Source organism: Chelmon rostratus, chromosome 7 (assembly GCF_017976325.1).
Source record: "Chelmon rostratus isolate fCheRos1 chromosome 7, fCheRos1.pri, whole genome shotgun sequence".
Classification (NCBI taxonomy): Eukaryota; Metazoa; Chordata; class Actinopteri; order Chaetodontiformes; family Chaetodontidae; genus Chelmon; species Chelmon rostratus.
Window position 1 is genome coordinate 17,093,090 of NC_055664.1, and position 108,007 is coordinate 17,201,096.

A 108,007-nucleotide genomic window follows, 5' to 3' on the forward strand; every position below is an offset into this window, starting at 1 on the left:
TGTTTTTGAGTAGTGTGGTATGTATTGCAGCCTTAAATCCACTTTGCTGTCTGACTGTGCTACATTTACACTGTGTGTGAGTGTGTGTGTGTGTGTGTGTGTGTGTGTGTGTGTGTAGTTGAGCTGATTTTAGCAGGGAGATTGGCCTGCAAGACGAGGGTGATTCTATCTATAGGCCCGCTGAGACATCTGCAGCAGCTGGCCAACGCAGTCACCGAGCTCATTTTAGGCAGCAGGCGGCCACACAGAATGGCAGCAGGTCCAAATGAGAGAGAAGAAGCACAGAGAATAAGTGTGTTCTTCTCAGTGAATGACAGGGGAGATGTGAGATATGCAGAGGATAACCTACTGTTAAGGCAAACTGGGGAATGAGTATGAGTATTTAATGAGATAGAGAATGAGCTGAATTGTAATTAAGCGAACAGAAAGGCCGTCCACAATGACAGGAGGTCTGCTAACCTGTTTGTTAAAAAAAGTGCAGTGCAATAAATAATGGTTATTCAAATTAAAGAGACATGACACACTGCTGAGGCAACCCTTGAAATTACATTTATATACTAGACTACTAATTTGCAACATTATGAGAGAAAGGTATTACCATATAAATTATGTTTTAGTCGACATAATTTCAGTAAAGATTTAATTCCTGGTTTATTTACGAACTTAACTCATTGTTCCTGGTGGTGACACAGGGTGGGGTTTTATACAACAGGAAGCACTCGTTGAACCTCTACTCTGCCAGAAATTCAGCACAAAAAGGTGTATTTGTTCACAGTGCAGCCAAACAAACTCACGTAGTCAATATTAATTACAACTTTAATGTGATTTCACGCTGCATACACGCAGTTTTCCACCCAGTAAAGTAAAGGGAGTTGGTTACTTTGCCGAGGAGTTGGAGGTGCGTAGCCTGCAACTCTTCAACCAGCAGCTCACTGCGGCTCGTCCTCCTTGTTCCATTACTCACTGCAATATTTTAAACTCTCCAAATATGCTCAAATGTCCATGTTTTGCTTTGCAGATAAATTTTGATGAGCGATGAGACTTGTGAACTGACATTACATTATTGAGCAGTAAGTACAGAATATAGGAAGTAGTAGCATACAGCCTAAATGTAAATTATCACTTCAACTTTACCACAACTATGCCCAAGGACGGAGATAATGGTTGGTTGGCAGAGAAGAGAGAAAAAGGGGGAGAGAACAGGAAAGAGAACACCAAAGGCTGAAAAGATGGATGGATTTTGTGATCTAGAAGAATGTTGTGAATGATTGCTCACGCTGGGTTTTGTATGAGAAGCAGCATTAACTGGCCTATGGGACTTTTCCCTGCTCTTCACTCAAGGAAATGACATGCATCCACTGTGTGTGACAGCAGAGGAAAACGCAGTGAAACCATGCACACTGCTCCTGTATGAGCTGCTGTTTTATTCCCTGAAGCGCAGGAAAATACAAGTTACAGGCAAAAACTGTTGCTGGCTGTCTAATCCACAGAACACCAGGACTCATTTTCAGCAGCAAACTGGACGTGGAAAGAGATTCTGCGTCAGCGAACCAGATTTACGTTAGATGAATGACCACTAACTCCCACACATGCCCCCAGTCTTTCTTGAGTGCACAGACGCACCCATGAACACACACATTATGCTCATTCACATTAATCCACACACACACACAGAGGCATGCACTGGTTGACAGAGAAAGTGCTTGTTCCTCCAAGTCCTTCCTCGGCCGGGAGCTCTGAGACGCCATGGGTCTATATTTCAAAGGCCAAGGTCAGAGCGGCCTGCATTCACCAGGAAGTTACACAGTAATGAGACCAATTAGGAGGCTGCCGCAAGGAGGTATTCGATCTCTTTCTCTGTCTCCATCCCACCAGGACTAAAAGCCTCACTTTGTCCTCGGAAATGATCCACATTTTTACGAAAACCTTAAAAACAATAAATACGGCTTCTCCTTGAATTTGGCTGTCGGCTGCTGCAGCCGTCATGTGACCGATTTTCCCACAGGCGGAAGGCAAAATGGCCTCGCCGTCAATTCGCCCTCTCATTTTTACTCGTATCACACTCCCTCTGCTCTGTGTTGTCTCTCCCAGACCTCCTATATCTCATTCTGTGCTCTCTGCCTCCCTTCTTGTCTCTCTGTGGTTCACTCCCACCAGCCAAGTGTCCCATATGAGAGATCACACACACGCGCACACACACACACACACACACACACACACAGTTTGACTCCCAGCATGTGTCCATTAACAACCATGTGTGCTGTTCAACCTTGACTGAGACAATGAAGCTTTCTATACTCACTTCAACAACCAGTGATGGCAAAAGTGAAATACTACTGGTAAAGTGGTACAATACATAAGTATTAACAGCAAAATACTTGCGTAAAAGTGTTCATTCTGCAGCAGTCCGTTATCACTGCTGCATTAACTTTTTGTAAATGGTCAACTCATCGATTTTATACATCAAGCTCAGTTTACACACCACAGTTTATTCTATTCATCACGTGAAATTAGTTGTATAATGTCCTCTGTGGCTCTGGAGCGAGATTTCCAACGCTTGAAAAAATAACGTTGACAATGCCGTCAGGGTTATCTCAGCGTGGGCTCGAGACACTTTAACAAAAAGTCTGCATTACAAACTGGAGGGGTTGTGTTTGACAGATGTGGGCATTTGGGAGAAACATCAGTTTTAGAAGCTTGTATCTCAGAGTGAGATACAGCGAGATTTAAAGGACGTAGCTTCAGGAAAATCTGTTGGTATAGTAAGAAACCTAAAGTCATCTTAAAGATACTTTCAGTGCCAAGACAAGGGTGGTCTGGCTGTTCCAGACATTTACCAATCATTTATCTTATAACACTAGATATCTTATCTCATGGTGTTATAGCAACCTTGATTTAGTGGAAATGGCTGGAGGGAGAAATTATTGCTAATTTTAATAACAACGCAGCTTTGGCTTCGTTCTGGATTTATCCAAATCCTTCTGCAGAACTCCATCGTCCAAGTTTTAATTTCTCTTGCAGTATTCCGTCAAAATTATGGGATTCTTTGTCCCATCTTTCCCTGTTCTGCATTATACCTTAATTGACCAGGTGGCAGAGGTCTAACATCAGGTGTGGGATTATATAATAATCTAAAGCAACAGTATAACCTAATAGATGGCTCCTTCTTACTTTACAAGCAAATATACTCCATAATTAAACGCATAAAAGAGTGCCAGTGGCGACAGAGAAGGGTTTAGACGATAAGTTATGTGATGTTGTTACCAGGAAAGCATTCGTCTCTAGAATATATAAACTTGTGAGCTCAGAGGAATTCAGCTTTACTGGGAGAAGGACATGAGGGGTCTCCTTTCTGCAGCCAATTGGCAAAGAATGTGGAATACTTCAATAATACTAAAATGGGTCCATTATAGGATCATTCAAATGAAAAGGTTGCACATATCACCCCAGCAAAATTGAATAAAATGAATGCTATGGTCTCTGATAATGGCTGTGGGAAAGGAAGCACCTCTGTAACATTGGGTTTTCTTGTTGCCAAACGGAAAATTACTATGAAGTGGAAGAACTCCAGCCTGTTTCAGCTTGAGCAGTTGGCTGGAAGAGTTATATGTATTGTACATATTTGTGATGTATGTGCTTAATGCTTAATGCTCATTTCAACATCTGAATATGTTCTGTGGCATGAATTTAAATTGCTGTGTAACTGTGCATTGCAGGGATTGCAGGTAGAAAAACACAGCAGAGACAAGCTTTCAGTCCCATCAACACAATAGACCCTTCTTTGCATTTACATCAGAGAAAATGTCACCAATATTGTGTTCAACATAACTAGTGGATTGTTGAATAGTAAAACATTACATGAAAAGTGGAAACATTGTAGATCACAAGGTTAAACACAGACCTGGAAAGTAACTAATGAAGCTTTTTATGCCAATTCATGTAGGAAAACAACTGTCAGCCTAGTTAATCGTCACACTGGGGCTCCATCTCTCAACTGTTGCCCAGTGATTTCACTGGTTTCTGTGTGCAGGCTTTTCTATCAGCCACTGATCACTTCAGCTGTAGAGTAGTAAGATATCTTATCTTAACAACCCCATCACCACCAGTGCTTAGGCCCCATCTATGGCTCGCTAGGGGATCCCTGACTGACTGCTATTTATAAGGCTCAGTCCCTATACAGCTACCTAATTGACATGGTCAACACCAAATTGTGCCTGTTCTGATTGAATTAGCCATAACTCTACAAGTACTATGCTGAAGTACAAGTACTTTCTTAAGAACAGTGTAACTTTCCACCACTGTTCTCAACTCGTCTGGAGGTTCAGCTGGCCAACATTAAGATAACAGACCAACAGACCTATACTGAACAGAGTCAACTTAGAGGAAGCTTCATAATGAGAACTGCTGCACCAAACTAAACCACTGAACCATTTACCAGAACAACACATCATAGTATTAAACTGTAGGTACTTAGACTTAGTGAAATCCTGCAGCCAGTCTTTGTTCTCATTCTTCTGGTGGTGAAAGCAGCTTTGGTGCTGACACACACCAGACGTCATGACCCCGTTCCCAACGCGTCCAAACCCTCTCTCTGTTCTTAACAACTCAGCTCTTCCTGGTGTTTTGTTGGCTGACGCACTGCAGACCAACAAAGAAAAGAATCAACAGTCCAAACTGAAAAGGAATCGGACAAAAACACCTCATCAAAAGCATCAAAGCCATTTTCTGAATTGAATAGTGAAGCTTAGATGGTGGTTTGTCTACCTTTCAGTGGTGCACTAAGGAGAAAAGCCTTAGCAAAATACAGAGACAAAAGCAAACGGATGATGTGAACTCACATTACCCGGTGGCATCACAAAGTGAGCTTGCTCTTCTAAACGTTACCGACAGTGAGTGGATACATTTATAATGTCAAGTGGAGGACGGGAAAGCGGAAAAAAAAGGGTCGAAATGGAAAGTTAAAAAAATTAAAAACACTGATGTAATAAAAAACAAGTATGTTTACATAAATAAAACCACTTTTCCCTCATTCCACAGTGTTTTCAATGAATTCCTCTTGCATGCAGGACAGCCATTAGTTTCCATTAATTTCAGAATGTCATGAAACTCAACTCGCAGTCACTTGAAACCTGCTTGAGATCCGTAATCCATCACAGTTAACATCATGTCTGTCCGTTGTCAAAGATACGTTATCATTGCCTGGTAGTACAGTGCAGAGAAGTCTCATCCATTACTTTCAACTGCTGAACCATGGAACGAAAATTTATTGCCATGCGATTGGTTACCTAACTTCCTGAACTTAAGTAACATTTAGAAATAAATGGTGCGTATGGGACTGGCTGAAAGGTAGGAGAGAGAGTTAAAAAAAATCTTAAACAGCACAAAAATAATCTGTTAAAATAATCAGCAGTTGTTTGTAGTAGATGTAATTGATAGTAAATAAACTACGACATGATCTAAACACAGATTGCTCTTCTAACACTTATCGGAACCTCTTGCATCTTGTTGTCAGGTCTTGCCTTCAGTCTCAGATCAGATTGGTCCAGACATCTAGTCTGGACAGTGTCTGGGGTCAAGGCCCTCCTACAGAGCTCCTCTCATAGGTCACATCCTGTCCGAGGGGTGAGAGAGGGGGGGCTCCTCTTACCGTGGGAGGTGAGATGCTGGAGGTCAGAGGTCAGGGCTGCTTTCTCAGGTTTCAAAGCTTGCTTAGGGCTGAGGTCGCAGGGTCACGGCGGGTAGTTAGGGCTGCTGTGTCTTTGTGGATCCCAGTAATGGCTTCCGCAATTAAACACTAAAAATGGAAGCATTTATATCCTCTGGTGAAAGAGGGGGACGGCGATGAACGTCAGGGTACCTGCTGTTTGGGCCAATCCAGTGATCCGCTCTGGGCGCTCGTTACCTGCTGAGCGGTGGAGCACGCGCTGCAACTGTGATTTCGGTGTGTGTTGTTAGTGTGGAATCACTGAGCAATCAATCATTGAGGGCAGCTCTGCTTTTGACTTCAGTGGACAAACACAGCCTCAGTGTGAGCTCACTGTCGGGAATGAAAGACTGCTCGGTCGGGCAGATTCAGGAGTGTGTGCGTGTGTGTGTTAGTGGATTTGGAGGATGGATTGGTAAATACCCTTATAGTTTAAAGAGGAGTGTGACTATGATGTTTGGGACTACAGAGAATGACTAAGACGTGTACTAAAAGAAGAAAAATGAGTAAACATGGATGTGTGTGTCATTAAATGACAAAAAATATGAATATCCTTTGTGAGCGTACCCTGAAACTTAAAGAAAGTTGGAGGTGGAGAGTGAAAAAAGATATAAAAGAAAGGGACTGAGAGGGCGGAGAGAGGAGAAGGTAAAGGTCATTCTGCTGGCCAGAGCCTGAAGAATAAATCATTGTTTTTTGTCTTCGATTGGGAAAGTGAATGCAGATATTCAGAAGTAGGATAAAGGGCAGCTCTAGAAAGAGAGCAGAGTGGGGGGTGGAAAGGCGAGTGAGCGTGGGTGTGGAAGAAACAAAAGAAGACAAGAGAAAGACTGCCAAAGAGTGAGGAAGATAAAGAGGGTGAGAGAGAGAGAGAGCAGGAGAGCACAAGTCTAAGACCCTGCAACAAAATGTGCAAGAGAAGAAGCAGGGACGAACTAAAAGTGCGTCAGAAGTACAAGATGAACCCAGATGGAAGTGGAGCGCTTCTGCAGGTGTTATCTCAGTCACTGATAAAGAGCTTTACGCACAGCGTGGTGAGGCGACGAGCCGGGCTTCACGGGGAGAGACGGACACGCTTACATAACTGGCCCCGTATCTGCCAACAGCTGGCTTGGTCTGGGCCTGCAGCGCTAAAGCCTCTGTGGGTCCAGATCCAGAGTTCATGTGTCTATCAGTGAGTGGATGGAGCAGAGAGGAGAACAGAGAGTCCTCCAGCCTGAGAGGTTCTGCTTTCTGTCAGGATGCATGTAGATGTTAAGCATAATGTTTATCTAGTATGGTAATATTTGCTGAGCAGCACACAAAGTACTGATGAGGCTGATGGGAATGTCATTATATATAATATATATTATTATTATTTTTGCTGGTATTTGGCAATAAACTTGAACAAATCATAATTTTGACCTGATACAAATGAAAAGTAGGGGGGCATGAATGCCTGCACCAAATTTTGTGGCAAATAGTTCTTTAGATAATTAACTGAAAACCACAAATGTCAACCTCTGGGTGGCACCAGAGGAAAAGTCAGAAGATCATCAGAGCTATTGGGCTTCATCCTCTGGGGACCATGAGTAGCTGTAAAAACTTTCATGACAATCCATCAAACAGTTGTTGAGATATTTCAGTCTGGACCAAAGTCAGACAGAACGACCAGCAGAGCCGCCAACGTGGCTAAAAATACCCAAGGTGAAGGTAAAGGAACAATAGTGGTCATGGTTAAAAAAAACTAACAATGTTGATTGTTCTCCCACCGTCTACGAAGTCAAATATAGCTGTGTTGTTGACCCTTCCATCGACCTGACCTCCTCCCTCTGTGGACTTTGTGGCTCCATAATAATGTCAAACTATTATCTCCTTTGGAGCTGATGGACAAAAGTCTGATTCCTGCAGCGACTAGATGGCGCTGTCACCTGCTAATTAGCACCTGCTGAAATGACTGATGCTTTACTTTCGTCTAACATTTCTCTTTAGAATTGACGAGCACAAACTCAGTCAATCTTGCATGTGTGGAACAAAATTATCTATGTTTACTGTCGCAGCATGGAACATTTTGGTCCATTGGTCCTGCTGAGCTGGTCGCTCCGCTAATGAGTCACGGGGTTGGGTAAATAATCAGCTTCCACCTCTGACATTATCAGTGGCCACTAAACCTGTGGACTGACTTCTTTGGCATAAAATTGCGCTGTTGTTGTTCATATCAATTGTGCAGTGATGTTTGGAAACACTGTGTCAGAGTGTGTGATTAATACAAAAACCAGTGAGTCACTCATGTTATCTGAGGTGCCATTGTCCCGCGTTAATCGCTCAAACTGAAGGCTATTGGATTTGCAGTCCAAACAGTAGTACAACATCAAGGCCAGGGGAAACAGGGCAGAAACGTGTGTGCATGTATATGGATTCATGAACACACACACACACACATAGCCTGTACCCTTATCTGCCATATCAGAGATCAAAGCACCACGGGCTGTCAGTAATCAAACAGAGAATGAGGGAACGCCAACAACATGAACTGATAAAGAGAGAGCAAGATAGAGGCAACAAAAAGAAAGGGGAAACACAGACTGAAGCAATATAAATGAGAGAGAAAGAGAGAGAGAGACACAGAGAGAGAGAGAGAGAGAGAGAGAGTCAGAGAGAGAGAGAGAGAGAGATTGAAGAATGGGAAAGAAAACATTCATATATGTCCCAGAGTAAATGAGGTCACTACACCCTTGAGCCATCTCTACACAGAGAACAATGCGTGTCTCTAGAGGCCAATCAGATAACATCAGACTGCAGCTGTGAGCCAATCACAATCTCTGTTAGTGACATCAGATGTACAGTTGGATTCAAACCAGGGAATATGATCTACTGAGGATAGAAAAAAAAACCCCAACTCTTTAAAGGCGGTTCCTCTTGGAAATCAAAACCTTATTGAATTAGACCCCAAAGTCTCGACTCATGTGCTCCAGTTTCCTCAGAAATATCACTTTCTAGAGTTGGGGAAGTTCTGCTTTTCATGCCCCAGATACGATTTGGCACTGAGAACAGAAACCAAGTACAGTGCCGGCAACCTGAGACGCCGTGCAAACAGCAGATGCTCTCCTTATCAAGAAGCACACAGCATCTGGTTAGTGTCTGAACTCCAGAGAATATCAAACCAAAATGTTTTCCAGCTGAACCTTAGAGACAATATGTAAAAATCAGGCATAACTCAAGTCAATTATTAATCCTCAATGGAGAGGAGTTTTTATATTGTGGCAGAGCTGCAGATAAGGAACAGATAATGGAGCCACTTCTGTCATCTCATTGTATCTGAAACAGGTTAATTACCTCTTCAGCTGAGTGCTCAACAATAAACAGAGAGAAATTACACAACCATCTTCTCCCTTCACCTCTTTAAAAAACACTATATTGTAAAGGCAAAGACACTTGACAAGCGCACACAGGTGTGTGTTTGCGAATGAAGCAGCAGACTGCATGAACCGGTGGCATCGGCAAGTTTGTTTCATGCTCTGCAATCTTGCTCAAAACTTAATTCCACTGAAAATGACACTAAATGTTTTATTTAAGAGCAGTTGTTTTGAATGCAAATTATATTCACACAAGTACAGTAGAGCATAAGTATGAGACGGGGCAATGGAATAATAAAGGCTGCAACACTACTCTGCCGGGAGAACAAAGACAACCTGGCAAACAGGTGGAGCAGGGCTTGGACTATAAGTACTGGAGGAACTGATTGGATAATCTAGAACAGGTGATGACGAAACCGGTGGGAAACCGAGCAATGACAGGAAGTAAAACATACTGGAATGCATAAAGGAGAGTTACTAAAACATAATACAGGCCGGCTAGCATTTCACCCAAGCATATAAGCATATTTTCCAACTTCTCCTTTTGAATGAAGGAATGTCAGCTGATTCAATGACTTTATTGGATCCTGGTAAATCGTTTGAATAATTGCTGAAGCAACCCGTTGACTGAGGTGTGTTTAAAAAAGTGGGGCCTGTGGATACAATCCTAACAAGATTACACTTAAATTCTGAGGGAAATTCTGATACAGCCTTATTTCTAAGTCTATCTAGCTCATTCATACTTTCAGATGGAAACTCCATGGCGTCATACAGTATTTGCACAACATTTCTAGAACGTTCTGGGTATGTTAGTGGAACATTTTATGTTAGCTTTGGTACAAATTCAGTGTTACAAATTAAACAAGGTTAGAGTCCACAGCCACGCTGGCTCTGTGACGCTCCATTTTCAACTACATGTCGGCATGCTAGCTTGCTCACAAGACAATGCTAAAAGGCTTACGTCTAGAAGGTGTAACTATTACCATGTTAGTTAAGCATGTCACCATACTAATATTTGCTAATTGCTCAAATATCCTGCAACCAGTCTCAAATATGTAGAATAATTTAACTGTATAAGCGAAAACGTCAGCCCCCTGGTGGTGCTGTGCTGTGCGATGTCAGTGGATCACAGAATAAGTAGGATTCATTGAAGGTGAAAATCTGTATCAAACTTCAGTTCAATCTATTTAATACTTGTCAAGATGTGATTTAATGGCAATTCAACACAGGAGCTGTTGAGATACTTCAGTGTGGATTGCCACACCACCAGCTTGTCTAAAAATAAAAGAGTATTAAATATGAAAGCATAGAGAAAGATCAAAGAAAAGACCAGAAAGCAAAGAGGAGTCAGAGTGTGGAGTGAAACAAGGACACAGAACTGTGTCAAGCTGACAAACAGCTAAACTGCCTTACAAAGAATTCGCCTGAGCCGCAGGGGATCACAGTTTATTGTCGCTTTTATAGTTACGAAAGGCTACGGCTGAGGCACCTACACATACAGTCAACACACTGTAAATGTGCAAGTGCAAAGATACAAAAATGTGCACGTCCAAACAGTTCGCCCGAAGAAAAGACACATGTTCCACAAACCACAGGACAGATGTTCTGGAGGCAGAGATGGGCCTCTTCATAGCAAAACACTGAGCTGTTCAAAGAGGCCCCGATGACCCCGGGACAGAGCGACTCAATTAGCTTCCCATAATGAGACCACACTGTGGGGGGTGTTTATATAAGCTTATTAAAACATAATCCTGCTAGCAAAGCCATACTGTAGCATGCCAGACAGGCCACTCCTGCAGCCTCAGTGTTAGCTGTTGTCTGAGAGAGCTCAGACAAAATATATTTATTCAGAAATACATAAACTTGAAATTCAGCTGATTCTGCCTTGTACACATAGTCTACAAGAGAGAAAGTAAAGCATCTGCAGTTTGGTTTTATTTTCGGTCCTCTTTGCTTTTTGTAGCTCAGCGTCTCTCAGAGCAAAACTTGTGACTTGGTGCTTCAGCCCGAAGCCAACATGATTCTCCAGGAAATATCCAGACCCCAAGAGGAAATGGCAGCTAACTGTGAACTATCTCTGTCCACATAAGTTCAACTGTCTGTCATATCATCTATTAAACTGTCTACTTGTTTGATGTTTTAAGTGAGCCGCTTAAGGTCCAAAATAAAAAATCTATTTATAATAGAGTAAATGACATTTTAGGCCACCTGGAGAAAGCGCAAAACAAGCAATAAACACAACATTCACATAGTAGTAAAGAAGGAGAACGTGTTAGCAAACACTTTCCTATTTTACACCTCAAGCAGGCAGTCAGTAACATTAACATTCAGGTCGAGACATGTTTTTGCCACCTGACGACGAAGTTCAGTATTCACCCTCCTTTTAGCTCTGTTTTAGTCTCCTCCAACTATTGAGGGAAATCTCTGGCTGTCCAGCTGCTGAATGCTGCGCGATGTTCACCAGCTAGTTGCTGACTTTGTCTGTCTGAGGTTTGGTCCTGGACAAGAGGCGTACCCTGGGTTAATCAAAGCGTCTCCACTGAGAACACTGATTACGATGAGAACGGTGAGAGTCAACCAAAACAAAACCAAAACCATGACCTGAAAGACACCAGAATGCTTTATAAAGTTGAGGCGAACTGCAGAGTCTGGTTATAATTCTCTGTGAGTTTATCACCACCAGCGGCCCCATTCACATTACACACATCGTTTGAGCCATTGATAATGTAAAAAATTGATTAGAGCAGCTTTAGCATTTTGTAGATAAAGATCGCAGATTGGGCCTTAAAAGTCAACCGAATGCAGAAATGGCTTAAACCTGCATTTTTTCGAATGACCAGTAGGGGGCGACTCCAGTGGTTACAAAAAGATGTTTCATTGTCTGTACACTGATGAGAAAATTAGCCTGCTTCTCACCTGATTAATTACCTCTGTAAACAGTTTCCTATTGATTTTTTGCTCTTCAAGTCTTCTGCAATGCAGCATGATGTTCATGCTCTAAATTGTGATGCCATTTAGAGTAAAATAGACAATAAAGGAGGGTATGCTTTAGGGCGTGGCTACTTTGTGACTGATACATCGCTACCATGGCTTGTCCTCGGGTTCTCAGTCAGGTCCAAGAGGGTTATTGTCTGGCTCTGATTTCCACGTGTTTCATACTCTTCACACAGTCACACATCACTCCTGCTATTATTTTCATTCATGATTATTTATTGTAAAGGATAATCATGCTCCCCAAAATTTGGGGGTATAGCGTAATGTTGCCATGGAGTTAATGTTAGCTGTGGGCTATAACTTGATTTTTTAGTCTCTATCTTTGTTTACATTTTGGCAAATTACACCAAATTAGCTATTAGCAGTTCTTGTTTGTTTATTTAAAACTGAACATTTTGGGGTCTCGCCAGTCTCACCTCTCAGTTAACTTGTGTGTAGTCACAGAGAGACGCAGCACCTCACAATTACAGTCCTGTGGACATGAGAACAAGTCACTGAAGTAACCTACAAGAGAGAGACTGAGGCTGAAAACAGGTTTCTGTTAAGAATAATGAAAAGTACTCAGTCGTTGGGTAAGTCTACTGTATGCGTCAGTGTCTTTTAATCAGGGCCCCAGACATATTGCATCGCATTACAAGAGCTTGGGCAACAGTTAATCCGAAAGACAATGTACAAAGTGGACCACAGTCTACCGACTGGATCCCTTCCCACCCTACAGACCTGATTGACGTTGTTAATGTCCCTCACTAATCCCGCCCCGTGGGCTGAGCTCCAGTCATTACGCTGGCAATTATCTGAGGGGTGGTAGAGAAATCCCTCACCAACTTTAAGACATCAAAACTGATTACGGAGCTGCTCTTTCATGTGGAGTCAGAGTTCAGTTGTTACCTAAATGATTCTCAGAAGTTATGTAAGGACGTGGGTTTAAAGGACTGAAAAGTTCAGTGACCATCAGAGTTTTTACAGCAGAGGCAGGCTACAGCTGACTGGGCCACCCATTTCAGAGCATTATCTCATCTAAGAGTTTCCATCCACAGAAGGTACAACAGCACCAGTAACACTTCAGGAATATTTCAGGGAATTTGGGGGTTTGATGACATGAGGAAGTTTACAATCCACAATTAGGCAAATGTTAGACATACTTGCTTTACTTTAAGCTCATTGTAATATTTTTCTTTCAGACAATCTTAAAGGCATTGTTCAACATTTAAATATGCTTATTTGATTTCATGTCAATGTAGATGAAAAGATCAGTCTCACATCTGTTCATTCAATGTGAAGCTGGAACCAGCAGCCTGTTAGCTTGGCTTGGCATAAAAACTAGAAACAGGGGGAAACAGCTTTTTGGTTTTCAAATGCTCAGAAAATTGCACGCAGTTTGGTTGGTAGCTGGTCAAAAGCTCTCTAAGGTGGGATAGCATGTGCTTGAGCTATTTGGACTCATTGCTTCAGTATTTCCACAATCCTGGCTATGGCCCTGTTCCCATCAGCAGCTGTGGTTATCCTCTTAAAACTAACAACAGATAATAGAGCTCCACATAGAAAGAAACTGAGCATCTCTGTTGGACCTAATATCTGTCACAGTGGAAGCCATCTGATTGAGCCACAAGGGCCGCTAAAACGTTGAGTTTGTGAGTAGCATAAAGGGACTGCAACTATTACGTTATACAGTCCGGTGTTGTCAAATGGTAAATAAATGAACCGTGTACCTTGTACCTTGCAACATTATGAGATCACCACTGAATGATAATATTTTGAGTTCTATAGTCCGGATGTTGGCTCATTGACGTGTTTTATATTTACATATGCGTACACAAATACCCCGCGTCTGTTTGCTCAACGCTGAGCGCTCCTTTTTTATAAAGCAAACTATTTATTCACTTCTCCACCTCGGGGGCAGTTTTGGTATTTGGATTCAGCAGAGCAGTCTAAATCAGTGGCGAGACGCTTGCACATAAACAAATTTGACAGACCTCAGCCCTGGCATCCTTCCTGTCTGTCAGCGTGATGATTGACAGCTCATGATTCCTACCACAGACAATAACCTTTACCTCGAGCAGGCAGGTAGGTATTACAGTCAAGCACGCAGGCCGCAATGCTAAATCGCAGGACATCGCAGAAGACGGCTGCTTTGCGAGGGCAGAACAATGGAGTTTCCTGCTAAAATACTGGTGGAAAGTGGAGCCATCCGGACTATCATAATTGGCCCACTTGGCACCGCTCTTACCTCAGTTTCACCCACTCTGAGGCTGGACAACATACTCATCTGCAGTCTGCCAGACGACACAAACTCTCTTTTAGCTGCCTACCCTGTCATTAGCGCTTCTAAACAAGTACAAGATACCTAGCTAACTGTCACTCTCTGCCCATTGTTGTATACTGTGGTGCAGACACGCAGCTATGAATAGGAGGAAAAGCCTATTTCAGGCAATTATAATCATCTGATCCTGCATAGTTAGAAGTCTTGGTGCCGACAAAACCTCTGAGGCTAAATCTTTGAAGTCACATTTAACTCTTTCCCAGCTTTGTAAAAAGTTTTTGCTCAATTTGAGAGACTGGCTGTGTCTGAAATGGTTTTACTTATTCACTATTCACTACTCACTGTATAGGAAGATGCATATGTGAGGGACTATGTGGTGAATCATGTGGCAAAATAAAAAATTCATCCAGCAGTTGTCGTGTATGTGTTTGGTTTTGGTTCGGTCTTAGCAATGCATGATGGTGGTTAGCTCATGGTGTTGCATTATGGGATCATTTGAGTCAACAAGGGTACAATATATTTTGTAATAAACAGGCATACAACAAAAAATGTGAGCATGCTCTATAGTGGACTATATAGTGAACATTTAATCTTTAACAAGAACCACAATGGAAAGAAGTCTCAAATCATAAAACCCATCTAAATGTGAATGATTTTGGAGACAACCAGTGTTGGTTTTCAATGCAATGAAAGTAATGAAATTAGGTTTTCAAGCCACTGGATTAAATATCATTGTCAGTCTCCTAACAGTGCATTTTTATTTACATAAATGTGCTTTCCCACTTAAGGCATGTTAAAGGTTTGTAAAGCTGCAAATACACTTGTGGCAATAGTCTACTGACCTAGATTTAGGCCGGAAATCTGGTCCCTCTTGGGAAATTTCTCTCTGAGGTACACGAAAAACACATGAGATCTGTCAAAAGGCCCGTTCATACTGTAGTAACGTTTGACATCAGCAGGCGAGCTTGTGACCGACACTGCTCCACTCTTATCATCACATGACTTTCTCAGCGTGACGGCCCAGATAGCATATCTCCACAGAAGAGTCAACAGTAAAAACTGGTTAAATATTTCACATTTATTTTGTTCCGCTCATACAGCTCAACAAACTGCTCTGAAACACTCATACTGTTAAGTACCATTTAGAGTTGGACACCGAAGCCAATGACTTGAGTCTCTTCCATATGCACGCACAGATTTATCCCAATGACATTACAAACATCATAAATGATTACTATGTAACATACATAATGACATACAATATTTCATACATCTGCTCTGTTTTGCTGTTGATCAGTCATTGGCCCAGAAGGAACAGATAAATAGACAGAGCTGAATGGCAGGCTTCTGAAAAATAAGAAGCAAACATAGAATCAGTCTCTTTGATGATTTCACCTCATTTACTGTTATCATTTCAACAGAGGAGAGAGCTCCAATATACCGACTGACAAAGACGGGTAATTATCTGTTTAAGGCCCTGACTACAATGACAAAGAAAGACCCTGTGATCATCCAAACCAGTGGGCGGTGCAGGGAGCATGCAGAGCAGCCACTTTGGTTTCAGCCACTCTGAGTAAACCTACATCTGCGTTTGCCTGCTCTATATCTAATTCACGCCACTGGTCCAAAGGCCATTGCATGGCAAGACGTCAGCGATGTGTTTAGACTGTGTGTGATAAGTGCAATGTACAGTGGCACCACCCAGCTTATTGCTGCAACCTTGTAACAGTACAATTCAACTGGCTTTTATTTTTTTCAACACTTAACACAGCTGAAACTTTTCTAAAACCAACAGCAGGCTTGTGTTATCCAAGACCGGTTGGGTGATCAGCATCAACAGGCGTTCGGTGTACTCTGTTCATGTTTTGTGGCATCAGTCTGATGTAGTAGGTGTGTGCTGGTGAGGAGCTCGCAGACCTCTAACAGCGTGACAGCTGTATCAACACTTCAGAATGTGGCACAGACACATGGTGGTGTACACGAGCTTGCAGCTGTACAGAACTGGATGGCTGGGCTACAACATGTTCAAACCACAGATTCACAACCCCCCAAAAACTCAGATTTAAACAGAATTTATACTCATTTACACGTGATTGTAATCCAAAAGAGAATGAGTTTACAAAGTTCTGATCTAGGAAACAAGGTGCGCCTCTTGGTCTGATTTCAGTGAAATGAAAAGGATCCATCAGAAGTGTTGGGGGCTGAATTACAGTGTAGAACACATAAAATAATACACTTTGTTAAAGAAGGGTATCAAATCAGAAACGTACGAGGAGTATACTTTGAGTAGATATCATCACCGTCTGAGCACCTCCCCACCGAGTCAGCTCACATTTCCTTTGGACGCGTCCAGTATGATATGCAGTCCATGTGCCATAAAACTTTATTAGCTCCATAATTTTTGGTTGAATGCTGGTTACAGTCATATTTCAGACAGTTCAGACTGGCTCTGAGGAGCGGACAGTGGTTACAGCCTTATGCTTTCTGTCTTTCAGGCATCAACAAAGGGTCAAAGTCTGGTCAAACTGAAAATATCCCAAACCTGGAACAAGCCTGCAGCCCAGGCAGACACACTAAGCCTCTGCTGAGCTATTGCTCCACTGAATTAAAGTCATTCTGGCCGCCACATCTGGGGTGGTCCAGGTGAACGCAAATGCAGTCCTCACATCCGGCTCAGTCCCTGCCAATAAGTCAGCAGTTCCAGTCTTAGCATCAGTCACAGGGGGATCGTCTCCTCCCTCCTTACTGGACGCACACATATTTCTTCCACCAGGACTTGGAGAGCATTTTCATCTTGTCGGCCGTGCTGCGGACTTTCCTCTCCCGCCTGGCTCTCCTGTCAGAGTGCCGCAGCCCCACAGCGATGGCCGCGTCAAACACCTCCTTCAGATTCTTCTGCGTCAGCGCCGAGCACTCGATGTACGTCACGGCCCCGATTTTTTCCGACAGCGCCCTGGCGTCTTCCTCCGGCACCGGCCTCTCCCTCCGCCTCGCAAGCTCGATCAGCACTTTGACATCCTGCCGCAGGTCGCACTGTGTGCCAACGAGGAGGATGGGCGTGAGGGGGCAGCGGCGGCGGATCTCCGGGACCCACTTCTCCCAGACGTTCTGAAAGGAGGCGGGGCTGACCACGCTGAAGCAGAGCAGCAGGGCGTCAGTCCGGCTGTAGCAGAAGTGGCGGAGTTTGTCAAACTCATCCTGATGGAGACAGAAACAGAAACGTGGTGATTAATACATATCAAGCGAATGACTCTAAAATCTTGACTGTGATGATTTATTTCTCTTCTCTTCTCAACCAGACTGATCGCACACTGAAACACTCACAGGAAAGGGAACTGTGCCAGCAACCATTCAATAAAAAAACAGTCTAAATGGTGTTTATATTCAGCTAATATACAGTATACACAAGGCCTGCCCCCTCATTTATATCATCCACCATAAATCTCTTAAATTAACACTTTGGAGCCACATGCCTTTGACTAACAAGGGCCTCCCGCACCCTCGAGTACACAGATTAAGGTTGCCAGAAACCTGACACAAACCTCTCCTTCTGTCTCTTAACCCTCTCCTTTCCGCCACACATCTCCCAAACCCTGATCTACAAGCTCTGCAGAAGTGATCCATCATCTAAACATGTGGATTTGGAGCTAAACAAATGCAGCAGTCGCTTATCAGCTCGTGAGTCTCCCCACGCGGGCTTTGGCCGTGCTTTTCGATCTGATGACGTAGGTCCATCTGCAGAATATACACACATCAACATCTCTGAGTAAGGAGCAACTGTGTTTATCGGCTTTGGCTGCAGCTGTTATCATTTTTCTCCAGAACGTTTCTTTCTTTCCGTCTCAGCTCTCTCCACCTCCCTCTCTCTGTCATCTCTTTTTCTTTTTTTTTTTTGGCACACCCCAGCCTGTTTCTGGCACAAGCTCCCCTCTTATGAAATTGCATTAGTACAGTAAGTGTGTTCCGACTTTTATCTACCCGTATTCGCCCCAGCTTGTCTGCATGCGTGTACGTGTGTGTGTGTGTGTGTGCTGTTTCAACACTGTGTGCCGCTCACAACATGCTGTGAGGTTTTACACGTATTAGGGGCTTGTTCAAATGCCGCGTTCCACTTTACAGCCAAGTTGTCTTTGATTCCGTGCGGAACTGGCAGCGCCCTCGCAGCGTTTGTGAATGTCAGATATGCTGCTCCCAGGGCAGGGTTTTATTGAGCTGGATTATGAAACAGGCACACACGCTCCAGGGAAAATAAAAACACTCTTTCACAACCTGTTCCTTCCAACATTGCCCTACAGTACCAACATAATAATGAGTCAGTAACTTTCGCGAGCTCCCTGTACCACCCATGTCCTTGACAGCAGGGAGACAGGGAAGAATTTTTTTTTTTAACATCATTACCTCCAGTCTAACCTGTTGACTTTTCCCTCTCTTTCAGCACCCTGTCACTGCATCCAATGCTGTGGAGCAATGTTATTATCCTTGCAGATGAAGACTGACAGCAGAGGCTAGGAATGTTGCCAATTCTACACAGATGAGCTACCTGAAATAGCAGGTAAGAGGCCCGCATGAAGAATGAAATGTAGAAAGTAAAGGCAACTTGGGTGGAGCACAAAAAACAGTACTGCATCTACTGAATAATCAGTTCAGTTAATTGATTATTTGTTAAATATGTGAAATGTCCAAAAATGGTGAAAACGACCCTCAAAAAGTCCCAGAAGTGAAGGTGTCGCGGTCAAATGGCTACTTTTAAGAGTCTCACATTTAAAGAAGTTTGATTCACAATGATACAAAAACAAGAAAAGCAACAAATCCTCACACGTGAGAAGCTGGAAGGGGCGCATGTTTGGCGCTACAGTTAATAAATGTCTTAAAAGATTTATAAATAGCCATTTTACAAGAAACAGCCTCGGCAGCCACTGCTCAGGCACGACAGTGCTCTGAGCTAAATGCTAATGTCAGCACACGAACATGCTCACAATGACAATGCTAAACAGGTTTAATGTTTATCACTGTCATGATCAGATTTAAGCATGTTAGTGTGCTAACATTTGCGAATTAGCACTAAATATAAAGTACAGCTGAGGCTGATGGGAATGTCAGTGATTTAATTCTGACCTGATTATGGGACTAAGGGAAAGTTAATTTTATTTATCTAGAAGGAAACATGGATATTTGTACCAAATTTCATGACAATCCATCTAATATTCATGGAGATATTTAACTGAACCCTAACTCTACCCTGAAACCAAAAATGTGAACCTTGATGCCTCTAGATGAGTCAGAGGATCACCAGAGTCACCAGGCTTCATCCTCTGGGGGCCATGAATATCGGCCGAACAGCCACCTGCCGCCGACATGCACCGAGCCACGCCACCAGCATGACATTCATGTGCAGTAAAGGTTGAGAGGCATGCAGGGTTTACACTGTGATCATGTATCCATCCAGGGTGTCAAACGGTAGAGTGTGTTAGCGTGTGAGCAAAACTCACCTGTCCTGCGGTGTCGCACAACTGCAGTCTCACCGGGTTTCCATCCACCTGAACCACAGCTGTGGACACAGAAACAGAGTAAATAAGCCACAGCTGTCAACTGTACTTTAAAGCCCCCCACCTGACACTTCAGAAGTTAACACACACACACTTAAGCGCCCAGCAGAATATTCTGTGGCGTAAACAAAAGCCTGGCAGTTGAAAACACAAAGACCCCCTGCTCAGCTCCTCCAGCTCACAGACGGCCTGCGCTGTCTCGCCCACCCACCCTGCCAGTTACTGTTAGGACCATAACACTTTACTGTCGCTCGGACCGCTCTGCGGGCTTTGTTCTCTGTTGTGTTTTGACAGAGGCCATTCCAAGGTTGTCGAGTTGGGGGGGGGGGCAATTTTGTTTGTTCAGTGAGTCTCTTCCAACAGGCTCCGTTTTACAGATTGGGAAAGTGGATGAGTCATCTCAGAGCAAGTTCCATTATGGGGCCATTTATTCTTTTCAGAAGAGTGAGCACAATGCGGAGCAGCAGGCACATGGAAACATTTACAATACGTCTGGAGTGTGTGGTCGGTCATACCACCTGATCAAAGAGCTCGCTGCAGCTATTCAAGCAGTAGGACAGGCATCGCAGCGGCCTGCTTTAACAAAAGCAAGGCGAGAGAGCGGGAGGACAGAATGAGAGGCGAGTGAGCTGCCATTGTGTAATCATTTCTAATCCCTGACATATGATACTCCTTTGATTTTCTGCACCAGAAGTCCCTCTTATCGTCCCCTCTCCCAGCCTCCCGCTCCCCTGCGTCTCTGACACCTGTGGCATTGCGTAACGGCCCAGAAGTCAGCTTTCAAGGGGACGCTCTTGATTCCGGGCACCGAGAAGTGACATCACCATCGAGGGCCCCAACTGCACAATCACTCTCTGTCAGGCCGGGGCGAAAGACAATCTCTGCCTCTGAGCCACTGCAGCAGATGTGCCCATTCCAGTATAGAGGAGAGGGCTTGCGGGTCAAGGCTGACAACAATAGGCAGAGTTGTGCAATCCAAAACCTCTGAACCAGAGACGCTCTGTTCTGTGTGGGAGGCTCGATCCGGTCTGACGGTGGTGGGTTTCTGTTTTATGGGCCTTGTGTTGGCAAAGTTGTTAGTTTTACCGCTCATTAGTTAGAAAATCCTTGAAAATTCATCTAAATAATCAGTGACAATAATAGCTGATAGTTTAAGAGTTTCTTAAGAAAAGTAAAGGAGGGACTGGAGATGTGATCATGAAGCAAAGGTGATCAACAGGTCACAGGTGTATTTTTACAGGCCGACACTGATCAGTTTAAAACAAGTTCCCCCTCTACAGGGTTTTGTTCTCTCTGCCTATTTGGCTGTAAACAAAGCCTGCTGGGACTAGCGAGAGTTTGGAAAGTGGACCCGTGCCAAATGGAAACCGGGCTACATCAGGGAGGACAACTCATGTGCATTAACGCTGATGGAAAACAGATAATAGGAAACACAAACACATCTATCAGAACAAATGGGATAACATCTCAAAACACGCAAAGCTGAGGAGGAGTTCAGTGAAAAGTAGTGAAATAAAGTCATTAAAGCTTCATTCACCGGAATTTAACCCAATTTAATCATAGCTCCAATCTCAACACACTCATTTACACCTGATTTAAATGTATACATCATCTCAAAAGCGCCCCTGATCTATAGAAATTAAAGGTGATATTCCCTCTATGCAAAAGAATTTCTTTCTTTTGGACTTGAATACATTTAGCAAATTGTAAAGATCTCAAATAGTAATATTCCTCTCATGCTTACCTGAGAAGTCATCAAACGCAGTGGGGACATATTTGGTTGGGTAGCCGTTTGTCGTATAGCTGACCACCAGGCTCGTTTTGCCCACCGCTCCGTCTCCGAGCAGGATGCACTTCAGCAGCCGCTCCTGCGCCTGCCCCTGCCGGGCGGAGACGGGGTTGTGTGGGGGCACCGGAGGAGCCGCGGTCCGTCCGTAATCCATGGTGACAGGAGGTGACATTCAACAGGCCAGCACTTCACCGCGCTCTCCTCGACGGCCAGATGAAGGACCCACCATGAGAACAAGCTTCTCCTCTCTGCTATCACAGTTCTCCAAACGCTTACAATCGCGAGCAGGACTCGTGCGTAAAGTGCGTCCTCCTTTCCTGCGCGCTGCCAAACCCACTGTGCCAGACTAGCAGCAGGTCTGCAGGCTTCGGCTCTGCAGTTTCCAACGCGAGGGCGGGTCTGAGGCGTTAGACCCTCGGACTGATTTGACTAATCCCACCCACTTCACCTCCAGACAGCGGAGGGCTGAACAGACGCAGGTGGAGGGAGTCTGAATCCAAACATTTTAGTCTTTCAGGGGAAAAAAAAGCATCACGAGGTTTAATCGTACTGGACTCTTTGGGGAAATTTGAATAGAACAGAAAAGATCCCACAATGATTTCTCTTCATTTATTTCTATACATCTCGATAACACAATGTGTCCAGCTGCGTCTTTTTCTTTGGGCCCTGAACTCACAGTCTTTGACCCTGTACAGACAAGTCCAGACTTATCCCCACCAGAGAGAAGAGGACAACCTTGATGCCCATTTTGAACATGACACGTTAAGTACTGAAATTTCAAACCCACACAGACCCCTTGACCTGCTTCGGTTTGTAGCCTGGTAGGGACAGCCAGACTGAAGCGCTGCAGACGACTAAAACATACTGACGCTCAATCAGTGGATTTTTCAATAAGAAAAGTAAGTAATGGACAAAACTCCGAGCAGGTAGGTCTACATGTCCACTGGCTGAGGCGTTAATGTCCTCGTCCAAACCTGTCAGACGCTCTGAGATAATGGAAGTCATGTCTTGACTTATGTCGCCCCCTTGTGGTTCACTGCGGACGCACACAGAAATAGACACACCTGAATACACACTGGACAGGTGGAGCTAACAAAGAGGCCCAATCCACATGTAAATGTTATGATGGAGGAAGTATTCAGTGTTCCTTTACTTAAGTTAAGATATTAATACCACACTGTAAAAAATAGGCCTAGTGTACAAGTCCTGCATTGAAAATGTAATTTAAGTTCAGGTATGTAAATGTAATTAGAAAAATACACTAAACATTCCCTGTGACTGTTATTATATATTATATCATGAGATTATTATTACTCATGCATTAATGCAAAACAAGGATTTTCCTGCTCTGTTTGGTTGAGATGGGGCTCATTTTGAACTACTTCATACAGAACAGCAACTAATGATTTTCTTGTTGAATTATATTATTCTCTCAACAAATCATCTGATTCTTAAGTTTCTAAAATTTCAGAAAACCGATAATTTCATAAGGGTTGTTATGTCCAACCAGCAGTCTGAACTTTAACATTACTAGACATAAATGCTAAACAGTAAAAAAAAAAAACAGTAAATCCTCACATTTGAGAAGCTGGAACCATGAAATATTTGGCATTTTTACATGAAAATGATCATGATCAGAATAGTTGCCACTAATTGGAATTTGAAAAGTTTAATTTATAACAAAGCTGCAAATTTCCTTCTATATGTTTCTTATTGCCTCATCATTCTTTGTATTTATTATTTTTCAACAGTAACACGACCTTTATCTGCGTCACGTCTGTCCAGTCTCTAACATACTGACTGAAAAAGTCACACTATATGCTTGTTTTATCTTTTCAGCGTGTTTATTTCTCCAAGATTAAAACTCTAGTCATTTTCAAGAATACAAAATTATCAGTGTACTGCTCTAGTGCATGTAATCAACTAAACGTAACTAAAAGTTACTCTCCTGTTTGGATTTATCTTTCATCCACACAGCGAATATAAAAACCGAAGCACGTGGTGGTCTAGCACTACGAAAATGACGAGTGTGAGTAGATTAACAGCAGTTTTGTTTAAATATAGTTTGACAAGACAGATCTCAGTGAATGAACCTTTTTGTATTAGCCAAGCTGCGTGGATAGGGAAGGAAATTAGTGCCTTTAATTTCACTGCCATCGCCATTCTCTTTGTTGAAGTTCCTCTTGGAAGAAATCCAAGAGAAAACAAAACATTTGCAGCAGAACAGAAAACTGCTACAGGAGGCCAGTGTGTGTGTGCAACTACTGCAGGTCCAATACTAAGCAGCACATGACGTCTAAGGCTAACATGCCATCATGTCTGGGCTTCATGGATCACGTCTGGTAACATAACATTGCTTTCACTGCAGCACACAGGTGAACTATGCAGTAATAAGGCAGAGGAACAGACACATTTTGGTGAGCGCTTTAAAAGCAAGCACTAAAGGGAAATGTGGCGCTGCGGAGTATCCTGAATAATTTTAATATTCCTAAATGGATCTACTTACAATTCTGTATAAGATACCTTGATCATGGCACACATGTACTATCACACAAGTATTGTCCACGTACAAAACACCGTTCTCAGGAAGGCAATGGTCGTGTAATGAGACGTGGTTTGCTATGGGAGGAGAAGTCGCTTTACGCTCTTGTCAGCAGTTGTAAGCACTGCGAATCGGATCATGCACTGTAACCTGCAGTTAGAAAGGCACCTGCTGTATTTCACTCCCACAGTCCTTCACATCACATTCAGAGCTCAGAGAGGATATCTGTCTGAAATCAATCCCTCCGATCCTAAAACCAACACTGACACCTTAAGAACCTCTGATGCTCCGTCAATGGGGAACTTCCTGTTAAGTGATTGCATTCCATTTACAAGACATTTTAATTATTGAACTCTATCTCTCTGAACATTATGTTTCAACTTCCCATTTTCATCAGTGAAAGCAGCGTCCAGTGATTAATGCGATGTCCAACCCTGATTCCAGAAAAGCTGAGACCTTGTGTAACACATAAATAAAACAGAATGTGATGATTTGTTAATCCTTTTTGACATATAATCGACTGAAAACAGTACAAAGTCGATATATTTCATGCTTTACCTCATTAACTTCATTGATTTTTGTAAATACCTGCTTGTTCTGAAATTGATGCCACATCAAAAGACTGGGAAAGTTGTGGAACGCTCCAGAGACACCTGTTTGGATCATTCCACAGGTAAACGGGTTGATTGGTAACAGTTGATAGCATCATAATTGGGTATGAAAGGAGCATCCTGGAAAGGCTCAGTCGGTTTATAAATGAGAATGATTGCATTTTTTTGTTGTTTTTACAGAGTCCCAACCTTTTTGGAATCAGGGTTAAAGTAACAACAAAAATACAACAAGAAAATGTAAAGAAAAACTGAAATGAATGATTTGTGTGAATGAAAGTGAATGCCTGTGCAGATGAGAAGAAACTGAAAGTTTTGCAAAATAAAGAAGAAATGTGACTTTTAATTGCTTTTAGGTTTCATTTCAGCAAGCTGCATGTCAGGAATTACACACACACACACACGAACACACTCACACTCACATACAAACAAATAAACTGTCATGAGAATGAATATGCACTCAGAAAAGTGCATGTGCTGACACATGCATCCTTAATTGCCAGTGTTATGCTGCCATGAATAATGATCACCCCTGTTTTTGTCCGCTCACTTTAATCGCCTGAACCGCCTTCCCTTCTCTCAGTGAGCAGCTGTCGATGTGGGAACTTCTCATTCCTGGTCTTAGTGCCTCATGTGGACAACAGCTCTCAACCATCTAAGACACGTCTTGAGTCATTTTTACATTGCAAAAACAGTGAATGTTTCCAAGGATGGTCGCACACGACACGCTGAGTCGTTGAATCTTTCCACCTCTGGCGTCAGCAGCAAGGCTCTCGTCCAGGATTCACACACCTCGACTTCACCTTGATTAAGTTTGAACCCAAACCCCCCAACCTCTAACCCCATAACTTAGATACACTTAGAGTATAAAGTACCATGCGTGATCCTCATCATTGTCCGTTTAAGTAGCCTCCCTTCCCTTCCCGAGTCTCTGGAGCTCCGTTTCTCCGGCGCTCTGAGCACAGACCGCTGGGTAAGACATCTGAGTGACAGCCTGTGACTCTGGGAGCTTTTCTTTAAGTTCTTGTCCATCGTTGTTTACTGGTTTTTGGGTTTGGCGCCGCCAGGAGTTGGGTCAGGAGGAGGGCCACCACCCTGGGCAAGTCTTTGAAAGCTGTGACAGAGAAATAGAGGAGTAGTCAGGGCTTGTGTAGGTTAACAAATAGAGAGTTTGGCCCAGTACCTACATTGTGGTTTTAAGCACTGATGCACCTGAAACATGCCAATCATCCTTTTAACAGTGATGTTATCAATATGTTCCTTAACAAAAATGTTATCATCCCACATAATCATGTGTCTTTTATCTAAACTACACCCACAGCATGTTCTTTTAGACGGCTCAACTGAATTGCTTTATTAATCCTATTACTCCTCCCGGCCTCTGAATGTGTGCTTGTTTTCCATCATCACTTTTTATTGTAATTGTAATTCGGTATTGTTGATCCTTCTTAATTCATTATGCAAACCCCAACACAGCATCTGAGCTCCACTGAGCCATGTTTTTGTGTGAGTGACAGGATGTCTTCATTAATCAAGCGTGTCCCAGCGAGCTCTGACAAACGCACACACCCTGTGAGTCTTAAACAGGCACTTGGACACTGATGGCAGCTACCAGAACTACAGCTCACTAGTACTTGAGGCACTTGACTACGCACAACTACCAAGCGTGGGTATTAGGATGGACCTTTAATGTCAGCTGAGCACAAGTTTACGGTGGCACTGAGAGCTCATTGCACTGCAGCCTAAAAAATCCCATGCAAACAGACAAAACATGAGCGAATCAAGAGAACATGTTCACCCATCTGACAACAAGGGCAACATTTTGAAAGAAACTAAATACAGAAACTATGCAAGTAGCACAGATGATCATGGAAACTGTTTCTAGGGGACACTACAAAGTGACAGTTTGTGACTCTTGAAGTTACCGAAGCCGGCTGGTGGGACAACTAGCCGTGTTCAGCAGTTTTCAGTGTCCCCTGGTGTTATTTTCTGTTTCTGTATTTGCTTGTGTTTTCTAGCTTTGCAGCATTTTTTCATGTTTTGTCAGACTGGTGGAGATTCTCCTCTTCATTTGCTTGTGTTCTGCCTCAGCCAGAAAACAGCAGTTGACCTGTGCTGATGGCAACACTGGGCCAGAAGATGGCGCCATACTCACGTGTCCTTGATGTTGTCGACGTGGGCCTGGATTTTTGCAACAACGCCGTCCACCTGCTCCTGAGAAATGACAGAAATACAGAAAAATGGATGTTTTTGGATATGGAAATAGACGACCGGTTAATGTGAGTGTAAAGGATTAAGTAAGAGAGTTATTACCTGGCGTTGTCTGTAGAAAAGTGGCAGAGAAAAGACAGCGATCACACCTGGAGAAGAAAGAAGAGGGAAAAGCAGAGCAGTTAACGTGATAGGCTTACAGTATGTTCATGACTTCCATATTTCCAGCAGGTGATATCTGTCTCTTACTGATGATGAGCAGAGTAAGGCCATTGCACAGGTCTCCCAGGTACGTCACAAGGTACATCAGAACCAGGAGCTGAAGAGGACCAGCAGCAGAGGGTCAGTGAAACTCCACCAACGATGAGTGCAGATGTCAAGAAAACCTGTCAGCACTGCTCTGTGTTTATTTCATTCTTTTAGAAAAAGAATGGATAATTCCCTGCATTGTATTATATAATTGTCACCTATCACGTCTCAATAAAACGATCCATCCCAACATCATTTTGTCCTCGTGGCAGACAGGAAAGAGCACCAAGTACGGGATTCCCAATATGGGTGTTTCCGCTTATATCTCACAGTGTCGCAGCACCGTGTCTGTGTATGGGATCCAGTGTTGCCCTGATATGGGACACCCCTGTCTTAGATGGAAAGAGAATCCAGCTGATCCCGGGGCGTCCATGCTCCTCCTGTGTGCCATGTCACATACCGGCCAGGTCAGGGTTGAGACTCTCAGGTCTTGGGGGTTTAGGGGCTCAGTCAGCTCACACCGACTCGCCCTTTACTCTAAATGCGTTACGTCCGTCTGGCCACAAACTGCTGCTGTTAATTACTGAAATGCCATAATTGCATTAACCCCTTGACACTTGAATTTATTTAAAATTATATTAAAAAAATAATTCTTTGTGTTTTTGCTTTCAAATTGATCCTAAATTAAGAGGAGTTTGTTCATTTTTCTGTAGCACATACAATAGATATAAATTTAGGTAGGTCCACAAACTAGAATAGGGTTCAAACAAACAGTATATGTCCACTTTTTTCAATGCTTAATCTTTTTCGTGTATTCAAAATCCATTTATTATATCAGAACAGCCACAAAATGGGCTCACAACCATTACATTGTTACAACAATTAGAACAGGGGTTTTTTCACTTTGACCAGTCTTACGAGAAACCAGTGTTTGCAAAAGGTTCCTAGGTGTGTGTTGAATATGCACAAACCGGCATTAGAGGAATGCATGCACGATTCGGCTGCAATGTGGATTAAAGCGGTATGATGCGAATTCCCGACAATCTGCGTTAAGGGGTTAAAGATGAGCTGACTGATTTTCTGCTTGAAGTGAAATAATTTAAATTGATATCTGATCATTCACACCGGTGAAGTTTACTGCTGCTGTACTATATTAAAATATATACAATATCCTTGTATTCTCCCTTTGTCTAGTTTGGGGTTAAGTTTGTCTCATTAAAGTACTGTTTAAGTAAAAAGCATAGAATGTATAGACTGTGCCAACACACATGTGATACTGACAAATTTATCTAGGCTTGATAAACATTAACATGATGCTTCGGCTCTGCTAGCAAGCGAGGCGCACCCAGAGGCTGGATGACAGCAGAGAAGTGAAAAGCGAAGCAGACAGCCTCCTTTTACAATGCAAATTCATTTAAAACCATTTTCTCCGAAGGGACCGATTACTTTTCACGCGATTACCAAAAATATGTCATTGGGGCTGACAGTTGCCGTCAGTGATATTGGCCTAATTTAGGAGCACAGTCTTCAGCTGTGAGTTAGCATAATGAGAGAGACGGTTGGCATGGCGATGCTGTCATCTCCAATGATGGAGGGAGGAAGACGACAGATGATGGAGCAAATGAAAGAATGTGGAGACGGACCGATGTCTGGGTTAATGAGGGGGAGAGGTTCTGGGCAGGGTGAAGTAAATCTCTGGGAACAGGTCATTAAGAGTGTAGGAGACTGAACAGCGTGCACACACACACATACACACACACACACACACACACACACACACACACACACGCTAGCTGAACTCACCTTCAGGGACTCAAAGAGGTTTTGAACAAAAAAGAGTCCCTTCAGAGCGTCTGCAGCAGACAGAGCCATGACGATGGCTTTCTGCATATAGAGGTCGGCCTCCTCTCCACTGAAGCTGATGTCCAGGTCCAAGTATGACCTGAGAGGAAATGAGACAACAAAAAGACATGAGATGCAGAAAAAAGGAGGCTGAAAAAGATACACAGCAAATACACAGACACATTCATTCTTATGCCTCTCTGTGTAGCCATCTGCTGTCTAATTAATGACGTTTAACGACACAGTGATTCATGTTCTTTGGCTGCAATCCTTCAAGCCCAAATATAAATCCCCTCCTGTCACTTGTGTCAGTGTCCAGAGGTCAAAAGGTCCAAGCTTTCCAATTTGCTTGACAGTATTTACGTTGGCTGTTTGTTAAGGAAAACTCAACAGAAAAAACACATTAAAACACACTTTTACAATACAAGCCTTATTTTTACAATGGTTATGCCTGAACCTCAACATAGCCCCAACTATGCTAACAGGAAGACCCCACCAATTAATAACCACAATTGGAGCCACTAAATACTTTATTATTGGATGTAAGTACAGTAAATCTGCAGCAAGTCTGCTTCATCAAAGAAAGAACAAAGAAAGTGGACTGGAAATGATCTGTTTTGGAGAATGTGACTGAACAGAGTGAATCCACCTCTGTGTGTGGTGTCATCTTGATTTTCCCTGTCTCGACCACTCTCCTCGCTCTTACTTGAAGGGGTGCTCTCCATCGCCCCAGCTGAGGATGTAGAGGACTTGGTAGTAGATGCGCACAGAGATGGTGAAGCACATTACGGCGAGGGAGACCGTGGAGACCACAGTGATGATGCTGAGCTGGAACAGGGACAGCAGGCCGACCACTAACCCTGTTAGCACCATGCCTGTTCGCTCCGTGTCCTTCCAGTAGATCAGGTCCATCACTGAAAGACAGGGAGGGAAATGAATGGTTGAGACAGGAAGGTGAAACAATAACAGGTCGAGGGAGAAAGTGATGGAAAGTGTAGGTAAAGCAGTGGAGAGGATAAAGAAATAAAGTATGGAGTAAGACAAGCTGGTTTATTAGTTTTCGAGCTGTGCACAGCTGGCACCATTGTGAGTTACTGCATCCTTCCCGCTTTTCACCGAGGAGCTGCATCAACATCACTCAGCCTCCAGCTCTTCCAAAAGGTCTTTCATTCTTGGAGGGGGAACCAGGAAGAGTGGCAGGAAGATACAGTGGTCCCGACATAGTTGTGTAGGAAGCGAGGCCAGAGAAGTGGAAGGGGGAGACATGAGGCAGAGAGGGATTTCCAGCCTCCAGCACAGGAGACCACACACACACAGACACACACAGCAGCAGCTACGAGGACATGTCAGGCTCCAGCTCGGGCTAAATTTAGGCCTCAGATGAAAGAGGGAGGCAAGCGGTGGAGCAAAATTTAAACGCAGCTCGCCACAGCACCTGCCCGCAGGCGTCAGGCCGTCAGCAGTCCCTTTTCCACACCCTGTTGGTGTCTCTGTCACCCAGCAACAGCTGGCATGGAGACTGAGGCGTCCATAGAGTCATGCTGTGCAAATGTGGACAACTTCAATATATATAGCAGAAGATGTCATTCCTTAATCTATCTGGAATTCTTTCAAACAGCTCATCGTTCTATTTACACAACAATGTAAAAACCTTTATGAATGTAAACATGTTGCAGTACAAAAATTGAAAGCTATAGCACAGAGCCCTCAGTGTTGTGTAATTACAGGGTATGTTGTATGGTGCAGCACAGTCAGACAGGGATACTCTTTGTGTCTGTCATTCAGCGAAATGCTAAGCCTCAGCATTATAATAAAGGGAAGCCTCTTTGAATAGAGTGCACTGACAGCAGGTGGGTTATTTATAAGCATCGCTGCACACAATTAATACCCATGATGCCCCTGGAACACACCTGTCGAACGTGTTTGTTTGTGCTGCTGTCGTTCTGGGTTTACTCAGCACTTGGTGTCAGAGTAGGTGACGAGTTTAATAAGAAGAATGGAAAGAAACCAACACTCGAGTAATGAGAGCATCACACGTCACATTTACACTGGTTTCCCTACAAGTTTAACAAACTTGATTACATGTTAATCAGTGAGCTTGGTCTGTGCTGGTAGGTGGATTTTGTTACCTTGCGACAGAGCCAGGCTAGCTGCTTCCCCCTGCTTCCAGTCTTTATGCTAAGCTAAGCTAAGCTAACCGGCTGCTTGCTCCAGCTTTATATTTCCTGTAACGGACAGTGTGGCATCGATCTTCTTGTCTCTAATTAAGAGGCAATTATTACTCAGCTGCAACTATTATCCACCAAACTTCAACTGCTAGAATAAAATGTTAGGACACTGTCTATACCACAAAACACAATCCAACCAGCAGAATTTAATCTAGTGTGTTAATCATTTGACTGAGTTACTTACTATATAAATTAGTACTGACGGAGTGACTGGATATCAATAATCCAATCAAGCAATAAACTAACTAAATGACCAATTAACCAATTAGAACATAAATCGCATGGCTCATTCACACTTTATGTCAACCCAGCCTGACATCATCTCATTTCAACATCAGCATCCATCTCATTTGACCCGGGTCACGTCGGTTTCATCGCATGTGTCCAGGAAACCTCATAGTACTACAGTCCGAGAGGTCTCCGCTCGTGCCAGCTCGTCAGCCCAAACAGGAAACACTAAAACGCAAGCGAACCCAGGCGGCAAAGTTATTACCCACAGCAACAACTGCCTGCAAAAAGCATGCCGCGGCAGGACAGTTCATACTCATTTGAATGGCTGTTGCCGATTCAAATGAAGGCCAAAGATATGGAGGCTGCCCCGCTACATCTGAACAGCTCATCAGCGAACAGCCGAACACAGCTCGAGCCGACTGGAGCTGCCGTCTCCAGAGGCTCCGCTTGAAAAATGATCAAAGAGAAGCGAGAAATCCACTCAATTCCCACCTTCAGTCCCCTGACAGTCCGGCTGTCACACCACTGCACCAAAGTCACAAAGCTCAACAGTCCACCACAGGAGGACTTCACACTTGAATCTATAGCTTTCCTCTCTCTGAAATCAGCTCTTTGCAGACAGCTCACGACTGCATGCGAACACCTGAACATCATCTGCATAGTTGGACTTTCTTAAATTATCCTCTTTTTCGCTTTAAGCCCAAGGTCTTACCTTTGCTGGCCATGTTGGTTGCCGCTCCAGTGTTTCCCCTCACACCCTCTGTCCCTGTCTCTATCCCGCTGCGCTCCCCTCGCCCCTCTGAGCTGTTTTTGGCCGCCCTCCTGCTCGCTCAGCAGTCCAAAGGCCTGACGGCCCAAAATAATCTTGTTCGCGGCACCGCCCACCGCTCCTCAAGAGTCCAAGAGCTTCACACGTGAAAAGATGATTCACGATCACACAATACTCTCAGATTCACGACATCTTCTTCCATCGTCTGGTAGTGATTCAGAGGTCTGCAGCCAGGTTGAGAAATGCTTTTCATCTGTAGGCTTACTTCCTTTCATTCATCATGGCATCGCAACAAAGCTTTTCACATGTTAAATAAGCACAACCAGCTATACAACAGCTTGAACTATGAGAAATGGTTTGATAAAAGAATAAAGTGGTCTTTTGATGGCACGTTCAATGCCAGATTTTGATATTTGACAGTTTTCAAGACACATTTCAGTTGCTAAAAAAACCCCAGTGAGGTTTAGAAATATGATGCTCCAATAGATGCATGTGTGCTATTTATTCAGGACACCCTAAACCCTGTCATCAGCCTGACCACCCATTCATCAGCGGTCTGAGGGTTTACCCCCCCCGCGCGCCCGAACACCCACTAAAATAAGATGGGGCTCTACTCTGACTGGAGGTCCACTTAAAATGCCATCAAGCTGGAAGACAGGATGTTGTCTCTCTTGTGCTCTCTCTCCCTTTCTCTGCATTTCACTCGCTCCTAAAGTGCCGAACAACTCTCACATACCTGCATATAGAGACACACACATACACACACACACACACACACACTCACACACCTGTCTGTCTTTCTGTGTGTGTGTTTGTGTCAAACAGTGATACACTCTGACATCAGCGGTGATACTCTCCAACAAGTAAGTGAATGCCAGGAGTGCTTTCCCCACAATTAGCCAATAATTCCTGAAATCCCGAGAGAGGGTTACTATGGAGACAGCCAGGACTTTGGGGAGGGGTGTGTGTGTATGTGTGTGTGTGTGTGTGTGCGCCGCTCTAGGACGTCCATGCTGAAATCTGATATTTTCTTTATTTAAAGTATTGACTAACGTGCTCAAGGAAAAGGATCTGGCTCAGCACAAAGACAGAGAGATGGAGGGAGGTGGAGGAATGAGAGAGATTCAGATGTGAGTCTTGTACCTGCTATGTGGGTGCATACTGTCGGGTCCTCTGATAGGTTAAGTGCTGAGAACCAGTGATCGCTAACCAGCTGTTCCTGAGAGTTTAGACCAATGGCAGCCGCCGCAGAGGATGCCGGGCCTCTGGGTCGCACGGATGTCAGCAGCTTGACTGAAATGGTTTCCCTGGCGACGGGAGACTCTGGCTCGGGGGTCGGCGAGGCTGCTGCCGGGAAACAGAAAGAGAAGATGATGTCACTATCATGATGACATCACCACTGACTTGCAGCACATGCTCAGCTCTGCTCACACTACTACGACAAGCAATATTAAATCACATTTTGAGAACAACATGATTTGTACTGCAACATCTGTGTTGTGGTTCCAGATTTAGGTCAAGACAGTTCCTCCTTTGCCCATATTTATTTTTCTTTCAGAAAAGCCTCTTAAAATGGCATTCAGGGAAGAATTTCACAAAGAAGAAGGGGGAACATTCACATTATGTAGTGAAGCAAATACCAGATCCTGCAACCTTCAGTACAGGATTTAAACCTAGACAGCAAATAACAGAGCCCAATTAGATACCTGTTGGACCAATAGGTGAACTAGTGGTTTATGTTTAAATGATGAAAACAACCTCCTCACACGTTCCTCCTGTTCCTCACCCTGAAGTATCTGTGAGGGGCTCTGAAGCTGGGAAGACGGGGACATAGCGGGAGGCTGGACGGTCAGACTGCTCGGACTCTCCTCTCTTTGGATTCCCGCGTCTCTCCCCTGAGTGTCTGGGTCCAGATTTTGGGGAGAGGGCTGGATAGTGATAGTCTCAGTTTGTCTGTGCTGCTCCCTCCTCGCCGCTGGACTCGCCGTCCTCGATGTCCTCGCCTCCTGCTGCTCTCTCCTCCCTGACGCTTCCTCCTCGTCCTCTTGACCGAGGAAGGCTTGAGGGTCCCATTCTACATCGGGGGAGTCCAGCAGTGTTTCCAGGGTGTCGGTGCGGATCAAAGGAGTGCGACTCCCCCGAGAGCCGCCCCTGCGACGGATGTGCCGCGCCGCTCCCACCGCTTCGGCCTCGGCGATGGCGATGTAGGAGAAAGTCAGCTCGAAGGAGTTCTGACGCGGCGTGCCCCAGATGGATGGGGATGAAGCCAGTCCCTCGTCATCATCTGGATCCCCATCTCCCCCCTCCTCATCGTCAGACCATTCCCTGGCTGTCTGCAGCTCGCACAACTCGGACTCCTCGTTTCCGCCTGAGTGGAGACAAAACAAAGAAATGTGGTCACCTCAACGCACAGAGAGACAGAAAAACAGAAGAAGAAAAGACTTCATGCAGATAAATGACACACACTCTGAGCAGAGGGGCAAGTTACAACGCTCACAGTTTACTCAGTTATAGACACTGCCGCTAACAGTGTGTATATTAGTTCAGCATCATACAAGGATGGTGCTTTCGCTTTTAACAAATAGCTACGTCAGATGAAAGCAGCAGGTGTGTGATTTGATGTGAGGGAGAAAGAGGTGTGACATCTAAAGTGAATGAAACCCTCTTTGATAAATGCATAAACGTCTCTCCTTCCGAAATGTGGCCATGATCAAAACGTGCTCCTGTGTTTACCCGGAGCTCTTCAGCGCTCGTTTTTTTAGAGGTGCGAGAGGTGCTCAGATGTATTCTTCTGATGCTAAGATCAAAAGAAAGGCTTTCAGGAAGCAGGAATCTCTTCTTCTTTTTATCAAGTATTCTGTGACAGAATATCTTGGCGGATGGAGAGTGTCACGTGTCTTCTCCCTTACCATCGGTGCACGGAGGCGTGGAGTCTGGAGTGGACGCCACAGAGCCATATTCCTCTGAAAGAAAACAAAATTTACGTAAATCTACATGCTGTAAACCCCCTTCTTCCACCATCTCACATGTGCGTCTCCAAACACTCAACATAGTAAATGATTAATAGCGTAAAAGCTCCAACAAAAGCTGCAGAACCTGTTGTGAGTGATTTTTAAAAGATATAACAGTGAGCTTTATGTGACTGAAGAAAAACACTCATGTGCTATGGATGAGACAATATCAGTTGCATACTGTAGGTACTCCCAGAGCTCAACTGGCAGCAGTAAAGGCCTTCACTACATTAGATAGCCAAGCATGACATTAGCTAATAAATCAACCCCAGGCAGAGCAAAGAATGCAGCATATTCTCTCCTGCACATGCATGAACGCATGCACGTCATCAAAAAACACTTTAATTCAACTGTAGAGGATATCAGGCGAAAAGATAAAATTAAACACAGACATGAAAGCACAACAGAAGCTTTTAGGGAGAAATAACTTGCAATACCTGCAAAGCCCTCTCTCACACAACACACACAAACGTCTGCCAATGAACGGGAGGCAGCGACAACAGAATGTGTCTCCTTCTGCACTGCATCCACGCATTCAGCCATGTGTTTATCAAAGGTGGGAGCAGGAGAGGCACGGAGAATAGGCAGGAAGGGGAGGGGAGTCGGGGGGCTAACAGCAGTTAGCAAGAAAAGATGCTGAGCTGGAATATGTGGCGATGGCGTGGCTGGACAAACAAACGCACACCTCCCGCACACAAAACGCAGATGGAAGCAGCAGAACAAAAGCAGACTCACGGCAGTGGGAGAATCCTAAAACCTGGCCCATACTCCATCAAGGCATCGCTGGGCCCATCCAGTCTGGAAGCCCCCCCCCCTTCCTCTGCTGCCGGCTCTCACGTCCTGTGGATATACTCCCTCTCTTCCTCCTCCTCCCTCTGCTTCTTGGTCGTGTGTTGAGCGGCTTCCTCGCTCTCCTGCCTCCCGCTCTGTCACTCAGCAGCCCCGCCCTGCCTGCCTCCCTCCGCCGTCCTCCCTCCTCCCTTCATCTCCTCTTGCATCGTTATGACTGCAGCGGTAGTAAGGCACACTACAGCAAAGGTAGAGAAGCATGAGTGTGCGTCCCTGCGTCTGCCTGAGCCCACTGTCGTCTCCCATTCATAGCTGATCTGTCTGTCTCTCCCTCTCCATCGTCATGTGATTTCATCGCAGGATCTCATAGGGGCAGGCTGTGAGAGAAGTAATAAGCCATTAATAATGTATAACACGAGCATTTACAAAACATACACAGAGGAGGATGCATTAGAAGATGGGCAGGGCAGGCTGAAGGTCCTTTGGTCAGCAGCATGTCAGGTTTGACAGCTTTGGTACATTTTTGTATTATACATCACATCCCAATGTCACACATAAGAAATATATCTGTGCAAACAAACCACACAAACATGCATCCTAAAAGCTGGAGTATAAATAACGTACGCACTGAACCAAAACCTTCTGTGATGCCTGTGCAACAGTGGAAAGTAGGGGGCAGCATCGTGTAGCTGCTGCTGCTACAAACTGGATCATGATTCATTGATCACGGTTAAAGTAGCAAATGTGTGTGTGAGGCACTAATAACAATAAAGCATTAGACTATGTCACTTTTGATTGAGGAAATTAAAACATTCATGTCACAAAGTAAAAGTTGAATTCATAAGCAATAAAAAGGACCTTTGCTCAACTCAACACACTCTGATATGAGCAGTAGCTTTTTAAGATTAATGTTGGCTAATGTTTGCAATATTTTGCATCAATATTGCTCTGCAGCTCATCTAATAGACATAATAGAAATACAACACTGGGCATTTAATAGAAAGGAAAATGTAAACATAAATAAATAAAAGGAAACCCGATAAAAGCGCAGGCTGAATGATGGTCAGCGGGAGGCAAATAAAATTATTTGGGCCCAATAGTTTGCATAAAAACTTTGTTTGTTCCAGTGCAACAATAACTAAGCTTTGCTTCCACATGAAAGCTCTGGGAACTCAGAGTATTATTCTCCACTGTTGACCAGCTACTCAACACTGCCCCCACTTGTCCCCAAAACCTGCATCATTCTTCATTAACAAAATAACCTCAATATTATTCAGCACTGAGGCAGCGCAGCAAACCCTGCAAAGAAGAATTAACAATGGGAAAATCCACCTGTATTACATTAACCGAGCTCTGCAGCACTGTCACTGAGTCTAACTCCTCCACCTCTTGTGTTGACCCTGTACCTGCAGCATTTTTAAAGCAGGTGTTTGACAGTGTTTCAGCTCATGCCCTGAAGATGATGAATACAGCTACTGCAAACAGTTTACTGTTATTATTATCATCAGATGAGAAGAATGACTGTGTCCGACTGGCTCTGATTTTTTAGGAAACTGACGGATTGCTTTATGACAAAAAAAGTCTCATGTCAAATGAAGACGGTCACATGGCGATCAACGTCATGTTTTATCCTGGGTGCCGTGTGCATGCTGGACCAATAAAGGTAAACAAACGTGCTTCACCTGAAATGCCGCTAGCAGAAACCAACATCAGCTGATAAATGGTTTAGTCCTACTTATAACTCATCACACATATAGTCTTTAACACGATTAACCCTCAACAGTTCATTCACGTAAACTGGGTTAGGAGCTCCAAATACACAGCCGTTAACGGGATTAAGATACACATAGAGGGACAACATGGAATCAATAAGTCGCACACAGGACAGGGTGGAGTTTGAGTTGGTGTATCAACACATAACACAACTTTAGAATGGTTGTCATAGCTGCTCTGGAGTTTTTGATCACATCACATGATGTTTATCAGGAGGTGGAGTCTGGCAAAGTGATGTAGAGTACATCATATCATATGAGATTAAACAGTGATAAAATTGGGCAAAAAGTGATGTTCAGAGGGGTGAAATATATATATAATATAATCTCACGACAAGAACAGAATAAGAAGCTCTACAAATATATGTTTATTCTGAATTTGATGCCAATAACATGTTTCAAAGGAGTTGGGACAGGAGCAACAAAAGCCGGGGAGAGGTTACCATGGTGATGGTAATGCCAAGATGATACCAAGCTTTACATTACTAGAGTTAAGATCAAACATACAGTCATGGAAAAAATTATTAGACCACCCTTGTTTTCTTCAATTTCTTGTTAATTTTAATGCCTGGCTCAACTAAAGGTACATTTGTTTGGACAATTATAATGATAACAACAAAAATAGCTCATGAGAGTTTAATTTAAGAACTAAGGACTATTCATTTTCCATTGTTTTCTTGATAATAACCAAAATTACTTAAATTCTTACATCAATAGCTATGGCATTGTACCGCCAAAAACACTACTTTTAAGCATTCCATGTTTTCTTTTCTGTTTGCTTTAAACACATGATACACACAAGAGTTAATACTTGATTGCATAACCATTGTTTTTGATGACTGCAGCCATGCGTCTTGGCATGCTCTCCACCAGCTTCTGACATTGTTCTGCTGTCACAGCAGCCCATTCCTGTTGGACAAATTCAAACAAATTTTCTTTGTTTTTGGGCTTGTGGTTCTCCATTTTGAGTTTGATGATTTTCCACAGGTTTTCAATTGGATTAAGATCTGGTGATTGAGCAGGCCAAGGCATGGTGCGAATGTTGTGGTTCTCCATCCAGGCTTTAACTGACCTTGCCGTGTGGCAAGGGGCATTGTCTCTTTGGAAAATCCAGTCATTCGAGGCAGGAAAGAGTTTTCCAGCTGATGGAAGAAGACTGTTTTTTCAAGGGTAGTCCTGTTCTTGACCTGGTTCATTCGGCCTTCACACAATTGCATTTGCCCTGTTCCACTCAGACTGAAACAACCCCAGATCATGACTGATCCACCCCCATGTTTTACTGTAGGGGCAAGACAGTCTGGGTTGTAAGCTTCTCCAGGCTTCCTCCTAACCAGTAAGTTGGCTGGAGTGGGCATCAATTCAAAATTGGATTCATCACTGAAGAGAACGTTAGCCCAATCATCAACAGTCCAATCCTTGTGGTCTCGAGCAAAGAGTAACCGGGCCTTCCTCTGCCTTTCATTGATGAGGGGCTTCTTGCGTGCTCTGTGTGAGTTCAAACCAGCTTCAACAAGTCGGTTTCAAACTGTCCTTACCGAACAAGTCACATTTCTCGACAGTGCCCACTCATTTTTAAGGTCCCTGGAGGTCTGACGACGATTCCTGACACAGGAACGGATGAGTGCACGGTCATCTCGTGGGGTAGAAAGACGTTTCCTGCCACGGCCAGGTAGCAATTTGGTAGTGCCATGTTCAGCTTGTTTTTTTTTTTTGTTGTAATGAACGGCTGTCTTGGAGATCTTCAGTTTTTTCGCTACCTGTCTCTCACTCATGCCAATTTCCAGCAGTGCCAAGATGGCTGCCTTTGTGGCTTCACATAATTCTTTTGTTTTAGGCATTATGTGAGAGCTGACAACTGAGTTGTGCTACGGCTTGAATGTAAGCAGGAAACCACTCTAGGCCTTTGCATGTGCAGTGCTGCTTGTGACATGAAATGGCCTCTTATATACCCTGGGAATCAATTAAGCTTAAGAATGTCAAATAGGACATAAAGTATTATGTGACCAGCTGCATTTTTTGTTGTGTTCATTGTATTATACGTTTAGTGGTACCAGATATTAGAATGAACAAGAAATTGAAGAAAACAAGGGTGGTCTAATAATTTTTTTCCATGACTGTATATAATAGCTGTCTGACCCACTAATCCTGCTTTGTGATACAGGCTCCAGGTGTCATGGGAATGTTCAAATTTCCATTTTTTCTGAGCGATTTAAGGACTTCCTGTCCTTGCTGGTTTAAAGGTCTGTTTCAAAGTTTATTCTTGCTCATGAAGACCAAGTGATCAAAAGCCCCAGAAAAGCTCTTAAACAGGTCGTGAGATATGGTTGTCCTTGTGTACTGCACACAAGGTGCGCAGTATTTGCCTGTGGTGATGTGGTCCCTCACATAGGTAAATGCTGAATGAACTCAAAATTAACCTATTGTTTTAGACATAAAATCCTTGTACGCACATGCAAGACTGATTACAGGATCCCTGTGTTGTGTAAAATGTTATGCTTATAATCCATGTGCATGTGTGCAGAGACTGGCCAGGTGATAATCCAGCAGTGATGCACTGACAGAGGAGAGAGGCAGCAGGTGGGGGCAGAGCAGAGGGATCAATAAACAGAAATAGAGCTGGGCTGGTACAGGAGGAGTAAGCAGGAGGAGGGAGACGTAGACACAGACACAGAGAGAGGAAGCACTGTATGGTCTTACTGTCAAGTAAAAACAACAGGAATGATCCTACTTTTTAACAGAAAACTGCCACAGTTTTCCATTTGACAGGATAATTCTTATTTAAAGTCACTCTTTGTTTACCTGCTTGGGGAGCAGCTTAACTGTTGCGCTGGACCTGTTGCGGAAAACACAGGGCCGGAGGAGGGGCACCAGGAGGAGACGGGCTGCTGCCGGGTCCAGCAGGAAGCTTGAGCGCAGGCTCCGCGGGGTCATGAGGACGGCCAGGCGGGCCAGCAATGTGGAGGTGCCCTCCTTCCTCCGCCAGCTGGTCAAAGAGACGGAGAAGATGGTCACTTTCTTCTTCAAAGGGGGGGCCAGGGAAACGGAGACCGGGGAGGAGGACAATTCGGATGAGGACGACTCCATGCCGAGCCCGTACCTGGAGCGTCCCATCTTGGAGAAGCAGGTGTCAGAGGGGGGCTCCGATTCGGGGTTGAACTATGCCGTGGCGAGCATGCAGGGCTGGAGGGCTCAGATGGAGGATGCCCACACCTGCATGCCTCGGCTGAGAGGAGAGCTGACGGAGTGGGGATACTTTGCTGTTTTTGATGGACATGCAGGCACCACAGTGGCACAGTACTGCTCCAGAAACCTGCTGGATCACGTCCTGGCGACAGGTACAGAACAATTAGTGACTAATGAGATGAATCTGATCATTCAAAATGGTTAAGACTCATTCTGGGATACCGAACACACATTTAGTTGTCTTATTGGAAGGGATGTACTTCATGACATGCTGCTCTTGGACGCTTTGGACCACAGCTTTCTGCCAAATGAGTGAATGTAATATCACGCAAGGAAGAATTAGAGCATTTTAACAAAGTCAGCGTCAGTTAAAAAGAAGACGTGATTTATCTCAAAGTCCATGAAAGAAGCTGATTAAGAGCAGACTAAGGAAAGCTAAAAATATAAAGGTTAAAGGGTGAGGTCACCTTTGAAATGTAAAATGCCACAGTGAATGCAGAGTGCTGAAAGTTGATAGACACACACAACACAGTCTGTGTGCCAAGGATTCTGGATATTGTGTTTGTTTAGTGAGTAACATAATGAGGAGGGTTCAGGGGTCGAACTGGCCTGGAACAAATTCTGGGGATCGAAACTAAACGCAGCTGCTGACATTCAGATGTGAAGTTTCATACTTGACATTCAGAGCTGTGAACTGATTGGTTGGACATCTGAGAAGACTATAAATCATAACAACATGAATGAAATCTGTGATCTTTAGTCTGTAACTCTCATCTATCGAGGCCAGGCTACTCTCCAAATAAAGACATTTCTCACCTTTCTTGGTTAAATAAATGTGAAACAAATAACAATCAGCGCCCACTGATGCAGTAGATATTTTAGATCTCTGACCTTCCAGCACGCTGTTAAATGTTGAGTTACACAAACCAAACACAAGGAGACAGACCCCCAGTTTACACGGTACCTGGGTCCATGTGTGTCGGCCTCGAAACAAACATGGCAGTGCCAGAGACTACTACAGTATGGTGTCAATCTTAAAACCAGATGTTTTCCCCTCATTTCCCACAGGTGGGATTAAAGCCAACGAGGACCCCGAGCAGGTGAAGGAGGGCATCCGTGAAGGCTTCCTGGACATCGACCGCCACATGCACAAACTGGCTCGCCAGGACAACTGGGACCGCAGTGGCTCCACTGCGGCAGCTGTCATGATTTCACCGCGCTACATTTACTTTATCAACTGCGGGGACTCCCGCACCCTGCTCTGCCATAACGGCCAGGTGGTCTTCTACACGGAGGACCACAAGCCCTTCAACCCCAGAGAAAAGGAGCGTATCCAGAACGCCGGAGGATCGGTGACCCTGCAGAGAGTCAACGGCTCGTTGGCCGTCTCCAGAGCGCTGGGGGACTTTGACTTCAAGGAGGTGGACTGGAGGCCACAGACAGAGCAGCTAGTGTCACCGGAGCCAGAGGTGTACGAGCTGGAGAGGAGGCCTGGAGACGAGTTCCTCATTCTAGCATGTGACGGTGTGTGGGACGCCATTGGCAATGAGGAACTGTGCGCCTTCGTGCGCAGCCGCATGCAGGTGTGCGATGACCTGAGGGAGATTTGCACCCAAGTCATTGACCTCTGTCTCTATAAGGTGAGAAGTCAACAACACAATACTACACAGACAAGGTGCATGAAACAACGAGAAGAGTGAAAGATTCAGATACTATAAGAGAGTAAATAAATGAGAAATAACCTTTCAGGTATGGTTAATCGATTCGGAAGAATGAATCACTGGGATGGCGAACAGATACTGAATACTTTGCCAATATTTGATATTTCCAACACTGCAGCCAAGTTTCAGCACAGATCCAAGTGCAATTACACTTTTTGCCCAAGGTTTTTTATTTACATTTAATTGCTGTTTTTAAGCTTTTTGATCATAAAAAAATGTAATCCAATTACGACTGAAAGCTCTAAATTGAGCTTGCTGTGGAGTTTTTTTTGTCAGCTTTTGTCAAGGTCTAGATTGAACTCTCAGTGTCAATTTTTTTCAGCCAACATGGACGAGAAGTCCTTAAAGTTTTCAAAGTAATAAAAAAAAATAATTCAAACATCACAATTCTATGACACCTGGGCAAACTCTACTAAAAGGACTTTGTGGTGGTGGTGATTACTGAACTATAAACATGGCTTTCACTAAAACCCTTTTAAAAAGTTAACAAAAGAAGCCACAGTTGTCTTATGAGAGGTCTAAAATGTAACTAAAATCAGCATAAACATAACATCAGTACTTGATGGTTTTGATACACCTTAAAACAGCCGTGATAGAGCTTCCCAAACTGCAAACTATAACATAACATGAACTGATGAGACGCCCTGTGATTATTTTGTGGACAATGTGAAACACTTTGATCCAAAACGTGTAAGTTGTGTTTCCACTAAGGGTCCTAGTGTTGGTCAGAGCAGCCGTACAGGTCACCCTCCCTGTTTGTCCAAACTCAGCTCATCAGATTTCTCTGCAACACACAGAATTACAGCGGGTGGATTTATGAATGGGAAGCTTTACATAGAGTGGTGGGTGTTGTGTGCAGGTGTACACTGTGGGCAGGGTCCCTGTGAGGAGGATTACACTGATGTTGTTATACAAGTTTCTCCTGCAGGTCTCCTTGATGCTTGTTAGAAGCTGCCCGTCTGAACACTGACGAGCCCGCCCTATAAATAGCTGTATTAAGGCATCCTGGGGACATGCGACAGCGGGCTACACATGGCTCGGATTAGGGCTGAATGTGAGTCTGTTGACGCGAGCTCAGCGTCCGATACACACCGGCTCAGAGGCTTTATCCTGGCCGGGATGGGCTACTTATTTCACCTAAAAAAGGCTTACTGTACTGTACTACTGAGATACTGCATGTTCCAGGACAGACACCTCTACAACTGCCAGGCTGATGGGTGTAAAACTGCAAAGACTTCACAGGAATGCTGGATCCTGATTTTGATATTCAGTCCACTTAAAGATATATCAGCTGATAGTAGTTGGATTTAACATGAACACATAACACAAACAATCTTGGAACAGATTTGTTTCTGAATTACCTCAAACCTTCAGTAGTTTGGTATTTCTGCTCTGTAATTTTTTGGTACAGTCTATGTGCAAAATCTTCAATCCAACCTGACCTCAGTCCCCTGATATTTTCCATTTCAGTTGGGTTTATTTCAAGTGGTTTTGAGTGGTGAGAGATTATATTATATAATAAAATCATTTAAATAAAAGAACAGTGTGAAAATACACTACTACTACTACAATGACACTGCATTCAAAAGTTGGTGTGAGTATTATCACTACATTTATCTGAAGTGTCAAGTAAAATCAGTAAAAGGACCAATGCCAGAGTTGTATTATCATCGATTATTAGATTATAACTACTGTATTGACAGATAAGCAGCATTTTTATATAATTACTGATTGAGGTGGAGTTAAACAAGAAGTTAAATGTACAGCATGCAACAAGGCATAATGTGTTGTTTATATGCTCATCAATGTTAATCTGCAGAGTAACAGTAATCAGTAGCAACAGCTGTCAAATAAATTAGTAAACAGCACAGTATTTTCATCTGAGAGTAAAATCGTCAAGAAAAATAAAAATAACATAAAAATATTCATGTAGAAGAATCTCTGAATGTAAATGCATTTAGTCACCGTCCAGTCTCAGAGCTTCTCTGATAACTCTGCTCTGTCTCTCTCTGCAGGGCAGCTTGGACAACATCAGCATCATCATCGTCTGCTTCCCCGGCGCCCCCCAGGTGTCGCAGGAGGCGCTGCAGCAGGAGGCAGAGCTGGAGCAACAGATTGACGTCAAAGTGGAAGGTGAGTCGCTGCAAAGCCCCACAACAAAACACTCCACGCCTGAGACTGCTCATTGCTCCCTGCTTTATGACTGTTCTGTTGCTGCCTTCACAGAAATCATCCAGATGATGAGGTCCAGAGATGAGGACCCTGACCTCCTGTATGTCATCAAATTCCTGGCTGCAGAAGAGATGCCCGGGCTCCCACCAGGAGGAGGCATCACCAGCAAGTGAGCCTGTGCAATAACCCCCTCCCCCAAATTAAAACACATCAAACTCCTTGTCTCATAATACCACTGTTTCTCCCTTTTCAGGCGAGACTGTATCATCTCTGCGTACCAGAAACACATCATGACTCTCAGATCTCAGGAGCCAATGGTAAGACTTATGAGTCACGTGGCATCTCACAATAATACGTGTTCTAAGGCTGCACCAAGGGCTAATTTTCACTGATTAATCTGTGGATTACTTTTCCAGCTAACTGATTACTCATTTTGTCTATAAAACATCAGACAAGAGTAAAAAAAATCACCTTTAGAATATCTTTAATCCCAAGGTGTCTTGTTTTATCTCACCAACAAAGATGCTATTTACTGCAATTGACTAACCAATTAACTGGAAAACAAACGACTGATTGATCGATAATGGCAATAATAGTCAGTTGTGGCCATAGGAATGATGGAAATAACAAAACTGTCAAATTAGGACACTTTTGGAGCACATCACAGCTTTTCCAGTCTTTTGTTGCTCCTCTCCCAACTTGTTTGAACTTGATATCAAGTACTCGCTGCCCTTTGCACGTGTTTCCAACGTAGGGATTCAGTGTTGGCAACATCATTCTCTTTTGCCGTTTCAGGACATCGAGGGATCGGAGGAGGACTCAAACTAAAGCCGTTACCGTGGAAACTAAGTCATCGGCAGCCTCGCCATCTCCATGGAGACCATCTTAAATGGGAAACTTTAGATGAGCACTACGCTAAGGAAGGATTCTCTGTTTAATATATTCTATTTGAGCATTTACTTTCCGGTTAATAAAAGGGAAATTTAAATTAAATACCCGCTGTGTTGTTTGTGTGCAATTCTGGAACTATGTTTGGATAAGGCAGATCATTTTACACTGACACTGGACACAAACTGTGCATGTGGAACACAAATAATCAGACACTTCTCACTCTGAAGCAAACTTGGATTCAAATTATGTGGCGCACACGTGGGCTGCATGCGAATCAGAGAGTCTCGTGAGGAAACGCAGCATCTCTCACTAAATAATCACTTTGCACGATGCTGTCAGGTAGCAAAGGTGGCACGGATAGCAATCACTTGTTACAACAAGAACGTACGCTGTGAGAGAGGTAAGCGCCGTGCTGAGGAAAGAGGAAGAGATGTTCCCAGGAATTAGCACACATACCTCATTAAACGTGGACCCCAGTGGCACTTTAGAGGGGACGTGTCATGTGTTACGCCACCGTTAACAGTCGCTCTCTTGCAGGAAACAACCGGGCTGAGCTCACTGACAGGATAGTTTGTTCCATCCTTATACATTTAAACCTACCTACCTGCATAGTATAAAACGATAAGTGCGTTTGTTCATTCTGTGACCCGTGTTTTTGAAACATTTTTCATTTTACAATATTATAGCTGTGACATCTGTAGCTACTTTACAGTAGTTTATGGCTCCAAACAGTTAATTATCTATTCAATCTGTTGATTAATTTCGTAATTAATTTTTGTCTATAAAATGCAAGAAAATGTGAACAGTTTTTCTAAGCCTAATATGACTTCCTCATAGTTTTTGTTTTGTCCAATCAGGCAAATCTACAATGTTCAGGTAGTAGTCCATAGAAAAAAAACAGCAAATTCTCCAGTTTTAGGATTTTTTTTTGCTTAAAAAATTACTTGATTAATCAATTATCAAATTAGTTCCCAAATAACTTTTCTATTATTAAGCTGATTTCCTGTTTTCCTGTACAAAAAACAAAAAAACCCCCACCAGATTCTGCATTTCACTTTCATCTCACCACATTCAAACATGAATAAAAGTGTGCAGGACATTCAGCACACAGACAACTATGATAAAACTATACAGGAGATAGAAAAAAAAAGCCGTAACGACCACATGAGGGACGTCCTCGGCAGTCATGGGTTCTTCAGAATGTGTTGCATGGGTGTGGTGAGGCTCAGCACCTCTGTCTTAATTGGCTGAGCAGGGCCTTTATTGGACAGAGCGTCCTTCTCACCTCCTCACTCCTGACAAGGCCGATCACTGAAGTATTCTGCTCAGGAAGGCGCTGCTCGGCCGGGAACACTCGTGGACAAAGATAAAGAAGAAAGAAGAGGTGGAAAAGGAGAAAAGGACCTGAGGGGGGAGCAAAGAAACCTCAGACAGATAATGTGAGTAATGACTGTGTTTGTGTGTTATTTAGATAAGCAGCACGGGGACAACGTGGTTAGTGTTGCCTCACAGCAACAAGGGACCTGGACAGCTGCAGCCTTTCTATGGCCCACAGACATACAGGCTAATGGCCACCAGACGGCCCCTAAACCAGCACCTGCTGCCAGGCAGAGCTCGTATCTGCAAAACTTCAACATATTATCAGAACTAACAGAAACACCAATACGTGTATGTCATCATTATCTAAAGGCATTTGAGGGGGTTTGTGAGGCTTTGTGAGCAGGACGTTAAACATGTATTTTAACAGGAGTGCCCTCGCTAAGATAGCTGCAGCCTGCAAACACAGAGAGTTAGAATAAAACTGATCAAATAGGAAGAGAGTAATCAACACACTGATGTAATAACAGCCAGTCACTATGCAGATAGAAGAAATATGAAAGTGAATGTGCATTAAATATATAAACATCCACAAAGATGCATGTAATCTGACCAATTATTTAGAAGCATGAGAATCTTCTAAGTTGGTCATAAAGGTTTTCAGCCACCAGTGATGCTGCTTTTTCTACAGTGCCATGAATGTGAAAATGTTTTTGTTGTCACTGCTGCAAAGGAAAATGCTTTCTAAAGTTTGGCTGAAGCTAATAATAAAATCAAGCAGGTATCGCCTGTTTGGTATGTTTGCCTTTATGAGAGAAACTCTAGATACTCTAAAACTCACAGTCTCTTTCTGGGGCTAACAGCTAAGAGCTCGTGATGCATTGTGGGAAAAGGGGACAACAGGTTTGGCCAATCAGACGCCAGTGAGGGCCTGTGTCACCTGGCCTGTGGCCTGTCAGTGCGGTTAATTGAATGAATTGAAACACCTGGACAAGTGGGTGGGGGTCATGGCGGAGCTGCGTGCTGAGCGTTGAATCCTGTGTTACTCCTCTGCAGCGCCCTTATGGAACAAACGGACAAAAAGTCCGCTGAGGACACAGACATCACGGTATGAAAACAGACCAAACAGGTCCAGACAAACCTTCAGTGCAGCAGCCGATCACCTCCTGCATGTTCACCCCCAGTCTAACTGTCTGTCCCCTACCTGCAGCCGGGCAGGATGCCTCTGAACGCGGGTGAAGCCGGGTACGGCAGCGTGCCAGGCCTCGGGCTGTCCGGCAGCGTGGGAGCCTCGGAGGCGGCCCCGCTGCTCATCCCGGAGACGGAGCCGGTCCAGCACTGGAGGCCCCTGAAAAAGGAGGAGCTGGAGGCCGCTGCGGGGGGTAAGGGGTGGAGGAGGGTGCGGTGTTACCTGGTGCTGCTGTTCTGGCTCAGCTGGGTGGCCATGCTCGCCACCTCCATCGCCATCGTAGCGACGAGCCCGCGGCCGGTGGTGACGCCGCTCAGGTGGTGGCAGAAAACGCTCTTCTACCAGCTGCAGCCCCACCTGTTGATGGAGGAGCAGGCTGAGGGGTCAGGGGGCATCAATGGTGAGGAAGTACCGCTTTCATTTTTAAAAAAGCTGATTCTTTAGACACTTTTTCCTCCAGCGTTGCGTAAGTTGCAGCATGTGCAAGTTCTTGATTGAAGAGCGCAGTCAGTCACAGTTTGACCATCTGCCACCTGGTGGTCACTTACAGGCATGACAAGGTCTCCAGGTGGATTAGTCTCATTCATTCTTCCAGTATCTGTATAGGCTGCACATGACATGGGTCATATAGGAGCCTTGGTGTCTTGTGAGGGTCCAGGTTGACCTGCTTGGGGCCAAAAGTATGAGCTGCCAGTTCTTCCCACTCTGTGCAGTTTTTCTGTTAGAATATTAGCTAGTCCATGATTTTTTGTGTTGTGATTTGATTAGACACATCGATTAAAAAATATGCAAAATACATGTACAAAAATAAAATAATGAAGGTTTTAAAAGCAGAATCCACTTCATGTCAGTCGATACTGCGGCTGTAATGGTGCACGTTCTTCCCAAAGATGTCAGTTAATTTAGCACAAACCATTTGACATACTGTGAGCTCGGAGTCCTGGGGCCGCAAGAAAGCTGCTCGTTTTTTCCTGTGAGAACCGGGCAGCTGATAATAATTGGAGAGTCATTTTCAGTGTTTATGAGAACGTTCAACCTGACAGCAGCCCACACCAGGCTCTTTGATGGCTGAGAATACCTATCCGAGGCCACACTTCACATGAAAGAGGAGCACATGGCTCTTTCATCAGGCCGGAAAACTACTTTAGTTATCTCATCACATCGACTGCGTGCAGGCAACGCAGGATTAATGCTGACATGCAACAAACTTAAGAGAGCGCTGGTGCTGTGTTTACACTGAAATATAAAAAAGTTTTTTTGATCTGGTGCAGGGAAATTGAACTCCACTAAAAGAGGAATAAGAACAGATGTGAAGTATAAGGTGCTTTAAAAAGAGAGAATACTACAGATGTTATGAACATCTGCAACATGAAGCTTGAAAAGCAAAATGCTTAAGTCTGTATGTACCAAACAAATGGTAATTACAGATAATATTAAGACAAAAATAGGAACACAAATATTACTAACTCAGTCTGTTTGATTTGTGTCAAAGCTCTGTGTGAGCAGCTTCCCTACCTCAGGTCTCTGGGTATAGGGGCCATGATCCTGGAGGGTCCGTTTGATAAAGAGGCATCTCCTTCAAACCTCACTGGGACCGGTGAAAGCTCTGGGACTTTGGCTCGCATCCAGCATCTGCTCGCAGAGAGCAGCAAAGCAGGTGAGTGAAGGACTGCCCAGGTCGACTGACACCCCTCCCTGCACGATTGGATGATTTAATGGGCTTTTTGTTGCCCCTGCAGGCCTCAAAGTGGTGCTGGACTTCTGTGAACTGGATTTGGCGGGAAGCGCAGAGGAGCCGGCAAACCTCTCAGCCTCAGTACATGTGAAAACCTTCTCTGTGTTCATGCTGTTGAACCATGTTTAATGCTCAGTGACGCAGGGGTTTTCTTAAAACCTGATGCTTTTTCCACAGCATGCACTCCGGTTCTGGTTGGAGCAGGGAGTGGCGGGATTTGCGATCTGTGACACAGATGCAGCATATTCAGAAAAGGTAAAATGATGCTCACTAATGTTTTGCAGTCTAACACAAGTCCCACAAACTCAGCTTCCAATGCAATTTTCCCATTTCAGACTCTGCTGGAGTGGAGAGGTGTCTTCAAGGAATTCAGCAGTCAGGAGGAGGAACGGTATCGTCACACACACAGATGTGGATGGATGATTTTGTTTGTTTTAAAAGTGAAGCTTTAAGGTGGTTGCAAAGCGCGTCTTGTGTGTCTCTTCAGGATTCTGGTGGTGAAACAGATGCGAGACGTCCCTCCTCCTCCTCTGAACAACGTTACGCTGGTGGATGTGATCATGAGGTCGATTCTGCCGCCTTCCCTTCACCTCCTGTCTGACAAGGAGGTCGCCGACGCTATAGAGACACACCTGCAAACCAGAGAAGACGACATATGGCCCAGCTGGACGGTAAGACCAAATTATTTCAGCAGAAAATAAGCCATTAAAATCATGTTAGTGTTTTTTTTATATAATGTTAGTACTGCATTTTTAGATGCACTTCCATATATTTGTCATTTTTATCTGTTCCAAATAGTTTCTATCTGCCTTATATGAGATCATTTCTTGTATTATCTTATTTATGTATGTGGTTCCACATACATAAACATACAGTTCCACATGAAAAGCTTGCATAAGTTGAACATACTACAATATCACAATTTTCCAGAACCCAAAGCGACTCATATCTAAATCCAAAGATATTAAACTAACTGACTGGACTATATGACCAAGAGAAGTAGGAGTTTGCAGTTATTTCAGTGCCTCACATTGGAGAAACATTTTTGCTTGAAAAGTTGTTGAAACGATTAATTAGTTATCATACTAGGCCCAGTTTTATAGCCCTTTAATTCAGGTTGGGTGTTCTTTATAAATCTGCAGTGTGTTTCTGCAGGTTGTAGGTAAAGCATCTCACAACGTGAAGAAATTACTCCTGGTGTTGATAATGACGCTGCCAGGATCGCCTGCAGTCCAGTATGATGAGGACATCGGTCAAACACAGGTGACGTCCTGCCTGAGGACTTCGAGTCCATTTATTATACATTTCAAAAGTCGATGCTGGAAGAATGAAACCTTTCTTGCACACAGAACGTGCCTCTGAAGGCCGGCTCGTCACACGGAGAGACCAAAGAATCAGACCATCGTACAGTGAGTAATGATGCCAGTTGTCTCCTTTAGAAATATGAATGAGTCCTCTCTGTTCGAGTCATGTAAAGAAGCGAAGCATCAGTCGGGTTGATGGCGTTTAACTGTGTGACACTTGTCTCCACCATCCCTCCCTCAGGCGACGGAGAGTTCATCTGTAGCTCTCTTCAGCTCCCTCAGTCACTCCAGAGCCAGAGAAGAAGCTCTCCTGTACGGCAGCTTCACTTTCCTCCCCTTCAACTCCTCCTCCAACTCCACTCATGCCTCTCCTTCATCTCCACCGGTCCTGGCCTTCTTGCGCTCCTGGGGTTGCGTCCACTTCCTCATCCTGCTCAACGTCGGGCCTGAGCCTCGCGCCCTGGATCCCGCCTGGGCCCCGAGCCTGCCCGAAGCCGGAGTGTTTGTGACCAGCACAGGAATGGACCGCTTGGGCTCGATGACCCTGGGCGCGCTGGAGCTGCGGCCCCACGAGGCCGTCGTCATCAAACTGTTTGAGGCAGGGAGCTACTCGTAGAGCTCCTCCGCAGCTGGATGCGTGCACGCTGAGCTGAGATCTGAGTTTTCTAGTTAGTTAGCTTTTTTTTTTTAAGTTGTGATTTATATGTGTTCAGAGGTCACAGAAAATAAAAAAATGTTTATGCATGGCGTCATCTGTTGTCAATATAGTGTCCACAGTTCATCAGTTTTATTTATAGTAACACGACTTTAGTTATGAGACAAGAAGGGGAAGCCAGTTGAAAGTGCTGTTGCAGTTTTGAAAGAATATTTTTAGTCATTGACAGACATTCAATAAAAGTCACAAAAAATTAGTCACGATAAGTCAAAATATAGTTTTAGTAGCTCTTTTACAACTTTAAACTGCTTTGTAATAGTTCTAGTGATCACTTAATATTTGTACCTTGTAGGTTTATACTTTATTGCATTGACATAAGATGAGCTGAGTGTGTGCTGAAAAAATGATCTAGTTTGGACTCTGAATGGTTACAGAAGTGTTCAGTGATATAAAAGCAAAGTTTTCCCTGTATGTATCATAGGAGCTATTTGAAATTCCATTGTTAATTTCCAGTTATTCTTTCATGCGTGCGGCCTTTGTTATGAACAGTGAAACCTCTCTGCAGTGCTGTTGCAATTAATCAGTCAGTTGTCTGAGCTGCTGATAAAACAAACCACATCGTGAGCCAATTCCTGATTACTTTGTGTGTGAAATCTATTTCGCTAGAACCCTGCAGGCGATCTTTTGTTGGCCAACTCAATTCTGGGAAGCAAATGAAAGTTCACAACTGCATTGATTTACAGCACATTAACTTAATCCTTTTTGCCACTATGCTGTCAGTGGAGAGCAGCTGCCTGAGGAGAAACTGTGACAGGTTGGGAGTGTACACTAGTCCACCATGTGGTGGTGCTGTAGGACCACCACTGCTCTGCTGTTCTAACTACAGATTATATATGGGACTGTGTTTCTAAAGGTGGCAAACCAATGTTAATACATTAAAATGATACTGTTCACACAATAAGCTGTTGTCGTTCAACTGTTTGCATGAGCCCTCCTCATTTCCCACATAGAACAGCAAAATGTAAATATTCATCAACACTTTCTATCACTCTGTATCCCACATCTGTCACATTTAAGAAGTTTATCCACATTTTACATTTACCAAATATTTTCCCCACAAAAACAAGTGGCGATGCGCTCTAAGAATTCATGCTCAATATTCTCCACAATGGTGAACATTTAAATGACAGATTTGAACAGAAATCTGAATGATGCACACGTCACATTTATGGAGAAAGCAACAACGCTGCTATGTTATTCTGGCTGGCTTTGGCACATTGTTTCATAAAAGAAATGACTTCACTCCTGCATAACGGAGCTTCACATATCAAATGAGTGCAGTGAAGGCTGATGTTATGTTCAGGTGTCAGGACAGTCAAGAACTATATAAGAGCTGAGACAGAGCAGTGTGGTTTTTAATATGTACGCCTGTTCAACATCACATCGCTGTTTCTCTTCGGGAACATACACAGATATACGCTGCCAGACTTGGCAGTTTTTTCTTTTAATACTTAACTTCACATGAACAAAATGTGTACCATATAATGAATACTACTTTAAAAAAAAAGTATTCTTTCATTCCTTTCATTCATTTTTAATGGATGCACATCTCAATTACTTATACCCTCAAATACCAAATGTGCAAGTGGTAACGTGACTTACCTCGGGTCATGCATGACTGAGCTTTTAAAGACTATAAAGCGAAAAAGTGAACGTGCAACACAACAACGACTGAACTCAAATCACCGTTACTCCTCCGTGTTCTACAGCGGAAACCAAAGTAACACAAGTGTCAGGATACACGACATTATAGCACAGAGTAAAAGGCATAAAGGCATAAATACACTACATTACATTGCAGTTACAGCATTGAAGTCACAACAACAAAAGACTATTTCTCACAGTGCATGTTGCAGCAGCAGAGTTTTTCAAACACAAAGAGGCTCTAAAAAAAACATTCACAGACCATCATCATCATAGGTAGTTAGAAAAGAGAGAGAATGAGAAGGGGGGGGGGTCAAATGTTCGTGCACTACAGTGAGATTATTGTCTGGGTAGGAATATGAACTTAGTTTGAGACTAAAGTGGCCCTTTAAGACTGATTGACTGATTTGTAATAGTCCTAAATGTGCTCTTTGATTAACTGATCTGATTTCTTGGAAGAAGAGTTGAACTTCCAAAAAGGCAGGTTTAACTTCAGATTATCCCTTTAACTTTAGCCTATATTAAAACAAATGCCCCATTTTCACCTTTAATTTGTTGAATTGTGAGACTTCTAGAGTGCTTACATCATTTGAACAACAGGTTAAACCACACAAGCACCCGAAAAGACGAGACTCCAATCTATCAGTCCATACGGTGCAGTGATGACATGGACTAGCAGTCTGTGCTGCAGGTGGAACAGCGGCGTCTGTCAGCGAGCACCTGGATTATCTGGTCTATTACAACAAAGACCGAACAGCACAACAAGTCAGACAAGTATTCTGCAACAAAGACCCATTTTCACGGGTATGATGTAAACGCCTGACAGCTGGAAGCCAGACTTGCACTTTATAGCCACGTCAGCAGTGTTGTTCTAGAGAAGGAAAGATGTCGGTCTGGCGGTCCACCACCTTGATCCAGACAGACATATCTGAACAAGCACTGGGCGCGTTTCCATTATTGGTGCAGTTTTCTAAAGTGCCAAGAGGATGAAGAGTAGTAACTTTGGTTTAGCCCCTTGACTTTTCTTTGATTGGCATCACAAGGTCAAAATTTTCATGGGTTTATTACCAAACACCTCCTATCAGCTTAAGCTGTACTTTGTATTTTGTGCTAAATAGCAACTGTTTAAATCTGCAACATCAGCAGGTTAACATGCTGACATTAGCATTCAGCTCAAAGTGCCGCTGTGCCAAAGTACAGCCTGGAAAGGGCAGCTAGCGTGGCTCTATGCTTTCTGTCGTGTTAAGACATGACTGACTATTCTTCTTTAAGTCCTGGTTTATATTTAGAATTATGCCGCGCCTTGTCTGGGAAACCTACTTCTGCCACTTTATCTAAGGGACATCTTCTCCTCACTTGAATCAAATACATGGAACGGATTAACACGTCGTCAGTTGAAGCGAGTGTGAACTGCGTCTCATGTCACAGATAGTGGGCATGTGGGCGATCCATTAATGAAGAGTGGCAGTGTCTTAAAGAAAAGGCTGAGAGGAAAGACAGTATACATTCATGCATATTGTTTACTCATATAGCTTTACCCGAGTGCATATATTCTTTGACAGTATATTATTCATAGGCATGACACAGTTGGATGTGTTCCTTAGTGCTACGTTACAGTGCTGTCTGTTTTATGGCACAACTCCTCTGGAAACAGTTTCCATCAGTTCACGTTTAAGACTTTGTGCAATCACTTTTTTTCCCCAAAGTTAGTTCATAGGCCACGTCTAGAAGGTGACAGACACTTCTTTGTTTAAGTCTTTGTGCCTTAAAATGGTGAACAGAGGAATCCTGTGTGTGAATGTTCAAGGTTCTTCTCTCAGTTTTGCTCCATTGTTTTATAAGACATGAAAGCCTCCCAGCCTCCAGCGAGCCTGCACAGCTGAGGGTCACAGAGGTAAATTGGAGTACACGTTGGTCTGTGGAACTGTCACGTCTGGGGGGTTGCGCTGTATGTGATTGTCAAGGGGTAAAGACAGGGCGCAGTGTGCCGTCGTCTTCACGGCTCTTCTGCTGAAGCGGCAGCTCAGCAGAGAGCAAAGGTGGTGGAAAACAGACTTGCGGCAGATGATGAAGACCCAGGGATCCACGATGGGGTTGAGGGCGTAGAAGCGGAAGGCGGTCAGATTCTCTGCGTCACCGCAAAAGGGGTGAATGGAGTTGATAAAACCTGCAATCTGAAGAAAGAGAAGGTCAAGGTTAGACACAGTCTTTACTTCTTACAAATGTAAAGCAAAATACAAAGTGTCTTCTGCAGCGGCCACATACTGCAGTGTTTTTACTTTCACGTATCCACAGTAGGTTTGGCAGCCAAAAGGCTTTTTGTTTCAGCAGGCTTCACATTCACACTCTCGAAGCTACTGAGCATGCAGAGTTATCCGTGGCAACTGTGCAGCTTTGTCCCAACATCCTCGCTCTCTCCTCGCCACCTGTTCCCCGGCATGAGGCGCCAAACCAGACAGAGCGAAAACGTTGACACACGTCCGAGAAAGGGCGACTTAGTGACCCGAACCCCAACCTCTCGCACCTCTCTCGCGCACCTTAACAGTCCTGCAACATCTCTCGTGTATGTTTGTTTCCTCTTGCAATTTTCACTTGGCTTTTGCCTGGTTTGGCGCCTCATATTCGGTATTGTGGTGTCACGTCGTCAACATCTCTACTCACCAGCCACCTGTTTTATTTAAAAAAGCTTTCCTCCTCCTCTTAGATTAGTAGCTCTATGGTAATTGATCATTTTTTAAGGATTTATTTTAGAAACCTTCCATGGGAAGTACTCTGTATAATGGCATGTTTTCTTCTGTGTTTTGGGTGTGTTTGGTTTATGCTACCAAGCAAACCAATCGATTAATCATTGATGCAATTGAAAGAAAATTAATCCCTAACACTTTTGACAGTCGGATAATAGCGTTCAGTCATAAATCTGCCAGAATATGAAACATTTGCTGATTACAGCCGACTCTCGGGACTATTGATTAGACAAATGAACAAACTGAAGACATTGCATTGGGTTCTGGCAGACGGTGAATTTGTCATCATTTCTGTCATTTCACAGACAAAATGATTACCTGACTGATCAAATAATTGATACATTAGAGTTTTGGCAACCTGTTGTGCCACAAGATTAAACATTTTGTCTGCTGGATGGAGCCAAATGGAGCCTGATTCAAGCCTCTGTAACTGCCGCACACGATGGAGTTGTGGGCACTTTGGTGTTAAAACCAGATGAGAACACATGACCAGTGTCAGTTGAGACTGTGGCTCATCTTGTTATGCTAGGCTTTAACAAATGTCAACATCCGTCTGTTTGTACCAATAAAACACACTCTGTGGGCGCACGCCTTCAATTCTCACAAGTGTCCTGAATACAGATGCAGACAATGCTACATGACAAAACCACAACTTTTACCTGCATTGACCTTTAAGGTATGACAGGCTGCAGACAGGCAGCCCAGACAGCAGCAGCTGGCTGCTTATTCATGCTGTGCAGAGAGGGAGACAGCAGCTGGCCCAGGAAGCTGCTCTGTCACCTCGCTCCTCTTCTCTATCAACAATTCTCCATTTCCTCCATGAAATATCCAACAAACACCGGACTAATTAATGGCTTGTGCTGATCGAGTGCTTTTGTGCATTGGTGTAAATGTTTCTGTTGCTAGGGCCTGTCCTGAAAACTAATCAGCTAGTTCAGAGTGAGAGGGGCCCGAGGGAGTGAGTCCAGAGCCAGGCCAAACCAGACTACCAGAGGGAGCAGACGCAGGGATGACTATGTCCTCTCCAGGCTTATTAACAAGCTCAGCTCACACGGATGTGGTCACTCACATACTGATCTACAGATGCACCCTCGAGACCGACAGAGGGAGGGAGAGGAAGAGGCTGACTGTACGCAAACCCAAAACAACAGCAATTATCTTCTGACGCTTCAGAGACGATGTTGAGCTCAGTGGCAAAATAACTCCAAAAACCTGGAACAGTGTTGTCATCTTAGATGTGTCAGAAGTCAACGCGGTGGAACAAAACAACGCCCAGATGTTCTTTGGCTTTTTAGGAAGTAATCATGCTATTTGGGGTTGTGTGAAATTTCTTGAGTTGCACAAGCGCTGTTGTCAGAATTACTGCTGGATTCTCACTGATCTCACAGGCTTAATACATAAAGTATTCATTATCTTGTTAAATTCTAATCACACTCGCACACACACAGTCAGAACTGGCATGTACACAGATTGAAACAGCGTGGCCTCGGTTTCCCCTTCGAAGGGTAACATGTTTCCTTTTAAAGCTGATGACTGTGACAAGGAACCAAGTGAACATTTCACAATTTGACCCGATGCCACTTCTTTGTCAAACAGTCAGTCGGTTACTGTATTCATCAGCGTAATGGTTTGCATTAAGCTAAAAATGTATAACCATGAAGGTTTGGAATGATTATGTCCAGGATCAGGTTGCACCATCTCTTCATGCATCCTGGACCAAGTTTGTGCGTTAAATTCTTAAACTCAGGCTAAAACTAGCCAAAATCAGCACGATACAGGAGTACAGTAACCTCTTTCACAACAAGACTCAGAACACTAATAACAGTCTTGAAAGAGCCTTTGTGCCGGCAGCAATTTGTTATTTAAATCAATGCTTGAAGTAAAAATGAAACTTAGGCTCACTGGCATAAAACGCACTAACAAACACGGTGACAAACGTGCTCAAGGCGCAGTTATCATACACCTCATAGATCACGCAGTGTTGCCAGAAACATTTCAAACAGACATGCATCCTCTCACGCTCTGCCACCACCCTCGCCCTCGCCATCTCGCTCCACACTACCACCCTCGGCCCTGCTCCTGCTCCTGCATTCCTCCCTGCCTCTTATGGTCCTCTCAGCAGACCTCAGGCCCCGCACGGAGGGCCACTTATCACAAACTGTCTCCTCTGAGCACTGCAGGCTGTGGGGCCAAAGTGATGAGATGTCAGGCTCTCCTTAAACAGGAGCGTATTAATGTATCGGCCTGGGGATGAAGAGCAGGCCGCAAAAGTTATACAGCCAACGAGGATCGGGGCGATTATTTAGGAGACCAGAGAATCATGGCGATGCAGAAAGCTTTAAAAGAACATACCATGAGTGTCCTTATAGACGTATTAACCCAGACAAAGCACGTCTGTTCACATGTGTACTGTCCGAACAAATGCAAGCAGTACATACACTGCATGTTGTACATGCGCAAACACATTCATCCATCATCATTCACTGCTCTGTAAACTGTATCTTGACTCATATCTAAAGCTACTGTGTCAAACAGGGTTCAACCACTGGCTCCTTTTGGCATTGGCCAGTCAAACCATGCAAAGTTGATCTGTGTTTCCACAATCGGACGTGTACCGAGGGGCCATCCTGAGATGGAACATCTCAGACATTAAAAGCACTGCTCAGGCGCCAAAGCGTCCCCGATTGCCTGATGTCCTGAGTCAAACTGAGTCAAGCCAAGCACGTGCATGAGGACGGGCTAAAAGAAAACTGCCATTTTAGTCCTGTGGGTATTTCACTTTTTGTCATTTACATCTTCAAAAATCAAACAGAAATCATTTCAGGGCTGCAGCTAACAATTCTTTTCATTTCCGTTTAATCTGTAACGATTTTTTGCATTAAATCCATTTATTGATTTTCAATTAACAACAGCCGCAGATCCTCACATTTGAGAGGGTGGAACTAGGAAATATTTTGGCTTTTTTGACAAAATACTTGTAGATTATTTTTATTTTGATCAACTAAATTAATCAGCCAATAATTTCAATTCTAAATCATTTGACTGGTCAGCTACTGAGTCTCCTTATGTACCTGGACCCAGCTGGTGTAAATGGGTACATCCTGGCAGAGACACACGAGATGCTATTTGGGGCTGATGACTGTTGTGTCTTTCAGGAAACAGACCACATAATGGATGTCTACTCTCTACGACCCATTACTTTCCATCTTGTTGGTCCTGGCGGACTCTTCCCAACTGCTACTTCCTGATCCTGTTTCACTGTAGGATCATTACACGGGGATGAGAGGAGGCAGTGCAGAGATTACAGGCCTTTCACAAAGGAGTAGCGAGCAAGCAAGGAGACAGAAATGCACCAGCGTCGCCCACGTCTTTGAGGGAGCAAGTAAGCATTTTGGGGATTATGCTTAACTGCTATCCTTCCAAAAGTAACTTGAGAAGATCAATATCTACCCCAATGTGGCTGTTGAACCTGCCAGGTGGTGATCCAGTGTGGGTTAGTCACTACAAACACTACTTTGATGTATTGTTAATATAAAAATGCTGGCTATAGCAGCTTTAAGTACAGCAATCAGGACAGCATCCTGCATCCATCCATTCCAGACAATATCCCTGTGCAGTGTCACTGGCTGCAGCTTGGGTTACCAATGGTAACAAACCTGGCAAATTCACCATGATGCAAGGCCGTAGTTTCATTTGTGATTCATTCGCTAACACTTTCTCTACCCATTGCAGCAACACAGTCCAGCTTATAAAACTGTTAATTTGCTCATCGGAGCTACCTTCAGTATCACATACTGCACTCGGCAATTAAACTTTACAAGCAGTAGTGAGTCATTTGATGATCCCTTTTGCCCTGTGTTTTGCCTCTTAGGCAACATATAAGTTGCCTTGCTGTTTGGTTGACCTGCAGACACTAATTAGAGCTATAAAACTCCCTGACCTCCTTGGTATTTACAGGAAAAGGATCATTCTCAAAAAAGATCATTCTCACTGGAAAGAGAGGATGGTGTCTTTGTTGTAATGGTGGAAATAAATAAGCACGTTACAGCATTATTTATCATAGTGTCAGGGGTTGATATTGCATTTTTTTTCTGACTTCACCATGTAACCCTGAAAACTATTTGTGTGTGTGTGTGTGTGTGTGTGAGCGCTAGGACAACAAGACTCCAGGAGCTTGCGTGCATTCACCCAGGCTAGTGGAAACTGGAGGAAGTCACAGCATGAAATATGTCCTAAAACAACAAGACGTTTTTTCACATTTTGCACAGTCCATCAAAGGTCTGTGAAACTAAGTCACGTTTCAGTCTTTGAGCCTTTTCCGTTCTCATTTCTCATTTAACTTCACACCTAAGTGACTGCTCAGTCTTTCCACTGTACCTCTGGCTAGTCTTTAAAATCTAAGTCACTTTCCACTCCTCATTTCTTGTAACTCTGCCTGAAGGTGCAGTTCAGAGAAAGTCTGGCACCGATTCAAAAGTCTTCCCACAGACTTTACGGCTGTCTATCAATTTATTCCTGCTTCAGACTAGGACGAGGAGCTGTCCAACAGAGCGGATTGATCCAGAATTAGAAAAAAAAAAGTAGAGTTGATTGGATTTCTACCCACTGCCTTCATTTCTCACAAACGCTGTCTCCCCTGAGCTTCTTCAACCAGTGCGGCATGAGGCTCCAAGGCAGAGTCAAATGTATGTGTTCGTCCCTGAGCCGTCTGACCACACTGACCTTTGGAATGGATTTAGTTCCTGGAGGACCTGCTAAAAACACTGGTGATGAGCCATGTTGTGTGGATGTTAATGTAAAGGTTAGCAGAGTGTTTCTATGCTGAAGGGGAATTTCGCTGCTCCATAATCTGCAGTCAGACAGTTAGTGAGGAGGTGGTTTGTGTCGTCTAAGACGCGGAGAAAGGCACAGAGAGGAATAATGAGTGGGTGTGTGCTGGCAAGAGCATTTACATGCATCATGTGCTTGTATTCATTGTGGTTATTTCCCCCCAGGCTGTGTTTAGCGACTTTTTCAACACATCTCTAGCTTCTTGGACATCAATCTGTATCAATCTGTTAGTTTGGGTGCATCACAGACGTGGCACGAATGCATGTTCTGCATTCGTGCAGAATGTTCTTCAATATGTTCTGTTTCAGCAAGAAAGAAAGACGAGAGCACTAAGTGTTAATATGTGGCAACAGCGTGGAGAAGTAAAGTCAGTCTGTTTGTCTTAAGACGAGTTTCATCAGGGGAATTACCCCGTCTGGACATCCATTAGTGTGTTTCCTCTTTAAGAAGTGCCCGAGGCTGCAGCGAGTTACCTGGAGCCATTAGACCTTTTATCAGCATTGTGCAAAATGCACTTTGGATTGGACACTCAATCCAGTCAACTATCTGGGACGAAAAGTGACCACACACACAGGCAGGCAGTCTCAGTCACTTTTTGGGACGCTACATAGACTTATGTTCATTTCCTGGAGACTTACCCTGACCATAATCCAGTGTTCACCCTAGAATTTAATGATTTACAGTATGGAGACTTGTCCCCATAGGGACAGTGAATCCCCACAATGTGACTGTGTTCACAGATTTATGTCCCCACAACATGAGTAATAGATACACATGCACACACACCTCCTGCTATAAATCACACATGCTGTTTTAAGCGTCACTCTCATCCTCAGTTTGTGAAAAAATAGCATAATAAATGAAAGCTACGGCCTTCATGTCTACAGAATCTATAATTATCTCCCATAGTCCTCGTCAGTAATGTAAACTTAGGAACTGAACTTGTCACTCTCTGATGAGTCAACTGTCATGCATGCGCTCCTGTAGGAGCTGCTGTAGGCTTGACAACTGAAAAAAGAAACTGTTAGAAGAAAACATACACACTAGCAACACCAAAGAGGAAGTGGAGGCACCTGTGAAAGGCTGCCAACTTACAAACTGAGCAAAGGAAAGTGAAATATTAAGTGGGCTGATATGTGCAAATATATGATAAGGATAGGTTGGCTTTGGCCATGTTGCAAAACGGTGTAGCTGTTGCAACAGACGGCGTTTACTGCAGTTCCTCTTCGACAGAGAGAAGAGCCCTGTGCCTATACTTGACTTTGATGCCCCCCCCCCCCCCAAAAAAAAGAAAGGAATGTAAAATTTCAAATTGAATGCTGTTGATTATCGTTGCTTTATTCTTGTGTTTAACATCACCATTGGAGCCAGTTCAGATCAGTCATGTGGGGCTGTCACAGACAGCCACCTGGACGGCAGCCACGTCCCTCTTTTCTAATTCCCGGCCATGTGCACACTTCATCATCTCATTGGCCAACGGTTGACCACAACTGAGCATTATAAATTGAGCTTTTTATGTTCTTTGGCAATGAAGAACATCCAATTTTGTTGTTTTAAAACCTAGGTCATATTTTCATAGGCTTATCCATCAGTTCTGTCGGTTATTACAACAGCTTCATTACAATAATAACATCTGTGATAACATTATTAGTTGGCCCAAGGGGCTATAAATACATTGCTAGTTTAACTCTATGTATATGTATGTATAGAATATGTATGAATTACAGTTGTCCACCACATGCCTGCAAAATCCAGTACATGTTTATACCCAAACTTTTGTTTTCAACCATATGAGATGACCCGGAAAACGAAAAGTTTCTGATCGAATTAACCTGCAGTAGATACTACAATAGGCCTGGTTCTACTGTAAATGTCCTGCTGCTTTCTATCTTTTTACATTCCATCTCATTTTCTCTGGCATTTAAACAAAGGCAACTGAACACATACTGTAGGACCCGCCAATCTGCACTGCATAAAACAAAGGAAGGAATCAAGTCTTGACACGCACTGCAGGCCTGCAGTTAAAATTACTTCACCTGACCGACTCTGACAACAAACCAGAGCCCGTCTGAAGGTGTTTTCGTTTTGTTGTGGTACTTAAAAAACAAACACAGTATGGTACACCTCATTAAACTGCTGCATAATGGTGCATTAATGGTGCAGCATTAAAGGGGCATCTAAGGCTTACTTTCAAACATTGCACAACAAGGATTGATGCCTGGATCCATAATTCCACTGTTCCAGTATGCTGTGGTAGGAAAATAAATGGTTATAACACCATGTACATTTGCTTATCTACCATATTGGTGTTATAATATAGGATATAATATTTTGGGAAATTATAATAAACCATTTGTCCAAAAAAAAAAAAAATAAAAACCCTTCTGTTTTCATTCCTTTAACGGTCATTGTAAATGATGACAATAATAATAATAATAATAATAATAATAATAATAATAATAATTGTGTAATACCCTATACTTTGAAAGTATGATATTATTTGAGATGGTTATCAACTGGCTACTAACTGGCAGCAACTGGCTAACGATGTCAAGGTAGCTGGTTAGCTTAGCTTAGCATAAATACAAGAAAAAGCAGGAAACAACCAGCCGGATCTTGGCTCTGACCAACAACCGATAGAGACACACGCACACACAAAAAAGGCAGAATATGATTTTTAATCCTCGGTTGTTGTATGTTCATTACGGAGCTTGAGAGGTGCTGGCTCGTGGATTTCGTGACCTTTGGACTGAGCCAGACTAGTTTCCAGTCTGTAAACTGTAAACTGTAATTTCATATTCAGCCTTTAAGTATAAGATCAATCCTGTCATCTAATATCTTTTTAAATGTTTGGTGTGTGAGGAGCCAACTCTCATTAAAATTTAGTTTTTATCTTACCAACCCAAAACTAGTTCCCAGTCAAAAGGACAATAGAAAATATTTTCATTTTCTGTCTTTTTAATCCACAGACAAACATATGTGTCTTTACGAACACTGATCTTTCCTGAGCTTTTTATAAGAGGACTTGGAATAACTGACCTGGGGACTAACCATTTGTCAGCATCATTGTGCAAAGCCAATAATTGAGCTATTGCTCTGTGACAGAGCCAATACCACTGAAGGTATTTTTAGGATAGCAAGGAAGTCCCTGGGAGCAGAGGAGAGTGGGGGGGGGGGGGATTATTCCCATCACATATTTTCAGGTTCTGTGCACTATAAACATCAGCTAGTGTTCGCTGGGCCCTAAAATCCCAAACCACAGAATCTGCACCGGCTGCCTGGTTGCAATTATCTTGTTGCATTTGTTTAGTCCCTGTTGTCTGCGGACTCTGGCTCAGACGCTCTTTGAAGGCAGTATTCATTTCGTACACAGCAGAAAAACATTTTGGAAAGCTCCCCGAGAAAATTTAATGACGCCTGTTCCCAAAATGACAAAAACAAAGCGCTAAGCCGGAGCGTCTTCTGCTGCTTTGACATGCAGGAATCATCTTTGAAAAGGAAGTCCGAGTGATTCACGCGTGATCGTGCGCACACGATCAGCGGGATCAGTTTTTGATTGTTTATTAGTTATGATAGGAAAGTGAACACCCAGCCAGGCCATCGCACAAATATGTTTTTTAAAGCGATTGTTATGAATCATAACCTCTCCGATGCCAACTGAAGTCAACTTCATGGAACAGGAAAGGGAATAAAACCTCAATAACATCCAGACTTCCTTTACTGTTAATTTTCTCCATGAAATCATGTGGATGATTTGTTATTTTACTACTTTTTCTCTTCCCCTGATCTCAGATGAACTGAGACATGTCCATCTCATATCATCTTGTTGTTATCTAACTTACGTCGGGCTTTTATTGATCTATATTTCAGCCGTTTCCCTTTTTCACACGTCCCTCAGCACAACAGCAGACGCTCACCACAGTGGTTTGTTTGATGTGAGGGTGTTGTATTTCACCGCTGCCAAGTTTTAACAGGCCATATATCTCCGGAGAATGCTGCCAAGGTGGAGCATGAAACAAGAATCCTATTGTTCTCTGTGCACCCACTTGTCCCGGAAGATTCAATTATTAGGTTAACAACAGGGAGGGGTTTGGATAGCGGCTCCATCTTGGATCCGGCTCTCGTTGGTAAAATTACCGGATTTGTTAAGCTCTGACTTTAACGAGTCGAACCCTTTATCTCTCCTCACTATTTTTTATCGGCCAACACAAAGGTAGCAGGCTGCTTGTCTCCACTGCAGATTACATCAGTGGTATTAATGTTAATACTGTAGCGGCTACAATAGAAAAAGTTTGGCTGATCTGTGGTTGGTGCGCTCGCCGAAGCCGGTGTCTGAATTCAGCCAAAGATTGAAAGTGAGAGAAAAGACTCATGTAAAAGAGGACAACGTGAAAACGATGTCGAGGTCGCTCATAGTGATGGGCCTACAGAGAATTACCACCTGAATCTGAAGCTCCCCTCGGCTTTATGGTGAATTTCTGTTCATTGTTTAGCTGTCTGGCCACAGCTTTCCTGTTTTGGTTCACTGTTATTTTTGGGCCACAGCAGGCAGCTGTTTTCAATCACAAAGCTCCAAAAACCAGCCACACTCTACCTGCTCAGCACCCAACAGCAGACAGACACAGCTAGAAGCGAGCTGGAGAACTGTTTAGAAGCTATAAATAGAAATAAAATAGATATTCCTCTCAGGAGCTGGTAGGGACCAAACACGGAGCTAAAAGAGAGTGGATACTGTACTTACGTTCGTCAGGTGGCCAGAAACTCGACTCCAAATTAATGCTAGTGTTGCTCAATAACTGCTGGATGTATAAATAGACAACTCTTTGCAAACAAATGCACCATATCAACTTAAAAGGTGATTATGTGTAAATCCCTGTTTAATAAAAGCTCTCAAAGTGTGTGTGTTCATCCAAGTACATGATGTTGTCATAAGTGTTGGTTTGGTATACTTTAATGAATGTCCCTGTAAAAAACAAGTATCAGTATATCAGCCTCTGCATATCAAGTGACCGCACGAGGGTCCCAACCCTAACGCTGAGAAACTCTACACTTGGGTGTGGAGCATATTTCATTCAACACTGTGTGAACAATGCAGGATCTGAGGGTAGGACAAATAACTGCGCACACACACAGCAAGAAACCAAACAGACAGATATGGAGAGCACTAAATAATGAGTACATGGTAAACAGCTGCATGAGAAACAAAATCTGACATGTTGTGTTTTGGAAAAACCTCTCTGATAGATCCTATTTGGCCACATGCACACAGCCTACAAATTACTTTGCTTCAGAGGGAAACTTCCTTCTGTTTCAATCTTTCTCAAGACAACCAACATTAAGCTTAGGAGCGACTTGCTTCCAAAAAGTTCAATAATAACTGAAGCGTCCGGTGTACTCAGATCAATACCAGTGCAGCTCAGCGGGAAAACACAACTACAGCTTGGTGGTCTTCCTCAACCAGTGCGAGAGGAGAAAGGATGAAGATCCACAATCGTAGAAAATACAAGGTGGAAAGCGAAGAGGAGCTCATCCAAGACGCAGCAAATGATCAGCAGTTCAGTCTTACTGGGGATTCACCACCCAGAACAGAAATCCATCAAGCTCTGGTGTTTTGATCATCTGTACGGCTCAGATTGATTCTTGACCCAAGGGGAACTAATGATGATGACGATGATATTTATAATCAATTAAATCCTTAAATTTGAGAAGCTGAAATGAGAGAATGTTTGGCCTTTTTACCTTTTATCTAAACTGTTATTGATCGTTGCTGAATTACTGTCAATAAGATATTTCATCTATTGGCGTTCATGTTCTAAAAACTGCTCTCACCTTTTTCACTCTGTAATATTGACAGCCATTATTAACCAAACAGCCCGCCTGTGACCCCTCAGTCAGTGAGGTGAACAAAAATAACCTTAGATCTTATAAAAGAAGCTGGAACGAGCAAATCATTAAAAAAAAATCAGTGGTTTAAAACGGCAGCATTTGAAAGAAGACAGATGATATGTCTCTCCAATAACAGCGACTCCTAAACAACAGCTGCTCGGTTCGAGCATGAGTAACTAAGCAAATGAGTCCGGAGGCAGCCATCGATTGGAGAAGACAGATTTATTCTGGGCCGACGGCTCTTCATCTGCTGTAGACAAAATACAGGCCCACAACTAATACCATTTTGCCAAGATCAATAAGGTTTTATTATTTGGTCAGCGTAATGAACTGTTTGGTGTGGGCCTTGAAACTATTGGAAGAGATTCTACAGGGAAAAGTAAAATGTACGCATACGTTTCATGCTCCCATATAAACTCTAATTATCTGTTGCTCAACTTCACATAAACCTACAAAAAATACCTCATTAAATAAATGACAAAACAAGCATAATTAATCACATGTGTCCAAAGCCATCAGCTAAAACTAAAGGCAACTATGACTCATTCTGCTTTTTCCTCTACATGTTTTCTCTTCAGTTCCTTAAAACTATCCTGCAAGCACAGCTTCGCCAGTATGCTCCTGAAATCCCCGCTGATGCTGTTCCAGTGGTAATTCATTTTAACTGTGTCGCAATTGACACTATGACAGCGCAGCATGGGAATTCATCTCCACTGACACCCATGGGTTTTACTTCAGCAAAAGTACTAATACCACACAGTGAAAATACTCATTTACTCACATACACATTTAAAGCTCTATAATATATCTAAATGCATATAAATGGGCATTTACTAATATACCCTAAAACCCTATTTTTACATTTGTCAGTGCAACAGTTACAGCAGTAAAAGAAGAACTTGTGCGCACAAATGAAAACACATGATGTTTCCACATATCGGCTTTTGCAAACTGCACATCTCTTGCCAACACGGCTGTGCTTTTGTTCAAAGATGTTCAGCAAAGTGTGAATTCAAAGACAAATTTGAGCCTGTTTCTCGAGGGACAGGGGTACTAGGTGTCTTTTTTTTTTTTCTTTTTACATGTCTTTGTCAGTAATACTGACTGACGTTGTAGATTACTCAAACACACATTTAATCTATCATGGGCAATTATATTACACTGCAACCATCATAAATAATGGCATGTCGTTTACTAGCGGTTGATTTCAGCTATTAAGGGCCAGTAAATTAAAGGGTTTATTGAGAGTTAAGCAGTACAGGGGAACACTTGCATTGTATTGATGGTACGCTCTTCCTCTCTATACGCCAATTTTACCATCAAAGTAATGTTTTCCATATGTAGCTGCAGAGACAATATGTGGTAAGCAGTCTGACTGGAATGGGCTGGACATAATTCAAGGAACAGAAAGTAGGAATGCATAATACATGAGCACATGAAAACCCAAACATGTTCATTGTTAACGTCAGTGTTCAATTTAACAATGTATTGATTTCAAATCCGCAGCAATTTTGCCACAAGGTTAAAAGCAAAGCTGTGACACATCGTGACTAATCCAAGAAAGGGCAAAGTCGACTGTTTCCACTTCTAGAGAAAATGCGGCAACTCCCACATGAACAAAATATATAAGACGATACAGCGACAAAGAGGTGAGTTTTAAACATATGAGAGGCTCCAGTTTAAAGTGCTTATAATCACTATTTTGTATTAAACACAAATCACACGACTACATGTATGTGAAAGAGTTGTAGGATTATCACCCTCAGATCTACGAAGCATTTTAGCGCTTTTCAGCTCATTGTTTTGGTTTTCCAGCCCACAGCTTTACTGTTTTTACTTCACTCTTTCATCTGTGGTGTTTCCAGCTGCTTTCAGCACAAACCCTTAAAAATCCACTGTGCACTACCTGCCCCGCACCGAACAGCCTGAACGTCAAAGTTGGTGACCAGCTGCTGAACATTGTGGGAGGATTTAGCAGCTAAAGAGCCTACACATAGGTAGAAACCAAAAACAGAGCTAAAAGAGAGTGAATATTGGACATTTATTCCGTGGCCATAAAAACAACTTGAACGGGATGTTAATGATGCTGCGTATCTGCTGGATGTGTAAATAAGCTGTTAAATATACTGATATACCATAATAAATGGGATATCGGTATATTTACAGCTTTACAGCTTGTTTTTGCTGCCCCCAAGTGGCCAAATATATGAGTCAATGCAGGTTTAAGTCAAAATCCCCAAAGTTAATTAGACATGAGACAACAGTCTTATCTATTTCCGCTATAAAATGCATACAAACTATGCTGCAAGGCTCAGCAAAGCACATAACTGGGCCATCCTGGAACAATAAACTCTGCTGTTCTGTTTTCTATCTGCCCTCCACATCTGTCTTTAGTCTCGTTTCATCATTCCGTGCCTCATCCATTAAAAATCACTCCAGCACATGCCTACCTCTAATTGTCCTCTGACTAAAGCCTAAGGCCACGCTCTCTGGCGGCCACACGCTCCAATGACACATTAAAGGGGTTCAATATCTATACATCACCTGGAGGATCTTCATTGCAATCATTTGTTGCCTCACTTTCCCCTGTGTGTCTCAAACGTGACGACACAAGACACACCAGCCATGAAAGGCAGGATTGTCGAGCCTGCAGCCTAGTGACAACTGCAACAGGAGTAAATGTGTGCTGTATATGAACGTCCAAGTATGCCTGTGTTCTGTACATGTTGAATGAAGGATGCGGCGTCCGTCCACTCAGAAAAGGAGTCCTCATTGTTCGTTTCGCAAAGCCAGCTGCTGATTGCAGAGCGTCAGCTTTCCTCATAGAAACGGATGGAGCTCATTATGACGCTTATCTCCTGGCAGCACCTGGAGCAACAGTTTGGGGGACAAAGCTGGCTCTTATCTCAACTCTGTCACAGCATGTATATGTCTTTGGGTCTCGTATAGTACGCTGACGTCACACAGCGTTGAAACAGAAAAGTCGTCTGATACCATCTCTGGGAGGCCTTACGGGGATCTCAGCCTTGAGTCATCTTGGATTCGTCTGGATTTGGGGACTTCCCCTCTTCCTCCACACTGATTTACTTAATCAGATCCAGTTGGATGTGAGGAGTGTCTGTGAATGACTATCATCCTGTAATTCTACATATTTTCAATAGCATTCGAGTCAGGACTTTGACTGGGCCTGTCAAGGGACTCCTACCTCCTGGCTGTTTTGGAACTATTCTGAAAGTCGTACGCAAGGTTTAAGTCCTGCTGGTAACTAAACTGTCACATTTCTCTTAATGGAGCTCTTGAACACGTAAACAATGAAGCTCCTGCTTCTTCAGACAACAGAATGTTTTGCTTTCCCGTAACTTTTTAAAAACTTCACTCATCTGCTTTTGTTTCATACTGGTTTCCTTCGGCACAGTCTGAGAGAGAGCCCAGATTTACGAGGCGCTGCACTGACTCCTGGAGACATGATGCACTGTGACTGTAAATGTGTCAGAGCTGATGTTTATCTTCTTCCTTACGATCAGCACTCTTGCCCAGTTTGCTCACAGCTATTGGAAGGGTATGGGTATTTCCATTTTTCGTTTTTTTACAAATCACAGAATGTTCTGTGCTCCTGTGAACCCCTGAGACTTTTTTTCTAAATTTCAATCTATATTTTGTAGCCACAGGGGACAGACAGAGTGAGAGTGCCGTGCATATGCTCATGCGCAACACAATACACGGTCATGCTGATGGTTTCGGGCGATTCGACTGGTCTGTAGGTGGGGGTAACGTGCCAACAACGGCAAGCAAAGAAAAACTGTCTCCTCAAAAATGTTTCATCAGGAAGGAAATGCATTCAGCACTATTGTTGGATGTCAACACCTTGCTAACATCTCGTCAATCATTTTGCATTTTAATGATCACAGGGTCTCACATCGTCTGAACTCTTAGTGTAAATCATTTCTTTACAGATGCTATATTGACCCTTGTAATACTTTCACCACTCAGTGACGTTTAATTTGGTTTATTGATCTTTGTTTCACTCTCTGTCATCTAACCTCACACACACAAGTCCTGACTAACACTCAGACAACGTACGAACACTGAAGGAAAGCTTCATGCGTGGTTCAAAGCCGTCCCACAGCGCTGCTCTGGATTAAAGTTGCTACACTCATCTAAAAATAAAACACACCTGGCGTTACTGAGGGCTGCACATAACTCTTTTGCAGCACTCTATTGATCCAGGTATTGACTGGCAACATGTGGGCCCCAGGCAGCTTCTGTGGTTCCCATGGGAACAGCATGGAGGAGGGTTAATGGTGCTGGTCACAAACAGGCTATCGGTCTGTACCTGTCCCCCCGCTGGAGATAGCTTGGATTATTTATAATCTGAAGATGGCAGGACAAAGCGGGGCAAAGAAAGGCCTAATGGACTAGTGCTGAAGTGCTTATTTCCCTTTCAGAGACATGAAATACTGACCCGAAATACTCACACGAGAGCGTAAACAATCCATAAATCAACAATAATTTCACTTAGGGCTGCAATTAAGGATGGTCAGGTTTAACACCAACCCATCTTTTAATTACTAAGTGTATTTCTTTGATTAATAGATCATTGTTTTTGTCTGTAAAGTGTTAGATAAATGTCTATAACAGCCTCTCGAAGCCAGAGATGATGTGTTTCGGACCAACAGTCCAAGAGCTGAAGATATTAAATTTACAAAGATCAGAAAAAAGCAGCAAATTCTCACACTTGAAAAGATGAAACCTGCAATTTGTTCTTGGGAGTTAAACAATTAGCAAAAGTGTTGTGGATTGACTGTCTTTAAATCAACTCACTGCTTAAGCACAAATTCTATCAGCACCAGCTGTGTTATATTCTGTATTTAATGTGTGTGTTTGTTCTGTTGTAAAGTTGACAGTGTGATTGTACACCGTGTAGCTCTGTGTACTGTGTACTCTGTGCTTTGAATCAATGGCTTTTTGTAGCTGCATTTTAAATGTTTAACTAGCAGTAATCGTATATTCCACGTGACATTTCTAATGATGTGCCAATAGTCCATCCTAGAATGAACCAAGAGGGACCTCATGTCTGACGCTACATCAAACAAATCAAAGGTTTCGACATTCATCGCATCAAGTTCAATTAGTTAATGACACCTTATCTTTTTCAGCTGTGTGTGTCAACAGTGTGCACTGTAGGTTTAAATCAGGAGCAGGTGATATATAACACACAAGGACAGGGCTGTAGAGTGACAAGCCTGGGAAGCTGGTGTGTACAGTGGATTAGTCTTGAAAGTCTCACACACACACACACACACACACACACACACACACACACACACACACACACACACACACACGCACACCGCCTTCGAGAAAAATTCTTTCCTTCAGAGGAATTTCGACATTTCTAGTCATCTTTTACCACTTCCCTGATCGCACCACCACGACATATGAACTCCTGCCTCCTGAAAAATGAATAATCTTGCTGGAGTGAAGACACACTCACGCCTCAGAAATGCACAAAGCAAATGCAACCTCATCTGTCTTTGTCCACAAGCCACTTAGCACAAGACCTCGCAACTCGATCCGCAAAAACAATGTCTGCAACGTTGTCCGCACCTGTGACGCAAAGAACACTGAAAATAATGACCGTTTTCTGACAATTTTTCATCCCCTCCGCCAAACTAACGTTAGAAAAAAGGAAGCATTTATTTTCCAGCACCTGCTTTCCATCTCCCCCACCAGTTCGCAGTCTCCGTTGATGAGGGCGAGCTGCAAACGGAGGCCATTCTTCAGAGCTTGAAAGCATTGTTCTCCAAGGTATATTCAGTTTCATGAAAGTGCTTTGAGTAAATTAAGACTACCCGGAAACACATGCTGGAGCTGGAACACATGGGTTGCGCTGGCACATCGTTGTTTAAAAAGCAAGAATAATGACTGGACGCCGCTTGTGCACGCATGCAAAGGAGTGAACTCACTCAAACGTCCGAGCTGTGTCTGCGCTTGGGGGAGAGTCGACTAAACACGCACTTCACTATATTTTCATTGCACTGAACAGCATCAGACTTTCTCTCAAACATCTGTTGCGCTTCAGGCAAACTAAGTGCTGTTAATCATGAAGCCACATCAGCCCAGAAACATGTTAAGTCTGCTGAAAAGCACTCACAAACCACTGTCCCAGTTCTCTCGGTCACAACCGCAAGGATGTACTGGCACATGAGCAAACAAGCAGGCATAAACGCACACACTGCTGAGATGATGCATGAGACATTGATTACTTAATAACAGGGTCTTGAATTATTCAGAATAAAGTAGCACAGATCAGGCTTGTAGCTCTGGGTTGTTTGGCAGATATGATGAATGAAAATTGATGAGTAAATCTAAAATTAGGGTTGCAAAGTAATCAAAGCAACTAAAAAAAGAAGAGCAAAAAGGAAGTTCTTAAATAAAATAAACAGTAACTGTTCCACTGAGGTATTCAGTAAACCTGAAACTTTTCTACTTTTGTTTTGAGGCCGACCTACAATACTGTACAGCGAGAACGTAGGAGCATTTTGCAGGAGGTGAAGTTCAGAGTTTCGGTTTCTCGAAGTCTTGCCCACAAAGTGTTGACAAGTATATACCGTCATCACGGTTCGTTCCCCCAGCGCCCTCTCAGCCACAAATCTGGGCAAATACTTCTGCATGCACCATGCGTTAGTCAGACCTTCGGGCCAAGCGTTACCACAAGCCATCCAGATGCAATGAGACACGACATGAACAAACACTTTTTACTGCTTCCTGTAAAGCACTTGATCGTCAGACCAGAACATCTAAGAACAGGCATCCATTTCTAACATATTTCACATGAATCACATCATGCAGCTGGTTTTTACTTCCAAAACTTGATTCGCCTCAGGACCTCTGGCTAATGTTCAGGGGCACGGACAGGAGGCTGGTTCGCCTCTGACTCCTGCCAGGGGAGCTTTGCCCTCTGGGAGAGGCAGGGCCGGACCAGTCCTCCAGGGTTGTCAGGTTTGGCACACGCTTCTCAAACATAAACAGATATGGAGCGAAGTAGACAAACGCAGCTCGCACACACACACACACACACACACACACACACACACACACACACACACACACACACACAGTGGCAGCATGCCTTGTGTGGTGAAGGTTGCTCTCTCAGGCACACCTTTTGTTAATGGAGCCAGTAGAGCAAAGCACAACCGTTAGGGAGACACCAACAGGGCACACAAACACATACCACAGCAAGGAAAACATCAACGGTCGCCATGCCAGCTGAGCTTTCTATGTACATAATGATTACAGTGAGAGGGGAAGGAATTAATTTTACTGGTGTGGAGGCATAGGAGGTTGGGAAACTGTCTACTGCTAGAATTAACCTACTCCGTGCTGAAAACGACCCTCTGCTGTCAGTGCACAGACATACATCCACTAAGGGACCCATGTTTATGATCGCAATGACTAAAAAATCCCTTTTTCTGTTCCCCTTTCAGTACAAACATTCCCAAACTTCTTGTGGTTTCGCTGAGGAGGTTTGGTTCATGTTCCCACAGCTGAATAAATGACACATACAGGTGTCAGCTCTTTCCTCCTTTTCCAGTCTAATAAATTCACAAGATGCTGACAAATCATGATTCAGGGGTAAAATCTGAACGAAACAGAAGAGGATGGGACAACAAAAAGTGTTAGAAAAGAGCAGAAAAGTAGAACAATGGCAAATCAATCACACGCGCGCACGCGCGCACACACGCACGCACGCACACACACTGAGAGAAGGTCAGATGTGAACTCACAGTGAGCGGCAGGGAGCAGATCACAAAGATCACAGTGATGAGCGCCAGCAGCACCAGGTGGTCCATCTCCTCTTCGCCCTGGCCGAACCAGGCCAGGCTCAGCCTCCTCCTTCTCCCGCTCGACCCCACCGAGCCGCGCCGCATCACCTGGCTCCGGTGCATCTGGCACAGGCTGACAATCACCGAGCCGTTGCACACAAACACCGCCAGGATCAGCAGTGCCATGAGGGAGGAGTAGGACAGGGAGAAGGCCCGCACCAAGCTGGCCCGCTCGTCCCCTGTTGCATCCATGTCGATGAAGCACCACGTCCCGGGACAGTACTGTCTGAATTTGCCATAGCCGCTGTACGGCAGGAGGCAGAAAACCAAAGAAAAGAGGTAAATAAAGAAAAGAGTGAACTTGGCAAAGCTGCGGCGGATGTGTACGGAGTAAAAGTAAGGGTGGCTGATGGCCAGGCAGCGCTCCACGGCCATGGCGCACAGGATGAGCATGGGCGCCAGGCCGAAGAAGCTCATGGCGAAGCCGAAGAGCTTGCACAGGCTCTCACCGCCCAGACCTATCAGGGACAAGTTGCGGGCGTAGCAGATGAACACAGACGGGCTGAGGAGGGAGGTGCCCAGCAGGTCTGTGAGGGCCAGGCCGGTCACCAGGATGCAGAAGACCGAGGACCTGGAGCGATGCTCCTTCTGGTGCACCCCGAGGATGAAGAGAGCCAGGAGGTTTCCCACCACACCGGCCAAGAACATGACGATGCTCGTCGCCGGCTTGCCATTCCCGTTCACGGTGAGAGTGTCGTTGCAGGTGGCGTCGGTACACGACCCGTTTGAGAGCATGCTTTTGTTCATGTTTGACTTGCTAAGGAGAGTTCAGTGCGGAATTAATAAGGGCTTCCCGGACAGCAAGGGGCGAGCCTGACCTCTTGACACCATCACTGGGCAGCAGAGAAGACGGGGATGTTTGGTGAGACCCATAACGCTGAGCTGACTTAAAACAGCCTGCCTCGCTTTCCTGCTGATACAAGAACAAAACACACTGTAGGTAACATCATCAGCATCATGTTCAGGGTTTCTCTCAGTATATTAAAGCCTCTCTGCTGCTGCTGCTGCTGAGTAACTGTGGACTCTCACAGTGAAACTCCGTCTCATCATAGTTTTGGTGACTAGTAATCACTCACCTCTGACTGGCTCTGCCGGAAAGCTGCGATACTTGAGCGACTGCTTTAATCCTCCTAATTCTTCCTTCTTCTTCACCTTCTTCAGACTCCTGGTTAGTAAAATGTGAAGCAGCACCTGAGCCAGCCTCCTCATGCGGAGTTTAAAACTGCCGCTGCCGGTAACGTGGCGGAGAGACAAGCAGAATGAGCTCCTCTGTCTGCCTCTCTCTCTCTCTCTCTCTCCTCTGTCCCTCTCTTGCTATAACGTGCTCCACTCCTCTCTTTGCGCCTCCCAGTCTCTCTTTCGGATCCGTGTCAGGTCCCACCCACCACACTGCCGCGCCGACAAGACGCTGACAGATGCCAAACAAAGGGGACGTGTAGGGAACAATGTAAACATCCAAAAGCACTTTCCCCTGCCTTTCAACCAGAATCAATTATTTGTGTAATGAGTCGTCTTTTCCTTCCTTATTTACTTATTTACTTCTAGAAAAAGAAGCAGATAAAGCTGCATTATGAGCAGGAACATGTGGATATCTTATCCCACAAGGTTTGACAGAAGAACTTAAAAACACATTACTTTAAGGCTGAACTGTAATTGACTTTTATTGCTGTATAGACTTCAATAAATAACAAACCACAGCCACCGACAACAGGTCGAACTAATTTCGTTTCAGGGGGCCCAGCTGTGCTGACAGGGAGAATATGGTTACTATTGGCTTCTTCCCGCATTGGAGCTCATAAAAAATGTAATCCAATTAGTCTTTGTGTAAGTATTTGGTTTGGCAGTGTCTCGTCTTGGTTTTGAATAGCCTTAATCTCAGCTAGTTTACATTTCATGCAGCCTTTCAGCTCAACCGAGAGAGGGTGAACCAATGCTTTGGCTGAACACAAAATGCAGTGAAAGAACGCTTTTTCCCGCTGGTTCCCTTTGCTGTGTTGTATTTGTGCAGCCTTCGGTGACATACCTGAATTGGGGGTAAATCCTCTGACAGTGTGTGTGCTCTGGAGGAGACTGCATGCTTTGAATTAGCCCTCAGGGTTAAGAACACGCTCTTTAGGGCTGAACATGCTGTCAGATGTTTGAAAAGTGTCAGACAAAAGTGGAACGAGAGAAAAGTTGTTCCAAACACACAATTAGAGTTCTTACAAAAAGAGGTGCAACAGGAAGCAACGGAGAAAGATGTATTGGGATTCTTAAGTAAATATGATGCAACAATGTAGAATTATTCATTTACAAATAAGTCTTGCATTCAAAATCTGAGTACAGTACTAACAAAAAATACTTAGTACACAAGTTGAAGTACTCATCATGTAGACTGACCCCTTTTGGAGCACTATCTTGTAAACTGTATTGGATGTTTGTTGACATTATAAGTTTAATGTTGAAATTGGTGGAGCTTGCTTCAGCTATGTTATACATTGTTTGGAAATCTTCTAATAATCTATAATAGTGCATCATATAAAGCATAAAGTGGCATTAAGTGGAAATGCTCTATTAACCTAATTTGCTTTGCTGTCCTGCATCACTGCAAAGGCAAGAAGGCTTTGCTGGGTCATTTTCCAAATGAAATTACGGTCTCAAGGGAGTGTCACCTCGCTCGCTTGTCCACCCATGTGCTATGTCTGAAACATTGTAGCGCTGAAGCTTGTTTTAATGGATCTGAGGCACCCAGGAGAAATGGTACAGTTGTAGCTGACAGTCGCTCTGTAGGTTTGTCCTGATTTGTTGTTCGTATTTCACATTTTGCTCATTGTGATAAACCCTTGAACACTGCCGTGCTACACCTGCAGTGCACACGTGCTTTCACTTAGTGTTCCTGATGAGACGCCTTCAGACTGTGTATTTCACTTGCACTCTGTTACACCAGTCACAGTCTCTTTCGCCTTTATTAATACTTTTATCTTGTATCTTTATCACTTATTGGTAGGTGTGGTTTAACGTTTTACATGATTCACAGCATAACCTGTGGTGGAGGTCTAATCAGATTAAGTGAAAGTGTGTGTGTGTGTGTATGTACACAGGGCTTTTTAAGACAGGAAACTGAATCATCTGCAGGCAAAGCTGTTAGGAAACACTTTCTTCAATATGTTCAGCAGACAGTCAGTGTTTAAGGTTAAATTACAGAGCGACACAGAGGAAACCAGCTGCTAAAACAGCCTGCTGCGATGACATGTTGGTTGAAGGACATAAAATGACACAAACACACTTAATGGACATTATCACCATTTCCGCAGACGCGATAATGATTTTGCTCCTGCAGAGCCATCGCTGCGCTCCCTAATGGTTTCTTTCCCTGACACCTAAAAAAAAAAAGCACCAATAAAACCATCGCAACCAAGAGAACGGCCGTGAATACAAACTGCGGCAGAGTAATTACATGGCATTGCTCAGTCTCCACTTTCAGTAATTCTACATGCTTGCTTCCTGTTTCTGTAATTGACAGAACATAATGACAGCAGTGTAGCACTGGTGTTCAGTTGTGGATGGAGTAATGGAGATCAAATTTCCCCTTGGTTTACTCTGTAAATGAAAGTATTGACGCATAGTTACACAGCTGGTGGTGGGTGGTAGTTTTCTGGCACAGGCCGCCGTGATATTGTTAAACAAAGACATCCAGATATTTGTTTTAAATCTTCCTCTCAGCTACTCTGCAGCCCTCACTCCCTCCCTGCCAAACAGAGCTCTAATTTACTTTTAACTACCACAAGGAAGCTTCAGGCGTGGACGGTACGCGGGGTGTTTACAGTCGCCCTTCTGATAAAACAAACCAGGCTGGCACCTTCAAATAAACAGTGGACATAGGCACGGAAAACAAATGCAGATATATTTGCGCACTTTGCCCAAACCAGCTTATAAGTCTGTGAGCATACCAGCTAAGACACAGAGATCATAACACTTGTGTAAAGATCATAAATTGTCACGTTTTATTTACGATACATAAGAAGTTTACGAGAAGTTCAGCGAGGTATCGATTTACAATAGAAGCTGCCGTGTTTGGTTGTATGTGTAGAGACCAAACATGCAGTTCTAGTGAAAACAAAACTCTAAAACTAAGATAGGTGAATGGATGGATAAATATGGGTGGATGGATGGGTTGGTGGATGGATGGGTGAATGGATAGATAAAGCAATAGAAAGATGGGTGGATAATGAGTTGATGGGTGGATGGATGGGTGCAAACAGGACATTGAAACTTCCCGTTCCAGCTAATTTAGTCGTGTTTTCACAAAGACAATAAAAAAATCTCTTAGTACAAACTGTAAAATGCTTTGTCGTCCATTAACCGCACATTTTGACATGAAGCATGAAAACACGTCACGTTATATTGAAAACACCTCAGGCAGTCTGCACGCCGTCACGGAAGACAACTCCAGATGAAAGCAGCTGTTTTTCTGTAGTTGCACCCGTGATACCCGCAAACTATGAATTCCTCAATTTTCAGGAAAAGAACCAGCGTCAGTAAAAAAAAAAAAAAAAAACATGAATCATTAGTCATGATTCTATAGAAGACAGTGGGATTATGAGATTCACTTGTCTTGACCAGAATTTACGAAAATACACAGAGCTCGGGGAATTAGGTTTGACTCTTTGATCCCTAATGGAAAGCAGAACGTTACTGGTGCCAGACACCTGAACAGGTTTGAAACAAACCCTGAGTGGAAGGACAGCAGCATGCACGCCTTTGCACATTTTTCCCATTTTCATACGGTCTGATTTGTTTAGCATATTTGTCTCTCCGTAATCATTACAGTGTGTTTCCACTGACTGATAAGCTTCGCATCTGTTAAGCAATAATCACCAAATCATTTAATTACCCAGCACATGCATTCAGTTGCGCATGCCACGATGTCTGCAAGGTTTTTGCCTTCCAGGACTTTTAATTCCTTCTTTCTGTTTGTTTTTAACATTCAGGAAGCCGGGGACGCAAAACAGGTTTTTTAAAAATCTATAACGGTAAACACTGTCCGCTGAACCGGAGCTGACTGGAAAGACCTGAGCTGGAGGTGGTGATAGAGATGCTGAGACCACACACACAAACACACACTGTTGACACACGCTTATTAAAATACTTCAGGTGTATTTGAGCTTCTCATACATGCCTGTTCCACTGATGTCCAAGTATAATTGTGATAGCATGTTTTACCTGAAGGAAATGAAGAAGTCACTGCGTAAGTCTTCATTTTTCACCATCACTTCATCGTCCCATCGATTTGTGACGTCCTCCTGATCACTCTAACGAGGCACCAACTGGCTGACCTTTCCGGTGCACCTGGGTTTAATGAGGCACTAATTAAGAGCTGCATCCGAATCTGAGAGCTTGCTAGACTCCAGGTTCAAGGCTTCGTCTTGTGCTGCAGAGCAAGGATACCAGAGTACAACGAGACTCTTACGCTCTGCTGTCCTCTCTGGTTTTCTCCTGTGAAAAATAAACTCGTAAGAGTTTAAAAAAAATCTATGTTAAAACATGAGAAGACAAACAGAACAGAGGCGAAGGGGAGGGGGAGTATAAACTATGCATTGTGTAGCAGTGGTGCAAATCTGTATAACTCAGACGTGTGCTGCAGCACATTGTGCAGTTTTAACAGTAAAAAAGTGCAGCTCTCCCAGCCTGTTGGAGACCGCTTATACTGGTAAAACTGGTAAAAGCTGGAAAAATGACTGCTCTGCTGTATTGTTTATTCATTTTTTATTTATCTACACTTTAAATCTGACTTTGATGACATCCCTACAGTAAAACCACATGTTACCACCCTATGATATTTTTTAGTTCACATACTGAAGCTCTTTGAAGTGAAGGCTCATTTAGTTTTAAATGATTTAGAAATAAAATAAAACTCTCAGTTCACCTATAACTTTCTATGCTATTCAAAGGAGTGCATTGCTTGAGACTGAACCGTTTACCCAAAAATGGTTGAACATAGAGGGCTGAAATACATGACAGGCCTTTCGTAACACCCGCCTGCAGATATAGTTATGGCACAGTGGAAATTTACACAGAAACAGACGGGCACCTATAATACAGACATAATGGGCCAGGCCTACGTTGGCTTACCATGTCCGACGTAATTCAAACCATAATGGAATTTGAAGATGTTTTCTCTGCTAACAGAGGTTGCTTTTTCAGGAGCTCCACTTGCCGTAGTCTCTGTCTAAACAGGCCTCGGCTGGCATGGACGTCGAGTCAGAATTCTCTTCCCACATACCAGATGAAAGTCACGATGGCGAAATCGGTCAACGGCGTATTCAGTGTTATTCTGAAACTCTGAAAATGTTCACCCTTTAAAACCCACACCCAAACACAACATTCAGTTTAGGAACATTTATATAAAAACTACTTTTGAATCATTCATACTTGAAACATGAATGCATAGAAGTTGACCCATTTTTTCAGTTCTGTGTTTAAGATCCATCTAGTTTTGCAGGTGTAAGGCGTCAGTATGCTTCAAGGAAAGTTGCTATGGATACAAACTAACAGCATCTAAAATCCACTTTCTCTGCATTTCTGGGGGCTGCGTCGAACAGGTTTGTAAGACTCTGAAAGCAGCACGGCCACTTCGTGCAGCGGCCGGCCAGGTGTGCGGAGGTGCAAAAGCAGGGCCTGGGATTCGACCCTCATTCCTCACACAACTACATCCATCAGTTCGTTTGAAGCACATTGACGCCGCTATTAATCTGCTTGTCTGCACACTGTGAGTTCTAAGAAATAGAAAGTGAAATGTCAGAGATGTCACTCTGGAAAAACCAGACCGCTTCTCCAAAACTCTCAAGCAGATGCACCTTATATACCACAATGTACAACGCACTACTAAAGCGAAATATCACTCCAGCCTGCGCCTGCTCTTTAAGACCGGAAGAGGAAAGTTGCATATCGTTGTTCCCCTTTCTATCTGTGTTTAAAATAAGAACTTTACACTTCTCTTTACAGCCTGTTTCACTTTATCTCACCAGTAAAAGACAGTTAAAGTTCAGGAACTAAGCAGTGGGCTGTGGCCCAAATTGCTCCCTTGTTTGCTCATTACTCTATTTAATAAACTATAGTGAATAGTTTCCTCAACAGCGAGCGCTAAATTAGTAATAATTAATTTGATGTGCGGCTGCAGATACGTCGGGTTTTTGCGTCAGTAGCTTATCGCTCGATCTTCAGTCTGATGATAGACACACCAACACAACATGCACTACAAGAAGTCTTCTGCCAGATCTTGTTTCTGATGTCAGCATTTTGCCTGCAGCAGGTATCCGCATTATAAATCCAAACAGACTCTTACAGCATTAATGTACCAGCTGGCACCTCTCTTGTTTTTAAAATAGCTGTGATGTTACACACATATTGAGGACTTGTTGTCAGTAAAGTGTTTGTTGAGCTTCGTTCGACTGCAGATTTGCTAACAGATTTTCTGACTCTTGCTCTTGGTTGTACTTGCCTTCATTTGTTGTAGTTTATGGCTAGACTAAGTACTTTGACTTTGTGTCTTTCTTGTAGCGGAGATGTAGCGTGCGTGTTCGTGGTTTGGTTTATCTTCTTGATGATGTTACAGTGTTGATTGTCTTGTGCAGCTGGATTGTTTTATTTGTTATCATTGCTATTATTCACGTACGTCTGTTCATTTTCATCTCTTTGTTCCGAGGGACCTCCTTGAAAACCAGATGATCCATCCTCAAATTAAATTTTTGAAAAACTGCAGTTTTCATTTTCTGTTAAGATTTTCCCTCAACATGTTTTCAGTATAGTCCAGAGATAAAACCAAGTCGTTGTGGTCTGTACTTAGGAAAGGGTTGTGGTAGGAATTTCCCTGTTGAACCATTTCATTGATGTATTGAGAGTATTAGCATTCCCACATCAACGAGTTTTATTAATTCAAGCTCACAGTTTTCTGGGGATGACTCATCCACAATCTCTTTTTAAATACCAGCATCTTTTTAATAACCAAGAGCATCATCATGATACTGACAGAAATGTTGCGCAAGAGACTCCCCAGTCATTATGTGAGCGTGCACATGTTCAGTAATATCACAAAATTTGATTCTTTATACCGGAATATTACGCACCGCCTCGGTCAAGCTGTTGACAATGATTGCTCTTCTCAGGAACACGGTGATCTTTAAGAGCATGCGCTGAACATTTCTTATCACGTCTTCTGCGGAGATGCCTACGTGACGCCCTTTAGTAGCGTGAAAACTGCAAAGGCTGGACAGCCTCTCAAATGTTCAACTGGGAGCTCGTAAACTCTATGATGCTTTAAACTAGAAATGGAAAAAAAAACATTGGTTCAGAGTTCAGCTGCTTTTGAACATAAATCTCAGAGAATAAACCTGACCACATTTTTATATACACAGAACTTATTAAGGTGTGAAAATGTGTGAAATAAACAGTAAACTTTTTCACCTGCTGTAAATGGTAACTGTGGCACCGTGAACTTAAATAATCACACAATCCATTATTTAATTTGTTAATGGTCTTCTTCAACTCTTAAAATGAGGAAATACCACATGGCCACGGCTTAACGATCAGATATTTGTGCTTTGTTGAAAATATGCCTCCAGTAAATGTATTACGTGAACATCTGGTTTCAATGCTGTGGTAAAATGCGGTAAATGAATGCAACTTTGTGTGTTGTGAGAAATTTCCAGAAAACACTGAAAGATTGCTTGCTTAAGACAGATCCCACATAACCGCAGCATCCCCGGTTTAATTCCATGTCATACCCCTGTCTCTCGCTTTCCAATCAACTGTCCAATGAAGGAAATGGCAAAAATGATGTTTTAAAAACAAAAATTAGAGCATTGGCAGATGCTGACTGTCTGGGGCAGGGGTGAAAAAAGTAAAAAAAGGGCATCCAAGAGGCGACTTTGTCACATTTTCTCCACCAAAAAGGCATTTTAGATGTCACTTTATCGCATTTTCTTCACTGAAGGGGGGGTCCTAGAGTACAAGTTGTGACAATGAGGTTGTTTATTCGCTAACCTTCCTCCCTGCAGTGTTAATTAGCAGAGTCACTAAAACAAAAGTTCTGATCAACCTGGGGGGTCAGGACTTCACCCGCAAAAAGACTCTGATGAAGATCACCAGAGTAGGAAGGCAGAAAAAACAACAACTTATTTCTGATGCACATTTCTTGTCTTTATGTCTCTTGGCCTCTCAAATATTCAAACATAACAGCCCGAGAATGAAAAAGCACTCTTTGATTGAACAGGCCGCCAACCTGTGACAAGATTTGGCAAGTATAGCTGTGTTTTAAGAGGTCACAAGATGTGAAACACTTGCAGAGGACATCATTTTAAAGAACAGCTCTGTGGAAGGTGTATGTGGGATCAAGCATAGCTGTAGACGTGGAAACAAGCGTACTCCCACTGTAAAAACTGCTCTGTTTGTTTCAGTAGGAGCTGGTGATGACTTCACCTCAACAGGTGGTTTGATCAGCATAGCAATGCTGTGCATCTTTCCATTCACTTCAGCTCACTTCTATCTGAGTGTCCTGACAAACGGGTGCAAATCAGAAGAGCCTGTCCGAACGTCCTTCCTGTTTTTGCATTCTGAATAATCACAGCATATGGAAAGCAATGGTAGCTGTGAGAGGAGAAGGAGGACAACACATCGTGCAGGAGAAAGCGAATGTGTTTACAATGGTGGTTTGTTCGTATGCAAAGTGAGAACGGGCAGCAAGAAGCATGTGATAGTGAATCACGCCTAAACAGCAGATGTAAAACGATGAGCAGGAGGAGGGAGATTCTGTCGGATATTGTTCTTGGAAGGGAAGGGATTGTTTGTATACATTAAATAGACAGTACAAACACATTATTCCCAGAGGAGTTGCATTGTTCAGTGTATACAACACTCCATACCCCCTACCTCCCAGGCAAAATGAGAATGAAAAGAAATACTTAGCATTTCTCAAGCGAAGGGGTGATTAGATTACATTGCACAGTTTACACAGTCACGAGTGGTGGGTGTGGTGCACCCGAGCAAACTTACCACACAATTCATGCAATATACGTCTCATTTCTGCATTTTAGGACAAACTGTCGTCCTCAATACAAGCTGCGTTTAATCGCTGAACCCTTAACTGGTTTTTAAATAGCTTGCTCGTTCAGCTGTTTTTGGTTCTCTTGTCTTATCTCCTTCCTGTGTCAGCCACACTGTGTCTGCTGCACCTGACCTGAATTAGACGTTGGCAGTTGGGTAAGAAGATGTCGAAACAGCATCACCTAGTGTTGAAGTTCAAATACTTTGTGACTGTGCAATGTTTGTAATGGCAAGTTTTATGGTGTCTCGAACTTGACCTTTATTCACTTAATAACATTTGATTAGAGGTAACAGTGTGGGTCTGAGGCAACAGTGGTGGAAAGTAACTACTGTACTTATATACAATTTTAAGGGAGTTAAATTTTATGCTTTACTTTTATTTCACTACATTTCAGAGGGAAATATTGTACTTTGTTAGTCCAACACAATTACTTGACAGCTATAATAACTAGTTTCATTTCAGATTATGATTTCATGTATAAACATATGATAGATAATAGAAGGTAATGTAGGACTATCTTGACAAACCACACAGTAAAATGCCACTTACAGTACACTTAACGTTATAATAATATAGTGTAAAATTTAATTCTGCATACTTTTTCCACCACTAGTGGCCAAACAGCTCCAAACACCCAAATAGCTAACACTAATAGGTGACTTCTACCAGTGGTGGACGAAGTATTCAGTATTAATACTACACTGTAAAAATATTCAGTTACATGTAAAAGTCCCTTCAAAGTAAAAGTTCTCATAAAACAGAACTCTGTAAAGTCATCATTTATTTTGTATGTACAACTGTAACCTGAAAAGCAGAGACCTACATTTCCCTCTGCAGTGTATATGTATAAAGTGGCACAAAATTAAAATACTCAAAGGACAGAATATCACAAAATTGTACTTCATTACTGTACTTGAGTAAATCGACTTAATTGCTTTCCACCACTGATAATGCTGTACATTTAAATATATTAGATTAAAATCAATCTGATGTCCAAATGACCCCTTCTCAACACCCCAGTATTACCCACTGCTTGACACTCAAAGTGCAGCTGATGAACCAGCCTATCGTTTAAAACATCTCTCTATATAATTCTGATTGCTCCCTGAGATTTGTATTATTGCATAGCACCATGGGAGCCAGACCAGTGATCCTCTCCAGCCTGCCATTACACAACCGAAAAGGGATAATCGCACCTGCCTGTGATGGTGCAGTTCTTACTGTCCTGCTGAGTGTGCTCCTGTTTCCTAATTCATTTATCTACTTAACCACATAATTAGCATGTGGGCACACAGCCAATCACATCTACCTGTTCCAGATAAAGCTTCACCCCATTGGTTCTTGATTTTGCCTGCCAGTAAGAAGGCGGGCGCTTCCCCTTTGCATTTAGAGTGTGTGGGTGAGAGGTCACAACCCTCGCTGACCTGGATTACCACAGGCTCCTGTAGCAATCTCATGAGCCACTAAATATAGCCTGTGCCTGGGATAGTTTCTCCAGTGAAGGGCTAGGGTGACCTACCCTAACCCACTCTGAGACTGTCTGGGATTAGTGCTCCTTTCTGGCACAGGGACACTAGCAGAGAAAGGATATAGTGCAATATGGAGGCTGGCATTTGTGAATATCAGTCAGGCTTCTTTTTTTAGTCATTGACTTTACACCAGAGATCCATGTTAGATTAAACGGGACAATGAAATGCAGGTGAAGTAAAGCTCAGTCAATTTATTGATTTATGGAAAATATATCACATCTTTACATTTTTGAGATACCTTCAGAAGTTAACAGTCATTTTACCATTTACTTCCCCACATCTGAATCAAAGCTATCCAATTAAAACGCCTCAATGAGAGCAGTCATTTCGTGCTTTGAGGAAATCCTAAAATACCTCAGATAATCTGCTTCTTAAATTTAGCCAACTGTTCAAAAACCTAGCCCCGAAACCAAACTCACATCTAAAGCTGAAATCTTTGCTACAACCCCATTTCATCCTTACGTGAAAGTCCCATTCTAAAAGCCCAAATGAAACACACCTCACCATGAGCAGTGTTTGTGAATATACAACGTATGTATTTCTGTTCAGTAAAACAGCAAGCAGATTGAAGTTTGAATCACCGGACTACAAATCGAAGATTAGACAACAACAAGGACGAGAAAGGAGTGTAACATATGAGTTGTTATAGCAGCAGCAACGGTGACATTTGCTTTCTTTTTCTTCTTTTAGAACAAAACCTTTTTAATATCCACATGATTTATACCAAAGTGCAAATATGTTCAACTGCATGTATTTTTTATATGTAATTATATTAAGTAGATTTATTATATTCTAATGAACTACGAGTCTTGCAAGAAGGTTGAGGCGTTTTAGAGTATTATGGCACATTTCAAAACCAAAGAGAAAACATGTCACAGGTCATTTACTACAACAATAGGCAATGCAAACTTTACGACACACTAATATATATTGATATATTTGGTGACCAAAGTTTGTCATCAATACATTAATATTTGAGAACACATTTATAAAGCATTACAATAAATATTGTATCATCAGGATATCAACTGCAGTCCTCAAGTGTGTTTTTACAATAATCATCCTGAAGCAATACAACATACTACTATCTGTCTCCAATCAGTGCTGCAGGCAATGTAAAGCCCACGACTCAAACAAGACAATAGAGCATCCCCGAAAGGAAAAAACCATCAGCAGTTTTCAGTCTCTTGATCTTGTCCGAACTCTTCAAGGTATAAGAATGCTCATCTCCAAATGAGCACCAGAACACCCTACATCGCAACTATTTGCTCTTGCAATAATCAATAGTGACACAAATTTTACAGATATATAGCTATATAGTAATGTATATACCTCCAGTGTGTACACAGTCTGACCACTACCTCTGATGTGATCAGAGCTTCCTTGATGTGACAAGAGACCGCCACAGAAAGGGTGCATGCAGGAAGAGTACTCAATTCAGTATTTAGAGAATCACCACTGGTGTAAGAGAGTCGGTTTTCTTTGTTAAATATTGGAAAGATTTAAATAGCAAACTTCTCTAGTCGAACTGTGGCATGGGTTCCTATCCCTCTGCCTTTTCAGTATTGCTCTTTCCTATAAATTAATCAGGAGCTGGGTGACTCAGCAGAATCTTGGTCTGAAGTACGGGGCGTCGGCCCTCTTAAAGCTTGGTCCATTAACTTCTCTAGGGATTATTCTGTTGGTGTTTGCTAAACAGATACCTCAGAAGTAGTTGGACATACTGAAGCGCAAATCGCAAAAATCTATTAAAAAGTTTTAGGGGGAAGTTTGTCTAACATTCGATAATTGTTCAATTTTTTTTTTTGGTTCTTACAGACAGTGATCTTAGGAGGACAAGCAACGTTTAGAGAGAAATTTCAGTGTTCTCCTCACTTGGCAGTCATCATCTGGACAAACTCTGTAAAAAGAACAGAAAACAGTGCTTAACATTTCAGCAGCTGCTAAGGCTTTTGGTACAAAAACTGTTCAGATGTGACGTGAAAGCATATCATAAAGGTTATGTTGCAACTGACAGTTTGCCTGATCTTTGTCTTAGCAAAGTCGAGTGAAGAAAAAGAGAGAGAAAAAAAAAAAAACACAGTCAGTTGCAGAGCTGTAATTAGTGCATCACTGCTAACAAAATGTACATCTTACCCTCATAGTTGACCTGACCATCGCCATCGATGTCAGCCTCACGGATCATTTCATCCACCTCCTCATCAGTGAGCTTCTCTCCTAAGTTGGTCATGACGTGCCGTAGTTCTGCTGCACTGATGTAGCCGTTACCATCCTGCAGATGGCAACAGAAGAACTATTGTTTTTGTATCTATTAACCGCTTTTCATAGTATGATGTTCTAGGACAGAATTGACTTGTTTACTATTCTCTGCACCTGTGAGGTGCTGGATTGATTGATGATTGATTTGGATGAACGGTACTTCTTTAGTCTCACTTGTACTTGTTATTGTTCAGCTAGCAGAGAGACACCAGCGAAAAGCCTTTTCAAGCTGGGGTTGATAACGCTAGAGAAAAAAGGAAGAGTACGATTGATTTTGAAAGTATCCAACTGAAAAAATCCCATCCCCTCCCTTCAGGCCTCCCTCCAAAGTCACTCCCCCAGATCACATGAATGACTACTGCTGGAGGAAGGCAGGGCGTCGGGGACAGGAGTGCAGGTCATTGTTGTCATCACTAACCGTATTTGACTTCATGTCTCATTCAAATGTAAGAAAACACCTGACATTATTGTAATGGACATGAACAATGAGTATGGCTATTGCTAGTACTCTAATTGTGTTTAGTGGTGCTAGTTAATATTGTCAATCTTCTCAGCCCTAATGTACCTTGTCAAAGACTCTGAAGGCTTCTCTGATCTCCTCCTCACTGTCTGTATCTTTCATCTTCCTGGCCATCATGGTCAGGAACTCAGGAAAGTCAATTGTACCATTACCTACACAATCACACAAACAGAAAGAGGTTAGAGAGAATTGTAATACTTTAGTCAAGTAATTCTCCTGAAAAAAGAGCACATCAATCCAAGAAGACCTTCATACCACAAAATATAAAAGGAAATGTCCCATGTCATTATTAACTAAAAGCAGATGCACCTACAACTACAGATTGTATTCAGTCTCGCATAGAGCCCATCCCAAACACCTGCACTGCCAATATAACCCTATCTCAGATATCAGTATCTGCATATATGCCAGCCATGGCAAATATATATTTCAGGTACACAGCATTAACGTGAAGTACATACATATAGCATAATTTATCCACCAGAGATCACTAACAAGTTTGCAGGAAGATGAAAATGACATGATGGTAATTTAAAGCCAAGTGCTCGTACTGAGGCATAAAGATGAAACTATCCAGTAATTTTCTTTCCAGCAAGAGGAACACTTGACAAGAAGTTTTAACAAGTATAATTTTCATGTGCGTTTGGGCTTTACATTCTCACCATCAGCATCCACCTCATTGATCATGTCCTGCAGTTCAGCCTCAGTGGGGTTCTGTCCCAGAGAGCGCATCACAGTCCCGAGCTCCTTGGTAGTGATTGTACCATCACCATCCTTGTCAAACAGCGAGAACGCCTCCTTGAACTCTGCATTGACAGAAGTAACACTGTTAGTTTGCCATTAGCATTCATGTCGATACAAGCAGTCTTTCTAAGCATTAACAGGGTCTGTGCATGACTAATTCAATGCTGTGAAGGACAAAAACATGCGGGACGCTGGCATAGCACAGACTGAATAAAAGCACTGGTGCATCTACTGCAAAATTTGAAACTGATGTGAATATTTGAGCTTTTCATACTGCTGATTTTCATTTTAGCCACATCATCAGGTTCCGGTTTACACCCAGTGAAGCCAATTTGAATGTAATTAACTAGTTACTGGGATAAGACCATAATCAAGACCAGGACCAGAACAACCACCTCATATCTTCACAGACTTCTGGTTCCTTTCATCTCTTAGAAACCTTAGTTTCTTAGGTTTGGTGGTGAATTAGGGAGCTGCTAAACCTATAATAAACCAAACATGGTAAAGGTATGCACTCACCAGCAATCTGCTCCTCAGTCAGCTGATCAGCCTGTTGACAAAAGGAGAAGACATTGATAAAACATTTATAGTCCACAATACAAATAATATTTTGGGCAAGTAAGTTGATGCAAGCCTAGGTGGATAGGAAACATTATACAGCCAACAAATCAATAAAACACCGAAGTGTAAACAATAAAACGCTAACAAATAAGTGTAATGAAATGCAATAGTGTTTGCACTGCCTTTGTTCAGAAGCAGTAACCCACAAATACCAAGTGAAGGAATTAGCCTCTGGCAACCCCATGCAACATTTGGAGTATTGAGAATGATGAAAAAATGTTTAAGTATGGTAGGCTAGTACGAGACCATTGCTCTCAGAGTATGCTCACTATAAAAATTAAAATAAAACACCCTACTACCTAGTGACTAAAAGCCTGGAACTAGAATTTCCAGAATTACGTACACATGAAAAAACAGAACAGAGGTGCTTTTCGTCTTAGTTCTTGGTTCTTCCACAGACTGTGCAAGTACTACCCACCTCTTTATTTTTCTGTTTGCAATGTCATTATTAGGAGGCAAAATCCTAAATAAATAACTTGTTCAGACAACATTGACAATGTAATGACGTGTCTATGGATGATTAATTGTCCCCCCCCCCCCTTGCAATGTTAGCTGCTGTTCTTTGTGAATAAGGAAACTATAAACTTTTAACAGCCGCTGTTAATCCCTGCAGAGGTTAAGTGTTTGATACACAAAGATTTATTTGGTGGATGTGACTTCAGCACAATGATTATAGAGATGAAAGCTTTGGCAGGCCTGATGAGGAGCACCTGCAGCAAACTCCACTGTGTAAACAACCTACACAGACCTCTGCCAATGCAAATGCCCTCTCAACAAACTAATTCAAAACAGACAGGGATATTATCTGACAGGTGGACCCAGGCATTGCCTATGGCCTATCTTAAGAATATCCCTACAGATGCAAAGCAATGAACCCAGCTAAACTATTGTTTAAACTCACTGTGATTTTGATTTGCTGGGCCTTATATTCTATCAAAGCAGATTTTTTACACAAGATTTGGCCTCTTGTATTCGTTTTAATCTAAAATGTAAGACTTGTTGCATTACTGGGGTAAAGTCATAGAACAGAAACACGTGGAGTGCATGCAAAGGGTGGAACAACATTTTTACTATTAAGAAAAACACACAACTATTTTGCACAAACCCACAATGCTAAGATCTGTGTGGCAATGTTATCCATATCTGCTCCTTTTAGATAGTTAGGAGTTAGTTTTCACCACTTTTACTTGAAACAAAATATGAGCAAGCTTACATTTACACATCCAATTCATTTTTCAACTTCATCTGAAACACCATTCCACCATCCTCATGAGGTCTTACCAGGCCTAAGTCAGTCAACATGCCCACTTCAGGCAGAGAAAGTGTAATGAGGGACGGGTATAAATACTCCATAGCCCGAAATACACACGGCTGCTATAATTAGTGAGACACGAACAGGGTCGCCAATGTAGCACACTGAATATCACCGCAACTTACCACCTCTTTGTATCTTTTTTACTGAACAGATGTCAGGCTCGGTTTATTACCATAGACTAACCCCTGTGCCAACTGTTGCTTGACAGTGCTTGCTGCTTTGTGTTTGTCTGTAATCCTTCATATTGTCTGGAGTTGATTCTCAGATGAGTTGGAAACAATTGCCATGATCGGGTATAAAAAGAGCTTACCAGCTGTATACAATAAAACTTAAAAGCCTCAATATAGAACTCATGTTAGGTAAGTGAAGATAACCAGATAATGCTATACACAGCCAAAAAAAACTCACAAAAGTTGGAAATGAGTAATTAAATCAATTAAACTCATACAGCTGCAGAGCTAATGCATGAACTAAACAAAAATCTTATTTTCATTTTGCCCATGTGCGCATGCACCACAGACAAAGGACAAATAAGTTTCTAACGATCAAAACCAAAGAGATTAAGGCTAACATTTTTGCAGCTCGAGGTGATGGTAACGCCATGTGTTCTTCGAGTCAATTTCAATGAGTCACTGTGTTGGCGGGGGTGGGGGGTGGGGGGGGGGGGACAAAAAAAGAAGGGAGCAAGACAGACTGCAGAGTATCTATTCTGTCCACTGCCAAACCAAGTCGGTGTTGCTGAAGCAAGCAGTGTCTGGATCAGCGCACAGCACAGTACAGCTGAGTGTTAGAGGATTTGTATGGCTGCTGTGAAAAGCGCTCTGCAAAAAGCACTGCTGCCTTTCAACTCATCAATAAACAAGAGATCATATCACATATTTTCATGTCAAGTAAGGAAAACTACAGGGGCTGCAGGTTGTTTTTTTTTTTTTAATCGTACAGTCAAGACAAATTCTCTTTTGCCAGCATGTGACTGGTATTGTTGCACGATCCAAGTTTCCTTACTTGGCAGACGACAATATCTATCACAGACCATGTGTCTGTTCTTCCACAATCCAGAAAACAAAGGTAGTGAAGGATGAGGCACAAAGACAGAGATTCATTTGTAGTGGCACAATAGGGCTTTTTGATATACTTAGTTTCCATTTTGGAGGGTGCACTGCGGGTCCTGACAGCCTACTGCACCAAGCATGGTTTGGTTCAATGCAGGGGGAAGTGAGGCGCGGAAGGAGGGGTGGCAAAGAGGATCATTCAGCAGGAGCAGAATGCGGTTCATCGTTATGGCGCAATAGGAGATGCTGTCATGGTGGTTTTGCAGGAACGTTGCAACATCACAATAATCTCCATGCTAAACAAAAAACAAACAATTGTTGCTAACGGTGAGCAACATACCACTACCTGTGAGCTGTAACGTTATGTAATCGCAATTGGTGGTGATTACAACCTTTCTTCGCTTGTTGCGCATGTCACACTATATTCAAAACACCCTGCCTGCAAGAGGTATTGCCCATGTTGCAGCAACTTGTCATGCAGATTGTCAAAACGATAGTTAGCAAGACAGTTAGCAGGAGTTTTGATAACTGTCTGGTAAGATGAACGAGGTGGGTTTCGTGATCACGTTAACACTAGACGGTCTATTTTTACACAGAACCCCTTCACCGCCACCACCACGCCCACTCTCGACACACAGCAAACGATAAAAACGCTGCAAACCTTGATCGGAGCATGGAGGTTAAACCACAGTATTTAAAAAGAATTGCGCGAATCGGCTAAATTACTGCTACGACATTTCAACAGGAAACAATCCGCCGGTTTCCTCTCACACCACGACGTGTATGCTGCGCAGTTGACATACCAAGAAAGAAAACGGTTTCCTCTCATCAACTGCTGAATACCAAACATTTGGCAACCGCCGACCAAAAATTTGCTAAATTTACAACTATGTTTATTATGTGTAGTGCTATGCACCCGTCCGCCGCATGATCTTCTGCAGTGTTCTAGCTAGTAAAATAAAAAATGAAAATAAAAAAACTATCGTATGGGGTTTTACGTTGAGTTACTACTTGGCTATCGGGTGATATGCCGTAATGCCATAACGATTACTTGGTGACTATTTTTCGAGACCGTCGCAAAGCAGTGCAATCGATGTTAACGATACCTAGCTGACGTTAGCTAGGAGAGCTAACGTTACTCAGGTTAGCAAGCCCGTACTCACCATTGTCCCGTAGACTTTTCAAGCTCCGTGAAGATGACAAAATGACCAACGTAAGGCTTTGTATTCACCTTAACTGGGAGACAGCTACTCAAATTAAGCCCTGAACTAATCGCAAACTTTATTAAAATATATGTCTCGGGAAATCTATGCTGACTGTATCCCGGTGTTGCAGTAGAGTTGCCCGGAAACCTAAATCCAGCGACGCCGGTGTGCTATGCCTTAGTTTGAGCACTGTATCCCTCCGCAGGTACATCTTTGGCGCCGCCCACTCAAAGCTTTGCCAAAATACAGAATGTTGCACATGTGAAAGTGTTTTAATTGTAATACACGTGCACTATTTATTATTGAATGTCCATTTGACACACAAAAAGAGGAAAGCAAAGATTCTTCTCGCTCTATACAAACGAAGCGCGCAAAGATACCATCCTGGCCAGGCCGTCTGGAGAAGGGACACTGTATGGAAGATTAACAGTGTCCAGTAGAGTTAAGAGGTGGCAGGGACCGCTAGTTCCGGAAGTGTGTAACTCCCTTGTGTTTTCCTGTTAAATTTTTTTAACTCTCCCGCACTATGTAATGATCATATAGGTTTGTGTCATGACCACCAGTTTCAATGATTTCAGTTACGTTCCAGAGAAATCATGCTTTATCTTTGTCTTGTCTTGTCTTATATCTTGTAATTTGGCAAGGCCCATGGCTCTAAATACACAATAGTAAAAGGTGTAACTCATAATGCTCTGCCATAATTGCTGAATTAAACCACATATGACCATTACTGACCAACAGATATCTGCATATGAATGCAGGATTTGTAGGCAAGAGAAAATACTTGTTTCGGAAGTGTTATGGTTTCCATTTGTGGTCCACTTGTAGCCCAGGTACTGACGATGTTTGAGTGGGATTTGGTTGCATGTAGGTAAATAGTTCATGTGGAGAGCAAATGAGGCAGAAAGCAGTGGGTGAAATGCACTTTCAGAACCAATCTATCATCAGTTGTCTGACAATAATTTTGCTTTTTTATTAGCTAAGTGGAAATGCCAAGTTGTTGCCATGTTTGTCAAGTCAATTTGCTAAATGGCCTTTAAACAATGACGCACAAAACCCATGGAAAGTCTTAGCCTTGATATCTGTTATTCAGATATCTGGATATCTGTTGGCCTCACTGGAAGCCTGAAACATTGGCTGTTAACCACAGAGGCTTATTGTCATCAGATGATGAATACCAAAATGTCCGATAATTTGACCCTTTTGTGATGCTTGCAATAAGTATTTGGTTTTGATGTATGCTGTCTCATTTGAATTACATTTTAATATTATTCATTCTAATTGAATTCTTGACATGCAAACCCAACCCAACTTCAAAGGTAACCAGAGGCAGAGTGGGGCCGATCTTGTCAAGAAAAGCAGTGGAATCCATAATAACACTACGCATCTCTTCTTGCATGACCTCTTTCTAGCCAATCACGCTTGGTGTAGGCAGCCACAGACAGTGACTCAGAGGCAGAGCTTTAATTGTCTCACTAAGGTACCTATACTGTGTTCAAGTCGAGTTGTTTTGAATGCATCAGTAAACTCAGTTATTTATTCAATTTACTTAACTTAGCCGTAATTTTTTTCATGCAGAATATGACCAGGCTGTCTTGAAATTTGATTTTGTTATAGAAGCCTATCACAGAAATTGTCAGGCTGATGGACTTATGGACACATACACCTCCCTCCATCACACTTGCATCAGCTTGCTTTAAAAAAAAAACCCACTTGATCTGAGTATATTTGTTAAGAGTCGTTTAAATAAGTGTTTTGCTAATTGTTCTTCACTTTGATGTTTGACTTTCACTAGGCAGAATGATGTACCTGCAGAGTTTGACACTAGAAGTTTGTTTTCACATTCAAACTTTCTCTGTGCACACTTGAGTTTTGGATGCACAGCACAAGCATTGTGACATGTCAACGAGTCTGGACGCCAATAGTGGTCCAATATGCAAGTTACACGTGCGTGATGTGAAAACTTGAAACCCCCAGTGCACATGCACTGAGAATGGACTTTCGGTGAATAAGGAGACATCTTGTTTTCAGTAGTAAAATTTCTTAAAGAACAATACTTACTTATTTATGGATTCACATTTGTGGAAACCATATCAAATACAAATGAGTATTCCTTGCACAGTATTTTAAGATTTCTTAAAACATGTCTAGAGGGGATCTTTAGAATTATGTGAAATTTAACCTGATTTACTGCTGACCTCTCACTACTTAGGGTACGGAAGCTGGGAACGTTCTGCTTGTAATTTTTTACGTCCTTATTTTGAGATCTATTGTTATTTGTTTAGTTTTCTTGAGATAATCTACCTGTTATCAAGAGAAAACAAAAGGTTGTTTCCTCTTATTACTTATAATAACTTGCTATTTACTTATATGTTCATCAGAGTACAGGAGTGCCATGGCAGCATGTAAAATGGCGTCTTGACATCTGCAACAACTGATTTAGGCTGAAAATGTCCCATCAAGGAGTACCCATTATTGATCAACATGAGACTGCACTTCCATAAAGGTCTAACACAGGCAGACATTGCATGTCTTTCCATTCGACATGTCAGATTTCAGAACATTCAGATAAGTCCTCGTCATTTTAAAGGGGAACACTGGTTGGCTGCAACTTGTGCAAGCGCACTCCAGTGATCCTGCTAAGATTCAGATTTTCTCTTTATCTTCAGCCTTTTGTTTTCTTGAGATAACTAGATAAATTAAACCATTATGACAAGAAACGAGATTTGTTATCTTGAAGTAACAAATTCAACTTTTGATTCTGAGATGACAGCATCATCCCAACAAATTCCGTATGTGGTGCCCCAGGGCTCTATTCTGGGCCCATGACTTTTCAGTCATCATATGTTGACCACTAATGGTCTGCACAGTAATGCTGCTCAGTTTTATGCACCCTACTCTAAATACTGTAACTGTCAGTCCTGACGATCTCATCCAGCTGTACAAGTTTGTAAACTGCATCTTTGACATCAATTTTTATGGATGCTGAAATATTTCCTAAATACAACTCAGAAATGACACAATAGATATCCTACGCCATCATATCATTGATTCTGACCTAACTTTTCAGCCACATATAAGCAACATAGCTAGAACAGTATTCTTTCCTTTAAATATTATTGCCAAGGCCAGGCCTTTACATTCTCACAGAGATACAGAGAAGCATGTGCACCATTTTAATAGCAATTATGCTCCTGTATATTGCAATGCATTTCCCACAGGTCTCCACAAAATGTCTAGATCTCATTTACAGCTAATGTAAAATGCTGCTTCCACTGATAAATCAAAAGAAAGACAAGACCTCACATCACTTATGTTCTAAAGTCGCTGCACTGGTTTCAGGTAGGATTAAGGTTCTTGTACTTTTCTATACTGTATTTATGGGCTTGTCCCTACCTATTTAGTTGAAAATGGCTTTTATTATGCAAATCCCTGGTAGAGCCCTCAGATCTACAGCTTTTCTGCTGCCAAAGAGCTGCCATCTGCAGTTAGTTAGTTAGTTAGTTAGTTAACCCAAACTGAAGAATGGCGGCAACAGCTTCAAATAAGGCTTAAAAGCACTTTCCGAAAAATCCACCTTTTCTTCTTTATAATCCCTTTTAATCTGTTATTACTATTCCACTGCCACTATGAAATTGTATATATTTCTGCATAGTTTTTGAATATTATAGTAACGATGAGGAAGTTTACTAGGTGAATGATATTATTATTGTTATTGTTATCATTATTGTTATCTATAAATTGGCAAAGAGCAATGCCAGAGCAGTGTCATGTAATACCGAGCTGCAATTTTCTATTAAACTCAAATGATGCCTTGATAACAATTTAATGAATGGATGAGGAAAGGCCTATACATACCAAGGACAAGATGGTTTGATTTTGTTTATCTGTATAGGTTAAAATTGCAGTATACTGCACTCCACCTCAGTGACCTGGGTTGTCTTTTTTCTTGTGAGTTACAAAGCACCCCAGCAGAGGGAGACATTGCTCTAGTATTGCCTACCACAGTGACACGTTCAGTGTTGCATCAGAAATGACTCACTGCACATCAAGGGCCAAGAAGAAATAGATGACTGCAGGAAGCAAATTCAGCACTTCAAGGCCTACATTAAACAAAACAAAAAACAAAACAAACAAAACGGATTTCATGTTTCCCAGACACATGAGCTCCAACAGTGACATAAGCCTGATGTTTATAACACACAGTCAGAAAGACCATCTGTTCATGACCATTGATTAAGATATCATGGTCAATCGTGGTCAATCAAAATGCTGCACTTAGGTCTAACAGGACAAGACCTTTGACCACTGAAGACCTTATTTTCATCAGAATTTAGTCTGAGGTCACTGATTAATCAGAGCAGTTTCAGTTCTAAAGCCTGACGGAAACTCCTCCAGAGTGTTATTTTCAAATAAAGGAATTATTTGCACTGAAATGACTGTTTCCAGTATCTTACTGATGAATGCAAGGTTGGATATTGGTCTGTAGTTGGTGAATGCGTTACTATCGAGGTTAGATTTCACCTGTGTTCACATCGGCACCACTGCTGCCTCTTATTGAGGTAATTTTGTTAATGAACAATGAGGAAAGTCCTTCACAGTTTGATGTAGAGAACTGTTGATGGGTGGGGGCAGTGTTGAGTGGCTGGTCAGTAGTGGAGAACAGTGCTCTGGAGTTCTCAGCATTCTGTGTAATAATCTTGGAAAAGTAATCCTTTCTTGCCTGATATTGTTTTGTTATAGACAGTCATGGCTTCTTTGTATATATTACAGTGAACTGTGAGCCCAGTTTTCCTTCATTTTCTTTCAGCTGCTGTACAGATTCTCATTAACACTGTTATCATTTAACAGCAGATGACAGGGTATTGTTGACTTGACTCAGATCTTCTCAGTGTATTACAGGACTTTCCTCCGGCTTTGCCAACTAGGAACCTCTTTTGAACCAAAAAACCCTGTTAGTCATTGTTAAGATTAAATTGGCACCAAAAAACACACAGTAATGGTCATATATTCACAATATTGAGGTCTCCTTTCAGGATTAGTCTGTCACATGTAGTGATACCAAGTGCAGTCAGCTCTGAGAATTGTTGCATAAACAACAATATGATTATCTTGGTGGCTGATGTAATGAAATGATGAGAACTGATAATGATAATGGCTTTGATGTCAAGCATGATGTCATGTGGAAAAATGACTGTAATCTCTCCTCCTTTCCTGTTTTCTCTGACTAACTGATAAAAGTTAAAATGTGAAGGGTGCTGTGCTGTTTAGCCAGGTCCAAACTAAAACCATAAAATACAAATTCTTTTCACTTATCAGATCATTAACCCAAAAGAATTTGTTGGCCCTTGATCTAATGTTAAAAAGAAATCGTTTCAGATGTTTCTGTGACAGGAGAGGAGACCAGCTATTTACGATGTGTTTGATCATGCTCCCAACTGGAAGGCTTCATGGTCTGTCTCTCATTACTATTGCTACATTGACATTGACAATATCTGAACAAATAACTTCCTTTAGCCAAGTAGGAAGTAGACTTCCAAGTGAGCATTCAAACCACACTTGCAGTACAATTATATTATGTTCACCTATGTGTTGAAAATATACTTAAATATACTTAAAATGATGTGAAATTAAAGTAAACTATAATTAAGCATGTTAGAAGTGTATTACAAAGGAATATTTCATTAATTTCACAAGTTCACTTTATTACTATTAAAACAGTGTGATTAAGACTGAAGTACACTGAAGTACAATTTCTAATACACTTGCAATAAAGTACATGTTTTATAAGTGCTTTGAAATACCACTTTATGTACTGCAGAATTAGCAGATTCATTTCTAATATATGCATGTAGAACTTGTTAACATCTATTTTGAAGTACACTTTTTAAACGTATATGTCAAACCTACTTTAAACTAAGCACAAAAAGTAACAGTGTACTTGTAATTACTTTTCTGTACTTAAATTATGTTTCTAATACACTAGAGTACAGTATTTTTGACTTGGGCTGGCATGAATTACTTTCTTTCCGTATAAATGACTTTCTTATCCTTGTTTTGCAGACTTTTGCACACTGTTTCCACTTTAGCCTCATCGCAAAGGCATTTACTGACAGCAGTTGGAACACTGGAGTGCCACACCTTGCTGTGGCCTGAACTGGAAACTACTTGCACCTGCTGTTTATACCCAGTGGTTTCCTCACAATAACATACAGGTGGCTCAGAGTCAGAAGAGCAGAGTTTAAACAGAGGTCTGAGTTGTAGTTTGTAGTGGCAGACACTCCTATACATCCGGACCAGCGTCTTCAGCATCCAGTTCAGTCCCTGTTTGATGATCACAGACATGGCGTTAAAGAGGGAGTAAGTGCAGCACACCCCCAAGAGCATTAGGAGGCAGTTTGTGACCTGGTACACCCAAGTGTCCTCATGGTGCTCTCTCTGGCTACTAACAAAGTCCCCAAAGCCTACTGTGCTGAATGCCACAAAGCAGAAGTACAGCGACTCCAAGTAAGTCCAGCCCTCCATGGCTGAGTAGAGGGACGCAGCCCCACATGCAACCAGCAGGACAGCAACCAAAAGGATGAGTGTGACTTGGTGCACAGACGGTTTCCATTGTTCATTTCTGTTACCCTCAATCTCTCTGCCCTCCAGATCGCTGTGTCCAGTTCTCCGTCTGCGGCACCTGAATATCGGGAGGCTCAGGAACGTTATGACTTTTTCCAGGAAGAGATTGAAGAACAGTACGGTAGCCGAGCAGCCCAGCAACCCATAGAAGACAAGCAAGACCTTCCCCATCGCAGTGGATGGGGTCGTAACTCCAAAACCTATGAGGTTAAGAGTGTATTATGAATGTCTGACAAGTGATCATATTTTATATACACAAAGGATGTTAAAAGTTTAAGTTGTTGTATTTCGAGTTATAGAGGGAGGGTTTACAGTTTGGAATTACCAGACGCAAAACACATGTAAAAGTGAATGTTTATGAAATATTTAGAAACGCTATCAAATTTGCTTATTTACCTGCAAACTTATTTCTTAATTTTCTGGTCCATAATATATGATGGAGTTATTGTGGTTCCCTGAACTATAGCGTGACCTTTGTGACCTGCAAAGGCTCAGTGGAAACAGGAGTGTGATTCATAGTCCAAAGTAAAAGTTCATGTACATTCTAGGGATAGACAAAAGGCACAGTGAATAAAAACAGGCAAATTTAGTTAACAGGGTCAGGAAAGAAAAGCATTTGAAAAATGTGGGCTGCTAAACTAATTTCCAGTTAAACTGTTATTTGTTATATTTCTTCTTACGTACTGTCTCTTTGCTGTACAGGAGATGATCAATTGTTCACAGTTGCTTGGCATTGATACAGTACACACATAATGGTTTCCTGTCACGTCCTTATCATTAAAAATAGTCATGTAAACAATATCACCCTTTCCCTTGTTCAAGTGTGTCTTTTCCCTCCCTGTGTTGCACATGTGTTCCTCTGTAATGTTCCTGTGGTTTCACCCACTCTATCCGCCTCCAAATTTATGAATGTCAGAGGAAGCGGATGAGAGAAAATACTTTTTTAGATACTGTCTTAAATCCGTTTATGGAATGCACCGCACTCACAGGGACTGACCACTGCAGTGCTGCGATGACCATACCTCCAAATCTGTAGCCTAGCATGCTAGCAGCATAGCAGTATGGATGGCATTGACTCTCTGTTGGTTGGTTGATTGGTCGGTCCATCACTTATATCCAGACTCAAACAGATTTCTATCAAATTTTGCGGCTAGAATCGCAGTGCCCAGAAGATGAATGCAAATTGCTTTCGTGCCAGCAGCAGGTTAATGTTTTCCTTCATCCTGAGAACTATCACAACACCTATCCACCTATTGTGGATTGGCACAAATGTATGTGCAGACACTCATGGTCGCCAGAGGATGAATCATTCATCCTTTCCCTTTCGTTCACTTGAGTTGACATTTGTGCTTTGGACAGAAATTTCTAATGGATCAGAATTTTAATTGGTCTTCCCTTCGGTTTGGTTGTCCCACCAGCCCCAGCTGGACTTCAATTCAAGCTAGCAAATGTAAACATGCTGACATTCAAGACCAGGCATCTCAAACCGGTTCCATAAAGGGCTGCGTGGCTGCAAGTTTTCATTCCAACCAAGAAGGAACACACCAGGCTGGAATCAATTAATCAGCTGATCTCAGTCTTCAGCTGATAACTAAGTGATCCCTTGATGTTGATTGGTTGGCCTGATGTGCTCCTCCTGGGTTGGAATGAAAACCTGCAGCCACGCGGCCCTTTATGGAACCGGTTTGAGATGCCTGTTCTAGACCAAGTTGTTCTACATGCTAAACAACATACAGATGTAAGCATTTAGCTTGTGACGCCGCTGTGCCCACGTACAGCTGTCTGGTGACGCAGTCTTATTTTAATTGCCACAGTCTTTATTATTCAAAAGCGGTTTGTTGTCGAGGTGGTCTGACAAAGCAGTACTGACAAAAAATTCCAGCCACATGCAACTAGCTATCACAGAGTTTTATACAAGTCCTACAGAAGACAATAACGGATCAAATGAATACAATTTTAGGTCATCTGTGATAATAAACTGTACGCAGTTACATTTAAATATCCACACAACTTCTTTTATGATAATAGTAGAGAATTTCGTACATACTAAGGTAACACTTTCCTTGCTACATTAAAGTGAACGTCACTGAAAAGGATATTGCTTATGCTTTTCTTTGTGCGTAGCTCATGATTTCATAGATACGTCTTGAAATACGTGCTGAAAGGAAGGAAGGAAAGGCAGCCCATTAAGGATGGAATACAAATGTGGGCGCAAACTGGAGAAATGTCAAATGTTTGGTCTTGGGAAACAAAAAAGTTCATCAGGAAGTCTCTTTCAGAGCCACCTATCCTGGATGTGAATATGGAAGTTGTTTTAAAAAGGAAATTGATCCAGACTCAGTGCCGTTTGTCCCTCAGTCCCTCAGTGACGGGGACTGCCTGTAGATAGTGGATACAGCTGGAAGGCTGTAAATTGATTCACAGAGATGAGGCTGGTTAAATTCTTACCTTGAAGACATGCTTGTCCTCTATAGGTTCTGGTGTAATATTGATTTTGATGAATTGTTTGAAACATCTTTCTGTCATGGGCTTCCTCAAAACGATGGCTTCATACTATGCCCTGTATAATTAGTGCATATGATATCATTGTGTAAACAAGTGGTGGCTGTAGCTGTCATGATAACACAGCCTTCACTGGGTAATGGGGTATGTCTCACATAATTTCTGAAAACTACAGTACTTATAAATGTACAGCCTGAATTTTAAAAAAAGTTGGGATGCTTTTTTGAAATGGGTTGTATGAATTCATCTTTTCAAGTTCTGCACACCAAATTTAACTGTAAAATCACGAGTGTATTCAATTTACGGTTTCACAACTGTTAGTTTGTGGTTTGTGGATTGAACAGCAGATGGAAACCACTCTTCTTGACTCACCAATGGTGGAAACTACAGTTCCCACAAAATAGAAAGCACCTGGGATGTCCCATAGGGCCCTGCCTCGCTCTGTCCGGATGCCTGCAGTCCTAGCCTCTTCATAGTGACGCAAGAGAGATTTCAGGTCTTCACAGCTAATGTTATGCTCATGACTGAAGTCTGTTAGCCTCCTTTCCCAGAGCTGGTGGGCCTGTAGCTCCGCTGGTCTCTCCAAGGAAGAAAATATGGCAGCACCAGCCAGCATGTAAAGAGCAATGAGTACCCAGAGCAGGTAGAACAGAGCGCTTTCCCTGCTGGGGATGAAGGATGGGCAGCAGCAGGAGGAGTCCGTCTTCATCGTCACTTGTGAAGCCCGCAGATGGATTTTCTTCCTTGTGTGCTGTAAAACAATTGAATGAGCAACAGCAAAAAGATTAATTTGCTGAGTTGTTACCGTCAGCGCAGGTGTTACAGCACAGAACCGATTCCTTCTTTCTCTGTCAGTTTTTATCTACTTCATCTGTCCAACTCGAGCTTTTTCAATGCAGTTTATACGACAAGTTTCTCCTCCTGAGAGCGTGTTGTTAATTGTTACATCTGCAGGTGGCTGTAACAGTGGCTTTCTGTGTATGGCTACTGCTTATCACCAGCTCAGTAATCAATTCCTTGCTTTTATGAGTCCCAGACATATGCTAACATATGCCCTCCTGCTCTCCCGTAGTCTCTTTTGGTCAACATACAACAGACACCATGTTCCACTGCCCGAGTTTGTTCCAGAGATACAGATTATTATGATTTCAGGTCCAGCCTCACTATTATCAGTGTCAAATTATTCCATTTACTTCTTATATGATAGGGGAATATAATAATATGTTTAGAATGTGTTTAGTTTAGTTGTTTATTATTATTGCTCTTGAAGCACCAGCCAATTGAGCAGTCTCGTGTCATGTTTTGACTGAGTCTGGACACAAAATATGTTGGCCACAAACTTTGTTATGGCTTCTTTTGAATAACCATTCATAATGGCATGTTAAGTATGTTGGTTTCTCCCGAACAGCTGACATTTTCCCCACAGCCCTGTTATGTAGACATTCCAGTCTGCAACATGAACAGGTCTCACAATCGGAATGTGTGACTGTCTGACTGAGATGGAACAATATATAACAGTCCCAATTTAGAACAAGTGGGTAGATATCAAGACTTGATACATGTTATTGTGATATTTGTCTGCTTCCTTCCCCGTCCCTTGATTATTCTGAATTACAGTAAGTAGTCTGTCACTCCATGACAGTTAACCACATATTAGTGGAAGAGGAAATGACTTCAGTTATTTTGCTCGAGACAACAATAAAATTCTTACTGGGTACCTCTAACAGGACAAATACGCTGGTACAAGCCAAGACGTTAAGTTATTGTCTATTTAATGATTATTGTGAATGGTGATCTTGCACAGTAACAAGAAACGTAACGATGGGAAACAGATTACATTTCATTGCCTTGTATGTTGTGTATTGTGTCCTTCAATGTTATGCATATTTTTATTGTTATATATTTATTAGCTCCATCTAACAATGTACTGGGTTTTTTATGTTTTAGTATTTTCTCTGTCTTTTTATTGCTGCTCTACATGTGTGCATTTTTAAATGCTTAGTATTAATTATTATTAATATGGTGCACAAAGTTAGGGTTAGGGGTGTTCAGTGTTAGGCACTGTAAGTATGAAACAGTTCATTTGTAAAATGATCTGAACGAACTGGAGAACAGTAGTTTTGGGGTTTAACAACAACAATTATCAGACAAACAAAACTGATCTCAGAGAAAAGCTTTTACCTGTTTGCATATCATATCATATCATAAACAACTAGAAAGCTCAGGGAGCACAGACCTCTGCAAAGGCTGACAGGCCACTCTCCTATGATATGCAGATCTGAGCCTGCAACCACCATATATGTCTGGCTATTTTCCCAAAACTATTAGAATTATGTCAAAATATGGTTGAGCCTATGAAGCTTAATCTCACCTGTGCCCATGTTATATATTTCTAAACTGGACATATTATGCATTTAAGATATGTGCATTTATTGTGCCATCTCGCAATGTTGTGAATTTGTGTGTTCGACCTGTGATTTTCGTCTGCTCCAACATTTAATGGGTTCTTCCTTGGCCCATTCTACACGCCTCCACCAAGTTTTATGAAAATTGGACCTGTAGTTTCTCTGTAACCTATAATCAAACAAAAAAACAAACCAAACCAAGTCAAATACTGTGCATATGCTGTGCAGGCATATTGATGTTTGGACAATATACAGTGGAAAGAGCTATATGGAAATCACTCACAAATGACAGTGTTTATCAACTTACTTTATGAAAAGCATGCAGTGATTTAAGCCAAGGTCATTTTCATTACCCTACAGTGACGGGACACCATCATAAGTTATGAACATTGTCAATGTGAGAGAAAGCTCCTTTATCACAATATATGACAGGGCTACGCTGCTTGTTCATCTCTTTACACTGTAATTACATTGTAGTTACAGGGTACGTAGGCTGTAAAATCAAGCGGCCCTTTATTTTCCAATTATTTTGCTATGTAATTCTGTGGCACGCTGGAAAGTGTGCTCACATTATGTGATTTAATAATGTATAGTTTTCCTTTATATGTTGATGTAAAAAAGCGTTTTTCTGTTAACTGTATGTACATTTGTGTTGGGGGCTGTATTATAGTTCTTTCCACAAGGGGGCGCCGCCTCCCTTGTGAGATGGCTTGGCTTGGCTGGTAGCCAGCTCTTGTGTCAGTATGACAGAAGTGAGGCACAGAAGCACATGTTGCCTGTCTCATCATTTCCCTGATTTACAAGGTAAGGGCTGGATTTGTAGGTACATATCTCTTTTGCAATTACAATAAATACTATTAAATGGAATACAAAATATCTTAATCTGACCTTCAAATACAAACAGTACATATGACATTAGTTTATTCTGTTAGATCTGTGTCTCCTGAAGCCTCTGGATAATGTTGAATGTTTGAAGAGGCTGCAGCTTTATAAGATAAGATAAACTTGATCTCATCTTATAAAGCTGCAGCCTCTTCGAAGACATCTGCAGGTCATCAGTATTATGCACATTTGTTGGTGCACTGTTTGAACCTTTTTCCTTTTACCTACTTTTCAAGCAAGCAGAAAAAAAAGACATGAGAGCTGATGCTGCACATTCCCTCTCATAACCCTTCCTCCAACCTTCCCGTAAAACACTTTTGAGATCCGCCTTACATTGAGATTCCTGGAAGATAGGTGTATGTGCCAAATGAGTTGCCAGTTCGTATTGGAGCCATTTCAGGACAGGATCAACTTTATACAGGAGGCACAGATGTAACACAGAATAAACTAATGTCATATGTACAGGACAGAGTGAGAGTCTCCGGGGCCTGCTACGTGCTGTGAGGCATGGATGTGTTAAAATGTTGTGTTCCACGGTAGCAAGTTCAATCAAAATGATTCTGGGCGACGTGGAGATTCCAAGTAAAGGGTGGACTGAATCGCTCAAATATCGGATGTTCTGACGTTCAATAGGGCAGCCATGTGCACTGTCCATGAGCACGGTATACTGTCTGCATAGAAATGTAGTGCTCATAGAGTCATAATTACACTATAGTTGAATAACAGTCCTTTCAAGAGCTATGAAACAGGGAGTTCATTTGAGAGAATGTTCGCTGTCAACGCCAGCAGGGTTTGAATGAAGTGTGTAAATCACTGCATTGATAGTAGAAGGAAAATTTGGCATTTCAGTGATGACATTATTTTTGTTTGTTTTTTGATGAAACCTGTTTGGGTGTCATGATTCATGAAAATTCAGCTTTGGTTCATGTCTAGAGGCTCAAGCTTTTTTGTATTGGTATCATTCTTTGGTAGTTAAAGAAGAAAATAAGCAGTCAGTCGAGCCTTTACCCGTTTTAACGGGGATATAATGACTGCTAATTTACGAGCACTGATGTCGCAGACTGAATGATTAACATCAAGGTCCCTCCTGTGGAGGGGAACAGCGCCACGCATATGCTCCATGTATGAGTAAGAGCCAGCTCAGGGTTAACGATCAGAGCCATAATAT

General features: G+C 42.7%; 7 protein-coding genes across 10 annotated transcripts; 2 read left to right on the top strand and 5 right to left on the bottom strand.

Moving 5' to 3' along the window:
* Positions 1-15,350: 15,350 nt before the first annotated feature.
* Positions 15,351-21,985, bottom strand: rhoub (ras homolog family member Ub). The gene is made up of 3 exons (XM_041940316.1): positions 21,584-21,985; positions 19,783-19,841; positions 15,351-17,491 (listed from the first exon to the last, which is right to left on the bottom strand). Exons 1-3 carry the CDS (start codon positions 21,798-21,800, stop codon positions 17,036-17,038), a joined length of 732 nt encoding a protein of 243 aa, XP_041796250.1. The 5' UTR covers positions 21,801-21,985; the 3' UTR covers positions 15,351-17,035.
* Positions 21,986-25,069: 3,084 nt separating this feature from the next.
* Positions 25,070-36,193, bottom strand: rtn2a (reticulon 2a). 3 transcript variants are annotated; one of them, XM_041941267.1, is made up of 10 exons: positions 36,055-36,193; positions 35,218-35,271; positions 34,095-34,676; positions 33,452-33,655; positions 29,787-29,994; positions 29,042-29,180; positions 27,239-27,308; positions 27,092-27,138; positions 26,934-26,992; positions 25,070-25,892 (listed from the first exon to the last, which is right to left on the bottom strand). In XM_041941267.1, exons 1-10 carry the CDS (start codon positions 36,083-36,085, stop codon positions 25,817-25,819), a joined length of 1,470 nt encoding a protein of 489 aa, XP_041797201.1. In that variant the 5' UTR covers positions 36,086-36,193; the 3' UTR covers positions 25,070-25,816. The 3 variants fall into 3 exon arrangements, with proteins under 3 accessions (XP_041797201.1, XP_041797202.1, XP_041797203.1); XM_041941268.1 differs by lacking the exons at positions 35,218-35,271; positions 36,055-36,193 and having other exon boundaries at positions 33,452-33,652; positions 34,095-34,150; XM_041941269.1 differs by lacking the exons at positions 33,452-33,655; positions 34,095-34,676; positions 35,218-35,271; positions 36,055-36,193 and adding an exon at positions 32,252-32,328.
* Positions 36,194-40,530: 4,337 nt separating this feature from the next.
* Positions 40,531-45,932, top strand: ppm1na (protein phosphatase, Mg2+/Mn2+ dependent, 1Na (putative)). Its single transcript, XM_041940735.1, has 6 exons — positions 40,531-41,215; positions 42,132-42,703; positions 44,800-44,917; positions 45,011-45,125; positions 45,210-45,273; positions 45,752-45,932. The coding sequence occupies exons 1-6, from the start codon at positions 40,810-40,812 to the stop codon at positions 45,782-45,784; spliced, it is 1,308 nt and encodes a 435-aa protein (XP_041796669.1). The 5' UTR covers positions 40,531-40,809; the 3' UTR covers positions 45,785-45,932.
* A 2,451-nt stretch (positions 45,933-48,383) lies between these two features.
* Positions 48,384-52,008, top strand: LOC121609718 (4F2 cell-surface antigen heavy chain). The gene is made up of 8 exons (XM_041941422.1): positions 48,384-48,753; positions 49,846-50,010; positions 50,093-50,169; positions 50,266-50,343; positions 50,424-50,479; positions 50,576-50,759; positions 51,244-51,351; positions 51,634-52,008. The coding sequence occupies exons 1-8, from the start codon at positions 48,384-48,386 to the stop codon at positions 52,006-52,008; spliced, it is 1,413 nt and encodes a 470-aa protein (XP_041797356.1).
* Positions 52,009-52,300: 292 nt separating this feature from the next.
* On the bottom strand, positions 52,301-76,362 carry ptgir (prostaglandin I2 receptor). 2 transcript variants are annotated; one of them, XM_041940624.1, is made up of 3 exons: positions 76,177-76,362; positions 75,002-76,010; positions 52,301-55,925 (listed from the first exon to the last, which is right to left on the bottom strand). In XM_041940624.1, exons 2-3 carry the CDS (start codon positions 75,845-75,847, stop codon positions 55,638-55,640), a joined length of 1,134 nt encoding a protein of 377 aa, XP_041796558.1. In that variant the 5' UTR covers positions 75,848-76,010; positions 76,177-76,362; the 3' UTR covers positions 52,301-55,637. The 2 variants fall into 2 exon arrangements, with proteins under 2 accessions (XP_041796558.1, XP_041796559.1); XM_041940625.1 differs by having other exon boundaries at positions 75,002-76,013.
* Positions 76,363-86,886: 10,524 nt separating this feature from the next.
* calm3a (calmodulin 3a (phosphorylase kinase, delta)) lies at positions 86,887-94,599 on the bottom strand. The gene is made up of 6 exons (XM_041940945.1): positions 94,385-94,599; positions 90,753-90,783; positions 90,152-90,295; positions 89,535-89,641; positions 88,847-88,982; positions 86,887-88,610 (listed from the first exon to the last, which is right to left on the bottom strand). Exons 1-6 carry the CDS (start codon positions 94,385-94,387, stop codon positions 88,582-88,584), a joined length of 450 nt encoding a protein of 149 aa, XP_041796879.1. The 5' UTR covers positions 94,388-94,599; the 3' UTR covers positions 86,887-88,581.
* A 5,845-nt stretch (positions 94,600-100,444) lies between these two features.
* Positions 100,445-104,261, bottom strand: si:ch211-261a10.5 (potassium channel subfamily K member 13). The gene is made up of 2 exons (XM_041940776.1): positions 103,925-104,261; positions 100,445-101,250 (listed from the first exon to the last, which is right to left on the bottom strand). The coding sequence occupies exons 1-2, from the start codon at positions 104,259-104,261 to the stop codon at positions 100,445-100,447; spliced, it is 1,143 nt and encodes a 380-aa protein (XP_041796710.1).
* Positions 104,262-108,007: the final 3,746 nt, after the last annotated feature.

Excerpts from the sequence above, each read along its gene's own strand:
- rhoub (XM_041940316.1), bottom strand. The coding sequence starts at position 21,800 with ATGTCACCTCCTGTCACCATGGATTACGGACGGACCGCGGCTCCTCCG. Across the intron at positions 19,842-21,583 it reads TGCGTTTGATGACTTCTCAG|CTGTGGTTCAGGTGGATGGA; the intron begins GTAAGCATGAGA and ends CTGTGTCCACAG. Across the intron at positions 17,492-19,782 it reads TGTGCGACACCGCAGGACAG|GATGAGTTTGACAAACTCCG; the intron begins GTGAGTTTTGCT and ends TGTCTCCATCAG.
- LOC121609718 (XM_041941422.1), top strand. The coding sequence starts at position 48,384 with ATGCCTCTGAACGCGGGTGAAGCCGGGTACGGCAGCGTGCCAGGCCTC. Across the intron at positions 50,760-51,243 it reads ACATATGGCCCAGCTGGACG|GTTGTAGGTAAAGCATCTCA; the intron begins GTAAGACCAAAT and ends GTGTTTCTGCAG. Across the intron at positions 51,352-51,633 it reads AGGACATCGGTCAAACACAG|GCGACGGAGAGTTCATCTGT; the intron begins GTGACGTCCTGC and ends TCCCTCCCTCAG.
- ptgir (XM_041940624.1), bottom strand. The coding sequence starts at position 75,847 with ATGAACAAAAGCATGCTCTCAAACGGGTCGTGTACCGACGCCACCTGC. Across the intron at positions 55,926-75,001 it reads TCTGCTCCCTGCCGCTCACT|ATTGCAGGTTTTATCAACTC; the intron begins GTGAGTTCACAT and ends CTCTTTCTTCAG.
- ppm1na (XM_041940735.1), top strand. The coding sequence starts at position 40,810 with ATGAGGACGGCCAGGCGGGCCAGCAATGTGGAGGTGCCCTCCTTCCTC. Across the intron at positions 44,918-45,010 it reads GATTGACGTCAAAGTGGAAG|AAATCATCCAGATGATGAGG; the intron begins GTGAGTCGCTGC and ends CTGCCTTCACAG. Across the intron at positions 45,126-45,209 it reads GGAGGAGGCATCACCAGCAA|GCGAGACTGTATCATCTCTG; the intron begins GTGAGCCTGTGC and ends CTCCCTTTTCAG.
- rtn2a (XM_041941267.1), bottom strand. The coding sequence starts at position 36,085 with ATGGGCCAGGTTTTAGGATTCTCCCACTGCC. Across the intron at positions 26,993-27,091 it reads TTTTCTACAGACAACGCCAG|GAGCAGGTGGACGGCGTTGT; the intron begins GTAATAACTCTC and ends GTCATTTCTCAG. Across the intron at positions 25,893-26,933 it reads GTCGACAACATCAAGGACAC|CTTTCAAAGACTTGCCCAGG; the intron begins GTGAGTATGGCG and ends TCTCTGTCACAG.
- calm3a (XM_041940945.1), bottom strand. Across the intron at positions 89,642-90,151 it reads CAATGAGGTGGATGCTGATG|GTAATGGTACAATTGACTTT; the intron begins GTGAGAATGTAA and ends GTGATTGTGTAG. Across the intron at positions 88,983-89,534 it reads CCTTCAGAGTCTTTGACAAG|GATGGTAACGGCTACATCAG; the intron begins GTACATTAGGGC and ends TGCCATCTGCAG.
- si:ch211-261a10.5 (XM_041940776.1), bottom strand. The coding sequence starts at position 104,261 with ATGAAGACGGACTCCTCCTGCTGCTGCCCATCCTTCATCCCCAGCAGG. Across the intron at positions 101,251-103,924 it reads AACTGTAGTTTCCACCATTG|GTTTTGGAGTTACGACCCCA; the intron begins GTGAGTCAAGAA and ends TTAACCTCATAG.